This window comes from Danio rerio, chromosome 10, assembly GCF_052040795.2.
Source record: "Danio rerio strain M-AB ecotype USA chromosome 10, GRCz13ab, whole genome shotgun sequence".
Lineage (NCBI taxonomy): Eukaryota > Metazoa > Chordata > Actinopteri > Cypriniformes > Danionidae > Danio > Danio rerio.
In genome coordinates this window covers 29,028,971-29,150,866 of record NC_141030.1, presented here as the reverse complement: position 1 = coordinate 29,150,866, position 121,896 = coordinate 29,028,971, and the positions used below count along the sequence as shown (strand labels likewise).

General features: G+C 35.4%; 5 protein-coding genes and 1 long non-coding RNA gene across 14 annotated transcripts in view; 2 read left to right on the top strand and 4 right to left on the bottom strand.

Moving 5' to 3' along the window:
- Positions 1–15,631: 15,631 nt before the first annotated feature.
- Positions 15,632–27,359, bottom strand: bach1b (BACH transcriptional regulator 1b). 2 transcript variants are annotated; one of them, NM_001384147.2, is given in 5 exon segments: positions 15,645–16,861; positions 19,932–20,138; positions 22,204–23,265; positions 25,208–25,458; positions 27,277–27,359. In NM_001384147.2, coding segments are annotated over 4 exon segments (1,899 nt in total). In that variant the 5' UTR covers positions 25,448–25,458; positions 27,277–27,359; the 3' UTR covers positions 15,645–16,471.
- Positions 27,360–28,474: 1,115 nt separating this feature from the next.
- On the bottom strand, positions 28,475–52,261 carry map3k7cl (map3k7 C-terminal like). Of its 5 annotated transcripts, XM_087270681.1 has the most exons (7): positions 52,063–52,261; positions 51,790–51,934; positions 44,610–44,716; positions 42,131–42,212; positions 39,420–39,478; positions 36,381–36,496; positions 28,475–29,030 (listed from the first exon to the last, which is right to left on the bottom strand). In XM_087270681.1, exons 4-7 carry the CDS (start codon positions 42,204–42,206, stop codon positions 28,850–28,852), a joined length of 432 nt encoding a protein of 143 aa, XP_087126807.1. In that variant the 5' UTR covers positions 42,207–42,212; positions 44,610–44,716; positions 51,790–51,934; positions 52,063–52,261; the 3' UTR covers positions 28,475–28,849. The 5 variants fall into 5 exon arrangements, with proteins under 5 accessions (XP_087126807.1, XP_087126808.1, XP_087126809.1 ...); XM_087270682.1 differs by lacking the exons at positions 51,790–51,934; positions 52,063–52,261 and adding an exon at positions 47,780–48,224; XM_087270683.1 differs by lacking the exons at positions 51,790–51,934; positions 52,063–52,261 and adding an exon at positions 45,629–46,020.
- A 30-nt stretch (positions 52,262–52,291) lies between these two features.
- On the top strand, positions 52,292–67,547 carry cct8 (chaperonin containing TCP1, subunit 8 (theta)). 2 transcript variants are annotated; one of them, XM_087269115.1, is made up of 16 exons: positions 52,292–52,426; positions 54,237–54,327; positions 56,826–56,905; positions 56,995–57,144; positions 57,874–58,054; positions 58,134–58,195; positions 58,279–58,416; positions 60,132–60,310; positions 60,413–60,479; positions 60,599–60,686; positions 62,906–63,021; positions 63,116–63,187; positions 63,268–63,432; positions 66,429–66,548; positions 66,683–66,815; positions 67,301–67,547. In XM_087269115.1, the coding sequence occupies exons 1-15, from the start codon at positions 52,367–52,369 to the stop codon at positions 66,788–66,790; spliced, it is 1,677 nt and encodes a 558-aa protein (XP_087125241.1). In that variant the 5' UTR covers positions 52,292–52,366; the 3' UTR covers positions 66,791–66,815; positions 67,301–67,547.
- A 727-nt stretch (positions 67,548–68,274) lies between these two features.
- On the bottom strand, positions 68,275–71,297 carry LOC147842090 (uncharacterized). The gene is made up of 3 exons (XR_015501156.1): positions 70,640–71,297; positions 69,546–69,771; positions 68,275–69,503 (listed from the first exon to the last, which is right to left on the bottom strand). It is a non-coding gene; the product is annotated as an uncharacterized LOC147842090 (long non-coding RNA).
- tmem135 (transmembrane protein 135) lies at positions 68,315–85,402 on the top strand. 2 transcript variants are annotated; one of them, XM_087269678.1, is made up of 15 exons: positions 68,315–68,467; positions 71,295–71,422; positions 71,819–72,200; positions 72,262–73,295; positions 73,509–73,574; positions 76,788–76,834; positions 76,983–77,024; positions 77,171–77,338; positions 78,802–78,871; positions 79,085–79,252; positions 79,396–79,459; positions 79,532–79,608; positions 81,125–81,223; positions 81,992–82,059; positions 84,291–85,402. In XM_087269678.1, the coding sequence occupies exons 4-15, from the start codon at positions 73,284–73,286 to the stop codon at positions 84,421–84,423; spliced, it is 1,014 nt and encodes a 337-aa protein (XP_087125804.1). In that variant the 5' UTR covers positions 68,315–68,467; positions 71,295–71,422; positions 71,819–72,200; positions 72,262–73,283; the 3' UTR covers positions 84,424–85,402.
- A 24,955-nt stretch (positions 85,403–110,357) lies between these two features.
- Positions 110,358–121,896, bottom strand: part of rab38b (RAB38b, member of RAS oncogene family) — a 15,143-nt gene continuing 3,604 nt past the window's right edge. The window contains 3 exon segments of one of the 2 annotated variants that reach the window (NM_001386801.2): positions 110,358–112,697; positions 112,935–114,608; positions 120,670–120,950. In NM_001386801.2, the coding sequence (NP_001373730.2) occupies positions 114,456–114,608; positions 120,670–120,950 (434 nt within the window). In that variant the 3' untranslated portion in view covers positions 110,358–112,697; positions 112,935–114,455. 2 annotated transcript variants of the gene reach the window in all.

Here is a 121,896-nt window from a genome sequence, read left to right as displayed (position 1 = left end):
GTTGACCCAGTCTCAGGTCAAGAGCACTCTGAAGCAGGTTTTTATTCATTCCCTGACTAAGGCTTTTCTGTAACCTTCCCCAGCCTTGTGCCTCGAGAAAATCCTGTCTCGGAGGTCTACAGACAATTCCTTTGTCTTCATGCTTGGTTTGTGCTTTGACATGCACTGTCAACCCTGGGACCTTATACAGACAGGTGTATGCCTTTTCAAATCATGTCCAATCAACTGAATTTACCACAGGTGAACTTCAATTAAGCTGCTGAAACATCTCAAAAATGATTCATGGAAACAGAATGTACCTGAGCTCAGTTTAGAGCTTCGCGGCAAAGGCTGAGAATACTTATGTACATGTGCTTTTTCAGCTTTTTTTATTTGTAATAAATTTGCAACAATTTCAAAAAATCTTTTTTCACATTGGCATTATAGGGTATTGTGTGTAGAATTTTAAAATAAATTAATTAATTTAATCCGCTTTGGTATAAGGCTGTAACATAAAAACATGTGGGAAAAGTGAAACACGATGAATACTATATCTATCTATCTATCTATCTATCTATCTATCTATCTATCTATCTATCTATCTATCTATCTATCTATCTATCTATCTATCTATCTATCTATCTATCTATCTATCTATCTATCTATCTATCTATCTGTCTGTCTGTCTGTTTGTCTGTCTGTCTGTCTCTCTCTCTCTCTCTCTCTCTCTCTCTCACATTTTCACATTTCACATTTTAGGTGCTTTATTGGCTTGACAAATAACTGTACATTCGTATTGCCAAAGCAGTGCAGCGTCGCTGCGTACAGACAAGACAGTGCAAAAAGGGCAGTAGTGCAAACAAATATGAACATAAAATATAATATAGAAATAAAGAAAAGAAATGTAGAAAAAATAAAAATAGATTAATAAAAATAACAATATATCAGTAAAACTAAAGATATTCATAAAAATAAAAATAGATTTCTCTCTCTCTCTCTGTCTGTCTGTCTGTCTGTCTCTCTCTCTCTCTCTCTCTGTCTGTCTGTCTGTCTGTCTGTCTGTCAGTCTGTCTGTGATTTATCCAATATTTTTTGTAGTTTAATGGACTTAAACCTGGCCTTGCAAGCTAACATTTTATTAATAGTAACTCATTCATTTATAATAATTCATTAATCAAAGTAATTTTACAAATAAAATAGTAACAATACATATTTTTAAAAAATATTTAAAGATTTTCGTACTTATCAGAACCACTCCACTGAAATGTAACCCCCCCCCAAAAAAATTGCTCCTGCATGAAGAGAATTACTTCAACCTCATGAATAATTTGTCTGCTAAATTTAGATCAAGTATATGATATCTGTGCAGCGCGACATCATCTCAGTCATAGCCGAGGGTCAGATTGATGTCCCCTGATAACAGATGTGATAAGCTTTAATAAACAAACCTAGCAGATCTGATCCGAGCGCAACTAAGTGCCTCTCTGATGATTAATAGGAACATCACATGCGAACAGAGACTATCGGTCTGTCAGAATATGGTGTCACTTTCACACTAATGACAGATCAGTCTTGTGCTTTACGATTTTTATGCTAATGGTTGGCATTTGGGACAACAGCAGTGCTTTTAGGCTATTTTTCTTTTTATTTCTGTGATGTGTTTGGACTTACGCCTTCAATTCGATTTGAAAGCTTTAGTTTAAAAGACAGAAGGAAATGGTTCTGCTTCACATTCACCTGTTACTGCACAGACACATCTGATGCAGTTCTGCCTGTTGAAGGCTCTGTTGGGCATCCCTATGGGACGCTGCATGTCAAAGCAAACACACCAAACATGTTTTTTTCAAGCAAAAAAGCAATGGAGAGAGAGACAGAAAGACACAAAGACATCAGGTTTTCCCTAGTGTCACAAGTAAAGTTGGTATGTGGGGTGAACTTTTCAGAATCGCTGTATTTTCCAGATAAAGGCATTTTGTGTTTATATTATCTACTTTAAATGTACAATTAGCTCAACAATGTCTCATCATTTTACCTTAATGTTTTTCCAGATTTGTATGACTTTCCACCAATGGATTGTTCTCTAAAACAAACTTTTTATATGGGAAATATTTATCAGTAAAAAAAAACGTTCTCCCCATGACAAGAATTAGTGTTTCTGTGACAATAATTATAAACTTTTTTTACTCAACTATTGTAAAATAAATAAATAAATAATACATTTAAAAAACTATAAAAAGCACCACAGAATTTCTCATATTTTCTACAACAAAAACTAATACTCAATCAAAAGAATGTTAATAATTTAGAGTATGTTTGCGAACACATTCCATTAGGATTTAGATGTTTTTCCACCAATATAAGGCAACTAAATAATCACATTAGAGAATTCGAGTCTCCATTATAACCTAAATAATTCCCATTATAAAGATTGAAATCCTTACAAATTCAGTTTTTTGTTGTTTTTAGCAAGGTCATATCCATGACGACAGACAATAATAATTGATTGAATGAAATAGATAAATCTTTGATCAAATAAATTCAGCCTTGGTGAGCAGAAGACATTAATTAAAATATTATGTGGAAAAGAAAAAATCTTAACACACAGTCTGCATAACCATGATGATTTAAATTAGTCTAAAGATTCAAATAATGCATATTTGAAGTGCTTCAAGTTGTTAAAAAACAAAAGAAATCTTCAAATATGATGCACCAATGAATCATATACAAGATCAGGGTATGCATTTATCCAGCATCCAGGACCACCATCAAGTGGAACAGTACTGTTGTATTGAGGGTCTTTTCAACAATCAAAAAGCAACGTTTGTTGTTTGTTCAAACTAATTATATAAAAGGAGCTGAACCAACACTTTTCTTGAGTTTTTTGGGGACAATTTAATTGTTTATGTTCACTTAAAATTGTTAAAACTAGTAAGTTAAAGGTGCAGTATGCAAGTTTGACACCCAGTGGTAGAACTAGATATTGCAATCCTGGTTCAAAACACATGCAGGTTGCCAGATTGACAACACCAACAGGAGTATGCCTGACTATTGAGCCTAAAGGCTGATTTAAATCGTGTTTTAAATTTTAAAAAAGTAACGACACCCGACAGAAGGAATATTTTTTATTTTAAAAAAGTAGTTTTTGTTCTAACCAACACCTAAAAACGTATATTTTAGAAATGGTTTTTAATTCTTGCAGCTAAGCAATAGGATAAACAGACAATGATCCCCTCAGGTACACCTCATGTGCTTTATTCAGTCTTAAATGCTAATAATTACATGACATTTATTGTTGTAATACTGAAAGCAGCAGCAGACAGTTTACCTCAGATCTTGAAGATAAAATAAACCATTTGAAATTGAACTTTAGAACTGTGACTCAGTGTAAACCAACACATATCAGTGATTCAGTATCTACATTTAATAATGTTAAATAGGTGTAATATGTATTAATTAGATTACAAACCTTACAATTTCGTTGGAGTGCAGTAATTGCACTATTTTTTTCTTCTAAATAGCTGTATTCAAATTTCTGTTGAGTTTCGGCTATTGTAAATAGCCAAATTGCTTATCACTGCAAATCCTGTTATGTCACGAGGTACAATGTCTCCAGCTCAGCTAATGCTTCCGTTCATAATATTTATTTATTATATTATTATAATTATATTATTATTATTAATTAATAACCACCTCATATGGAACTCTGAATCTGCTTCTTATTTCGGAGTCTACTACTGTCCACCGGAGGTCGTATTTTGGTTACGGATGCGTACTTTGAGAGTCTTTCTAATTGAATGAATGAAATATGCTGTTTTCCACAAAGGCAACCCTTGTGCTAAAATATAATTGGCTAAACTGGCATTGGGTGGGGTAAAGGTACCAAAACAAAGACAGATGTTTCGGCACAGAACGTACTTTTCCAAAGCAGAATATCTGACTTCAGGATTGTTTTTCAGCTGAACAAGACTTTTCACCTGGCATGTTTTTTAAATATCTGCAATTATATTTTTTTATGCTTTAGAAGAGTCAAGAACTTACACACAGCACCTTAAACTTAATTCTTCATGTTGCCTCAACACAAATCAGTTGTGTGGAACCCAGCATTTTTACAGATTCTCCTCGATGATTCACACAGGGATTATTATTCATCGAAGTTCTGAAATTAAACCCGTACACCTGCAGTGTGACATTACAGCAGATGCATGCAGTAGCTGCTGGGTTATTTGATCTCAGCATGATATGCCCATTCAAGCCCTGTTATCCAGAACGCCATGCTCCCTATACCATTTGGCTGTGATAAAACCGTTCTGTCTAAGACTCCGAATGAGGACTACAGGTGCGGGGCTTCTCTGTTGCTCTCAAGGGAAACCTCAGAAACACATTAAGCCATGGGAGATGACATGCACAAGTCCAGGTGCTCCATTAGAGCTGATGATATGTCACCTTTAGAGAAATGCAAGTCTCTATGTTAACTGTGAGGACATCAAGCTCAGAAATTCACTTTGAGTAGCTGAGAGGCAATTCGGACACAAATGGATGTCTTGGTCTTGTTCTGTTGGCTTGTAATTGGTGAAATGAATCCAAATGTGACCAGCAGGCTATTAAAGAGATTGTTGTACACAATTGATTTTTTTTTCTTTTTTGGTCATCGTCTAGCTTAATTACACTGACCTACATCTGCATGTGTTCATTTAGTCTTGGCTCATTAGAGTCATTTGTTTGGGAATCAGATTAAACTGGTTTCACTGTATGTTTTGTTTTACAATAAACAGAACAGACTCATTAGCGATTCAGTAGGGAATCAGACTGCAATTATTATGAAATATGTTTATGACTCACAATGAGTCGACTCCTTGGGAATCAAGAGTTTACTGGTTGTGCTGTATTTTTCTGATTCATTAAAAAAAATAGCTCATAGGAGTCGTTCATTAGGCAATTGGACCTTTCTTGTTGTGCTGATCAATAATAAGAGTTGTTCATTCAAGAACTGAACTTTGATACACTGTACTGTGTGTTTATGTTTCACTTAAAATAATTGATTCGTTAGAGTCAGTGTTCAGGAGTCAGACTTAACTATGTTTTTGACTCCTTAAAAAGAACCAGCTCATATTTGTCATTCTTAAATTGTTCTTAAATTGGAACACGGTGTTTAATTAGCCAAAAAAGAAATGGCTTGTATGCATCATTCCATAAGGAATCTGAATTTCCTGGTGTTTTTACATGTTTTTTCATTTTGCTTTATCCTTGTTATGAATCATTTGTTTAGGAATCAGACTTCACTGGATGGCCAGTTTGGTTTTGATTTACATGTTACACTCGGTGTTTCTGATTTACAAAAAGTTTTTTTTAAAAATGCACACACGTAAAATCATTCATTTTATTCTTGAATCTGGTTGTGATGCTGCTCCAAATGGTGCGTCTCATTGAATGTCAGCTATTATTAGAACAACAGAAGGGTGAGTAGCCTTTTTATTTTATTTTATTTTATTTTTTACCAACTGAATACATATTTAGCAATGTAACATTACAGTGGGATAGTTCAGCCAAAAACACAAATTTGCTATAAATGTACTCATCCGGCCCATCCAAGATAAATGCCTCATTTCCTCTAGACCAGGGGTTGGAAACCTGTGGCTTGGGAGCCACATCTGGCTCTTTAACCAAAAATATGTAGCTCTCTAGCTGTCTACCTTTTAATAAAAAAATATAACTCTCACTAGAAATCTTTTCCTGTTGAAAACAAAACAACCTCTTCATTGTATTTTTTTTTTACAGCAAATTGAATAAGAATAAAAAGATGCTTCAACTAATGCGCATGTGTGGAGCTGTGGATTAACTTGAATCGCGACACCAATAAAGGGCATGGAACTTACATTTCTATGATAATCTTGCGCACGTAAATTCAAGAAACGTTCATGAGTGGTGATGGTAATAATAATAGAATAAATTCATTATATCACAATGGCTCTTAAAAAAATGCATTTGCCAAAAAAATCAGAAATGGCTCTTTGCTGAAAGACTGAGTGCTCTAGACGCTACAATACAGTATGATTCGGTATAGGTCACCTAAATCAGGCTTGTGTCAATAGTACCCTTACTTGGTATGCTTGGTGTATGACAAAAAGTTGAAATAAACATGATTCTTGATTATTTTTTGCACACTCAAGTTAATTATTTTAAATGTAGACGAAGCATGTAAACGACTTCGTAAGCAAAAATAGAAGACATGACGCAGATCCTGTTCTTGCTTATTATTACGGTGTCATGTTTTAGCTGCAATTTTAAAATAGCGCTTCCCATGTTGTTGACTTGTTTCACGCACTAGTGGCGATTCTCTGTCAACCAATCTGCATTCAGCTGTGAGTCTAGCTGCACACTTTTGTAACTGCACTGTTGTTAGTCTATGGCTAGATATCCTTACGAAAGCATTCCAACAACGTTTTATGGTACGGTTTGCAATTTTTGGTAGTTTTGACAGTGGAAACGGTACTGTACCAAACTGTACCACTCAGTGCAAACACACAATGTCTTTTTTTGCTTCAAAGAAGACTTTTATTATTATATAAATTGCAATTTAACAGCTACAGGAAATTTGAGAGTCAACAACCACATACTGGCCTAACAAAATTCATATTTGGCTCCTACGTAATCTCTTGCGTACCTGTAATTATGCTCCCTTGTCTAATTACCTGAACAAACTGGTAAAGCTGTTGTTTGAGCCAGAAAACAATTATCGGAAAGAACCAGTTTGTCAAATCTGATTTATCTTTTGCTGTGAAATTAAAGGTAACAATATTAAAAATATTATAAATAATATTAGATTTCTTGCACCGCTCATTATTTTTTACTTCATATAACCTCACTGTATCATCAGAAGTCATGGTTGTCAATTTTGTTTTATCTTTGAATTTTAAAGTGTGAATCACTGAGGATCAAACTGTTCTATTGAAGATCAAAACTCTCCTGCTGTACATCTGAGAGTGAGTAAATTAACATCAGATTTTAATTTCTGGCCAAACTGTCCCTTTAAATTTTTGATGAGCTTCTTTATGATGTTCTCTTGCAGAAACAGACCTTAGGATCCTGCAGTGTGAGGTCAAGATGGTGTTTAGTGTGTGCTGTTACCTAACTAACTAACCTTCAGAAATTCAGCAGCAAGGAGAATCTACACACACTCAAGGTCAGGCTCATAAACACTCATTCCTGTCATGGACGAGACATCACCGGGATTATAGAGGTGAGCTTGTGTTTATCTGAAAAAAAAAACATTTCAAATTAAGCGAATTTCACCAAAGTATCGCTGACTCGCACCCACCGAATAACAGCATGGTATCTCTGCATTTCTATAGCGCATCAGTGAATAAGAGCTTTTATTAAAATCCACACAGATGGCATAATATTACTGTGCTGCTGAATGTGATGATGTTTACTGCCAGCTTAAGGTTTTTTTTTTCTTCTTTTTGGTATTTTGATTAATTCTGGGATTCGGTTTAGACTGCCGTAATACCGTTTTGCCTGTCCCTAATCTGCTAACCTCATAACTCCTAATCAAAAACCCGCAAGCCGTTCCTCTCTTCTTTTTTTTCTACATTGTAATCTTGAATGAATGAGGTCACAGATTATGTGCATGCAACATTTCTCTCATCACTGCTGATCTCACCTGAATGTCGGAGCAGTGATGGACTTAAAAGGAAATACAATAAAGCCATTGCACCTGGACGTAAAGGAAAGTCACATCCGGTGATCGTCCAGCAAATCAATTTGTCTCACAGAGGGATGCAACTGTGTCCTTCACTCAAGACCTCTTCTCTCTTTCGTGTCTTATCAAACTAGAGGTTGTCTAGTTTGAAACAGCGTGAAATTTTGACCCATCACAATTTGTTGACCCTTGTGCCTTTCTAAACCCACATGACTTTTTCTGCAGTGTACTGAAAAAAAGACACTTCGAAGTTGTTAGCAGGGAAAAAAAAATTATTCGTTGAATCTACAAGCAATTTCTAGAACATGTAAGCTAATAATACAGTAAAGGTTGTTTCTACTGTAATTTTTTTCAGTGTGTAGAAAAAAAATATTTTTTTTTAATAAAATGTGGTTACTGGCATAGAACAGCCTGAACATTTTGATAAACATCTCATTTTGAGCTCTACAGCAGAAGTAAAATGATGAGTTTGGATGAGTTTTTTTTTATTTTATTTATGTTTTTATCGTATCTTCTATTTATTTTTGTAGAATAAATATATAATATAATGAATTTTACAAAAGATTGACTTTTTTTTACTTCAAAATGTCATAGTTCAAAGTGTTTATGGATGTTATCAAATTATTTTTGTTTTGTTTTTTTAAATATAAATTATTTCAACAGCATTTATCAATGGATTAGAAAATATTCATGGAAAAAATCAAGGCACATAAATATAGTTTTTTAGAGACAAAATGTCCTTTTCCACTTGTACAGAAAAGTACAGCCTGGAAATTCTTCTAAGCATCTCCTTTATGCGTTTTATGAAAAAAGGAAGGGTTTGAATTCATCGTATCTTAAATTACTTTACTAAATTACTAACTAAACTGGTGGCTCTGTAGTTAATACAGTTGCATCACAGGAAGAAGGTCCTTGGTTCAAGTTCTGACCGAGAATGCTTTGCTGTGTGGAGTTTGCAAATTCTCCCTTTTCGTGTGGGTTTCCTATGGGAGCTTTGGTTTCCAGTGTAGTCCAAAGATTATGTTTTTAAATTTACAAGCAATTTTTTAGAAAATGTAAATTAATAATATAGTAAAGGTTGTTTCTACTATTTTTGTTTTGTTTTTGTTGTTGTTTACTGTCATTGTACAGCCTGAACATTTTGATAATCATCTCATTTTGAGCTCTGCAACAGTGGTGAGTTTGGATTATTTTTATTTTATATATGTTTTTATTGTATATATATATATATATATATATATATATATATATATATATATATATATATATATATATATATATATATATATATATATAATGAATTTACAAGAAAATATTGACATTTTTCTACTTCAATTCAAGGTTACTTGGCGTTATCAAATTATTTTTAACTAACTTTTTTCTAAATGAAAATAGTTTCAACTGTATTTATCAAGGGATCAGAACAGTGGTTCTCAAACTTTTTTCATCAAGTACCACCCCAGAAAAAAAATTGTCTCTCTAAGTACTACCATAATGTGCAGTATTAAAATACAGTAGCGTAGTAGGCCCAGTAAAGCAGCTACAGCTCTGCATAGTTCAAAAACGAGGCAAATTCATTCCTGTTATTAAGAATATTATTGTCAACCATTTAAAACATTTTAAACAGTTTGAACATTAACCCTGTACTGTGCTTATATGTAAAAAAATATATAAATAAAAACATCAACATTTAAATTAAAATATGCTTTTAAAAGTTACAAAGGATAAGTTACTGTTCTTAAAAAGTAAAAAAAAAAACTGCAGTACTTAAATGTAAAGTATTAACATGTAGTAGCCTATTCATCAACACCCGGAAATATAGGATATATGTCATCATATTCATATATAAATCATTATTGCTAATTTTTTTTAATACATGTAGCATGTACATGACGTAGTTGATTCTTCCGTGTACCACTAGAAGGAAGCCCGCGTACCACTAGTGGTACACATACCACAGTTTGAGAACCACTGAATTAGAAAAATATCATGAAACAATAAATATGCAAAAAAATATAAACAAATAATTTTACTTTTTACATTTTAAAAAAGATTTTTAGTGATAAAATTAGTGTTCTTTTCCACTTGTATTGTACAGAAAAGTACAGCCTGGAAATTCTGCTAAGTTTCTTCTTTTTAAAAACAAAAGAAGTCATGTGGGTTTGGATTTATCATATGTTAAATAACTTTATTATATAACTAAACTGCTTGCTCGGGTTAATACCTACAGAAAGGTCCTTGGATCAAGTTCTGACCTAGAATGACTTTTTGTCTGGAGTTTGCAAGTTCTCCTTGTTTTTGTGTGGGTTTCCAATGGGTGCTTTAGTTCACAATAGTCCAAAGACTATTTGGTTGAATTTGCAAGCAATTTCTAAAAAAATGTAATGAATAATACAGTAAAGGTTGTTTCTACTGTAATTTTTTTCTGTGATAAGTGAAAAATAAGTACATTTTTTTAGAAAAATGTGTTTAGTGGCATAGTACAGCCTGAACATTTTGATAAACATCACATTTTGAGCTCTACAGCAGAAGTCAAGTGCTGAGTTTGGATTCTTTTTATTTTATGTATGTTTTCATTGTACTTTGGATTTATTTTGTAGAATACATTTTTTATATAATGAATTTACAAGAAAAGATTGACATTTTTGTACCTCAAAATGTCATGATTAATTCAAGGTTTCACTTAATATTATTCAATAATTTTTAAAATGTACTTGCAAATTCTGAATGAAAATGGTTTCAACAGTATTCATCAATAGATTGGAAAATAATCATGAAACAATGAATATGAACATAAATATTTTTACTTTTTTCATATATTTTTAATAGTTTTTAGTGATAAAATTAGTGTTCTTTTCCACTTTCATTGTACAAAAAATTACAGCCTGGAAATTCTGCTAAGCATCTCCTTTTTGAAAAGAAAAAAAAGAAGTCATGCGGGTTTGGATTCATTCGTTTAATCATTTTCTTTTCAGCTTAGTCCCTTTATTAATCAGGGGGGGCCCACAGCGGAATGATCTACCAACTTATCCAGCATGTTTTATGCAGCAGATGCCCTTCCAGCTGCAACCCAACAATGGGAAACACCTATACACACTTGCATTCACACACATACAATACGGCCAATTTAGCTTTTCCAATTGACCTATAGCACATGTCTTTGGACTGGGGGAAACTGGAGCACTCGGAAGAAACCCACGTGAACACAGAGAGAACATGCAAACTCCTGGCGGCCTTCTTGCTGTGAGGTGATCGTGCCACCCAATAACCTTATTATATAACTAAACTGGTGGCTTGGTAGTTAATACTGTTGCCTCACAGAAAGGTCCTTGGTTCAAGTTCTGACCCAGAATGACATTTTGTCTAGAGTTTGCAAGTTCTCCCTGTTTTCGCATGGGCTTTTGGGTTCCAATAGTCCAAAGACATGCAATACTGTATAGGTGAATTGGATAGTTAAGTTAATTTGCTATAGTGCATAACTGGATTCCTAGAGGGCTGCAGCTCTGCAGTTTTGCTCCAACCTTAATTAAACACAGCTGATCAAAATAATCAAGACTACTAGAGGCTATTAAGCAGGTGTGATTTAGTGGTGGTTGGAGCTAAACTGTGCCGAGCTGCGGCCCTCCAGGAACTGAGTTTCAGACCATTCATAGTGTGTGTGTGAATGGGAGTGTTTCCCTGATTTAAAAAAAAAAAATGGATTAAGCTGAAGGAGAGTGAGTAAATGATTTATTGATTATTATATATATTTTTTGAAATTCTTTCAAGTAATTTAACAAAGATTATTGTGTTTGTGTGTGGATAAACGGCCCCTTTAAGAAAGAGAGGCTTTGAATCCAGTTTGTTTTACGGCCTCAGAAGGATTTGCGTTTGTATGTTGAATCCCACATCCAGCAGCACAGCTTACCTTCTCTCTCTAATGGTTTATTCCTCGATTATAAGCCTATTGCGCTGTGTTGCTTTTCTATGTATGATGTGAAAATGAAGCCGCTGTGCAAAAAAAGTATAGCCAAATTACGAGTGAGAAAGTGAGATACCAAAAAAAGTCATATGGAGATCAGTGATATCCGACAGCTGTCTGTCTGAAGGCAGAAGAACTGAAAACACAAACATCAACATACTGATCTGACACCGTCCATCCATCACGGTGATTGAAATGATGAAAAATGCCTCACAGGCCGTCATTATCCCCGCGCCCGGTCTCAGATCAGAGAAAACACAGATTGTTATATGAAATTATTTCCCAAATTCATCTTCAGGCTGTCCTCGTTTTCGAGTGGAGCGTGTTTGTTTACAGATCACAGAGGCGCTACAGGTGCTGTTATTGTCACATTTTATCAAGCGTGAAAGGATTCTGTGAGCGCTGCTGCCATCTGTCGGTATTAACAACACTGCACATAATCAAAGCCTTCGTGTGGTTCACAAACTTGATATTAAAATGGCTTTTATTAATGCTAATTCATTAAGATTTTAAGTAAATATTTCGACAATTTAACAACAAAAACGACCACGGCTCTTTTGTGGGTAAATATTTTGTATCATCTTTTATGTATTAGTAGTTCTTTTATTGTTAGTCCTATTTCTTTATACTACTTCTATACTAGAATGTAAAATGTTTATTAATGGTTATTACTATATTGTTAATGTTTTAAGTTATAGTTTTCTTATTGATAAGTATTTTAAGAATCTAATTTGTTGCTGTATTTTATTTAGCTAAACATAAATTATTTGAATTGTTTTAATGTTATTTAAACAATTTTAAACAATATCTAATCTGTTTGATGATTTAAAGTGCTTCATCCAAATCAAAGTTATTTTAACAGATTTAGTTAACAATTTTCTATAATATAAATTCTAAAATATTAACTCTTTTGTTTGTTTTTATCAACTCACAAACCTGATTAAAATGCATTAAAATGAAGGAGAACTATAAATAAGTTATCAGTTTACAAACGATCAATCCTTTTATTAACATTTATTTTAATTAAATATATTTAAATGTAATTTAATATTTAATGAAATTGATGTTATTATTTCAGCTTTTCTTATAGAGCCTATTTATCATTTGTATTTAGTCATTATTGCCATAGAAGACAGTAAACACTAAATACAATAAAGCACATTTCTCATTTTCTTTTATTTTTGCCAATATTTTATCTTAGTTTATTTTAATAAACCCATCATTTGTCATTGTTTCAGTTAAAAGCAAGTTAATTATCTTAGTTTTTAGGTCCATTAATAGCAAATAAAACATCAACATAATTGAACAACAAACACATTTTATTGTTCAAAAAGCAAATAGATTTTTCTTGTTAACAATTATTTTCTAATTATTATTTTAATATTTCACTATATGATAGGAGTTATTTCAGCATTACTTGCAACATAGTGTAACCCACCAATCCTACTGCACCCAACCCGCTCTGAGCTGGGATCGAAATGGCGATTTTTGTATGGAGTCGGATGGATTAACAAGAAAGCTAAAGATCATGTCCTTTAGCATCTGTCGCTGGAGCACTTTTTGAGGTCAGAGGAGTGAGGTTTGCCTGCATAGCACTTATCTAGCTGGCCTCTGTTACACTCACCCCCCTTAACCTCACTCCCATCCTGGACAAGCTCCTAACCCACCAGTGCTACTGCACCTGGTCTTCCCAACTAGTGGGTTACACATGGGGGCTTGTCCGGTATGGGTACAATAGCATTTGTTAATATTTGTTATTATTAGTTCTCGTACTAGAATTTTTAAGGTTTTCAGCATAAGCTAAAAGGCATAAACATAACAATAAAAGAGAACAAACAGTAAAAACATAGTGCTGTTATTCTTAAGAATGAAAAGAAGTTTATTTCAAATGTACAAATATTTATAATTCATTTATTAACAACCTTTTGTTTTTTTTTTACTAAAAGAATATAATTTGGTCCCATTCAAAATGTTAACACAAAATCAATATATAACCACACAAAATTAGAGAAAGGCTACATACACAATTATTAATTATTATTATTTTGCTTACAATTGACTGTTGGATTCCCCTGCTGCCACAACGGATGGAAAAAAATCATCATTAGTGCACTTCTGAACACCTGAGATTCACTGCTCTCTTCTATAACTGAGTGGCACAGACTACAGCACAGTGTGGTCCACTAGCATTACGTCCCCTGAGAAGAAAAAGTGTCTTTATTGAGCTGTATGATGAGGTTTGTTGTGCTCTGAGTCCAAAAACAATCCTGTAAATTGAGCTGATTTCAAAAAGATCAGAAGACGTGGGGACATGTGCGTTATATACAATTGAAGTCAGAATTATTAGCCCTCCTTGGAATTTATTTAGTCTTTTCAAGTATTTCCTAAATGATCTTTAAAAGAGCAAGGCATTTTTCACAGTATTTCCTATAATATTTTGTCTTCTGGAGAAAGTCTTACTTGTTTTATTTCGGCTAGAATAAAAGCAGTGTTTAATTTTCTAAACACCATTTTACGGTCAATATTTTTAGCCCCCTTGAGCAATTTTTTTTTTCTGATTGTCTACAGAACAAACCATCATTACACAATGACTTGCTCAATTATTCTAACCTGCCTAATTAACCTAGTTAAGCCTTTAAATGCCACTTTAAGCTTGAAAAACAGTAAAATATGATGTACTGTCATCAGGGCAAAGATAATAGAAATCAGTTATTAAAATCTATTATGTGTAGAAATGTGTTGAAAAAATAATAAATAATGTTTCTGTTAAACAGATAATATGGAAACAATATACAGGGGCTAATAATTCAGGAGCGCTAATAATTCTGACTTGTTGATCTGTATGTGCTATATAATATGGTCATTTAAAGGAATACTTCATTGAACACTGACAAACACAAACTGAATGCTAAATAAAAAATATATATATATAAAATAAGATGTACGACCTGTGAGGGCAGTAGTGATGTCACTTATTCATACAGTGTCCTCCACTAATATTGGCAGCCTTGATAAATAAATATGCGCAAAGACTGTTGCAGTTTTTTTTAGTGTTTAACCTTCGGAAATTTTGCTCAGAATATGAACTCTGCTCTCATTGAGAACAAACAATTGCACATTTTTATAAAAAAAAAAAAATCTCTCTGATAAATAGATCAGTGCCACAAATATCGGTAGACCTATGAATCATATTAGTAAAATATTTTGAAGAATGATGTTTTACTTGGTGAACATGGCTGAAGAGGAACTTGTTCAACAATGACCTCCAGTTTCACATACACTGTAAAACCCAGCAGTCAACTAAATCAAATGAAATGAGTGTAGTTTACTCAAAATGCGACCCAAATAAACTCAAATGGTTTGTAGCAATCGGTTTCCTCAAACGGTTTGAGTTGTCTTAACTTATTGGGTTTTACAGTACTCAGTTGGTTTGAGTTCTCTTCATTTATTGGGTTTTACTGTGCTCAAATTGCTTCATTTACTCAAATGGATTAAGTTCACAGAACTCATTAGGATTAGTTTTTAAACTCAAATGGTTTGTGGCAATCGGTTTCTTCAAATGGTTTAAGTTACCTTAACTTTTTGGGTTTTACAGTGTATGAGGAAACACAAAGGCCAAACTCACTCATTCATTAACTAATTAAGTCAATCAAATCATGCTGTAATTAGAAACAAACAGAAAAGAAAACAGCAAAACACAAAAAAATGGCCATTTCCATTTCTCCTCTGACAGTCAGAGGGCGCTCTCACGCCGAAACACCCACAAAGAAGAAACCCAGGAAATCCCCATAATTGTTTTATAAACAGAAGATTCCATTGCTTTCATTGGTTCAGAGTCACTAATAATCACTGAATCATCTCACAGAAGGATTATTTCAAACACTTGACTTAAGATTAGTTCGTTTGGAGTAAAAACATGTTATTATATGTGGTAATTTCACCTGCAGCATTTTCTACACAGAGCTGTAGTTCATGAGAAGCAACGCATACAGTTTTTTTTTTTTTATCACGGAATAATCATCTTGATTGTCTGATTAAATGGATTTAGATTTGGAACACAGTTTTGCCTAGCATGTTAGTGAACTATTCCTCTGTGTAGTAAACGCTGCTCCATCTAAAACAACATGCTGGAGATTGACTAGAAACTGGTTTAGTGGCAAAATGTGCATGAAAATAGTTTTCGATTATTTGCCATGTCCTGACACGAGTCTTATCTATCACGAATAATCGACCAACAATTAGTCTCACATTTGAACCCCTTCATCCAAAACAAACAAAGACTTTAGTTTTTTATGTTAATATTCGTTAATTTTCCTTTGGCTTAGTCCCTTTATTCATAAGGGGTCGCAACAGCGGAATGAACCAACATATGTTTTACACATGCCCTTCCAGCTGCAACCCATGACTGGGAAACATCCATACACTCTCACATCACACACATACCCTACGGCCAATTCAGTTTATTCAATTCACTGATAGAGCATGTGTTTGGACTGTGAAGGAATCCAGAGCACCTGGAGGAAACCCACACGAACACAAGAGAACATACAAACTCCACACAGAAATGCCAGCTGACCCAGCCGGGACTCGAACCAGTGACCTTCTTACTGTGAGGCAACAGTGCAAACCACTGAGCCACCATGTCGCACCCTTATGTTTATATTTTGAGCAAAAAATGTACCTTTTGTAAGTAAGTGTCTTTTTTTTGTTTTTGTTTTATCACAGCATTCTTTGCTCATAATTGCCAGGCATGCCAATATCAGTGAAAGGCACTGTAAATGTACCTTGGAAAAGTATATAGTGATTTTCTGTGCTCCGACATGCTTCATTTGCTATTTGTCTGTTTCAGGTCTGCTGATGAGAAGCTCTGTGGGCCGTTTGACCATTGAACTGCACTCACTCTTGTCGAAAGCGGTGGTGTCGACTGGACTGGGATGAGACTGAGGTAACAGCTTGTCTGAATTGGACTGTGCAGTGTTTTCCATTGAGGATCTGACGGGTGTTTGGTCTCCGGAGCCGGAGGAGTGTGTGGCGTCTGGGTACAGGAGGGCAGACAGCGGGCAGTCTGGAGAGGAATATTTGGCCAGCACCTGCAGCTGCTCTGGTCTGAGGGCCGCTTCGGCACACACCTGCTCGTACAGGCCCGAGTAACTCTGCCAGGCCTTCAGCTTCAACTGATTCAGCTTGACTCTTTCAGAGGTCAGCTTCTCTCGCTCACATCGCTGCAGAAAACAAACAAAATACAAATATATAATATAAAAAACATACAAATGGAAATCCTTTTAATAGATCATTTAAAGTGTTATTATGATTATACTAAAGAAATGGTTGTTTTGGAGTCTCCTACAGTCGGTTTACATCAATCAATACAAACAATAGGGGTACAATATCATGGACAGAATACACTTATGAACATAATATGATGCATATTTGTCAGTAATAAATATAACAAGTAATGATTATTACTATAAATCATTTTCATTTGTTTTGGTTAATCATTTGCATAATGCATTTTTACAAATAGTCTAGAATCAGCACCATATTCATTGTGGAAATTATAACATCTAAGAATAAATATGGTTAAGTAGATTAGATTAGATTCAACTTTATTGTCATTACACAAGTACAAGTACAGGACAACGAAATGCAGTTAAGGTCTAACCAGAAGTGCAAAAGCAGCAAGTCCAGGATACAGGTATAAGTTATAAAGTGCAGTTATAGAAAAACTATGATGATATATACAGATGGATGTACTATCAACATTATGTACAGGTTGTATTAGCTTTGAACAGAGATTTACAATAAATTAATAAATGTACAGATTGTGTTTAATAATCAGAAGTGTGCAGATGGATAAACATAATTACAAATGTATATGTACAGTGAGTGTGTACAGTTTAAATAAATAAATCAGTGCAATGTAGTGCAATGAATATGTGCAAATTTTAAGTGTGCAAATGTTAAATAGTGCAGTGATTGTGCGGAGTATAAGTTAGAGGACAGTGGGGGGTGTATTAGGGGGGAAAAGAGGGGAAACTATGGGGGAAAGTGATTATTATTGTAGGAAATTGGATTCACAGATATAGCATATGCTGTTTTAGCACAATTTCAGACTTATTTGAAAAATTAAAATAAATTACATATTTTTTATTTAATAGTTTTTTGTTCATTAATGTATTAGTTTGCATTAAAACTGTAATGCAAACAGATGAAAGTTTGACCATTATTTTATATGCGGTTCAAAGACATAAATCTTACAATATTCATGCTTTTTAAGTGTCAAAAAAACCTGTCCAGGTCATCTTTTACCCCAAAATCAAGTAATAATAACTGTAAGATAAAAATATAGTAAAATACTATAAAAACTATACATAAACAATAGATACAGTGAGTGACACTTCAAAATGACCATCAATGCCACATGTACCACCGCTACATGTTTTAAGAGATTAAGGCCCCATTTACACTAATACGTTTTATTTTTAGTTTTAAAATGAAAACGATCTGCGTCCCCACTGCCATTTCACACAGCATTTCTGAACAACTCTCCGTCCACACCACCTTGCTGAAAATGCACATCACGTGACTACACACACACACACACACACACTGGCATGCACTGCAGCAATGAGAGCGGTGCACGTCGAACTGTTCATCAAGGATCTAATGTCACTATATTTGTTGAACGTGGTATTTAATTCATCTTGTTGTCTACAACTAACGACATATTCCCCGACTTTCATCTTCTGAATCTATTACTTGTTCTCAGGTAACATATTTTGGCTGAGCACAAAGATAAGTTAATAATTAATTTATGTAACTGCGTACACTGACTCTGCACATTTATGTCCTATAATGTATAAACTTATTCTACGTTATTCTTTTTTAATGGCTATTATTGATTATTAAAACTGATAGTGAGCAAAAGAAAGGGTATGTTTTGTATTTTTAATGAAAATGATAGGAGTGATGTTATAGGCTCTGTTTTGTTATAAGTATGCATACAGTGAAGATGACGGTCATATTAATATGTAGCTACACGACGCCACAACATTTTTAGTGTCTGTTAATTTGTTAATATCAAAATGAAGATAGGCAGTTCCTCATATATTGTTTTCATTTTATTGTTAAGAAAGTGAAACAATGTATCCAGGGTGATGTGAATGAGGTGATAAAGTTCTCTGTTCCCTTTGAAGAGTTACCCGACGTGTCCTCGGGTGTTTGTTTTCCATATTAAAACTTGTGAATTCTGAACTTACAAGGAGACGCTGCAGGACTGAACTTTGAGTAGGCTACTTAATATTGAGGAAAGAGCCACAATCAGGCGAACGTCTGCAGCCATGCCTCTGTTTTAAAATGTCTCCGTTTTCCCCCATCCACAGTAACACGAAGCAGCAGCATTTTAAATTGAAAGCGTTTCCAAAAGGCTCTATTTTTGGCGCTCAAATACTCCTGCGTAGTGTGGACGGAAGGCGTAACTTATGTTACTACTTATTAATAAGCAAAACTTATGCGTTTTCAAACTAAAAACGTATAGGTGTAAATAGGGCCTAAGAACAGGTTTTTAGGTGTAACAACAGCAGTTTGCAACTACGCCACCAGAAGGCACAAAGGGACGGGATGTAAACCGAAATAAATATACAGTAACTGTAAATAACCTGCTACTTGTAAATGAGGATGAAATACCGAAATAAAGCATTATAATTCCTTCATTAATCATTAAAAACGTGTTAACAAGCAGTATTATCATCGTAAACTTAAGTGCAATGAGGATTTATTTTGGAAATTAAAACTAAATAAATAAAAGTCAACTAAAAGGTACAAACATGCATACACAAATAAATAAATTAATAAATAAATAAAGCAGTGTTTTAACCTAATATAGAGAGATGTGCAGTGTTTGTTATTTTAAAGTGATAGGACTATGACGGTCAATAAAGAAGCTTTTTCATGTACAGCTTTTTCTTTGTACATTTTCCCAAAGACATTTTATTTGGATATTATTTTAATAAAAATTAACCTAACATAACTCTTTTTATTATCATTTGGATAAATATAGTTTTAAATATTATATGAGTTTTAATAACATTGTATTAATCTGACATATTATACTTAAATTATTATAATTACTACAAGTACAAAATTAATAGAAAAAAAATCATCTCTAATTTATCATTTTTGATTTGGGGGTGAAATATTGTTAAATTCACTGATAGACAAGCTGAAAAAACAACATTTATGAATAAAGCTGTTTTCGTGCAGTTTAAGCTTTTATCAGGCAAAAACCCTTACCAGTTTCTCGATTTCACACTCTAGGTTGTGTATGCAGTCGAGTTTGCGTTTGCGGCAGCGGCGAGCAGCGATGCGGTTCTTGCTGCGTCTGCGGATGTCATGAACAGCATCGAGCTGCTCGCGGCTCAAACTCTGCTGCTTCAGCATCTGCTGGAAGTCATTTCTGCTCAGACACACGATCTGATCCACAGAGAGCGGCAGCGCCATCTGGAGGAGAACAGGAGAAATCAAAACATTACATCATCTGCTACATAAATATGATTATTCCTGCCCAGTCACGGCTCCAGGTCTGTTGATACTCAAAGCACTATTATGTCAGCATTTATCCGCTCTGTGTTCAGTCACAGATAAATGGATGAATGCTTTCATTTAGGTTGTCCTTCAGGACGTCAACAGACTTTGACCTTAATGTGGGACTGATGAGTCATTATAAGGAGTGGATAGTACAGGTCTTGCCGGCTCAAAAGACACTAAATGCTACAAAGTTCACAAATAGTTAACAAATCAGGTGCACAGGTGCCAGGGTTTTGCTTGTTGATCCACCTACAACATTCTAAAGACTAAACGAGACGTTGGTAAAAGGCATGGGCTGATTTCAACCGCAGTTTGAAAGTTTTTTAATGCTGGTTTTGCAGTATTAAAAGTCAAGGTTTTAATACTGCCAAAATTTTCTGCTATTTTGTATCTACAGTATATATATATATATATATATATATATATATATATATATATATATATATATATATATATATAGTTAAAGTCAGAATTATAGCACCCCTGAATTATTAGACCCCGTTAATTTTTTTTTCCCAATTTCAATTTAATAGAGGGATGATTTCTTCAACACTTTTCTAAACATAATAGTTTTAATAACTCGTCTCTAATAACTGATTTATTTTATATTTGCCATAATTACATTAATTAATGTTTTATTGGATGTTTTTCAAGATGCTTCTATACAGTTTAAAGTGACATTTAAAGGCCTAACTGGGTTAATTAGGTGAACTAGGCAGGTTAGGGTATTTAGGCAAGTTATTGTATAATGATGGTTTGTTCTGTAGACAATCGAAAAAAAATTGCTTAAAGGGGCTAAAAATTCAAAACTGCTTTTATTCTACAGTTATTAAATATTTTATTCTTTTATTCTGCGTTTATTTCTAAACAATCTTCCCTCCATTAAACAGAAATTGGGGAAAAAAATAAACAGGGGTGATAATAATTCAGGGGGGCTAATAATTCTGACTTCAACTGTTTATATATTTTATAGCAGTTAAAATAATATCATGAAACCATGATATTTTTATCCAAGCGTATCTGTCAAAATTTTATAAAATGTATTACTACATATTAAAATATTTTTTATTAATTAGGCCAGTGAATAAACTGCTGTATTGCTGGATAATTCCTACAATAACAGCAACTGAAATTAACAATAGTAAGAATTGTATTATCATATATTAGTATTTACTATCATTATTATCAAATCCTGTCAATATTTTTTGTTTGTTTTAATGCCATTTCAGCAGCATTGGCTGTATGTATATATTGACTAATGTATAATTAGCAGTCGTTACAATTTCTTAATAATCTTTCATTGTACAAAAAGAAACAACTTCACAACACTAATAAAAAAACACATTTGACTTTTAATTTGATCAAAAATAACAAAATCATACATCAACACATTTCTTATCATTATACTTTTAATAAGTTATTTGTAATAACTGGTTTATTTTATGTTTAGGCAAGTTATTGTATAACAATGGTTTGTTCAGTAGACTATCAAAAAAAATAAAATAAATAAATTAGCTTAAAGGGGCTAATAATTTTGTCCCTAAAATGGTTTTTAAAAAATAAAAAAATACTTTTATTTGAAAAATATTATCAGACATACTGTGAAAATTTCCTTGCTCTGTTAAACATTTTTTAGGAAATATTTAAAAAAAGAAAAAATAAATTCTAACGGCTAATAATTCTGACCTCAACTGTAAATATATATATATATATATATATATATATATATATATATATATATATATATATATATATATATATATATATATATATGTGTTTAAATTAAAAACTAAACAAAACTTATTCCTCATGCTCATTCTATAAAGTGTTTTTGTCCATCAACACAAAATTAGATGATTGATCAATTAAAAAGACAAACCTTTCCTCAACAAACTGCTAAATCTGACGTATCATTCAAAAACCACAAAAACATATGTTTATGATTTCAGCTCATCTACTAAACAGCAGCAGTCCTCACCTCACGCACTCGTTCACTGCTGTAAGACTCGCTGTCCCCTTCCGTGTCGAAACTGTCAGAGTCCTCTCCTGACTGGTTAGACTGTACATACGGACTGCCCTGTGACACAGATCCCCCTTCTCCATCATGAAGTTGAGCACCCACTGCACCAAAGCTCAGCACAAACGGACACTCCACTGCTCGGGGATCCAGGTAAAAGCTTTTCAGACAGTTGAGACCGGAGGGTTTGTCCACCAAACCCAGGCCAGAAGGAGAAAGCTGACCAGAATCCGTCCAGAATGTGAGCTGTCTGGCCACCTCTATTTCCTCGGTACTCCTCTCCCCATTGCTTTGGTCTTCTTTGAACTCCATGTCTGCTCTCTTAGTGTGGTCCAATCCTGATTGAGGCAACATTCCCGGTTTATCCGAGTCTCCTGAGTCACACATAGATTGTGCTGATTCATTACAGGCTGGAAATGAGGGCTGGTCTGTACAAGGGTCAGGGTTTAGTGGAGAACACTCAGGCAGCAGAGAATCTTCATCCTCAGTGATTGGTGTTTTGTTGCTCGTGCAAGGAAGGCAGTTTAAGGAACAGTCGTCGGTTTTGTCAAGAGACATAGGTGTGGAGCCGCAGACATCCAGACAGGATCGCTCCTTCCCACAAGCGATCTGAAACTTGCGGTATTTGGGGCACAGGAGGGAGTAATCGGTGTCTCTCACACTGTTAAAGCTTTTTCCCACATCCTCAATGGCCACTGAAGGAGGACAGTACGGCTCTTTGCGTTTAGGCTGAAGCTGTGAGGGCTGAATTGGTGATTTGTCTCCATCAGTGGCATTATTGGGGTTGAGCTCAGCTCCTCGTGATTTGCAACATTTGATTTTGCAGCATTTCCTCTGGACTTTTGATGTACCTCTGTTGCTGTCAAAGAACTTTGGGAGCAGGAAATCAAAGCAGGCCTTGTCCAAGTTTTTAAAGCCGAGAACGGAGGCGCAGTTGCGGATTTCCAGCACGTTCTCTTTGGTGAAGAGGAGTTTTGAGGTGTAGGCGAACTCCAGCAAGGGTTCAAATCCCTCTGAGGTGATCTTAAATAAAAAATGAAAACAAATCAAAAGGTTTTAAAGAGCTCATGAATTGAGAAACCAAATTTTGATCTTGAATCTTACATCATTATATATATGCCATAAATGTGATGAAGGCAAACCTTCATCACATTTAATCTATAGCCCGTAATAGTATCTGTTTTTATGTTGCCAATGCTTATTTTTTAGACCTTAGTAACTTTTCCAATAATTACTAGAACTTATTCATGAGACACTAGTTCCTATCTGTTAGATGCTATTGCCTATTCTACAGATACTAGTGCCTAGTCTTTAGATAGTAGTACTTATTCATAAGATACTAGTATCTATTTAAAACAGGGGTGTCCAAACTCGGTCCTGGAGGGCCGGTGTCCTGCAAAGTTTAGTTCCAACCCTAATCAGACACAACTGGGCTAGTTAATCAAGCTCTTAAGCTGCGTTCACACTGGGCTTTTCCTCCCATAGACTTCCATTCATACGCACGCGAATGCGTCAGACCGGAAACGCAGGGTCATGCGCTAAGTTTCGCAGGTCGCCAAAATCGCATCACTTGACTGCGTGAGACCAATCGAGGATCAAAACATGACATCTCTGGACAGAAATTTACAACATGGAGCAATCGCTCGCTTTTTTTAATGTCTAATAATCTTGTTTAATCCTGCCCCTATTCGCAGCTCCGCACGACAGAATATCGCATGCTCAAACTCTAATGAGACCGCAGCTTTACTCTACTTTCTAGAAACATCCTTGGAGGTGAGTTGAGAGAAGTTGGAGCTAAAATCAGCAGGACACCGGCCCTGCAGGACCGAGTTTGTACACCCCTGATTTAATAGCTACAAATACTTATTAAATAGATACTAGTTCTTATTTATTAGATAAGAGTACTCATTTTATTAGTGACTAGTTTCTATTCTGATGTTACTTGTAACAAATTTAAATTTTTGCCGTTGATTTCTATGGGATCTGTCATTGATATATCAACTATTCAGTTTCAACTAGTATGTATTCTGGCTAGGATAAGTACATATTTTATGTACTAGTAGTTAATTATGAGGTACTAGTACTTATTAATTAGATACTAGTATCCAATTAATAGATACTAGTACTTAAGTATTAGATTATAGTACTTTTTCATTAGATACTAGTATCTATTTAAATTATGCTAGTGCTTATTAATTAGATACTTGTACTTAGGAAATAGATACTCCAATTTATTTAAAAGATACTAGTATGCATTTATTAAAATCTAGTACTTGTTTGAAATGTTTCTAGTAAAAAAAAAATATTTTACTAGTAAAATGTTTAATTGAACTTTACTTTTCCATTTGGACTAATCATGACATCAGACGAGTAAAAAAGCAGAACTGACTAGTAAAATAAGATTTGTCACTAGTAATAGTTATAAAAGACACTAGTGTCTAATAAATAAATACTTGTACTAATGAAAAACTACTAGAATCTATTAAATAGCAATATATGGTTATATCTAATATATTTGAGCATGTATCTACATATTTATAATTCCAATGGTTGAAAAAATAATACAATTTTTGCTTAATTTTGAAATGTATGTGTCAAATATACAATGTATTTGTTTATAAATGAAAATCAAAATATTAAAAACTTTCGAGGATTTAAGATGTTGAAACACCATTTTGGGAAAAGGTCTGTTGATTCTTTTGTCTCATAAATGTTTATTTATAAAATATTTCTGTCACAATTTGGGGACAAAATGCCAAAACTTGGTCATGGAGGGTTGGTGTCCTGCAGAGTTTAGTTCCTCCCTCTATTAGACATGGCTGAACCAGCTAATCAAGCTCTTTCTAAGAATACTAGAAACTCAGATAGGTGTGTTTAAGGAAGTTGGAGCTAAAATATGCAAGACACCGACCATCCAGGACTGAGTTTGGGCACCCCTGTTCTAAACCTTTGATTGTGTCTTTACCTCATCAGGAAGGTTGATGACAATGCTTTCGGGTGTATGAGTGGACACACGAGCACTGAAGTAGTCACTGCAGGACGCCAGAACTGCCCGGTGAGCCCGGAAACTCTGGCTCTCCGCCACAACAGTCACATCGCACAGAAGATCTTTCTTCCTCTGCTCATTCAGACACTGCAGAACATGTGAACTGTGCACAGACGACTGGAAGGTGAACTTAAATGACTTTGAGCTTTCCACCGACATCTTGAGTTAATCTGTATGGTAAAAAAAAAAAAAAGATTTACATGAGCTCAGTTGAAGGGTTCTGCCAAGTGTAGCCTATATGATTTGTTTACTGACAATATTTGGCTATGTAACTCTTATTAGACATATTAAGAAAGCATTATGACAGGCATATTAAACTATTTATTTACAGTTGTTGGCTCTATAAAAAACGATATATTTCAAGTTTATTGGAAAGTATTAAAATAAATATTTCAAGTATGTAAAGATAAAGTTTTGCTTGCTCCGACTCTCTGATAGGTGGATATCATTATAGGTGGATTAATATAGTTTTTTTTGCATTAACTAAATTATTAAACACAGTTGCTTTAAAAAGAAGTAAATGTAGGCAGTTCAGACAATCAACTACTAAACTCATAAGAGCTCTCAACTGGTTTGTCATTAATTTTAAAACTTAAGGTTTCTCTAGGGAGAAAAAGAAAAAGTTTTTTTATTTCCTGATGCATTCTATTTTTGGGATTCATTCATTTTCCTTTGGCTTAGTCCTTTATTTATCAGGGGTTGCCACAGAGGAATGAACCGCCAACTTATCAAGCATGTTTTACGCAGCGGATGCCCTTTAAGACGCAACCCAGTACTGGGAAACGCCTATTTTTAGGCTATAATTGGAATCTCAAACAGAGATTCGTTAACTGTAATAGGCTAAAAGTCAGATTCAAGTGTGCCGCTCTGAAACTGACTATTGATAAAGAGGGGAACTGGAAAAGGGAAAATCCAGAATGGAACTACAATGAAGTCACACTTTCTTTGTAAAAGTAAATGTATGTCACTATTTTACTCATGTTCCAGCAAATCTCAAAGCTTGTTGTTTTTTTAACTGGCCAATTTTGTGTTACGTTGCATAATGTCATGTATTTCTTGTTAAATGAACTTCTAGTTATAAAGGGTGCCGAATCACAGTCGACCAGTTATTATTAAGGCGCTCGCATACTTGACCACGTCATACCTCTCACACTCGCTCAACGGGAAGTAAACGACTTAAAAAACAACAGAACCGCCTGGGGAAGAAATGCTGTTTGTATCACTCAGTAGGTACGTGTTCTTACCCACGGGAGCTCCTTATCTCAGCTGTGTACAGAGAATTTGACCTAGTCGAGTCATGAGAGTTTATGTGTGCGCGCGCGCGCTCTTGTGTGTGTGTGTGTGTGTGTGTGTGTGTGGCGCAAGACAGTGCGCGCTCTCTGCTGACTCATTGGGTTTTGCTGATAAAGGATGAGCAAGCATTTTGTCCGTCTGTTCCTTTCCACTTAACTCATCGACTTTTAAAGGAACTTGGGTACCAGTTGCCTCACAGTTGAGCTGACGTACTTTTGATAAACGGACACTTTTGAACTCGTTTCCCTAATAATTTGTCGAGTAAAACAACTGACGCGCCTTTGATGTAATGAAAATGAACATTACGGTTGTGTAACAAAACCTAGTGAGCTGTCTACCTAGACAGCATTTAAGGCATGTCAAGCGCGCGCTTTAAATGCTCGATCGAAACATCGGAACGCGGTTATTGTGTACAAAAATGCTGCCTAGGTAGCCTATGTTTTGTAACAGCATAGGTCCGACAAAAAAATCTACATTTGCATAAAAGCATATTATCGCTTACATAGTCGTGATTATTAGAACTCATATGCGTAAAGCATGTAACAAAACAAACCCGAAATTAACCCTTTCAGACACATAACATTAAAAAAGACCACTTAAACTTCTCTAAAGATCTCTATTTTCAATATATTTATGTCTCTCGACATATATTTCTTTAAAAAAAAAGCACAATCGTTCGTATGTAGCCTACTCACCTGTCATATCACCGGAGAGTAATAAGTTGGATTTGATACTACATACTAAACCCAGGCTGCTTAAAGCGCTCACTTGTAACTATGAAAACAAGGAGGCGCTTGTGCTTCGCTTGGGTGTCATGTGACTTATGGCCAAAAAATGTTTTTATCCCGCCTTCTCAAGCGCTGACCTCCTTTCATTGGCTGTCTCTGTCCCGTCAGTCATTTACATCATGACTTTCTTGTATTTCCACAGACCGCCTTGGTTTTTACTGTACAGGCAGAGACATACATAATTTAACCTCCTCAGGCCCAGATTAGTCTTTACAGACAACCTTTGTGTATAAAAGAAGCCAAAATGACCTCTGAAATGTTATTAACTGTGTATTACCTTGAACAAGGGTGTCCGAACGGTCCTGTCCTGAAGAGTTTAGCTCCAAACACACTTGAACCAGCTAATCAACCGCTTACTAGATACACTAAAACTTCCTTTCAGGTATGTTGAAGCAAGTTGGAGCTAAAATCAGAAGGATCAAGTTTGGACACCCCTGATCTAGAATATTGTGCATTTGAACACCTTTAAAAAAACTTGGATGTATAAACAATCAATGGTAAAATCAATTCTTATATAGGCTAGTATATATTCATATTTAAATGAATATATAAAATATTGTTTAAAGTAATTTATTCACTGTCATAATTTCTAAGAAAATGTATATTTTATTATAATTACAAAAGTAGGTTATTCTAATAAATAAATAAACATATTTATTGTGTAACTATTTCCTGGTATAATGTTATGGTTATACACAGCATTATATGAAAGTGATGGGTGTAAACACAGTAGTATACAATCTCAAATATCCTGTCAGATTCTCAAAACTGTTTTGAAAAATGAAAAATAAACAAATGCTTTTACATTTTGACATATAGAGTCATTCATCTTTCTAACAAAGAAATAGAAACCTGCCCATAGCCAAACAAACTAAAAATCTAAATCTGGAGGAAGCAAAACACTGCTGCTAAACTGGTTTTGCGATCATAAACTGTCAGCTTGTGTGGGATGGAGGTGTCAGCCATTGATAGTTTTGAAGGGTTTCACAATCCTAAAATGAGCAGATCACATTTCGAAAGCCAAGTTCCCTTTTGCTGAGTGACTAAACAATGGTGTGTAGTCATAGGTCTATCATCACCTTGCTTGAACTTAGATAGCTGGACAGAGGTTTAATTCCTTTTTAATGCAACTGACAGACAGTAACATCTCTCGCTGAGGACCGCTCCTTCACAGCAGAGCATTTTACATGATATAACACAGACACAGCTCCATCTGTACAAGCACATTTGTCAACAAACACACCCTTTAAACACACACAAAGAACAAGCTGTATATACTGTATTCAGAATACCAATACTGTATATCAGACTGAGGCGACACCTCAGATCAAGTTGGGCTCTGAAACGACCCACGTTAGCTTAAATATACATTTATTAAGTGTTTCAGTTTAAGCGCACTGATTCAAGATCAGTTTTGTTGTTGTTTCAGTACACTGAAGGAAAGCCATGAGGTGACAGATCTTTTCATCAATGTCAAGAGTCACGAGGAGCCCTGCCTCTTCTGACTGATCACTCGGAGCGTCTCGAGCTGCTGCGCTCGTTCACTGTGCACCGTTATCAAGTTCTGGTTCTCTTCTGTGAGTATCCGATATTCCTCTTCATATCGTGCAAACTCCATTGATGCCTTTTCATCCTCTAGCAGCTCCGCCATGAGCTCTTTTCTGAGGAATGGAGGAGAAAACGTGTTATACATGATCATACCTCACTTTTTTATGACTATCCTGCTGAAAAAAAACAATAGGAAGCATTACAGATGTCCTAGAGCATGGGTCTCAAACTGGATTCCTGGAGGCCCACAGCTCTGCACAGTTTTGCTCCAACCCTAATCAAACACAGCTGATTCAACTAGTCAAGGTGTTCAAGACTATTAAGCAGGAGTGAGTTGGAGGTGGTTGGAGCTAAACTATGTAGAGCTGCGGCCCTCCACTTGTTCTAAAGGTTTCCACTACAAATACCATTAAAAATAATACAAACCATCAAATTTTAACCATCACAACCAATACATTTTATAGCTTTCTAACGTGTCTTGGGACATATTCAATTAGGATTCAAATTGAAGACCATTACAGTTTCCAGTAAACTCAAAATGTGGCCCTTACCAGTGTTATGTTGCAAAAACCATTAGAATGTTAAATAAAGATCATGTTTCATGAAGATATTTTTGTTAATCTTATATGGTAAATATATCAAAACTCAATTTTTGATCAGTAATATGCATTACTAACAACTTCATTTAGACCAGGGGTGCCCAAGTTTTTTCTTATAAATGGCCAAAAGCCAAACTTGATTGAGGCTAGTGGGTTAAATGTAAATACAGTAAATTTGCCGCGGGTAATTTCCTAATTAATTTAATAATATTTTAAAACAACTAGTAAACATTGCTTGATATTAACTAATAAAGTAGGAACACTCCATAGATAAAATTAGATAGAAAAATATGTTAAGAAAAATTACTGACAATGCAATTTGGAAACATTTCTCACGTGTTATAGCACTGTGGATGTATAAAGCTGCAGTCACACTGCACTTTTCTCCCCATAGACTTCCATTTATACACTCAAAAATCATTTTTCATGTTTAAACTACGTAATTAAAATGAGCTGAAACAACAAAATTCTTGAGATTTCATTGGGACAACTTAATTTTTTGTGTTTAATTCACATAAATTTGTTAAAAGTGTTCAGTTAACTTAATTTGTTTTGGGACAACATGGATGAATTAGTTTGGAACCCTGCATCTTTTGCAGTGTACGAACGCCAATGAGGAAACGCAAGCTCGTGCGACAAGTTTCACAGTTCGCTGCCTTGGAAAGTTCTAGCTTGGTGAACTCTGACCTGCGAATTCGCTTCACAGGATTCCGTGAGACTAATCGAAGATCAAAACATGACCTCTCTGGACCGAAATTTAAAACATTAACCAATCGCTCGCTTTTTTAACATCTAATCATCTTGTTTAATCCCGCCCCTTTTCACAGCGTTAAACAACAAAACTTTTCATGCACAACATTTAGTGTGACCGCAGCATTACCAGGGTTGTAAACTCATAAACAAACACTTGCATTAGATTGCGATTGGCCAGATCAGCGAGTGCCGATCAAGTCGTGATATGTGATTATCTGCCAATACCAATTTTCAGCTGATCGATCAGAGCATCCCTATAATAAAGCATACATTACATTTTATTATGAACTTACTACAGTAAAAACAAAAACATTTATAACAGCATGGGGTTACACTAGTTTTTGCCTTGATTTGCTCACAGATGTCTTCGACATAGTTCTTTATCCATCGAGTGACAATATTTACTGTACATTTATAAAAAATCTTGTTCATTTACAACATTTAAGTGAAACATTTCATTCAGTTTGCTTTTTTGTAGCTCAGCAATAAAACTAATTAGAAATGACACTTTTAAAGGCATTCACTCTCAATCCTCTCAGTCATTCTCACTCTCTTCATAGATGAAATGGTGGGCCAAATCAAAGGTTAGAATGGGCCATCTTTGGCCCGCAGGCCCTACTTTGGCATCTCTGAGTTAGAAAATAAGGTGATTTTCACAATATTAATATTGATTTTTTTTAACCATAGGATGACAGATTTTTCAAATATTTCTAATCAATAATTATCATATCCTAACAAATCATACATCAATATCCCAACAAATCACACATGAATTCTTACAGTGAATAAAGTGTATGTATTCAACGCTCAGAAGATGTACGCATGCTCACATAGAATTTCCATTATAGCCTTTAAAACCATTATACATTCAATTATGTTTTCTATTGTTGTTGTTGTTTTCAGCAGGTATTTGATGTATTCATTATGTGAAATGTGGTCTGGGTGTCACACAGGTGACTATAAGTGTATGTTGTGTGCCTGAAACTATTTTATAGGAAGTGAAACTGTCAATGGCATAGCTTCTGGTACCTACGTTGACAGAATGATTTCATTTGAAAAAAAAAAAACATGCTTCTTATTATGGATCTCGATGATTCATAATGTTTGACTAGCTCACAATTACATGAAATCAGTGGGAGATGTCTGTAACATTTGGCTTTTGGATGATAAAGTACCAGTTTTCTAAGAGTGTCATTTTTTTCACAGGGTTGAAGGGAGGTGAAAGTTTGAAATCAAAGTTGAAAATTTATCATGTGTAAAACAGGATGCTTAGTGTATCAGTATTAAGTTTAAATCTTAAGAAAATGTACAGTATATTTTCGAACAGCTGAACTTGGTGCTTTAAAAAAAAAAAGTTCATGTGTTTTCCTCTTTTGGAAAAGAAGCAACTGAGAAAGAGAACAAGGACTGGAAATTTACAGTGGCAATTTTGATGGCAAGGAAGTTCTTGTGTTTTCCTCGATAAACAAAGCAGCTTAATCCTCGGCAAATAATTGTTTAGTTTTTACATATAAATATATCTGTTACACTGAATGACAGTAGAACATTATATTTATACAAAAAATGTGATAAAAATTTAGGTCAGACTTTATATAAAGTGCTCCTAACTACTGTATACTTACATTTAAATGAATCATGTATGTGCATAATATCTGCATTACTACATGTTTTAACATTAAACTTATATAAAACAAATTGTCAGCATGTAATTTCATCTGAAATTACATTTATAATTACACTGTTTACCCATCCCTTACACCTTATCCTTAAGGATACCCATACCACCAAATCTGTCCCTAACCTTACCTCTATGCCCCCTCAGTAGCACCATAAGTGTTGTGCAATTAGGGCTGGGGCCTGGGCCGATAAACGATATTATATTGAATCGCGATAAAATTTATATCTATAACAATTATAAGTGCTGGACTTTTTTACTCTATATTGATCTAAAAGCCACACAGCAGAAATGTACAACAATGGGAATCTAAAAAAGTGTGTTAATATTAGAGATGTACTGAATTTTCGGTCACCAAAAATCTATCGGGCAAAAATGCCATTTAATGGATCCTCTAATTTTTGTATCTTCGGTAATTGTTAGGGTATTCTTTTAAATTTAGAAGGATTAAAAACATATATCGAAATATATATCATTATCGTTTAATAATGTAAAATAATTAACGAGATTGCATTTTTGCCATATCGCCCAGCACTATAAGCAACATATTATTTTGATATTTATATTACTTTTTACATAAGGACATAGTAGTTAAAGCCACTTAATATAAAGTGGGAGCAACTGTCATTTACATTTTTGTATAACTTTTGACAGTTATGTTTACAAATGATAAGTTTGCAACTTACAGTATCGTATCATTGTGTGTGTGTGTGTATGTGTGTGTGTGGTGGGGGGTGTTTACAATGTAATTTGACAAGTAATTTTAAGTAAAAGTTGTGAAAAAAGAGTTTAGTACATTTTAAGAAGTTAAACCTTTGACTGCCGCTCTACCAAATGGTCGACCAAGTTTTTACTGTTTTGAATGTGGTTTTCACACACAGCATTGTTGGTTCACAAACAAAATCAAGCAAACAATTACTGTTGCACTACTACACTCAATTTTGGTTTTATTGTAAAATAAAATAAAAACAAGAAAATATGTTAAATGAGAATCTGAAATATTTTATGGCATACTTCAAAAAATAAAGGTGACTTAGTTTTACATTTTTTTTAATAAATTGGTCTTACTCTTCATATTTACTTATTAATTCTAGTACTTTTACCATAAACCGACATATATATCATTTGGTAGAGGCTGATATTTTAGAAGTTGCATTTAAAAATGCATTGAGTGTGTTAAATAGTGATATTTGAAGTTTTGCAATGCAAAAAAGAAAATATATATATTCTTTTGGTGGGGAAGTTAAAGGGTTAAAGTAACATTTACCACATACACTCTATAAAGTTTCATTTAAATAGGGAAGTGAATCACCTAAAATGATCTTTCAGTGTTTATTGCAATGATTAACAGCTGTAAACATGGTCACTTTTAGGTGTCTCGTCTGCTTTTTCATTCAGCACTAAAAAAGAGGGTTGCCGTGTCTGTGTTTAAGCTTGGCATGTAAATCATATTATCTGTTATTGTATACTTGTTCTAGTTTGCTCATTTTCTTTTCTAGAAAGATCTGACAACACAAATGAATCAAGTCTGATCCGTCGTTTTCTTCTGTGTGTTCTTGCTCTGTGCAGTTGGTTATTTCTGAGTGATTAAAGATACATTAAATCAAATGTTGTCATGACTTACTGATTATCATTTTTGGTACAACCTTTTCTTAAACAATGTTAACGTTTTGCCAACATTCCCATTAGTTATGAAAAATATAATTTCTGAAAGCTCTCTGAAATGAAATAAAAATGATCAAATGTTCGGGGAAGATTTGCACACATTATTCAATTTTAATTAACAATGTTAATTTTGAATGTTCCAAAACAAGTAGTTACAATAAAAATGACCAGATAATTCTGCACAGATGCTCTATCATCATTACTCTGGAAGAATGTAAGTTCATAACTTTTAAAGAACCTTGCCAGAACTTCTAAGAATGTTTGTTTTTTCAAAGCTGCCATTGGGGTAGTACTCTAAGGTTAAAAAAGGTAAAGGCTCTCATATATACACTTTAGGTGCTTTATTTGAAAGTATTATTTATTACGCTACTTAATGAGGTACTAAAAACTTCCCCGCTAACAGTTTTGTACCATTTTTGTACCATTTTTTCTGAGACTGTGGGATATGGTTTGAAAACACAACTGTACTTTTTAAAAGCTCAACAAAGGTTAAGTGTTGTTTGCATCCTTAAAAAGTCAAGTATGTTGTGTGGCTTTACAGTGCACTTTCATTTTCATGAAAATGTGGTTTTGCAGTGTAAATGTTAAAACAACAAAAAGCCCTGCATTCCACAATACAATATGTCAGGTCATGTCATGCTTATTTTAACCAGTAGAGCAGCATGACTTTAAAGGAAACTCCATGAGCTCAAACAAAGGCAGCTTTGATTAATTATCTGTCTCAATTATCTGTCTCTTCACATTTGTGTGTGTGTGTGTGTGTGCGTGTGTGTGTGTGTGTGTGTGTGTGTGTGTGTGTGTGTGTGTGTGTGTGTGCGTGCGTGCGTGCGTGTGTGTGCGTGCGTGTGCGTGCGCGCGTGTGTGTGTGTGTGCGTGTGTGTGTGTGCATGCGCATGTGTGCATGCGTGCGTGTGTGTTTATTCATTCAGAATATACCAAATCAGGATATATTTAGTTCTGTGAAATTTTTAATATTGAAAATCATATATTGCTAATTATATATGAATATTATAATTCATTAAGGTTTTGCTAAAGTAAAGATCAAATGCATTTGTCACGGGGTTATTAAAGATATGTGTAATCTACTGGTTGTTTAAGAGTTAAGAAGCTGTAGAGAAATCCTTATCTTTTGGCCCGTTCCTTTTGGACCTACCTTTATCAGGGTAGCGTTTCCACTGCTAAAAGAGTACCAATGATACCCTTATGGTGGGTGTGGTGTACGACAGAAAGTTTCAGTCGACGTCATCCTCGCTCGAGAAAATGTCTACAGTAAAGCTGTACGGGTCGTTCGAATATCATATGAAAGCACTTCTCACAAAACAGATGCTTTATACACATAAATACTTGTGTATACATGTTCATTACTAACCTAACTATAAACATAATTTGCTTATAACTGCAGATCAATGAGAAAGAGCCTACTGTAATGTCTGCAATTATAAAAAATAAACAAATAAATGCAACATATATGAACACATACTGACCCTTACAGTCTCCAGTATGTTACCAATTACAGAAAAACTACACGCAGCATACAGTTAGTCCTTATTTGGGTTCACAAACAACAGGCAACATATGGCCTACAATCAGTGCAAACCTCTCATCTGTATTTTTAATCTTCACCAGCACATGTAACCTCTTGTTAGAAAATAAATCCGTTATTTCACTTCATAATAGTCCAGAAGGTGATGATAAAAGTTAAACATGGCAGTTTTTTATGTTTGCTGAGAAAATCATTTGCTTTCTTGTTTTTCTGGCTTCTCCTTTGTTTTTTCACGTGTCACTCTCGTGTTTGTGGCAGGATCGGATGTCAGAAGCACTTCAATAATCACGCTCATGTTATTATCATCAGCTCAAGAAGTTTGTTATTTGAAATATAGACGTGAGCGCAAGCAAGAAAGCGAAACTGCTTGCTCTTTAGACGGGCCCGTAAAAAACTACAGGGCACAGGGTTGAATCTGCTCTTCTTCTTGACTTTGTGGCTGTTCATCAAGACGACGACAAGGTTTGTTTGAGCTCGGGTCGACCATGGCTTGTTATTATATGTATATATTATTACGGTGCAATGTCTCAGCTGTGTATTTAAAACATGGCAGTTCCTTTGTTTTCATTTTGGCTTGTTGCACGAGCTAGTGACGTATCTCTGTAAACCAATAGCGTTCAGCTGCATGTCTAGCTCTGCCTTTTGGAACCCTTTTGCCATGCTAGGTACCCTTTGCAAAGGGTACCCAAAAATGGTTTGGTACAGTTTTCTTTTAGGTACCTTTTGACAGTGGAAACGGCTAAAAAGCCGTACTGTACCACTCACTGAAAACAGGCCATTTTAGGTATCTTCTGACAGTGGAAACAGCCATAAATGTGTACCGTACCATACCACTAAGTAGAAACGGGTCATTTTAGGTACTTTTTGACAGTGGAAACAGCCATAAAAGCTACTGAACTGAACCGTACCACTTAGTGGAAATGGGCCATAAAACATTGTAACATTGTCTTTAAAAACGCCTGTGAGCCCAACCTTGGGATCTTTATGCTCACAGAGGCAGTCTGTGTGTCATGCTTCGGAGAATTAAAGCAATTAATAGACAAACTTTGTCAGTCTTCACATTAAAATGCATTCCTTCTGAAGAAGAAGAAGAAAATAATTTGCCCTTACAGTTCTTAAAAAATATTTTCAAAGGAAAGGGTTCATAAATTCCAAAAGGGTATCAGTGATCTGAAAATGATCATATGAATGTATTGAGCTTGTGTTTTGAGTCATTTGTAAATCTTACTTTCTGTCTTCCAGCCTGGCGATTTCATGTTTGACTTGGTTGAACTCATTGGCCATCTTGCAGTGGTCTTCATACACTTCTATAGACTCCTTCAAAGAGCGACACGGTAGCACTGGCTGTCAGAATGAGGAAGATGAACACATTAATGCATCACATTATTTACTATTATTACTATTTACATATTACGCTTCAGCACAAAGTTGCCCTTTTAAATGAGTAAGTTGACAAATACGATATATGTTATAATCTACAAGCGAGACTGGAGACGAAGCTTCCTTTTTATTGATGCTATATTTGGATTGTCTGCTACATCCTGGAATATACACAGAATCGTCATACAGACTTGGTTTCAATCAACACATGAAACACAATATGTGGAAACAGTTGTTGAGAGACATGACTTTTTTTCTTTTTTTAATTCCTTTTGTGTCAAGAACTTCTTCTTTCGTAATGACTCACAGTCCCACAGAATATCATGCATGCAACAAAGAGCTTCAACTTCTCCCAGTTTTCCCCCTCCTCTGTTAAGTATGATCAGAGTTTTATTCAGGTAAGACAATGTTTACATTTTAGGGATACTTTTATGGGAAATCGTTTATGTCAATGAACACTGATCTGATCTTCAAATCACCTCACGGCTTTGATATTAATCTTTATACGATCATTGCATAGAAAATAATTAGTTATGCACTGATAGATAAAGATCATGATTACATATTTGATATCTACACACTACTCAATTCATGCCTCCTGATGTAAGCTGTTAGAGTTTGTTCCCTTTAGTTTTTCACCACACGCACACACATCGTGCACACACACATATACATAGTATATTGTATTAGTGACATGCTTTTTTGTGGCAGTAAATAGCTAGTTATGAGGAAATGTGGTACTGAAATAGTCTTGTTGTCAACTGTCAATAGCAACCTTTCATGTCAGCATGAAACAGCATTCACTGATTTTAAAGTCAACTCATTTTACTTCCGTAATGAAGCAATTGTGTTGTTGTTGAGAATAACAACTTATCATAGTTGAACGATGACCACCCAAAAAAAGAAAAGAGATTAATTAAGAAGTGTATAATTTAAGGGCCGTAAAATAATAACTAATGTATAATTTATTAATATAATAAAATAAAATGTTTGTAATTAAATAATTGTTTGTATTTATTAATAACAAAATTTCCTTCAGCTTTCATCCATTTACTAATTTTCTTGTCGGCTTAGTCCCATTATTAATCTGGCGTTGCCACAGCGGAATGAACCGCCAACTTATCCAGCATATGTTTTACACAGCGGATGCCCTTCCAGCTTCTCTGGGAAACATAATAACAAAATATTCTAATTTATTAAAAATGTATATTCAACAATTATATTATAATTCAACAACAATAATAGCCTTTACATGTATAATTACCAATATCTTTAGGAATGTGAATATGTTTTAAAAAATTAAATGTTAAAGTTAAAATAAAAAATATATATTTTCTGTTGATAATAATAAAAGCTTTAAAGCTGCCACTAACATCTTGTTGTTGTTGTTGTTATTACAATAATTTATACTATTATAATCATTATGATTATTGCAAAATTAAAACTAATTCCATCTTGTCTTACTAAAGCATTGTTATTGTTTATAATATAATAATAATAATAATAATTATACAATTAAAATCATTATTGCAAAATTCTAATTAAAAATACTATAAAGTTAACTAATTCCTTCTGGTGGTCTTACTAAAGCATTATTATTATAATCATTATTATTATTATTATTACTATTATTAATATTATTACAATAATGTATACAAGTATATTAATCATTATCATTACTATTGCAAAATGTTAATTAAATTAAATATACTAAAATATTAACTAATGCCATCTTGTGGTCTTAAAGAAGTAATATTATTAACATTAATATTAATATTATTACAATAATTTAAGCATTATAATCATCATTGCAAAACTCTAAAATAAAAATACTAAAACATTGACTAATGCCATTTTGTGGCCTTACTAAAGCATTAGTACTATTATTATTACAATAATTTATGCAATTACCATCATTATTGCAAAAATCTAATTAAAATAAAAAATAATATAAAGTTAACTATTGCTATCGTGTTGTCTTACTAAAGCATTATTTTAATAGTATTATTATTATTATTATAAAAATTACAATAATTTATACATGTATCATTATCATTATTATTGCAAAATTCTAATTAAAATAAAAATACTAAAAAGTTAATGACATTTTATGGGCTTACTAGGCAATAAGTTATTATCGTTATTATTATTATTATTATTATTATTATTATTATTATTATTAAATTACTATAGTTTATACAATTATAATCATTATTACTCGAGCATCGGCTCAGTTGGCGTTTCTGTGTGGAGTTTACATGTTCTCCCTGCGTTCGCGTGGGTTTCCTCCGGGTGCTCTGGTTTCCCCCACAGTCAAAAGACATGTAGGCCTACAGGTGAATTGGGTAGGCTAAATTGTCCGTAGTGTATGTGTGTGTGGATGTTTCCCAGAGATGGGTTGTGGCTGGAAGGGCATCTGCTGCATAAAAACTAGCTGGATAAGTTGGCGGTTCATTCCGCTGTGGCGACCCCGGATTAATAAAGGGACTAAGCCGACAAGAAAATGAATGAATGAATGAATCATTATTGCAAAAATCTAATTAAGATAAAAATACTCAAGGCAACTAATGCCATCTTGTGGTCTTACTAAAGCATTGCCGTGAGACATTTGGGGGTAAATTGTATAACGTTAAAATCGACTGAACAAACGTAGCTATCTGGTCAACGAGGCGCAAACAATAAACACATTTAAATCAGTTTAAAGTAAAATAAATTATCTGAAGCATGTTCTTGCTGGATATGAAACTGCTCCTGGCTGATTCTACAGTGAATATCTTTTCCAGTGTTTGCAGTTAGCGGTAACCAATACGTCTTTTGAAACGAGGTCTGATGTGTGCTTGCTGTTTGCATGTCGCCATATTGTAAACAGATTATTAATAAACTTTACCTGCAGGCGCTGCTCAAGGTCGGGGAATGATGGAAGCGGATCCTCTGCATCTTTCAACTCTGAGAGGAAAACACAGGCAGAATAACACGCCTGGTATGAGAATGATAATATCTGATATCTTAACTCCAAGGTCTCAGCGCTGACATCTACATCCATCTAATCAGTGAATTCATAACCACAGCGCACACGACACCGCCGAGCCCTCACACCGGTCTGAGTACAGTTCACGGTAACTGTTAACATTATTGCCGTTCACAGCGTAACCGTTTCCAGATCAGTCTGAAAAGCCACATTCAGACACCAGCTGTTCGGCCGTGACTCTAAATCCCGAACGGACAGATTGAAAGTTAAGTATCTGCGCGGTTCTTCGCGGTGACTTGTGTTTAACGAGCGCTTTGACAGAGGACTTTTCTGCACTGATTCCCGCCATGCCAGCGATGTCCAAACGGAGGGTTTACAGTCCACTGATGATGCAAAGCAGCTAAAAACAGATAAAGGCCTGTTTGCAGTCAGCCATCAGCCAGACCGCCAATTAAAAGATATATATACAAGCAAATTTAAAAGGGTGTTATCAGAAACATGACGCGCACGTTACTCTTGTTGAATGTGGCCAGATGGGGACGAACATCAAAGGCTCAATTCGTTTTTGGCAGAGTGATTGTAGGCCTATATACAGTTGAGATCAGAATTGTTAACCATCCTAAACAGTGTTGCCAACTATTTTCAATAAAAGGTAGCTAAAGCCTGCTTAAAAAGTTGCTAAATGTTGCTGTGTCTCTTCTATAAGCCGCAGTGTATTATATTATAGGCTATTAAAACATTACATCCCGATGCACAATAAATAGGTTCTTATTTACAAATTACTTTGCGTGATGGTGTTATTGCGTAATTGTAACTCAAAATGCCATCTTTATATACAAAATAATTAATGTTATCTAGAATTGACTGGCCATCTCAGCAAAACATTATTTTAAATCCCATTTAGCATTGTATGAAAAATAGAGTTGACTATTGTAAAAGTATTACAAACACCTTTTGATAGTTTGTTTATTTTTTTTTTAAATATAACACTGATAATGAACAGTTACATTATTTTAAACAATCACAGCTTGTTTACCCTTTTTTAACTAGTGAAATTAACACATTTTGTGACAAAAATTATAGCACTATTGGAATTTATTGCTACCGAAATTACCAACATTTTAACAAATAACAGCAAATTAACAGCTATGAAAAACAATCGGAGCAAGCAATTTACTCTACTGAGTGAAGCCTGCAGCCACTGCTCTTTTGAGTCACTTTTTTAAAAATGCTAAAAGTGTTGCTAAGTGCTTTTTGGGGAAAAAGGTTGCTAGGGTAGTATGAAAAGTTGCTAAATCTAGCAACAAAATTGCTAAGTTGGCAACACTGCTCCCCAATGGTTTGTTCTGTAGACTATCTAATAAAATGTCTTGTTTAAGAAGGCTAATAATATTGACCTTAAAATGTTTTTTAAAAATAAAAACTGTTTTTATTCTAGCCAAAATAAAACAAATAAGAATTTCTCCAGATTAAAAAAAAATATTAAAGAAAATACTGCGAACATTTTTTTGCTCTGTTAAACATCATTTAATATTTGCAACAACAACAACAACAACAAAGAAATTCATACAGAACTATATTATTTTTACATTTTTGATTTTCTTTATTACGGAAGTCCTAGGAGGCCATGCATTCATTTTTCTTTCCATCTTGTTTTGTTGTGATTATGACCTTTATTCTAGTTTTCTAGTTATCGACTTAATTTTCTTGTGCTCTCAACACCAAAAAAAGTTGTTTTCTTGCAATCACAACTTATTTTTCATGATACCAACATAGAAAGATGTTTTTATCACAACTTAATTTTTTACTTTTATTTATTTGTGTTTTTTTGCTTAGATATTTACAGAAATTGAAGGAATTTGTTATTTTATATATGTTAATTAGGATAAAAGTGTCTGCTAAATGAATAAATGTAATGTTAGATCAAAATTATGAATTATTATTTGCTGTTGTTGTATATATATAATATAATATAATATATTCTATAATTGTAAATAATCAAATATATTTAAATAAAGTATCTGTAATTTATGTAAATAGGATATTATATGACATATAATCAAAAGTGACATTGTTTTGCAGGGAATTATGGGCAAAAAAAGTCTAAATATAGAGTGTTTATGTGTCAGGTTTCTATTTGCATTCCACTTTTGGGAAAGAAAGAAAAGGACGCGGGTCAAAGCAGCGTCGAAGCGCGAAGTATTAAATGCTTTTAAATTTAGGCCAGTGTTCTAAAAGAAAATGAGCGCATCATGCAGCAGCGAGGTATTAAACCAGAAACCTGATGCTGCAATGCCCGGACAGCAGCTGCCATCAAAGCATTTGCCAGAATAGCTGTAAAACACTTTGACAGCACTGTTGACTTTGTGGCTAGGTGGATATTTTGTTTTTAAGATGCCAGAGATCAACCAAAATAGAGAAGGCACCTGTTCCTTGGGAAACGATGGCAAAAGTTGAATTGATCCCACATGAGCGGCTTTGGGTGGGTTTTGCTTGTTGCCGTTTTGGTCAAAGTCACGCATAGTATGGACCGTGCAGAACAGCGGGGAAGCAACTCTATATTAGGCTCTCAATCACACAAGCATGTAAACATCGAAAACAATGATGTGCCCATTCTGGATGTGCGTTACCTGAGGTTTCGTCGAGGCTGAAAGCGATCTGTACTTCAGGTTTGTCTGCAGAGACTCGTCTAGTTGAGGTGATCATTTATTCCTAGGGGGAAAAAGTCCATTTTGGGGTAAACTGGGTGCATTAAAATGTTACACATCGAAAAAAGCTAATTTTTGTGTTAATAAAGTTTTGTCCGCACTGAAACAATTTATATGGGCTGATTTTAAACAAACAAATTACATTTTGTAAGCTTCAACTTTATTTGTTTGCCTAAATTCAGCCCAAACAAATTGTTTGCAACCAGTTTCCTTAAAATAATGTAGTAAATCCAATTCATCTTTTATGTTGTGCATATTTAACACAAAACTGAACTAAAGCAACAAAGCTTTTTAGAGGACACACACATACACAAAGATGTTGCTATTGTAAAATTAATCAATAAAAACAAATAAATACAGTTTTATAAAGAAATAAGGCAATAATAAATATTGATATGGTGTGGTATTGTAAAATATTGGTATTCGACACATTTTGAAGACAATTTTAATAAAAGGTTCCACTTCAGATGAATATTAAAACTTAAAATGAATAGTAATATTTAACATTAATAATAAACTATAATAGTAGTTCCAATTTTGTAACTATAAATACAGTTTTATAAATAAATAAAACATTAATAAATATTGATATTGTATATTATTGTAAAATATTGGTACTGTTCAATGCACATTTTGGTTTTAGGAAAACTTTACTAAAAGATTCCACTTAAAATGAATATCGGAACTTAAATTAATAGTAATATTTAACATTAATAATAAACTATAATAACAGTTACAATTTTATAATAATGATAATAACAAAATTTTATAAATAAATAAAACATTAATCAATATTATTATTGTCTGTTATTGCAAAATATTGGTACTGTTCGACACATATTTTGGTTTTAGGACAACTTTACTAAAAAGTTCCACTTCAAATGATTATCAGATATTAAAATAATACTAATTCATTCCTTTATTTATCTGGGGTCACCACAGCAGAATGAACCACCAACTTATCCAGCATATGTTTTATGCAGCGGATGTCCTTCAAGCTGCAACCCATCTCTGGGATACATCCATTCACACATAAACACTGCAGTCAATTTTTAGCATATTCACCTATACCTCATGTCACCCGGAGCAAACCCATGCTAACACGGGGAGAACATGCAAACTCCACACAGAAATGCCAACTGACCCAGCCGAGGCTCGAACCAACAACCTTCTTGCTGTGAGGCGATCGTGCCACCCACTGCACCACCACGTCACCATTAATAGTTATATTTAACATTAATAATAAACTATAATAGTAGTTACAATGTTATGATAATAAATACTATTTTATAAAAAAATAAAACATTAATAAATATTGATATTATATGTTATTGTAAAATATTGGTACTGTTCAACACACATTTTGGTTTGAGGACAACTTTAATAAAAGATTAAACTTCAAATGAATATCAGAACTAAATTAAATAGTAATATTTAACATTAATATTAAACTATAATTATAGAAAGGTGTGTGTGTATGTATATGTATGTGTATGTGTATATATATATATATATATATATATATGGCTTTGGCTCATTACATTCATTCATTCATTCATACATTCATTCATTCATTTTCTTTTTGATTAAGTTCCTTTATTAATCCAGGGTTGCCACAGCTGAATGAACCGCCAATATATCCAGCACATGTTTTACACAGCAGATACCCTTTCAACCGCAACCCATCTCAGGGAAACATCCATACACACTCATTTACACTACGGACAATTTAGCCTACCCAAACCTTTGCAAACGCGGGGAAAACATGCAAACTCCACACAGAAATGCCAACTGACCCAGCCGTGGCTCGAACAAGCGACATTCTTGCTGTAAGGCGACAGCAAAACCTACTGTGTCACCGTGTCGCTAGCTCATTATATAATATTAATAATTAATATATATATTATGATGACTATATAATTATAAGCAAAATAATCATATATATATTTTTTATTAAGAATATCAATTAATATTTGTGTATCATCTTAACTACATACAAAACAACTAAACAACAGGAAATATACTAAATTAATTCTAAAATGTATATGTGTGTGTGTGTGTGTGTGTGTGTGTGTGTGTGTGTGTGTGTGTGTGTGTGTGTGTGTGTGTGTGTGTGTGTGTGTGTGTGTGTGTGTAACTTGAGAAGTATGAGGTCACTAGTCTTTTAGGGGTCATGAAACGCCACCATCATGTGCCTAAAGTTGCATCAGGGATTAAACAATTGAAGACAAAGCCAGCAAATGAGATCATGCTTCTTTACTGGCTGCACTATGAAATCATCTTACATATATGCCTGAACTATATTTTATTTGGAAATGAACATGTATTGTGCTTATTTTCTGAACAGTAAAGACACAAGATCACAGTTAATTTCCTAAAAGCACAGTAAAAGCCCACTTACCTAACAATAGAGCTGTATTTACAGAAGAGTCTCAGCAAAACGCTCAGCAGAAGAGCTGAAGACACTCCATTGAGAAGCCTGTATGCAGATCCTCCTCTGTGTTTATGCTGTAAAACATACAAAGGTAAAGTGGCAGTAATCCTAATAGTGTAGAGTGAGAAGCCCAAACAGAGGAAGAGTAATGGCAGCTCTTCAGTCGGAGTGGCACTGTGATTCTGTGTGTGCCAGCCTGACTCCAATTAAATGGCTCAGATGGCATGACTTTACACTAGAACAATGTCTATCTCTCTCCGGTCAGCTTCTGGGTCACACACACACACACACACACACATTCGCCACAACAATGCAGAGCTTTTTTTTTCAGTTTTCATTTAGTTAAAAGTGTTGGATTTGTAGTATTTTTGATTTTTTTGAGCACTTTTTATTTTCTGAAAAACAATAATCATCAAAGCAAGCAGTTTGAGAAATCAGTGTACTTACTGTATGATTAAATTGCTTTTAAATAGCTTTTTTAAACGACAACAACAAAGTAGGTTTTTAATTATATAATAAAATTAATTACAATTTTTTATGTGACTCTTGTAATAAAAAAATGTGTTTTCTGAGCCAACTATTTTATTTTTTTTATTTATTTATTTATTTATCTATGTATTTATTTATTTATCTGTTTGTTTGTTTATTTATCTGTTGATATATTTGTTTATTTATTTATATATTTATTTATCTAGTTATTTTCATTTCATTTAATTTTCTTGTCGGCGACAGCACTACCTACTGCGCCACTGCCTCGCCCTATCTAGTTATTTATTCATTAATTTATTTATATATTAATCTATTGATCTATTTATTTATTTATTTATTTATCTATCTATCTATCTATCTATTTATTTATCTATTTATTTATTTTTGTATTTCAACCTTGTTTTTTTTATACTGAAAACAACACTTTGTGCATCAACACAATATATCTTAATTATGTATTGTTAACATTAAAATGTAAAGGGTGGCGCAGTGGGTACCTCACAGCAAGAAGGTTGCTGGTTCGAGTCTGGGTCAGTCTGCATTTCTATCTGGAGTTTGCATGTTCTTCCTGTGTTCCTTTAACCCCACCGGTCCTACACAACCCAACTCACTCCGAGCTGGGATTGCATCGGTGACTTTCCGCATGGGATTTGGTTGCTCTAGCAAAGAGACTAAAGATCATGGTCTTTAGTGTCTGTCGCTAGAGCCCCTTTAGAGGTCTGAAAACAGCTGTTTTTATCTTTGTATAATTATTTATTAAAACTGTCTAAAGTGATCTTGATATTATTTTTATTATGTGTATATTCAGTTTAAAGTGATTTTCCCTGTACTGGGTTGCAGCTGGAAGTGCATCCGCTGTGTAAAGTATATGCTGGAATAGTTGGCGGTTAATTCCGATGTGGCGACCCCTGATTAATAAAGGGACTAAGCTGAAGGAAAATTATTGAATAAATAAATAAAGATAAATATTGCTGTTCATTTTAATATTCTGATAATAAATTGCAAGTGTATTTGTTACACCCATACATTTCAGGCCCGTAGCCAGCCTAGTGAAAGGGGTGGTTCTTTTTTCTCAAAAACTGGACCTTTTTGCAGTTATACAGTATGTGTCAGTTTCTATTTAACTATGAGATTTAAATACTGCATTTTAGTGATTTTTTTTTGGCTGGATTAGCTAGTCAGATGTCATCATAACCACATTTTTTGATGTACTAAAAATATTTCCTAAAACATCGCAATAAAATTTATTACATCATGAATCATTAGGAAAAAATAGCAATCTGTTAAAGTTTTAAATAAAAAAAAAACTGTAGCCTACTGCCATTTATTAGACAGAAAAAAATGGCCAGCACATGCAACTGCTCTCAGTCACAATTAGGCCACTTCATTCATTCATTCATTCATTTTCTTGTCGGCTTAGTCCCTTTATTAATCCGGGGTCGCCACAGCGGAATAAACCGCCAATTTATCCAGCATGTTTTTTACGCAGCGGATGCCCTTCCAGCCGCAACCCATCTCTGGGAAACATCCACACACTCATTCATACACACACTCATACACTACAGAAAATTTTGCCTATACCCAATTCACCTGTACCACGTCTTTGGACTGTGGGGGAAACCGGAGTACCTGGAGGAGACCCATGCAACCGCAGGGAGAACATGCAAACTCCACACAGAAATGCCAACTGAGCTGAGCCGAGGTTCTAACCAGCGACCTTCTTGCTGTGAGGCGACAGCACTACCTACTGCGCCACTGCGTCGCCCTTAGGCCACTTCAATAAAAAATAATAATTAAAACATAATAATACAATAATAATAAATTCTTCAGAATTTTTCTAGTCTCTGGTAAAAAAGTACATTTGAAAATTCCTGGATACCAACAATAGCCAAAATATATTCAAATTAATTTAATATGGTCGCTTTTGGTGCTTCATGCCTTTTTATTGCTCATTTTTATTTCAGAAATAAGGTCCAAGACTTAAAATAAAAGTTACCTGTAAAATGTTCTTTCTGTTTAAAAACAATACAGTAGTGAAAGAAGACTTCTCTTAAATCAGATCATTGTCCCACTGAAGCAACAGGACTCAGTTTGGTCTTAAAGCCTTTTTCGATGGATTATTTTCATTACTTAAGATGGCATAGCAGTCAAAATAGGACAAATATACTCATGTATGGGACAAATTCTGCACCTTTGTCAGTGAGGTTGTGGGTCTTATGAACCCCCCTGGCTACAGGCCTGAAAAGTTAGAGCACATTATATGCTTATAGTAAACATGTTTTCATTGAATTTTGGCTGTAAAATCTGACCAGAGTAAAACAAATGAAGTGAGCAAACAGCCTCATAAACAGAGAGGTGACGGGAATATATAAAATAAAAATATATGATATTTATTTTTAATTAATAAATTATAAATATATGATTTAATATTAAATTACATAAAATAATTAAAAGGACAAATGCTGGACCTTTTGGCCGTGGGGGTGGTTAGTAGCAAGTAACATGCTATTAAGTTATATAACCGCTAGATGGCGTTCTTGGATAATAAAGCAGGTCGCACACCAGAGCGGCGCTTCTGTATTTTAATTACATTACAACATCGATGCTGTAAAAGGAACCGTATAAAATAAAAAAATTAAAAAACTCACAATAACAGGTCACCGGAAGTTCATAAGTATGGGAATAACACTAGCTCGTCATATACTCAATATTAATCTTCTGTCTCCATATTCTACTGCATCCCAGAATATTACACAGCACCAAAAATGTAAAAATATAATGAATATATTTCATATGTTTTTGTCTACAGGAGACGAGGAGGGGGAGACTACAACTCGCCGTGACGCAGATGGTGCTCCAATGGTGATCCCTCTTCAGCGCTCACCATGACAACGAGACTCACTGCAGTGACGTGTCTTGTAAAAATTTGCATCTGCATTCCTATAAAGCTCGTCGGTTCTCTCTCAGCGTTTGTTAGTTCGCTCGGTGATGCTGTTTGTACTTGACCAAGGTGAGTTCAATACCGACGGCACGAGTGGAGCCACGCCAACCTCACGAAGTCCACTTCGTGAAGCTTCACTCGGGCATGTCTGTGCTGTAGCTCCTTGCGGTTTGCATAGATAAACGCAATATCACGAAGAACATTACGTGTTTGTTGCTCGAAATGTGCCGCCGAGCAACATCCAGTGAACGCTGGCACGGCCTGGCGGCCGGTTTACTCGTGCACTCCCTAGGGCAGGGGTCACCAATCCTGGTCCTAGAGGGCCGGTGTCCCTGCAGGCTTTAGCTCCAACTTGCCTCAACACACCTGCCTGGGTGTTTCAAGTATACCTAGTAAGACCTTGATTAGCTTGTTCAGGTGTGTTTGATTAGGGTTGGAGCTAAAATCTGCAGGACACCGGCCCTCCAGGAACAAGTTTGGTGACTACTGCCCTAGGGCAAGGCGCTTTTGAGCCCTAGGCAGGGAACAAACAAGCCCTGAGGACCTTCAGGGAAACACGGGAGACCAGTAGTGGGACCTCGCTGCGAGGGTTATGGTGGGTGGGAGCAGTGGGGCCCACTCATAGTCTATTTTAAACTATAGTTTCAAACTTTAGTTTACTATAGTTTGACATATAAAACCATGGTAACTGTTTTGATTTAACTTTATGTAAAGAGCTTAGAATGACCAAGAGGCGACATTCAATAGAACGCTCCTTTGCAACAACAGCGCCCAGCAACAGCCCCGGATTCCGCCATTTTGAAGTGAAAGCGATCGGCCATCCATTGGATCTCATTGCTATTTCGATGGCAGGCAGCTGCTTCATTTTTAATTAATTTATTCAAAAAGCGCGTTAAGCTGAGAGACAACAATACACCACTTACTATCAAAAGTGTTGATAAATGTGCCGCCTTGCCATTGTCTGTTTCCCAAATTGCACTAGTGTCGCCTCTTGCTTGGTGAATCTATGCTCTTTGCTCTATGTCTGACTGTTGTAATGTTTTGCTTTGTTTTTCAGCTGAGTTGTTGGGCAAAGGAGGACAACTGTTGAAGACAACCGCGGGTTAAATTAACGAGCGCGCGCATTATAATGTTTCCGGGCTGTTTTCTGAAAGTTTACCTTGTTTAGATAAGTTTGCAGGTCAAACAAAATAAACTATACTCTTTCTAAACACCTCTCTCCTGTTTTATTTGTCTTCTACAGCAACACACTGTCATATAAGTCTGTTGAATGCATTTGTATGCAACATGGTTTGACAATACAGTAGTCTAACAAATAAATAGTTGTTATAAATGTACCTTCATTAATCAACTTTTTGCGTAGGTAATAAAAAGTTTATCAAATATGTCCTAAGATATACGGTAATGTTATAGTTTTTAAATTACTGTATTTATTATTATTCTGTATATTTAAAACCAGCAGATTTACTACATATTTATCATGTCATGAACTTACTGTTATTCAAAAATGTGATTAATAAAATGTCCTAAGACAAGAATGGGTATTGTTTTGGTTTTCTATCAACCTATTGTAGGTTTTAGGTTGAATGCAGCAGATATACCTTTATCATAATATTGGTAGTTGGAGTTTTTTTATGACCCAAATCAAGTAAAACGTCTCTCACTCCAGTACTTTTAGCATGCAAGTCAAATTTGAGTACATAAAATACAGTTTTCAACAACAAAATTTTTTCTTGTGAAAATGACCAGTGGGTGGTGAGAAAAAAAAGTTAATGGCAAGTTATATATAATATAAAAGAAGTTGAATAAGTTGTCATATTTAGTCATAATACAGTTTTCTATACATTTCCATTAGACTTTTTTTTTTAAATCTATAATTGGTAAATTGCTTGCAGGTCAATTGTGACTGTCTAATGAATGTGTATCTGAAAAGAGATTGGGTCCTTATAGTCCTATGTTACCATTTCTAGTTTTTTGTTTTGTTTTTTTCTTTGTCCTATGTAGTGCTGTCTTTTCCTTTCTGTATCACAATGACATGATCTGGCAAAAAATGACTGTACAAACAGCAAAAAAATAATAATAATAATAAATTAGCCACAGTTTACATCAGAACACCCCTCCAGTACACTGTTATACTGACAACATGACTAGGCCCACACAGAATCTACGTGTGCAGAATGTGCAGTGTGCAGTGGAATAGAACATCACAAGCATGGTTTCTGCTGGTGTCAGTCACTATTTCAAATTTATGGGCCATTCTTCAACTACGGGCACTTTTAGCCTTGTGAAGTTGAGTAAAAAAAACTTGTTCAAAATTAACGTAGCATAGCCTCATACGTTGACCAATTTGTCTAGTTTAAGATCTGTAAGAGGAAAAGCTTAAATAAGAAGAGAAACATTTTTTTATCGTGAACTGAACAAATGTCATTTTCACCACATCTCAATATACAGTACAGCTTATTTCAAAATGAAATAAATTATGGCAGTCAAACATTGTCTAAGATCATTTTTGTATCTAGTTTAACTAATCTTTCCTCAATATATATATATATATAATTATACATTTGTTATTGAAATAAATTAGTTGTATGCTGAATTGTACACCTACCACACTCTAAAGTTTAAAATTAATTTGGTTAAGAGTTTATTAGAAAATAAATAAACTGAATATGTATATTAAATAGAGCATGAACTCCTACATTGTGAATACACTTTTAATATGTGATGAGAACTTTTTCTATATTTTCTAAAAATGTGTGTGGTGGTGGAAATGACATTTCAACAGTTTATAAAAATGAAAAACAGCTTCACCGATTAGCTTTGAATTGATACTAGCATTTCATTTCTTATTTACCTTCATTTTGTTTGGTTTTTAAAAACATCTTTGAACCCTGCTGAAAAATCCAGCTTAAACCAGCCTAGGCTGGTTGGCTGGTTTTAGCTGGTCAACCAGGCTGGTTTTAGAGGGGTTTTGGCCATTTCCAGGCTGGTTTCCAGCCATTTCCAGCCTGGTCTTAGCTGATCAGGCTGGGAGATGACAAGCTAAAACCAGCTTGACCAGCCTAGCCAGGCTGGGAGCCCAGCCAAAACCAGCTATGTCCAGCTTAAACCAGGCTGGTCAAGCTGGTTTTAGCTGGATTTAGCTGGTCATTTTCCAGCCAGACCAGCTAAGACCAGGCTGGAAATGGCTGGAAACCAGCCTGGAAATGGCCAAAACCCCTCTAAAACCAGCCTGGTTGACCAGCTAAAACCAGCCAACCAGCCTAGGCTGGTTTAAGCTGGATTTTTCAGCAGGGAAGGTACTAACATGTTTGGAAATGACATAGAATAAATGTATTTCCTTATCAAGCAATTTTTACCTTGATTTTTCTTCAAAAGTTGTTGATAAAAATGTAAACTCTCCATCTTGAACATGTTCTCAGATGACACTATTCATTTTCATAGAGACCACCTAAATAATCTTTCACACAAACTTTTTAAAGTGACATTACAGTGTTGTGGTGGAAATCAAATCAAATACTGTGCGACAGCTTTATTTTGTGTAAAAAAATAATATTAATAATAGTCTCACATTAAAAACTATAAAATATTTACCAGATAAATAATGTTTTAAAATGTTATTTTCATTTAAAAAAACGTTATATATAGTTTATAGATACTTTATACTTCTAGATATTTATTAGAGGCCCCTAAATTTCCTGGACCCTAAGAGCTTACCTCTCTTATTGCTTAAATCAGCTCCTTAGTGTGTATGGATGTGTCCCAGTACTGAGTTGCAGCTGGACGGGCATCCGCTGTGTAAAATGCTGGAATTTGTCGGTTAATTCCGCTGTGGCGACCCCTGATTAATAAGGGCACTAAGCTGAAGGAAAATTTAATGAATAAATAAATGATGATAAATTTTGCTGTTCATTTTAAGTTCTGATATTAATTTGCAAGTGCATTTGTTACACCCATAAATTCGATATATCTCATTGAAAATTTAATGACCTTCAAACAATTGAAAACTCCTTTTTATCTTCATACGTATTTAATGATTCAAAACAACACCACACAAACACTTAAAGATACTGTTATTGAATAATCGTCTTTAAAAAAAAGAAATGTTAAATGGTTTGCTTGTTCTGCTTTGGGTGTGGCGTAGATTCAATCGGCGCTCGACTACCTCGCCTCTCTGGCTCAGTAATCCGCATTTCTGTTCTCCGCTGCAACGCCTGTTCTTTCTTAGCTGCATGCTTCAAGTGCGCTGCAGCCTCATCCAGCATCAATCTAATATCCACATTTTCCGCTCAAAATGGCTCTTCACGTCCCTAAAGCTCCGGGCTTTGCTCAGATGTTAAAGGATGGTGCGAAGGTAAGGCTGTTGAAACAGTGTTTTGCCCGAATCGTGTTGTTTTTAGCGCGCTCCCGATGATTCCACATAGAGCTTTCTAGAACACGGGCCTCAGACCCTACAACTACCGGTAAAACTGGCAGACGCTTCACACTTCAGCTGAAGAGTGTTATTTTGTACACGGCTGAAATTAACATCAGGTCTTAATGATGTAGCAAAGGGTTTACTGTAAATGGGTTATGTTGGAACGTGACGGATGAATGAAGTTAGCATGTTAGCTAAAGACATGTGCCACTGACTGACAGACTGAGAGATCACACCTCCATCACAACACTGTTTCAGCATATACTTTTGTCTCCTATGAAAATAAATGAATAATCTAGCATACAGTTCCCCATGTGTGTTTTCACCCAGATGTATGTACTGTAGGATTTGGCAAGAAAATATTGTCTGCTGAGGAAATGTTGATTTTATATTCGAACACTTGCATTTTCATGTGAGCAGTATCCATACAAACGAGGTGTTTCAGTCAGAACATTTTAATCATATTTAAAGTATGGTTAAAGATATCAAATAATGTCATCAAAGAAAACTTTGTTGTTACAGCTTTAATTCGCTGACATCTGTTCATTTTTTTAACAAAGTGACAACTTGTGACACGGTTCCTTTTTTTTATTAACACTGTTGAATATTTGTTCTGAATTCACATGCAAGAATAACTTCAAAACAACAATAACACTATTCAACATTGACTTTGAACAAAGTTGTACAGTATATAATATATTGCACTGTATATATATATGTACAGTCTGTTAGACATTCATTTGCTGATATTAATGTGATTTGCTTATTTAGAATTTGCAAAGAATACCTTAATAAAATTATACTAAAAAGTCTGAATGTGCAAATAAAAAACAGGGTTTCCGCGTGGTCTCAAAAAGTCTTAAAATGTCTTTAGTCCCAAAATCAAAATTTTACGCATTAAAAAGTTTTAAATTTACTGAAATATTGTGTTGTAGGTCTTAATTTTTTTTTTAAAACAAGTCTTATTTTTTTCTTTATGTATTGCTACCCAATCTGGCCATACAATCTCCAACAATCCATCTCAATAAAACTTTAAACTTTTTGTTTAAAAAGATATTTTAAACTGTATTTATCATAATGGTTTCCCATACAATAACATTTGTTTAAAAGTGCTCCATCATGTATTTACTGCTGAGGACACTGACCTGGACAGATTGTTGTGCATAGATTTAGTTTATTATAGTTTTCTAAAATAAATTGTACATTTTTTTGTATTTATTTCAAAGAAATTTTATGTTGGAATAAAAGTTTATGGATACAAGTAAAGTTTGCTTGTTTTTACACCTATTTTGCTCAGAATTTTTTTTTTTATTATTTTATTATTCATTTGTTATTGTATAATTAAATGTATTACATTTTTAATATTTTTGTTTTGATAGGGCAAATAAAGGCATTTTCCATCTGGGGAATTTAAAAATTTCTGTAGCCTTTATTCTTTTATAAATCTATAATTTCATTCATAAAAGTCTTAAAATGTCTTTAAAAGTCTTGAAAAACTCTGTGAAACCCGCAGAAACCCTGTAAAACCAACCCCAGTTAATTTATGAGATGGTTTCAGCATTTTGGGGGTAGCATCAGTTAAAACTTGCATAATAGAAAAGAGCATATAATCGTCAAATAAATAACTATTTTATCAAGGAGAAGCCATAGTATAAAGCATAATATCAGACTATATTCTACTTTTATGTATCAAATGCTTTTCCTCTACAGCATTCAGTCTTACAGATGTGATTATTTCCCCTATCAGCACTATTCAGGTCTTGAGGAAGCTGTTTTCAGGAACATACAGGCATGCAAGGAATTGGCACAAACCACAAGAACTGCTTATGGACCCAATGGTGAGGCTTTATGTATTTAAGATAATTTTAGACCCCATTTACACCTTTTATTAAGTTGCAGTTTTGTCAATACTATCACGAATGTAATGCTCAATCGCAACTCTATCCCTTACCCTTACACAGAGGGGTAGAGGTGTCCCAATTCTCTTTAGCGCAAAGCCGTAGGGGTAAGGTAAAGCGCTTGATACCCCTTGAAACGAAGGGGTACGAAAATTTTCTAGAAAACACCATCTACAACGGCAGCATGGCTGCACATTCGAAAGTCAGGAGATGCACAAATTATTATTATTTTTTGTCATTATTCTGAATCAGGGCTCGAAATTGCGACCATTTTGGTCGCATATGCGCCCGAAATTTTATCTATGCGACCTTAAAATATATTTGGGAGCATTTCTGCGAGTGCTTAAAATTGTTATGTGCGACCAGTTTTTACTGTAAAATGTTCACCACATGCGCGGATTCGGGAGACATTCACGCAGAATGCATCTCTGCACTTGCAACGCGAAACGCAGCGCTCGGGAATGGTTTAAAACAGTTGTCATGTCAACTTGCTTCAGTAAACAAATCCAAGTCCGTAATGCGTGCCCCGCCTTCACGCTCTTCTTATTGGCCCACTGCTCTAGCACTGAACGTGAATGATTGGTTAATATCAGCTGTCAATCACTCAGTCAGCGCTTCTGGCTTGGGATGACAGAGAGAGAGCTGCTACCGCGAAAAATTGTAAAGCGCTGAAGAGGAGAATGAAGATAACACTGACAGATTTTGTTTTAGAAACCATGACATCTAAAGTTATAAATACTGAAACGTCTTAGTAGTGATCATGTGCTAAATGTTAATCCACTATCTACACTTTTCCAAGAGTAGAAGACTTCCATTGGCTTCAAGTCCGCTATAAAAAGTCTGTGGGATGGAGTTTTCAGGTAACTGTTTGCCACATCTAGCACGAGAGCTTCTGTTTAATCTCTTATATAATCGCCAGATGCTGTCCGCCATGCAAGGGACAGCTATATGTCAAATTGAACACCACGTACACCATCGCGAACGGGCTTGCATTGAGTAAACTAATATCGCTACTCATAAAAATAAACCGGTATTGCTATTAACATGTATACATATAATAAGCTACAATCTGTGTCAAAAGCATCAGTGCAGTATCAGACAGCACTTGTGAGAACAGCACAGTTATACCGTTAACAGATTCATTTAAGTGCGTGCAGGGCAGGTGAGCGCTCCGTGTATCTTTTGCTCACTCAGTTCTGTTATAAAAATGTATTTTCTTGTGATAACGGGATTTCGTTGAGACATATTTTCCTCACGCTTGCATTTATATATATATATATATATTTTTTTTGCTTGTTAGTTTGATAATTGTTGATTTTAAATACAATAAATATGTTTGTATAAAACGTGTAGTAACGGTGCTCATAATTGGTGGGTGCGACTAAATTTTGGCTGATGCGCCTAAATGTTTAAAGTTAGGAGCACCGGTGCTACCAAGCAAAAAGGTTAATTTCGAGCCCTGTGAATTTTTACATGTTTATACTGTCAGCTCCGATTTGTTGCCTATATCTTTTATTTATTTATTTTTTGCCTGTCCATTTTCACATTCTTTTACTGTGACCCATTTCCAATTTATGTGTTTAAACTTTCCATACAATTTACGACGTTGCGTGTACGTAAAGGCAGGTTCTAGCATCTGCGCCACACTAACCGCCATGGAAGAGATTGTTTTGCTTTTAGATCAGCGAAATATGCAAAGTTCGCTCAACTTTAAAATGATTTTGAGGCGGAGGAGGAGGGAAAGGGCTGTCATCCAAGCTTGCGCCTATGGTTTATATATGGTGTCCTCCACCATTCAGAGCAAACTGTGGTGGGCTTTAATGAGGAGCAGTGGGTCCGAAATTTTAATATGAGCACACACACGCTCTTCTTTCTATGTATTAAACCATAGAGAAGTACCACACTGTCACAAGTTAAATGACGTACAAAGCGAAATGCCTCAATACATTCCATCTGGATGTTTACATGATAGTTGCATTGTCACATTCGATTTATATCTGATTTATTTCCACATATGATGGAGGCCTGAAACTGTTCTCTGAATATCCGAATGCATGCGTTTTTTTCATGTTTAAATAGTCATAGAATAGATCCAATCTGTGTCACATATAAGTAAAAAAGCTAAATGGGGTCACATTTAACTGGCAGTGGAAACAGGGCCTCAGTGAGTCAGAAAATCGAAATCGGGAATTACCTTTGTACAATGACTGTTGTAATGTTGATGTTGTTTGCATGTGTTTACATAAATGAATATGGCCACTGTCTATAGATACTGTGAAAGAATTGTGATTGGGCCCAAGACCAAAGAATCCCTGAGAATTGTGATTGGGCCTAAAACAATATTTTGCCCCTTGATTAAGTCTTATAGATGTTGAAATTCAATTTGATTGGATTATTTTTTGTAGTGTAAATGTTCATGCTTATTAATCTTTATACAGGTATGAACAAAATGGTCATCAACCACTTGGAGAAACTGTTTGTCACTAATGATGCTGCAACTATTCTGAGAGAGCTGGAGGTACATATTAGTAATCATAGCTATGCATGCATTAATATAAATAATTTGGAATACCATTTATATCTCTCTCTTTTTTTCCTTCCCCCAAGGTTCAGCACCCAGCAGCCAAAATGATAGTGATGGCGTCCCACATGCAGGAGCAGGAAGTAGGCGATGGCACAAACTTTGTTCTGGTGTTTGCTGGAGCTCTGCTGGAGCTTGCAGAGGAGCTACTGAGAATGGGTCTTTCAGTTTCAGAGGTCAGCCAACAACAGAACTAATGCACTGTCTCTCTATTTATGTTTAATTCCACTTATTTTTTGTTATTCAATATATTTGAGATTCTAAATGTGTAACAATTGTACAAAATACCCAAGTTTAGAAACAGATTTTTTTTCTTTAAAACGGATTTAAAAGGTTGTATGTTAATATTATTATTTATATATATATATATATATATATATATATATATATATATATATGTATATATATATATATATATATATATATATATATATATATATATATATATATATATATATATATATATATATATATATATATGTAATTTTTTTAGCAGATTATATTAGGTCTAAATTCCCTTTTCAAGTTGAAATCATTTTCAAACACGATAGATTTGATAAATAATTTCTACTAATTTACTAATGTTTTTGCCATGATGACAGTACATAATATTTCACTAGTTTTTTTTTGGGGGGGATGCTAGTGTTCAGCTAAAAGTGCAATTTAAAGGCTTAACTAGGTTTGGTTAAATAGGCAAGTCTCTGGAAAATATATTTTATCTTATAATTCCAGCCAAACTGGACAAACAAAAGATAAATATAAAAGGAAGTACTGTGATTTTTTTTTACTACTATAATTATTGTTGTCATTAAAATTGCTCTCTTAAACATCATGATGTAAAAGAATTGAACACACACTGGAGGAATAATAATTTTGCGTTTACTGTAAATCTTTTTTTGTTCCAGGTGATTGAGGGCTATGAGATGGCTTGTAAGAAAGCTCTGGAAATTCTGCCTGATTGCGTCTGCTCTTCTGCAAAGAATCTGCATGATCTGGAGGAGGCGACAGCCATGATCCGCTCTGCTGTCATGAGCAAACAATACGGCAATGAGGATTTCCTGGCCAACCTCATTGCACAGGCCTGCGGTAATGCGTGATTGCTTTACTGTACTGTCACAAAGATCCTTTTTATTTTGTTTGTAATAATATATATCTTTTTTTACAGTCTCCATCTTCCCTGAGTCTGGTAGTTTTAATGTTGACAATGTCAGAGTATGCAAAATTTTGGTAAGTAGTACTGAATATAGTTATTTCTTTAGTCCATGTTTTGTCATATGTTAGTTTCATTTGTGTTTTCGTTTGCTTTGCAGGGCTGTGGACTGAACTCTTCTACTATGCTTCACGGGATGGTGTTTAAGAAAGAGGCAGAAGGTGATGTCACATCAGTGAAAGATGCAAAGATAGCAGTGTTCTCCTGTCCATTTGACTGCACGGTTACTGAAACCAAGGTAGGAAAATTGAATTGAATTAAATGCCTTAGGGGACCGTTTGCACAGAATGTGTTTTTCCTTTCTAATGCGCTACTTCTATTGTTTTTAATTCAAACACATGTTTGATGAATGAGTGACCATTAGACTCGTGTTTTTTGGCTCACGTCTTGTGGCATGTAAATGCTCAATTTTTAACTTCAACTTTCACAAGCAGCGCGTCTCATCGCTGTCAGTTACACAGTAGTGGACCATAAGGGTGTCACAATCCTCCAAATCCTCGATTCGATTACATTTTCGATTCTAAAGTCACGATTCGATTTTCGATTATGAATAATTAATTAATTAATAACGCATTAATTATTTGTAGCCTACCGTTTAAACTACCTGACCTGCATGGTCTTTGTTTTACCCATAAACAAATCATACAGTAAATGAATAAAGGCAAGATACACACATAATTACCACCTGTCAATCCCTTTTTTCTGCGGGACTCGTGAATAGGCAGTGATCTGTGTCGTTATAATGGCGTCTGTAAAAAAGGTCCACAACCAACAGGAACCAGCCAACAGTATCTGAGGTGTTCGCTAAAATGACTAAGTACTTGTGTGAAAGTGAAAGATTGAAGCAGTCTACTGACCCGCTGACTGCCTTGACCCGCTGTCTCGAGCGCATGACAATGTGTGTGCGTCTGTGTCTGTGTGTGAATGAGTGTGTGTGGTCACGTGATGTGCGTTTTCAGCTGTAGTGAGGAAGGAGGGCTGCTCAGAAATGCTACATGCCAGTGTGGATGTGGATCATTGTTGTTCTAAAATGCCATTTAAAAACAAAGACATATTAGTGTAAACAGGGCCTGAGTGTGTATTTTTTGCGAGTGGATTTGCAACGGGTGCGGGGCGGAGGATCGCGATGCGCCCATCGTCTATCATCCCAACCGTAATGCATACTTAGCAGAGCTTGCAAACTGTGTTTTTTTTTTTTGTCGACAACACGAACGTTGTCAACATAACTCACTGGAAATCCAAAATACTTCCACACCGGCGACTTCATTGAAAGAGGAGAGGATTTATGCTCTGTCTACGGGTCTCCTGTGCCTGCAGTTTAACAAGCACTTCAACAAGCATGTTTTTTCCCGCTTGGCAAGCCAAGCTAACGTGACATGGGGGCGTGGCAGCATCGATGATTCTATTTTTTGATTCGATAATCGAAGTTGAGCATAAATTTCGTTCGATTTCGATTAAAAATCGAAATAGTGACACCCTTAGTGGACCAATCAAAAGAGCTCAGGTGGGGCGAGCATTGCAAGTTTTTGTTTAAGGGCTCATTCACACCTAATCCATCTTTGCTTTTAAAAATGTGAGACGCGATGGTTTAGAATTGCTTTTAAAAAAAGCACAGCAGAAAGCGCCTGTAAACAGAAACTTGCAACGGTTGCCTCACCTCAGAGCTCTTCTAAATGGTCCAATGCTGTGGAACTGACAGGGATGAGCTGTGCTATGTGTGAAAGCTGAAGTTCTTTCAACTTGACGCGTCTAAAAAGACGTGAGTTTAATGGTCACACAAGTCCATGTTTACATTGAAAACCATTAAAAAGCAGCACGGTAGAAAGGAAAATGCATTCTGTGTGAACGACCTGACAGTTTTTTTTCTTTCTATGATGTTCAAAATTGTGCAGTTATCATTGTTTTCTTTTGATCTGTAGCTCAATTTGATTAATTCTTTGTGATGTTTCATAGGGAACAGTACTTATCAAGAATGCAGATGAGCTCATGAATTTCAGCAAAGGAGAGGAGGACCTGATGGAGGCCCAGGTGAAGGCTATTGCGGATTCAGGGGCCAGTGTGGTTGTGACTGGGGGCAAAGTCGCTGATATGGCTCTTCATTATGCCAACAAGTACAAGCTCATGGTGGTCAGGTAAGAAAAAGACTGATCCGGATCACTTCATCATCCAGGTTGTTTCAAAATATTTTTGATTTGTTAAATGTATGAAATTTATGATTTTTTTTTTGTACCAAGGCTTAACTCAAAATGGGACCTCAGAAGACTATGCAAAACTGTCGGAGCCACAGCATTACCCAGACTGGTGAGCTTAGATTGTATTAGTGGCCATTTGTGTGAAGCAATGAGTTAGTGATAAACCAGATGGTGTTGTCAGATATTGTGTTCAATCTAAATGCTGTTTATTTTGGCTGTGACAAACAGACTTCGCCTACCCCAGAAGAGATGGGACGCTGTGACAGTGTTTACCTGTCTGAGGTTGGAGATACACAGGTTGTGGTCTTCAAACATGGTAAGGAAAATAGTATGCTTCATCCTGTGTTTACAAATTACACATGTACAAGTTATGTGGATTGGTGTGTGCTTACCTTTGATTAAATGTTTGTGGACAGTAATATTTTTCTAAGAAAGTAATACTTTGGTTTGGCAAGGATGCACTGTTCATCAAACGTGGACATGTATACATTACTGATAATTCCTCATTATATAAAACAAATGTTGAACTTTCGGTTAGTCAGAGAATCATGGTCAAAATAACATTGATAACAATATTAGAAAATGTCTGAGAGATCACGTGACTGTAGAATTAAATGTTTTTTATTTATTGTTGAACATAATTTCTTAAAAAAGGTTTAAACAAAAAAAGACTTACATTTTTATCACATATTACAAGCAAATGCAAAAAATTATATATTAAACATCCCTGTTAAAAAAATTGTCAGGCATTTTGAACAACAACCATTTAAGCTCCACATTACATTCCCCAAATACTAAATATATAAATTACATTTGTCAGCATTATTTTGTGGTGATGATTTTGATGTTTTGATAATATGATAAATGAAAATTTGTGATCATGTTTATTATAAATTTATTAACAAGTACAGGCCAAAGTTGTTGTTTTCAAAATGTTACACTGAACATTTGTGGTTTATTTTTATTTTTTTTATTTGAAACTGTGAACACATCAGATCTTTATATATATATATATATATATATATATATATATATATATATATATGTATGTATGTATGTGTGTGTGTATATATATATATATATATATATATATATATATATATATATATATATATATATATATATATATATATGTGTGTATATATATATATATATATATATATATATATATATATATATATATATATATATATATATGTGTGTGTGTGTGTGTATATATATGTGTGTAGTGAGGAAGCCCTCCTTCCTCACTACAGCTGAAAACGCACATCACGTGACCACACACACTCATTCACACACAGACACAGACGCACACACATTGTCATGCGCTCGAGACAGCGGGTCAAGGCAGTCAGCGGGTCAGTAGACTGCTTCAATCTTTCACTTTCACACAAGTACTTAGTCATTTTAGCGAACACCTCAGATACTGTTGGCTGGTTCCTGTTGGTTGTGGACCTTTTTTACCAACGCCATTATAACGACACAGATCACTGCCTATTCACGAGTCCCGCAGAAAAAAGGGATTGACAGGTGGTAATTATGTGTGTATCTTGCCTTTATTCATTTACTGTATGATTTGTTTATGGGTAAAACAAAGACCATGCAGGTCAGGTAGTTTAAACGGTAGGCTACAAATAATTAATGCGTTATTAATTAATTAATTATTCATAATCGAAAATCGAATCGTGACTTTAGAATCGAAAATGTAATCGAATCGAGGATTTGGAGGATTGTGACACCCTTATGGTCCACTACTGTGTAACTGACAGCGATGAGACGCGCTGCTTGTGAAAGTTGAAGTTAAAAATTGAGCATTTACATGCCACAAGACGTGAGCCAAAAAACACGAGTCTAATGGTCACTCATTCATCAAACATGTGTTTGAATTAAAAACAATAGAAGTAGCGCATTAGAAAGGAAAAACACATTCTGTGCAAACGGTCCCCTAAGGCATTTAATTCAATTCAATTTTCCTACCTTGGTTTCAGTAACCGTGCAGTCAAATGGACAGGAGAACAAACAAACAAAATCAGCATTTTTTTAAAGGTTGTTTACATGTTTATGGGCATTTGAGTAGTTTTACATTTGATAGGGTGGACTTTACCTTGCGTTCATTTTATACAAATTACTAAACCAAAAAAACTTTTGTTTTTAAGTGTAGTGGGTTCATTTATTTTGTTCAACAGATTTCAAGCTTTATGTGGATATATTTCTTATTTTTGTGAAGCAAGCACTCGCTGAGATTTTAGTGTGTTTGTTGACCACAAAAACTGTAAAAGTAAACGCACATGTCTGGTCTGAGCTTCTCCCCGTGAGAAACGTCAGTCTATAGCGAACAATGATTGCTTCCTGTACTAGTATGTAGTGTTTTATTCGCCATATTGACCATTACACTTTTCCCCTTTCAAAACTATATGAGTGAATTGTCTTGTGTATTTTATAGTCTTTGGTATTATAGTCGTCTTAGAAAAATGTACATGTCCTTGACCTAAATGTAAATCAGACAGCTCATGTCATCTCACTCCTTATTTCTAGATAAAGAAGACGGTGCCATCTCTACTTTAGTCATTCGCGGGTCCACAGATAACCTAATGGATGACATTGAGCGTGCCATTGATGATGGAGTGAACACTTTCAAAGTCCTTGTCAGGGTGAGCCAGTTTAAAACTTACCCAAACATAAAACCACTTCTAATTAAAGTCTCTTAAATGACAAGTGGTACTAACAGGAGTTCTTTTCCCCCAGGATGCACGTCTTTGTCCAGGTGCTGGTGCCACTGAAATTGAGCTGGCGAAGCACATCACCTCGTATGGAGAAGTACGCACATCAGTCTAATCTAATTTTGCTGCTGGCAAAAGCTGAACAGTGTAAATAATTAAAAAATATGTCCTGTAAAGTCTTGCCCAGGCCTGGAGCAGTACGCCATCAAGAAGTACGCAGAGGCATTTGAAGCACTGCCCCGTGCGCTGGCAGAAAACTCTGGTGTGAAGGGCAACGAGCTGATCTCCAAATTGTACGCCACACATCACGAGGGCAACAAGAACTCAGGCTTTGACATTGAGGTGAGTGAAATAAAATATGGAAATAAAAAAAGGACCCTGGATATTGAATTTGAAGGTGCAGTGGCCTAGTATATTTTATGGCTGAAGATAAGGCCTGTTAGACTATTTAAAGAGGGTAAAACACCATGAATAACAACTGTTGAAATATGCTTATTTTACGCTGTTCACTAAATGTGACCTTGCACCACAAAACAACAACTATTTTTTTCTATTTGGGATTTTTGACATAATCTTTAATCTTTATGAATTAGCTTTCCATTGATTTTTGCTTTGTTTGCGTAGGGCAATATTTGGTTGACAATACAACTATTTGAATATCTGGAATCTTAAATATTGAGAGAATTCCCTTTAAAGTTGTCCAGATTAAGTTCTTAGCTATGCATATATATTACTACTCAGTTTTATTCAATTACGGTGGGGAATTTTCAGATTGTTTCCTTGGAAGATGAGCTTTAAAATTCAGATAATTTGCTTAAAGAAAATTGGTAACACTTAAATAATAATGGTTCATTAGTTAATATATTTAGTAACATGAGCAGAAAATGAATACATTCATTACAGTATTTATTCAGCTTTTTTAACGCTATTCATGTTTGTTGTCAGTTCATGTTAACAAGCACAACTTTGGATTTTGATAATGCTTTATTAAATGTTGAACTATGGCTAATAAATTTTGTACAAGATTGTTCAGGTTAGTAAATGCATTAAAATAATTATTAAATGTTTCTAAAAAAGCCTATAATTTTAACTAGGGTTGGGTCGATAGACAATGCAATTGTCCATTGCTGATGGCCAATAGACAACACGATGCTGAGCCGGCATCGCCGATCCTCCATCCCGCCCCTGTCGCAAACCCGCTTGCAAAAAATACACACTCAGACCCCGTTTACACTAATACGTCTTAGTGCTAAAATGGCATTTTAGAACGAAAATGATCCACATCCCCACCATTTTACCTAGCATTTCTGAACATTCCTGCGTCCGCTGAAAATGCGTGTCACGTGACCACACACACAGACACAAGTCGTGCTCACTGCAGAGCCACACACTGTCGTGCACTCCTCTGGGCTCCAGAGACAGAGAGCAGTGCACGTCGAACAGTTTTTAAAGGATGTACCGCTGGATCGTGTCTCACTATAGTTGGTAAACGTGATATTCAGACATCCCAAGACTCCCAGAAGTTCTGGGAGTTCAATGCATTTGTGGGACTCAAAATGCAAAGTAATTTAATTATCTATAGCAGACTTAAACCAGACAAGGTGCTGACACACTCAACTAAAGGCTGCATGGCTCAACTTTACACTCCATGGTTTCCGCTACATTCATTTCACCAAAATTCATCCCGCCACAGCTACATTACACTTTTCCATTTTCCAATTATTATGTTTTTTTAAAAGCAGGTTATAATCACACCAAACCTATCAAAATTTAAGTGAATTATAACGGCGCAAATTTTTCTGTAACCATAGCATTGCTGTGTGTCATTTGTTTAACCCTTTAAGGTGACATGCTGACTGACTGACAGGTGAGGTTAGCAAACACGACATGGCGTTCAGTTAAGATGAACACAGTCTTCATAATTATACTTTGTTATTTATATGCTTTATAGTTCAGAATACAATGACTTTATCTTGCTGGAGTTTATAGCCGTTTCACTTTACGTCAGGACACATTAATACCGCTCTGTAGGTCTATTGGAGACCTATTGTAGGTCTATTGGAAATTCATAATATTTCCTAGCAAATTGAATAAATGTTGGAGACATATTTGTTACATAAATGCACTAAATCGCACTTCAGTGTTTATTTGAGAGTGCACAAGAAAATCTGCACTTGAGCAGGAGCAGAGGAAATTGGCGCGCAAGCAAAGAGATTTGCATGCTCGTATTACATAAATGCGATCTCGACTTGTAATACTGCACTCACAACATTTGTCATTTAAATAACGCCATAGGTAGTGGGACGATGTGTGTAAAAGGCCTGAGAGGAAAAATCAGAGAGGAAACGCAGTACTGCATAGTTCAAGTGACTCAATTCCTAATTTTTTTTTTCACCCATGTGCCACAGATGGGATATGGCCCATGTACGTGTAAGCAGGAACAAAATCTTATAGATTCTGATTTACATAAATTAGATTCAGGCCTTGTTCATATGTGGAAATTTGTCTGATATGAATCACATCCATGCCCTTGTGTTTGCAGTGTAAGCAAGTAGATCGGATTTTCACCTGTCAATGTGAGTAGTGCATCATTAAAAAACATAGTGAACGACATCACTCTGATGCTTTCATTTTGGAACAAATTTTAGTAGAGTCCCAAACCTTCAATCTCATACCGTAGGACTAGAAAAAGCTTTTCTGTTGTCATGTAGCACAAGTATTTAAGCATGTTTAACGAGATTAAAAGAGCAAGAGAGCACAACATCTGCCATGTAACCAATATAAACTAATATAAAACTGTTGCATACGTGCATAAATCACAGTTTGGAAATGACTTTAAGATGCCCACTGGTTTAAAAAAGCCTAGATTAAAAGAAAATGGCCAAGTGAGAACTTTTCCATCATAAACTATAGTAAAACAACTTGTCAGAAATAATAAAATAAAATAAACTAATCCATGCAAACAGATTAAATACATATGTGGAGAAAAGAGCATGCGTTTATTATCAGCTATTAGTCAGTCCGAAATATAGATATTTTTTAAATTTATCTATTTTTTTTTTTCTGGTCTTTGCCGTGTGCAGTGTAAATGCAAACAATTGGATACAGATCACTTTTAAAAGACGCAAGCAGGTCATCAAAACAAAATTAGATACAGTCACAAAATCAGAATTGACCATTAAGATCTACGGTGTAAATGCAGCCAAAATGCACAAATCACAATTATTACTGTTAAATTATTCCACAGTAATAATGTGAATTGTTTTCTGGTGAATGTGGATATTTATTTTGTCTGCACAAGACGTTTTTTTGACTGCTGCTTTTGATCACTGTTTTAGGGAGAGGGTCCTGCAGTGAGAGACATGATGGAGGCAGGCATCCTCGATCCATACCTAGTCAAGTACTGGGGCATCAAACTGGCCACAAACGCAGCCATCACTGTCCTCCGTGTGGATCAGGTTAGATCTCTTACACTTATTTGTATACTCTTTCATTTTTCTCCATTCATGTTCATCACTTTTGGGATTTTAGTTTTTTGTTTGTTTGTCTGTTTTTTGTTTTCTTGGATTATAATGTGATGTGTATATGCCAGATCATTATGGCAAAGCCAGCAGGGGGACCCAAAGCCCCCAAACAGCAAGGACACTGGGACAAGGACGGCTGGGATGATGAACCAGATAAATTTGATACACATCATTAATAAGAAATCCTAAATAATAGCAAAGGTGCACAAAAACACGCCAATGTTTGGAGTGCTTAACCACCAGAGTGACCCAGGCTGCATGAACACAGTGTGGATATTCACCTTAACCAAATGAGTCTAACAGTCGTAGATATTGAAGTTTGGATTAACATATATGATAAATGATCTGATTTTGATATCCTCGAACTCCAGGAATGATATAGTAAATACTATACAAGTGTCTACACCCACAGACAGAATGGTTCGATTCACTATTTGCAGTTGTGTTGTCTAATGACGCTAAATATTAGTCTTGAGTTCAGTCTGAATAAAAGTCTGAGTTATAGGGTAGTAACCCACAAACATCACTAACTTATTACTTGCTATGTTGAATGTTATCTAAGCGTTTTGGCACATTTACTTGCATTCCGCATGCACTAAAAGCACTTTTTTCTTCAGAGTTTTGCACTGCACAACGGACTGTCTTTTACTCTGCGCATCTGACTTTGTCTGATTTTTCCTTCACAGATAATAATGGCCAAGCCGGCTGGTGGACCCAAAGCTCCACAAGGAAAGAAGGACTGGGATGAGGATGAATGATGACATTAGGCTGTTTTGTTTCCCTGTCACCGTCTTAGCTTTTCAAGTGTTGTGTATTTAATATCTGCCCCCCATTCTCTCTTTTTTTTTTTGTATTTTTTTAGGAGAAGCCATGTACATTAACTGAGTGGCTACGAGCTGTATTCTGGTCCCAATAAAGGCACTTGAGCTGTCAGCGTCATTGTTTTACTTCACTAATCTTTGGTTTAGAACAGCATACAGTATAATTCTGACCCTGTGATGCTCTAAAAAAAGTTAAGACATTTACAGTTCATCAACTATTTAATTTACAAAAACAACATTTAAGTGTTACTTTTTGTTTTCCTAGTCATTTTTTGAACAAGTTATTATAGATGTGCACTTATCGCCCTCTGCAGTTGTTTGGAAGCACTGCACTCTAGATCCAAAAGACAGATTGTTAATGTAGAAAAAAACAAGTGACGTAAATGTTTCTTGGAGGTCTCATTATATATTTGCTTATGTCTCAATTTTTTTAATGACAGATTGATAGAAAAATAAATGACTAGCTTCACAAAATGAATGGAGGACAGGACATAAACCTTGGCAGACTATGGACAGAAAATAAAAAAATAGATCGTTTAATGGGTAAATAGAATACAGAAAAATATGATAAGGGATTGATAAAAACGTGTTTATGTAGATGGATGGAAAATTAAGTAAATTAGATGTACGGGCGAGTGGAAAACACTACAACGGCTGATGTTACACGTTAACGTTATTTGTTACCTCATTTATTATGAGAATAAATTCACTCAAGTTAGTTTTGAAGTGATACTATAAAATTATAAATATATAATGAATAATTGCATAATACGTAAATTAATCATTTGAAACAACCACTGACATCTACCTACCGTGCACGGGAGCGCGCGTCCCTCGGAAGAGTTTTCGCGAGATAGAGTTGACGCGCGCTCCCGCGGTGCTGTGCTAAACATGGCTGCTCTCAGTAAGTCCATACCGCATAGCTGCTATGAGTTGGGACACACATGGAGTTCTTCATGTACGGCTTCCACCCTGCAGGTGACAGCCGGAGCTCTGGAGGTCTCCTTCAAGATATATGCTCCTCTCTACCTGGTGAGTGAAACAGCTCGGGTCTGACCGTGCATTTACCGAGGCAAGGGCGCAGTTAGCCTGCAGCTAAACTGGAGTCCAGTTAGAGGTACAAGGGCCTGAGACTGGTGATAACTTATTTAGATATAAACACACAGAAGCGGGGCTCAACCTTTCGTGTTTTACATTCACTAGCAGGTAAAGTGTGCAGGAGAGACTCGTTAGACTAATGTCATGCTCAGGTGAGCTGAGGGGAAGCTGCTGCTAGATGATAGGGATCAAACTGTCAAACGCTTCTCTACGGATCTTGTGCGAACTTTATACACACTCGCTTTTGTTTCCGCGTTACCACATTGTTTTAAATACTGTGGTGAGTTAAAAGTATGTGATTGTCACACATCATTGATGGTAATCTCTCTGGTTTGTCTACATTCATTCTCAATAAACCGAAACTGCAGATTTAACATGCATTGTTAGGCTACTTTTTTTTACAATCAAAGATATTTTGAGATGTTATATTTAAACTAGATGTTAAATAGATATTAAAACTTAACAATAGTATCAAGGAATCGTTCTTACTAATCGGATCTTTCAAGTGAATCAGTTGAATAGCCTGTTTTTTACTCCTCTTAAAAATTTGCCACCCCATTCTTCTCATTGGTTAGTTCAGTGGTACGGCTCCGGCCTGATTGGTCTTTATCTTTAAACCCCACCACACGGTCTCGAACGATGTGTTCACGAAGCACCTCTTCTAAATTAAACTGTTTATTAATGTCTAGTTTATAATTGATCTGTACTTGCGAGTCAGTCTGGACGACGGTCTTGAAACAACTGACTCGATCGAGAATCGTTTCTCGAGAGTCGTTTAATTGAGTAATACATCGAATCGACAAGTCATACAAGCCTTTTCGTGGAAATATATTTTTAGAGCAGTATCTATCTATCTATCTATCTATCTATCTATCTATCTATCTATCTATCTATCTATCTATCTATCTATCTATCTATCTATCTATCTATCTATCTATCTATCTATCTATCTATCTATCTATCTATCTATCTATCTATCTATCTATCTATCTATCTATCTATCAATTTAAACTCTATAAAAACAAAATGTGTAAAATATATGTTTGTGCAAGAATGGTTTATTGTGAACTTTTTTTGTTAGTGATAAAAGTTAAAATAAGTCCACAGGATAAAATAACTGAACAGGATTTCCTTTTTATTTTAAATAATGATCTTTACAAAACAATTCTCAAATCAAGCGAATAACTAAACCAAGAACTGTGTGTTTTGAACATTGTTTGATTCATAAAAAATATTAGCTATGAGGAACATGGAGTCCATTTAGGGCCATATATACTTGCAAAATAAAATATTTGCAAACAAAAGCAATCAATCAATCAATCAATCAATCAATCAATCAATCAATCAATCAATCAATCAATAAATGCAAATCTCCAAAAATTACAAACCAAAATAAATTTTTAAGAAATAAAAATACATTTTGCAAACAAAAATAAAGAATTGCAAATAAAAATCAAGTAGTGTAAAAAACAAAAATATTAGCAATTAAAAAAATAACATGTTTGTAAAAAATTTTATATCATTGCCTTTGCAAAACCAAACTTTACAAGGTAACTTGATCGTTTACGGCAGGCCCAGATCTACTGCGCTGTAAGACCACCTCAGTGATGCTGTGTGTCCACATGATGACGTAAACGCCCAAGTTCTCTTGACTTCGCCACCTTGTCAAGTCAGGGCCACAAAGTGAAATGTGCAGAAATGTGAAGTGCAAAGTGAAAACTGCTTCTTGAACACACGGTTGACTAAAAAGCAAATCAAAATGAGCATTGCAATTGACTGTACAGGATTTGTAAAGGCAATGGTATAAAAAATGTTTCACAAAAAAAATACACACATATATATATATATATATATATATATATATATATATATATATATATATATATATATATATTTTTTTTTTTTTTTTTTTATTGCAAATATTTTCGTTTCTTTTTTGCACTGCTTGATTTTTATTTGTTTTTTTAGTAAAATAATTTTTTTTCTTCTCAAAAATACATTTTTGCTTTGCGATTTTTGGAGATTTGCATTTATATGTTTAATTTTGCTCAATACTTTATTTTTTTGTCAGCAAAACTTTATTTTTATTTTGCAAGTATATATGGCTCTAGATTGACTCCATAGTGGAAGCTAAAGAGAACATGTAAAGTGAATCAAATGTTTATCTGTTGAGATAAAAAGCTACTTTTATAGCAGACTTGTTATGGATCGATATCTTTAAATATGCTAGCATAAATTACTAGTGCTTTTATACAAATTGTTCAAAAGATGCACAGCTTTACAAAACATAGCACACAAGCTCAGGATGTTAGCTGTATTTCACTGTAGTTCATTTATTTATCAGTTAATGTTATCTTTTATTTCCTGGCTTGTGATGACGTGGCTGTCAGTCTTTATTGATCTGACAGTGGGAGCATCACTGTGTCAACTCTGAATGTATCATTGGCTTACATTGCAAAACTCCAGTTCATGGTGAACTGTAGCATTGCAGAGTTGACATTCAATTCAGTTTTCCAAAAATAAAAAAATAAATAAATGTCTCATCCTATATCTAGACTGTAGGTCAGCGGTATTTGGGTGACAAAGCACTAAGCGTCAGCATGTTGCCTACAGAAACCAATATGTTAGCCAATGCTACGCTCAAGGTGCATCTGTGCTCTGTTGTGTCACTAAACTCACAGTACACAATTTATTCATTAGGAGCTCTCAGTAAAGTAACAGAATATAATTAATAACATCCTATCAAACTTTTCTGTTTCAGATTGCAGCCATTTTAAGGAGAAGGAAAAAGGATTACTACAAAAAAAGGCTGCTTCCTGAGATCCTGCAGTCCACATCTTTCCTGACTGCAAATGGAGGCCTCTACATTGCGTTTTTCTGCATTTTGCGGTAATCTCAACCAAATTCTGCTAAAAAACAGTTCGTGGAAAATGTGCTGTCCCACGTGTATGGTCAAGCTGTAAAGCAACCTTTGAATCCCTGTTCCTATCTGCTGTTTAAAGTCTACGCACATATCCATCCAAATAGGACGGTTGAGACCTTTGACACATTAAATAAAATATGAACCGAGATAATCGTTTAGATTTATGACCCTCATTCTGCATGACCAGTCCACACTATGGAATGTAACTCACATAATTCATGACCACATTTAAATAAGACCTTAATATTCAACAGCGATATTATCTTCGGTTGAAAGCATGCCTGTTGTGTAGTTCACCAATATAAATAATAATGACCTGCTATTCCTTCCACTGTTTCTTTTCTTGTTCATCTTTTATTCAGGAGGCTGTTGGGACGCTTCTACTCCTGGTCAGCTGGCTTTGGGGCGGCACTGCCGGCCTCATATATTGCTATACTAATAGAGCGGAAAAGCAGGTTAGTCCTGACATTTTCCCATCATCATAAATGACCTGTGGCCCATTTTATTACAAATGTCATGCAAATATTCATTATTTAATTATATTTAACCAAATTTACACTGACCTTCCATATGGAAATGTATTTTTAGGTGTGAACCAGGCTTATAATCTCTCCCAAGGATGTTAACTAAACACTATATGTCTGCACCAACATTGTTTATTATAAACATGCGCTGAAAATGCTTAAACTCTTCAAAGATTCTGATTGCCTGTAGAATACATGTGCTGGTATTCAGTAATGTTCAGTAACAGCATACTGCATTAGAAATAAATATGGTCTGTCTGTAAATATTCTAATATTTTAAGGCTTTACCTTCTTGTTTTATATGTTTGAGGAAATGCATGACATTTTTAAGGAAATGCATGAATTAAGGACATTTTTGAGGAAATGCATATTTCTTGCTGTACAAGACAGAAAAAAGGGACTTGAACTATTACTGGCAAATGTTATGTAATGTTGGTATTAAAAAAATGTATAGATCCCATTTACTCATAGAAGAGTGTTTTTGTCTTTGACTGCCGCTCTACTAAACGGTTAACCATGTTTTACTGTTTTTAATAATGACTGCTAAAGTCATTTAATGAAATAATGGTTTAAACACACAGCATTGTTGGTTTACAAAAAATCAAACAAACATAATCCTGTTGCTTTACACTTGATTGTAAAAAAAAAAAAAACTGGAAAATGTGTTAAATGAGAATCTGAAATATTTTACAGCAAACTTAAAAAAAATAAAGATCATTTAGTATTCAGAAAATGTTTTATTTTCAATATTTAAAAAAATTAATTGGTCTTACACTTTGTATTTACAGATTTTTTCATAGTATATGTGTTAAGTTCGAGTACTTTTGCCATAAACTGACATATCGTGAGATTGATATTTTAGAAATCATGGGGTGTGTTAAAAATGCATTGAGTATGTTAACTAGCAACAGTAGGAGTTAAGAAATGCAATCCATTTTTTTTTTCTTGGTAGGGTAGTTAAAGGGTTAAGAAGCCATAAAACCTTCTATTAAGAGTGATTTTTTACTTCTTTACTTTAAATTAATTAAAATAATTATTAAAATAATACTAATATTGCACACCATGATAAAAGATTATTTTTTTGTCTGTTAATTATCAGCTAGTTAAATGTGATTCCTATCACATTGTTTGTTTGTGATCATTATTTATGTGTCACCTTTTTATTCTCATAGAATTAAAGCTAATATGAAGACATTATAGTTATTATTTTTGATGGTTTTTAATGTTTTAGAAACATAAATGATCATGCATAAAGAGTTCTTGCCTTTCTGTCTTACGCAGGAGAGGACTTTTAACAATTTACATGGCTAACCTGGTAAGACGATTCAGCATTGCTTTATTTCATTTCCGCTGCATTAAGTTTTCCTGACAGCTCTTTCATTCTTGCATGACCATTTCCTGGCGGTAGTCAGCGTCGCATCTGTTTTCTGTCACTTATGTTACTTTTTCTGGAAAGCTGTGATCAAAACTGTCTGTTTCAAGGAAACCTCGGCTGATTATGATCTTAAGTGCTCTGTGTCATTTCCAGGCAACAGAGACGATTTTTCGGATGGCTGTCACCAGGGGTCTTGTTAAGCCTATGAAACATGGAGAGGTATGTTGGAGTTTATGCCACTGTTTGTGGTTCACAATGCCCTGTTTTCATATTTCATCATCACAAGTGCTCAGCTGAGACAAATGATATTTCCATCAAATAATAACCATTGTTCAAATCTCTCTTAACTAGTTGTATTTCGGTTTTGTTTAACTCTTCTCACTTATTTCATCACACTCACTTTCACAGGAGCTCATAAAGTGACACAAGCACTACTTAAAGGCACAATATGTCATTTTCACCACTAGGGGGTGCATATTTACAACAAACAATGACATAGTTTGATGACTTAATGAATTATGGGAGTTGTCTTCCTTACATTCTAAGGCAGGGGTTTTCAAAGTGTGAGGCGCGCCTCCCCTGGGGGGCGCCAGAGCATGTCAGGGGAGGCGCGGGAAAAAATATAATACAATAAAAATATAATTATTAAGTTTAATTATTATATGTATTTTTTATTATATTTAAACGTTTTAATTAAACAAAGCAAAAAAAAATAATACGTCAAATATAAGAAAACCTTTTTTACCCAGAAGGCCATAGCTGTGAATTCGCTTCTTTTTGGCAAGCCCGCCAATACAGGTATATGCCTGCTAATACAATGGGTCGGTTTCTGAGACCCCCTGATTCAAAGCTGTAATGAAGTTCCCGGCCCTTTGGCCGCCGGGAAGAAGGAGGTGGAGAACCAACGCAGTTTTAAAATGATTTATTAATAACAGTGACGGCAGCGCCTCACGGAGGCTGCCGTCTAAACCAGAACAAACGGACGGCAGCTCCTCACGGAGACTGCCGTCAAACTGAAAGCAAAAGTAAAATATGTACGGGTTCGGTCCTCTCTCGGCTTCCTCTGCCCTCGTTCCTCATTTTATGATCCAGTGCTCCTTCCGTGGGATCTGAGGCAGGTGCGCACCGCAGGTGTATCCACTTAAGCGGTGGCCTCACTCCGTTCCCACGGCTCTCGGCCACGCCCCCTCGCCACAAAATCCTTCAAGTTCAGGGCTTAAACCCAAAAGACGACGATATGATGATCAGTATTTGAGTTTAGGATTTACGTGGACAGGGCCAGCTGATGAACCACGACCTTTATGTGTGGTTTGTCAAAATATTTTGGCTAATGACAGCATGAGACCCGCTAAACTTCGACTGTTTTGACTGGGATGGACAGTTCTTGGATCTGTTTTATTCATATTGAACCATCATCCTTGTTTTAAAAACGTTATATTAAAATACTTGTTATTACTCTGTAAATAATTGCACTTTCATGCAAATGATGATAAAAGTGAGTTTACAGTCTGACATCTGTCTGTGTCTTTATATATATATATATATATATATATATATATATATATATATATATATATATATATATATATATGTGTGTGTGTGTGTGTGTGTGTGTGTGTGCGTGTGTGCGTGCGTGCGTGTTTGGGAGGAGGGGGCGCCAATGGATGAGTTGTGTCAAAAGGGAGGCCCACTGTCTTAGACTTTGAAAAACCCTGTTCTAAGGGATTCCTGCACAATCATCCTTATGGATGAGCTAAAGTATTCAAAACGTATTATCATGGTAGTAAAAATAAGAGTAAGACTGAAAACTGTTAAAATTAAATGAGATTGTTGATGAGAGATGAGTGTAACGTAGCACAAAAGCAACATGGATTTAAAGGTGCTGCATGTCATTTTTTGATCCTTTTAAAGCATGAAATACCATCAAATGTTTGCAGATATTTAAGAAACATGCCAAGTGAACTTACTTGTTTATCTGAAAAACAATGCTGAAGTCAGATATTTTGCTCTGAAAAGTGGCGGTATGTGCCGGAACGCCTGTTTATGTTTTGGTTCTTACAACATGCCCTATGCCAGTTTAGTCAATTATATTTTAGCTCCCCGTGTTGCCTTGATGGAAAACCGCATATTTCATTTATTTATTCAGTCATTCATTCATTCATTCAGAAAAGCTTTCAAGGCATGTATCCGTGACCGAAATGCGACCTCTGGTGGACAGTAGCAGACTCTGGAATGAGACGCAGATTCAGAGTTCAACATAAGGTTATTAATTGGTAAACTCTAGAAATAATATGAATGTAAAAATTAGGTGAGCAAGTTACATTGTAACCCCGTGTCCTAACAACACGCTACGTGACGAGATATGCAGTGATAAGTAGTTTGGCTGTTTGCACCAGACGAAACATGACAGAAATTTAAATACAGCCATTCAGAAACTGAACCACTAGTTTAAAGGTATTTAAAAGAACATTTATGACTAGTAATATTTTGACTATTTTAGACTTTGCAACTTTGTGAATATATATCGTTTTGTTTCTCACAACATGCTAAAATGACATGTTAGATCAGTAGACAGTGAGTAGATGTTTATTTTTGTGGCTATTTAGATGCAATCACATGAGCATTTACGCTATGAAAGCAGTCAGACTGAACATTTTTTGACTACCTCTGGAAGAGTCAAGAGTGGACAAGCTCAAAATGTTTAAGACACCGTTTACAGCAGGTGTCAGCTTGTGATTAAAATGAAAAAATAAATAAATAAAAAATAAAAACACAGCCAGTGTGATTGCCCAGTGGATAGTGTAATGACATATGGTGCATCCTGAGTTTGAATCCCGGCTCTTGGACCTTTCCAGTTCCTACCCCCCTCTCTCTCCCATTTCACTTTTTGTCAACCTACTGTCGTCAAATAAAGGCAAAAATGCCAAAATAAATCTTTAAAAAAAGGAATCCTGAATTTTCAATGACCATTTTCATCTGAGCCCACCATATTCTTTAATTTGTACTCGTTTAAATATTGCATTACAGATGCCATTTTTGTCACATCTAATATCAACACAAGACAAGCACAGAGCTACCTGTTATCGCAACGTTGATAACAATATTAAATGTTTCACAAGCATCAAATCTGCATATTAAAATGATTTTATTTGTGTGATGCTGGAAACTAGAGTGAAAATATAGATTTACAATCTTGTTTTGTTCCTGTTGAGTTGTTTAATGTTGAAATGTTTAAAGATCTTGCTACTCAATGATATCTAGACCGCTATGTACTGTATATTATGAATTGAGATCAATTAGTGCTAGTGAAACAACACCAGTATACATGCTTGCAAAAGCATTATTGCTACCAACTGACCATGACCTGATCCACAAAATGACCTAACCTGAAATGTATTGTAATCAAATAATTTCCTCTTTTTTTCCCTCCAGGTTCTTCTGTTCTGCTTGACTGCGTCCCTCTACATGTTTTTCTTCAGGTCAGTTGGTCAGGTTATTGCTTTCCAATCCTGGATCTGGATTAAGAACAGAAATGGCACAAACAATCCCATTCTTCAGAAAATACCAAAGCTAGTTGTTAGACTTCAATCATCAAACTTATCATTTTGTTTTTGCTTTTATCTTCAGATGTAAAGACGGACTGAATGGCTTCGCTTTTTCTGCCTTAAAGTAAGTTTATTTAAAGGTTTCTAGCACTTCTAAACGTGCTTCGTAAATTCCCAAGGATTTGCTGTTAATCCTAAAGCCCCCTTGGGATGGAGTAAAAACAACTCATGTCAGACGGTTAAAGGAGATTATGTGTCTGGTTGTTGCAGATTTATAGTTGGGAAGGAGGAGATCCCGACACACTCTTGCCTAGCTGAACACGCGTATGGCCAGGGTTCAGAAAGAGACGTACAGCCAGCAGAAGAGAGACCAGAGCAAACACCTGCCTCTAGAGGGAGCTGCATCAGAGCTTTTGCACGTAAACTCCTAGACTCTTTGTAAGTGTCGCAGATAAACTAGCTTATGTTTCAAATACAAAGAAAAAATGCACAAAAGCACACACATCAATGTCAAATGAGTGCTCAACCAAAAGTAAAACAGAAGCACACAGCCAACAACACCAAAATATAAAAATACATTATTATTAAAAAATATTTTTCAATAAATCTGGATAGTTTTTGTGTTGCCAACTTTAAATTTGCTTTTAAATTATTGTATGAGACAGTTGTATGAGATTTATTAATTATTAGGGACATCTCGATCATTGTATGAGACGATGGGATTTTAAACAGAAGATGTAACTTTATGCACACCAAAAAATTCTATAATTATTAGGAACATTCTGATATTATTATTATTATTATTATTATTATTATTATTATTATTATTATTATCATCATCATCCATTCACTTTGGCTTTTCATCAGGGGTCGCCACAGCGGAATGAACCACCAACTATTCCAGCATATGTTTTACACAGCAACCCAGTACTGAGAAACACCCATACACTCTCACATTCACACACATACGCTCATTCACTACGGCCAATTTAGCCTACTGAATTCACCTATACCACATGTGTTTGGAATTGAGGGGGAAACTGGAGTAGAGGTCTGCATTCCCACGATTAAATTTCAGAATAAATGCAGCAGTTGGTAACTGGTGTATTTTGAACGGGAGCAGGCGGTCTAACAATATCACTCTCAAGCGAGCGAGCACACGTATGTATGTGTGTGAATGTGAGAACGATGCTGCGTTTAGCTTGTTTGTTGCTGTCTATGTATGTGTGTGAATAAGAGAGAGCTTGGTGCTGCGTGTGTGTGAATGAAAGAGAGCGTGATGCTGTCTGTGTCACTGACTTGGTGCTGTTTGTCTATGTGTGTGTATGTGTGTGTGTGTTTATACAGACAGCTTGTTATAGGCTGTCTGGACTCTGTATAACTGGGTGGCCCCGGGAACGGGCGCAGCGGGTAGAAAACAGGGCGGGGCGGGCAGCGGGACAACAAATGCTGAACAATGTTGGGAGAGGTCGGGTTCAGACTAAAACCTGACAGGAGAGGACGGGAGCAGGATTCAAAATTTAGTCCCGCGCAGATCTCTAAACCGGAGCACCCGGAGGAAACCCATGCAAACATTGAGAGAACATGCAAACTCCACACAGAAATGCCAACTGACCCAGCCAAAGCTTGAACTTGCAATCTTCTTGCTGTGAGGCGAGTGTGCTACCCACTGCGCCACCGTGTCCCCCACACTGTAACATATTTCTTAAAATATTATGTAATGCAGGACTTCATTTTTACTTTTAATCTATGTACATTTAAACACTTTTTTCCTGCATTAGACACTTAAGATCCTCCTTATTCAACAGTCAGCTTCATTATCATGTGTGAATGTTCCCTTGCCCCAAAACATGGTGTTTGCGTTCATTGTATGTGTGTGTGTGTGTGTGTGTGTCCTTTAGATGCAAGCATGGACCCAGGCATAGATGTTGCAAACACCATCAAGACAACTGCTTCTCCTACTGTGTCAAAGTAAGAGTCTGAGACCTCCAAACCTGCTGTCTTTCAATCCTTTCATCTGTCTGTTCTGAGCACTTGTGTGTGACTAAGCACTTAAATTAGGAGCTTTTATATGAACGAAAGGCTCTGTGCCCTTTGCTTGCCGAGTGACAGCCGATTGTGAAGCTGCGATTTGTTTTCCGGAGAGCAGCTTCTGAGATGTTTTGTTTGTGTGTTTTTTGAAAGGGTTTCATCCGGATGTTCAGCGTGGGTTACCTCATTCAGTGCTGTTTGAAGGTTCCCTCAGCGTTCAGACAGGCCTTCACCAAACCCTCGCGTCTGCTCTGGCTGCTCTACAACAAAGAAAACTTCCAGCTAGGAGCTTTCCTGGGCTCTTTTGTCAGTATATACAAGGTACTTCATCGCCACTACCATTCGCTGATGGTTGTTTTTATGAGACAGCAAGTTTCTAGCAGCTTTTCGAGGAGTTTGTTTCCTTCTCACTAAGACTTTTTCAGATGTTGAGTTTCTGATATCTCATTTCTTTTTTATGAAAGGGCACTAGCTGTTTACTGAGATGGATGCGCAACCTGGATGATGAGCTCCACGCGCTTATAGCAGGTAAATTGTGAGTTGAACAGATGAATTTTAACATCTATTAGAGGTCCTCATCTCACCTGTTTATCTTTTCAGGTTTTCTGGCTGGAACGTCAATGTTCTTCTATAAGAGCACCACCATCTCCATGTACCTTTTCTCCAAACTAGTGGAGGTAAGGATCGTCTTGCTCTGTAGTTATTTCAGGAATGCAAGAAGTGTGAATAGACCAAATGTAAAATATTAATTATGTGAATTAATTTAGGGAAAAAATAAAATATAAATTTTGACCAACATTTACAGAACACACCAACTTAAATGTAGCGCAAAAGCAAAGCTAATTGTCCGTGTACCCACATATAATTTGTTTTTATTTTTAAAACGGAAAAATTAATGAATGGTTAGATATGCCAAATTTGAAGCTTCCGATTAAGAAACTTTTTTTGTTGTTGTTTTCGTCACATTTTGTTCTTACACACAATATGAAAATGCAGTAAAACCAAATTAAATTAAAGGCTTTAAAATTGGTTCGCTGATTGGTCGACCAATCATCAAACACACTGTATACGGACTCTAAATATTTTTTTAAAGACTTTATTTTCTAGTTATTTATTCATTTTTTTATCTGTTCATTTATTTATTGTTCTTAGCTTGGTCTGGTTTGATAATTTGATCTACTTAATCATCATGTGACTCCTTAAATTAAGACAGCTCCTAGTTCTAACACTAGGTGGGTTCGACATAAAGCATGGCTGCAGCTGGCAATCAACGAGATTCTCTGAGCGCGAGTGGGGGTGAAGTTGATAACTGAGCCATTGGGTCGGACACTTCGACCCAAATCACATTTATTTATTTAGTACAGCAACAACAACATAATAAACAGAATAATCTTTTCAAACTATACTTAATTCTCAGCAATAAGGGAATTATTAGTTAAATTAATATAGTAACCTATAACAAAAGGACAAAATTTCTAGTTGGCATACACCGCTTTAAGACTTTGATTTCAATTATTCTGCGTAGCACTGCTTGAAGTCAAACGCACCTATTGTTAGCTTTGCATTAACAATAAGTCACTAAATGACTTGTATCTTGGTTTTTGAGAGTGCAGACTGTTTTTTTAGTCACTTTATAGTAATTTATTTATTTTTTTGCCTGCTCAGTTATTGGATTGCTTTGAAAGCATAGCAAGACATTGGTTGATTTCTTTTATGGACAAAAAAAGAAGCAAATGATAAAAAAAGGTTTAAAAAACATTTTTAGAACCGTGTTAAATTTTTAATCATCGCTGAAGCTACGGTTTTAGGCATTCAAGTGAAATAAATTATTATTTGATGTAAAAACAAACAAACAAAAACATACTAAATAATATGACTTAAAATAATGTGTAGATACAAATGACTTTTACTATAAAATTCATATGTATTAAATATAATTTCTAAATGCATGCAAAAACAAACAAGTCATATTTTTATACAGTCATTTAATGGGTGAATAGATGATTTATTAACAACACTGTAATTATGGAATTATATTCCTGTAAATATCAAAAACTCCCACAATCCTTTGTTTTTTTAATTCAGTGATGTTTTGATTATTGTTACTGCTTGTTCTAAGTTATTGTGTTGTGTTTATTATGCATATGTACTTGTCTCTATATTGTATTAATAGTCTGTACACTGTATTTTTAGACATTGTATTTCAAAGGGATCGAGGCAGGCAGGTTTCCATACTTCCCTGAGGCGGACACAGTAATCTATGCCATCTCCACTGCCATCTGTTTTCAAGCGGTAAGTTTCAAATGTTTAAAAAAAATCTGTCTCAAAGCAACTTCTGAACACCCAAGGACACTTTTACACCAAAAGAAAATACAAAACACATTAAAATGCAGAAGCTGTTTATGACAGTGTGACTTATTGATGACACAAACTTGACGTGAATGTGAATTACAGCAGGTGAGGTTTAACTTGTAGAAAGACGGCACTTTTTATAGAAAAACTAAACTTATTTGGAAGGTTTTAAATTATAAACCAAGTAATGCAAAATTAAAGCCAATCTTGTTTTTTGTAAACCTTTAGTTTGTGTGTAATGTTGCTGTTTGAACAAACAACATCTGCAAAGTTATTTCTCAGAATTTATTTTTTAAGGCTTACAACAAGTTGCTGATAGGGATTACAATAAGCTGCTGTTTGTGTTTTTAAATTACAATCCTTAAACTGTGCATAATCCTGCATATGAGCATGAAGTTTCCTTCAATGTGCACTGGTTAGCCAATCAAACCACAGATGGCAAGCTGACCAATCAAGCGTATGTCCAAGGGAGGGGTTTCATAGAACTATGAAATCGATTAATTCTTTTTAAGAGAACAGAAACAATCATGTAGCTTAAAGAAAAATAAAAAATGTGAAAAATAATCTTCATTCATTTTCCTACAGTTTAGTCCCCGATTTATTGTACATTCTTTCTGAAAACTGTACACCAATGTGATTAATTTGTCTGTGTGTGTGTTTTTTTTGTTTGTTTTTTCCCCCAATATTTCCAATTATGAATCTGTACAGGCTGTTATGGAAGTGCAAAATCTGAGACCATCGTACTGGAAGTTTCTACTGCGTTTGACAAAGGGCAGGTGCGTATTAGTAAAAATATGTTTATATATGTATATATAGGACTAAATTATTAAAGCTTTCACCCAAAGATGAAAATCCATTGAAATCATGATTCTTGAAGAGCAGATACCAGCAGTTTAGCAGAAAAATAGATGAGCATAATAAATTAATGTAAAAAACTAAATAAATAAATGACTCCTGTTGATACACTGAGGTCTTAGGAAGCCATTTTCAGTCAGCCAGCCCAGTCACCTCCGGTGAACTCGCACCTGACCATTACAAATTTTCCACGTTTAAGATTTCTTTAAAATTTTTGCGATCTTCACTGCCTGATTGATATAAAATATAAAATGGGTCTCAGTTCAGACAAGAAGTACTGCTTTAAAATCCGTTTTTCTGCTCCATGTTTTTAAAATAGTTTCCGAGCTAACCTGCTGCTACTGACAGAGCTTGCGTTTACACGCTTTCATCTGGTTTAACACTTGAATGAATGCTTAAGTCTAGTAAACCGATTGTATTTCGATACATTATAAAGCAATAAGTCGGCAGCTAGCTCTCTGCAGCTCTAACATGGTCACCCACTGAAGCTAAGGAGTGCTGCGCCCAGTCATGGTCTCATGGGAGACCATATGGGAAAGCTAGGTTGGGAAAGCTAGCGCCGTCTTTCGAATGAGACGTCAAACCGATGTCCTGACTCTCTGTGATCATAAAAAAATCCCAGGATGTTCTTCGAAAAAGAGTAGGGGTTTAACCCTGGCATCATGGCTAAATTTGCCCCCTAGCCTCTGTCCGTCATGGCCTCCTAACCATTCCCATATCTCCTTCATCACTCTGTCTCCTCTCCACCAATCAGCTGTTGTGTGGTGTCCAATCAGGCGCAATATGGCTGCTGTTGCGTCATCCAGGTAGATGCTACACACTGGTGATGAATAACGAGATTCCCCCTATTGTGAAAAGTGCTTTGAGTGTCTAGAAAAGTGCTATATAAATGTAAAGAATTATTATTATTATTATTTTTATTATTATTATTATTATTATATCAAAAGCAAACTAATGAAGTTGAAAATAGTCCAATAAATCTTTCACAGGAAGTTTATCAATGGCTGAAAAACACTAGCTGTGCATGCAGCAAGGAATATAAATAAGTATTGAACACGTCACCATTTTGCCGTTGACCTGAAATTTTCACCAAATGTTGATAACAACCAAATAAATTCATGTATGCAAAAAAAAAAAACAAATCTAATTAGTTTACAGATGAAGCCATGTATTATAAAATGAAGTGACACCGGGAAAAAATATTTAACGCACAAAGAAAGTGAGCTGTAGAAAGGCAGTGAAAGCCCAGACAGCAGCTGAAATCTCTCACTAAGGTATTGAGCAACCCTTTGCTCTTCATCATTATAAATTAATATTAGCTGCTTCAGTCCAACATCTACATTAGCAGAATGATGATGAGGAAACCAGAGTGGACATTTCAGCAAGACAATGATCTAAAACACAGCCAAGTAATCGCTCAAATGCTTTAAGAGAAAGAAAATCAAGCTGTAGAATGGCTCAGCCAATCACCTGACTTGAATCCTATAGAGAATACAAAATAAGGAGCAGATTTAATAGACGAGACCCACAGAACCATCAAGTTTTTTAAACTCTCTTGGAGTCTGTGAAAAAAATCCCGTCTGAGCAATGCATGTGACTTCATTCTCCATATGAGAGGCATCTTTAAGCTGCCACCACCAAAAAAAGCCTTGTATATAAAGTATTAAATACATTTCAGTAGTTCAGTACTTTCTTCTTGTGTCATTTCATTATTGTCACACATAACTCATTTTTCAGATTTTAGTTTTGTTTTGTTTTTATGTTTGTATTGTTTGGGTTTTAACAAAATCTGGTTCAATTCCATGTTAACAGCTTCTTTAGAAATATTATTCCCAGTAAAACATGACCTGTATAATACTTATTTTCCCTGCTGTATACCCAACTGATCTGTTCAATGTATTTGCTTCAAAGTATTCCCTGAACTTTTTTTTTTATATTTTGTGGTAAGTGTGCTGACAGCCATTGACTTTAATAGTATTAATCAACAAGGACTAAAGTCCCAGCTAAAAATCTTCTGTAGTGTTCCACTGAAGAAAGAACTTCTCCTTTATCTTAAAAAAATGTTAAATCATTCATAAAAATATGAAATCTAATTAATTATGCATTTGAATTCTTTAAAGCATCAAGTAATGTATTGTTTGGTTTTGTCCAGGTTTGCCCTGATGAACAGGAAAGTGCTTGATGTTTTCGGGACTGAGGCCTCCAAAACCTTTGGTGACTTCACACCTAAACTGGACCCCAGATTTGTGCTGTGTCCCGTCGACATGGATGTGCAGCTGGGCTGACGGACATGCGTGTGTGGATCCGGGAGATTGAGTCTTCCCATCGACCAACAATGACAAAGGCATGGAAAGCTCTTGCACACAATCTCTCTCTTACATTCTCTCCTTCTGCACCATCATTAAATGTGAAGTCACAGTGTGAAGGCAGTTTTATGTTTACGTTGATGTGGATCTGAAAACATTTTGCAATGTAATTACCGCTGGCAAGATGTGACCTCTATGTGCGCACAATATCAGCATTGTCTGAAGATGAATTGAAGTTCATAGCATAAATTTTGGCTTATTGGATGTTCAAGGGCAGAATGACGGAGCAGGAATGTGTTCACACTAACTCAGCGGTTTGGAAACTGACCTATGTTTTTATAATCACTAACCAATCAGCTTTGAGAGCATAAAATGTGTTTTTTTTTTAATCTTTTTTTATTTTAATTAATTCATTTATTTTTTTTAGTCTGATGTATTCAGTTAAGTTTAAAGACGCTTGTTTACACAGAAGGTTTATGCTGTTTTATTTTATTTTATTTGTTTGGTCACTGTCATTTCAAACCCTACCAAAAATGATCAAATCAGAGATAATTGTCTGCCATAGTCAGGATATGCGGGTTAAGCCATGTAAACAGATCTTACTGACATCAGGGTTGTGTATGGTCTCTTCTGTCTTTAGTGTGCTCTTCCTTCTTGTACAGTTAGGAATTTACTAGAGGCTTTTATGGAGAGTTATTAGCACAGAACATTTATTAGCAACCTTTTATTGCAGATCTCTTTCAAGAGGCTGTGAACTCATCGTAATGGAGTTTCATCCTCATTTTCAGTAGCAGAGTTTTTTTTTTAATTAGCAATAACGATTAGTTTAAAATCTGACATTATAATTAAAGTATTGCTGTGTATTTGAAATGTAATTTATGTAAAGAGACAAAAGAAAGCCTTATGTCTTTGATGTTTGTATAAAAGCAAAAGCTTTATATTAAAAAATCAGATGAAATGATGCTCTAAGACTCTTTTATTTGTATCTATTAGATCGTTTTTATTTTTGTATATATATATATGATATCATTCATTCATTCATTCATTCATTTTTTTTTCGGCTTAGTCCCTTTTTTAATCCGGGGTTGCCACAGCGGAATGAACCGCCAACTTATCCAGCATGTTTTTTTACAAAGCGGATGCCCTTCCAGCTGCAACCTATCTCTGGGAAAGTATGTGATATCAGAGATTGCCTAAGTAGGGCCTTTGGGCCAATGTTGGTGCTAAGAGAGAGAGAATTATAGGGAGGTGGTTGGGGCAAATGCCTTTGACAGAAATCATCATTTCAAATTTATTGTAAACTTTAGTTTCTTTGTTTTATTGAGGAGCTACAAAAAAACTACAATTAAATGTTTCAATTAAACGTTGTTAATAAATCAGACTTTTTTATTATTAGTTGTTTTTAAATCTTAGAAAATGAATTAGGAAATTACCCATGGCAAATTTAATGTCATACGGTTTGGGATATTTAGCTTTGGCCCACAGCCCTCAGTCAAATTAGGTTTTAGGCCCTTTATAAGAAAAAGTTTGGGCCCCCTGGTATATATATAGATAACACACACATGATAATCTATGTGATGAACCTGTCTTAGCTTATGAAACTATAAGGATACTGCATGTATTAGTTATGGGTTTAAGAAAAAATATTTGCTTTATATTGTAAAGATTTGATAGTGTCTTGCAAATGTCAAATATTGTCTGTTAAAGGATTTATTTGACATTTGTTTAGACAATCAGGATTATTAAGTTAAACCATTGTTTTCGTCTAAAAATAAATAAAATAATTTCTAAAAAACATTTTTAGTTATTAATTTTTGCAACAAAAACTGCTCAGTGACATTTTTATGTTAAACTTCGACCAAATGTTTCAGAAGATAATAAAATAAATAAAATAATCAGGGTGTCTGCTGGGTCCTAAAAAGTCTAACTGAAATGTTGTTGGTCTTAATGTGTTGTTGGTCTTAAATCTTTTTTTAACAGGTCTTGATTTTCTGTGTTATTGTATAGCTGCTAGGCATGGGCTCACGGTGTCACTGTATTGTGATGACTGCTCTAAATAAGTTTTTTTTAAATGTCTGGGTTAAAAACGTAAACTTTTTTTTGTCTTTGGAACACAATACATTTTAATTTGAAAAAAAAAGTAAATTATTTTTGAAGAGTAAACATGTAAAGCTAAATAATTAAACATTAATCATTGACTTCTGCTGTCTAAATTAGTTTCAAAAACACAGATTTCTTTTCAACTTGAAAAGGTATTTTGGATATATCTTCTCCTGGAGATACTGTTGTCCTAAAAAAACAAACAAACAAACAACAACAACAACAACAAAAAAGTACATTTACTGTATGGTACGGAATGGTATAACAGATTTTTTTTTGCGTTTTTAAAACCTTGATTTTACTAAATTGCAGTTTACCTTGAAACCGGTTATCCTCTCATGCCTAGTAGCTACCCAATCTGGCCATTAACACCCACACAATCACCAAATATCCATTTCAATAAAATTGTTTACTTTTTATTTTAAAAATAGCCTTTAATTACTTATCTTACACATTTGCTTAAAAGTTCTCTGTTCATTTACTGCTGAGGACACTTTACTGCTGAGGACAATCTTTTTATTATTAAAATATTATTGAAGAAGTAATTGACAGCTATGTGTTGTTCTATTTCTGGTAAGGGTTGTAAGGTTTGTAAATGGATATATAAAAAAAAAAAAAAAAAAAAATATATATATATATATATATATATATATATATATATAAGACTATTATTATTATTGTATTTTTAAATGTATTAAATTTTTATAGTTTTTTTTAATAGGGCAAGTAAAAATCTTCTATAACTAAGATTTTCGAAAACAATCATTAGCATTTAGCCCTGCATAAGTCTAAAATTTCAGTCATAATGGTCTTAAAAAGGATTTAAAAATCCTAAATTTAACCTGGTGAAGCCTGCAGAAACCCTGAATAATTATTATAAATACCAGAATAAAAGAAATATTAGTATTAGTAGAATAAAAAAAATATTTTTATTAATTAGTAGAATAAAATAAATATTATTATTAACAACAGTAAACTGTAAATCAAAGCTGTATATCCTTTTTGAAATGTTTATTGCATAGAATTTATTTAAATCCTAAAAGGATAATGTCTGGTCAGTGTGGAAGGAAATTATGTCTCCATAAATGTTTTTCTTTAACCAAGTTTGACCAAGAGGTGCTCTTGACCATTGATTTGTAGCAAAAAGTAGCCAAGTTCTGTAAGCGTCCACTGGAGGGCGATGTCATACTATATTTAAATCACACATTCCCCAATACTTGAATCCAATAGTTTACAAACATTTGCAAGACTAATATGTTCATTTACTTCTACATTAACTGAACTTGATAACTTTAATTCTTGCATTCGACCTACTTAATACTATAACTGTGTATGTGCATCCAAAATTACAGACATTTGTAAACAAACTATTTTTTAGTATTGTAATTTATGGTCCTCTATAACAAAATCCAGCCCACCGAGGAGATGTTCTTCTTATTGTTGGCATTGGTATTCATTTCACATGAACCTGACGCAGCACAAACTGTCCACGAAATGGTTACAAATGGCTTCATTTCGTTTTCCCAGTTTCTCATTGTCTTGGCTTACAGAAAAGCCTTTGTGAGAATGTTTTTTTTTTTCCAATCTTTACCTTTCTGTCCGGTCTGTGGGCCTCAGAGAGCCAGTGTGATATATAGAGTCATGTCTCATCCCCAGAGAGGATCTGCTCATGCCTGCGTACAAGAGAGCGAACAATGATTCATCTGAACTGGCAGAGAAGTGAAAACTCAGAACGGCCCAAAAAAGATACTTGACCTCCAAAATACATTTATTCAGCTGCCAGACTTTTATCCGAAAGTAAAACTTTCAGTGTATTCAAGTGCACATTTTATTTTGAAGATAAATGTATGACCTTGACTATGATGACGTAGGTTAATGCTTATTATCAAATGAGATGTTTTTAAGACTCCTTGTCGTATCACCAAGGATACATATTTAATTCATCTCCAATTTCATGTGATGATTCTTGTTATTACTGCTGTTTTTTTAACCAAAGGAGCAGCTGGTGAGTGACTACATCTTAAGGATGCATATCCATAATGCTGTTTTTAAAAAAGGCTCCAAAAGAAGTGTTAAACAAAGATGTCATAGACTTCTGAGTGAACATTCTTAAAAGAACCAGTACAACATTAAGCAGCTAAATTGGCTCGTCAGTTCACCTTTTTTTGTTTGATCATGTTCTGTGCGCACAGTGCGGTAATTGAGAGTGACAACTGCATTCAACAACTGAATTATCTCTCATTAAACATTAGTAGTGACAGCTGTATTTACAAATAATGTCTCTTCCGTATATGCTGTGCAAGAAATCACAGAGAAACGAGCAGATCTGTATTTTTAAAAGTACTTGGAATGGAGAATTCAGTTCCAGATAAAGGTTCTTTGTTGAACCACTGATTGTGATAAACAACCTTAATTCTTAAACCATTTGCAATTGAAAGATACTCCTAAAAATAAAGACCCAAAAGTGATGCCTTCGAACAGGGATGCCCAAACTTTTTCGCATGAAAGCCCAAAATCCATTAATATCATTAAGAGTCGTGGGCTGAAAAGAATTATACCAAACCATATTAGATTAAAGTCGCCATGCGTAATTTTCTAATTCATAACATAATATTTATATATAAATAGAAAACAATATTTTGAGTCATATTAGCTAATGCAGTATAACCTAAATTATAATGTATTGCAATAAAAACGATCACATTTATCACAGTATAGTTTTGTGCTGTATACACTAGTCAAGCAGAATCTCCCTTTGCTTTGATTTACTCAATTCTCTGCATTGTTCTCCATCCGTCTGGTGACTGTATGTATTTAAACTAAATAAATATAACCTACATATGATTCATTTAAATCATTTAAATGGAAACATTTAATTTCAGTTAGCTTTTTGTAGCTTATCAATAAAACAAACCAATATAAGATTACATAAAACTTGAAATGACAATCTCTAAACCATTCCCATCATTCAGGTGGGATGGTGCGCCAAATCAAAGGTTACCATGGGCCAATTTTGGCCCACAAGCTCTAGATTGGGCATCTCTGCATGAAGAATCCTTTCAAGAAGAATCAATAAACAGTTTTTAAAAGCCATTAAGTTATAAGTATTTTAATAATATAAGATAAGAACCTTACATCACTGTAAATAACCTTTTCAGGAATGTAAATCTTCATAGAACCATCAATGCAAATAAAGTGCCTAAAAAGTCTTGCTTTTTTCATGAAGAACCTTCAAAATCCATTGGACAATAAGATTACAACAATGATCACTTCCCCTCATTTTTATGTCTAAACCTTAGTTTGTATTCACTTACTATGTATTTGGGAGTCTGCATGACTCTTATTTTGAAAAGAGAAATAAATATATAAGAATAACTTTTATAGAGCTCTCAGGTAATGCAACCAGGCATGGAGCATCTCATCTCATCACAGCCTGTCGTCAAAATACGAAATTTAGGAAATATGGATTATAAATTGATTCAGCACCTCCTGAAGGGGCAATAGGTCCGTTTAACTATTTTTTGTTAATTGAACGTGTATATTGTGAAATCTGCCATGTATGTTTGTGATAAGACAGCAACTACACAAACTGCTGAATATAAGTGCTTAATGAATCATTTGGTCGTGTCTCATTACTCAGCTCTTTTTGTGATTATTCCTGTGGTGAAAAAATGCAAATAAACTGTTTATGGGCAGGTTATTGGTAATTCCTGCTTCTGTTTTATACAATAATACCACAAATTGTGACTCTAAATACATCCATGTCTGGCCCTTTTGTCAAAATTAACTAATGCATTCAAACTTTTGAAAATTATTTTAACAAAAACAATGGAGTTCAATGCCAAATACACTAGCATGCTGAACCTGCCTTTGCCTTGATTTGCGCGCTGATGTCTTCTGCTCTGTCTCTTATTCATTAAGTGACAGTATGGACAGTTTTTAAAAATCGGATTTATTTACAACATTTAATTAAAACATTTCATTTCAGTTTGCTTTTTGTAGCTCATCAATAAAACAAACAAAATCTCATGTTAAATTAGAAATGAGATTATCTGTTACAGGCATTGCTCAACCCTTCCCCATAATTCTCCCTCTAGTGGGACAAATCAAAGGATAAAACTTTGGCCCTAGTTTGGCCATCTCTGTTTTACCTAATATCACTTCAGTTGAGCATATAAAACACTTCTAAAATATAACAAATTGAGCATATAAAACAATTTCTGGAGAACTTGTGAACTAAGCCAGATACCTGCACATATCAGAGAACAAGTACATGAATAAATTAGGTATGGGACGATACATAATAGCTTTAATAACTCATTTCTAATAACTGTTTTATTTTTATCTTTGGCATGATGACAGCACTTAATATTTTACTAGATATTTTCAAGACATTTCTATACAGCTTGGATAAAAAAAAATTAAACTGCTTTTATTCTAGCCAAAATAAAACAAATAAGACTTTCTTTAGAAGAAAAAATATTAGCAGACATACTATGAAAATCAGTATCATTATATCATTTGGGATATAAAACAACAAAAAATCAAAGGTGGGCTAATAATTCTGACTTCAACTATATGTGTAATATTTTTTATTTATGTTTTTTAGGACAACAGTATCAGAAAAGATATCCATAGAATTGTGAAGACATCTGTGATTTGAAACTAATGAAGACAGCAGAACTCAATGATTCAATAGAATTATTTAGTAGGAATTGTTTACTCTTCATAAATATCTTAAATGGTTCTTAAAATAAAATAAATTGTGTTCAAAGGGGGAAAAAGATGTTGTTTTTGTACCCAGACATTTAAACAAATATATATTTTAGAGCAATCATTACAATTCTGTGAAATCGTGATACTTTTATCCAATGTTATCATACCGTCAGAATCTTATACCGATCCATGCCTACAATAAATGCAGTGGATGGCACCTTTAGGAACTGAAGTGTTCTTTAAAAAAAACAAAATGGCTCCTCTATGGCGTCACTCCAAAAAGTGTTTGAAACCATGGTTTTTAAGTAGTATAAGCCAATAAAACATTTATTTCTTCATAAGAGTGCTGATAAAGGTTCTTCACGGACTCATCACTGCCAATGAAGAACCATAAAATTAAGCAGTCTCAAAACTGTGTCACTTCCATGCATTGCTGTGTAAAGCGAATGCACATGCCGTCTAATGAGAGCGCCGTTTTTAATTGTGCCAGTATTTTTGCAATGACCTTCATTGTATCTCACACAGTACGCAGATGTAGCAAAACTTTCACTTGATCCACGTCCTTCACGCAGAGATTTCCCACCGGGCCTTTTAAAAATAACGGCTTGATCTAGAAGTTTCGGTGAGCACTTTTCAGGTGCTGGCCAATCAATCACTTTCAGCTGTCTCCATGGCAACAGAATCTCATCAAACAGTCTGAAGTACCTCGGCAGATGAGAGTGCGAATGTGTGCGGCCACAGAAAAACGCTCTCTACTGTACATGCGGCAGCTTAACAGCGCGCGCAACCGTACAAGGTGACTGCAAACTCCCTTTGTCTCAGTTCCCATGTCGTCTCTTTTCTTCACACTTGTCTGGGACCTGATCCAGATGAATCGAACCCAGGTGCAATGTCAAGCTGTCATGTTTGTTAGAAACGGTGAGAGCTTTGTGTGTGTGTGTGTATGTATGTGTGTGTGGTTTAGCCTCAGACACACACCTCATCATGGCATGTCCTTTCTTGCCTCTGCCTCCAGGTTGTCAGGATCCATGGCAGAATGAGGCCACACATAACGCACTGATCAAAGTCATGCCGTTGTGTCTGCTTGCTGTTGTATTGATGTCAGTGAAGTTGTCTTGTGTTATCGTTGCACTTTGGATTGATTTGGCTTGCGAATATTTTACCGATTGACCTGCGAGGGCTTTAATATGCGGACCGGCCTGCAAAATCCATAATAAAATCTAATCTACTTAAGCCTATTTTAACACATTTATTATATGAGACCCGAGATGTTAATGAGTCTGGCAGGTATCGAGTGAGGAATACTCCAGGCAGACTGTTGAGAAGATTAATACATTCATTAACTCATAATCCCTTTCTCATCTAAAGTCTGCTTTGTGAAAAGTAACGGGGCGTTTTGCATTACCGCTGATTTGATTTTAAAGTCCACATGTGGAGGAAAGACACTTTCATTACAGTGGATGTTTACATGCGTCTGTTAGACAATAAAATATTAATTTAATTGCGCTAAACCAAGCTAGAGTACATGTTATTTATTTACTTAGACAAATGGCACAAGCAGTTTGCAATTAAAAATATGCTATTTAAAGATATTACAAGCTTGTGGATTCTTTCAGGTTGTGAAACATTTATCAAACATTTTTATTCAGTGTCTTTGAATCTCTATGGCCCTTTCAGATGGCAAATTCTTATATTGTGCAGTTCTTGGTGTGCTTTATGCAGGTGAGTGGGCTTGACAAACCACCTGTAGGTCAGTAGGGACCCCCTTTTACCCCGGAAAATATTATAAGGGCTCCCTCCACATTTAATGATATAATCGCTCAAATAAGTTTGCTTAGGTATGTCAAATAATGTTGTTTTCAAACAAACGGTATGTTTAGTACTGTATCTAGGTATGTTTATGCACAAATAATAGCCTTATTTAAAATATAAAAGCAAAATACAGTAGGCCATTTGTATTGGGTAAACCTTGCAGCAGGCCTGGGTTGGCTAATCGGGAGGAGTGGGAGAATTCCCGGTGGCCCGGTCTGTTTTTTGGCCGTGAGGGCCGGTGTCCCTATTTGCTTGCACTCTCAACAGTCGCACTTTTTCATTTAATTATGCCTTAATTATGACCATAGCCTCACTCTTTTTATTCATTATTTTGCCGCAGCTCCACTCTTTTTATTTATTTTCTCGCAGCCCCGTGACCAAAATGCAGCCTGCAGGTTAATGTTGACAGCAGCACCTTAGTAAATACAAGAGTTAGAATAATTAATATTAATGATTATTACACCTGCGCAATGAAAATCAGATGAATCACTACATTATCAAATCTGACATAACTTGCTCAGAAATCAAAAAATGGGAGAAAAAGTTCAAGCTATCAATAGAAAGTAATACTGTGGTTAAAACGGTCTTGCAGAAAACAGTGCAATACTTATATTCCAAACGCAATAGCATAGTTGGTCCAGTGGTCAGCACGTTGCTTTACGACGCCACCGACCTGAGTTTAAATCCCATCTAAATAAAAAATTTTTTTTTTTTTCATTTTTAGTGTTGAGACATATGATACTTATGTAGGTGTACAAATTTTATTTTTGGTGTGACCACCGTTACAAAGGACTGGATATATATAAAGAGTTTTGCACAGAGTATATATTGCAGGAAAGGACATTGTGATGTTTTAAAGAATATTGTTGGAGATTTAGCTACCCGCAATGTTCTCATATTTATGAAAAACATTTGAAGTTCTAAAGCAGCTCTTTCATTGAAAAAGGGGTGATAGTGTCATTAGAAACTGAATTGGAAATGACGTTATTTTAGTCAGTGGTGAACTGAGGTGGGCCGGTCTAAGCAACTCCAACTCTAAGAAACTCTAGGGCTGAAAAGGAGCCCCACTCCCGCCCTACCTTGCAGTATTGGAGATGAGTCGTCCAGCTTAATCTCATGAGGAAACGTAAGTATTTTACGTTTTGTCAGTTTAGTGGTTAGTTCGTACAAATTTGTACGAGTTCAGTCGTTCAAAAAATGTACGATTTTAAAAAGGAGGCGATTTTAAAAAGGAACCCCTCCCCTAACCACAACCGTCATTGGGTGATGAGCAAATCGTACTAAATTGTACGAATTAGATTGTACGAATTAACCACTAAATCAAAAAGTTACATGTAAATCACTCATGCTTGATGCTTCATTCACGTCTGGTGTGAACGCAGTATTAGTGTACTCCACACAAGTGAGTGGGCTTGACAAACAACCTGCATGACACACTCTTTTCTTTTTTTTATAAACCAGACACTTATTTATAAACACTCCATGTTTCTGGAACACCATTGTGTGATTCTCAGTGTCCTTCACACAGGTGAGTCGGCTTAACAAACCACCTGTAGGACACACAATCTACTTTCTACATAAGAAAACATTTAAAATAAATTTACTTTGAATTGTCATAGCATTTTACAAGGCAACGACTGAATCAGCTAGGTATTTTGTGTGAGTGTTGCTGTTGATATTAATTTAACATTAATATAGAATATTATTGTGATATTCAAGATTTGTGAAGTGATACAGGTCTGGATAACTTAGAGCAGAAACCACAACTCTCCTCCATCTTCAAAAGTCTCCCTTGTTGCTCCTCCAAACACTGCAGGCACCTCAACGCAAACCCAGCCCCTGCTGTCATTTGATTGGAGAATGAAACAGACGAAAGTGACGTAACAAGCTTTTTCTGCTCAGAGTTAACCTTTTTTCAACTAAGAGAGCGCAATGGCAAAAACGCAAGGCGCAGCAGGCGGTTAAAACGCGAGGCGCGCAATGTGCATAAGCAGCGTGCAAATCGCTTACGGCCATTAGTAAACCACTTAAAAGAGGTGCCTCTCAACGCATAAAGCGTGTTCGGTGTGATCAGCCCCTAAATGTAAATGTTTGTACAATTATTTTTGTGCTCCGAGTAATTTAACGAATGTTTTCAAATTTACACTTGTTATATGTTGTTTATGCCAAAAACCTCTTTGTTATGTCCAAAAGGCACAGTTTGACCATCTTAAGACCAACATTTTGAACTTGTTTCTTTAGTAAATATGCACTAAAGCAATTAGTTACTTAAAGAAGTGAGTAAATGTGTTGTAACTGTTAAGTTGACAATTTTTTTTTCATAATCTAACACCGTAGTTCATTTTAAGGCAAGTGGTTTACTCACTTTTTGAGATAGTGTGTGTTTATATAGTAACAGTATAATAATACACAGTTTGATTAAGTTGAGGCATACATTTTGGATTTTATTTATGAATAGATGCATTTACCGTGTCCACACGGTAATTATTATACAATGCAACCATTGTTGTTGCTGCCTGTGTACATGAAAATATCCTAATACCTTGTGATCTGCTTGACCAAAACGCATCTTTAAAAGAGTCTCGATTCATGCAAACACTGAAAGAAACATTACACTACATACTTTAAATATTTTAAAAAGTTAGCGACCTCCAACCATTTATTTTAAAATGATATTCATGCAAGTTTGTCTATTCATGCAAGTTTTTTTTTAAACTAATAACACTTTACAATAACAGTAACAATTGAACGTTTTGTGCCAGACCGCGCACCAGCTGATTTGTCGAGAGGAGACAGAGGGATGAATCCAATTATGATTTGCGGATTGTTAGGAGGCCAGTGGGCAAATTTGGTTAAACCCCTACTCTTTTCAAAGGACATCCTGGGATTTGTAATGACTAGTCGAGTCAGGATCTTGGTTTAATGTCTCATCCGAAAGATGACACCCACTGAGCATTATAGAGTCCTCTTCACTATACTGGGGCATTAGGACCCACACAGTCCGCAGGTTAAGCGCCTCAATAACACCACTTCCAGCAGCAACCAAGCTGTGTGATCTCCCATCCAGGTACTGATCGGGTGCAGCCCTGCGTAGCTTCAGTGGGCAACCAAATGAGAGTTGCATAGAGCTAGCTACCAACACGAATCATGAACTAACTTTAACTACAACATGAGTCACATGAGGTCATGTGTGAATAACGGCTACCTAAATAATTGTTAGTACATGATTGTTTGTTAATTAACATATTAATTACAACATTAATTTATGCTTAATTTAACCATCATGAGTTTATGAGTAGTTAAGGATGAGTTAATGATGATGTGTCTATCCAAGTAAAGTCATGACATAATTAAACATTAACAGTGTAATAATGTTCGTTGTTGTTGTGGGAAGAGGGTCGGCAATTCAGGTAAGTAAATCTTTTTATTTTCAAATTATAGCCACCCCACGTGAAGCTGTGTGTGTGTGTGCTCTCTCCTCTCCCGACTGCTCCTCCCGTTCTCTTTAAGAAAGGAGTCTCTCCGGCCCAATCACTAGAAAAACAGGTGTTATTTCTAATTTCTGATTGACCTGCTGATTAGCCGCCGGGCTCCTAGCATGCTCTCCCCCCTTATTGGGTGTTCGATCACGCTTACCTCCCCACAAACAGGTCACGAGTTCATGTTGGTTACATTTAGCTTAAACTTTAATGTTAATTAATACGTTAATAACAAGATGTAGAATAAGTTAGCTGTTATTCACACACGAACTCTCGTGTCTCATGTTAACGTTAGTTCACGCTTAGCGCATGCCTTAATTCTTCGTTAATTCATAATAATGTTTAGTTTAAATATTAAAACATCATTATACTCAGATCATTAGGATCAAACAAACTAGAAGTTCCAAGAGTTCAGTCAAAGCAGGGTGAATGAGCTTACAGCAACTACGCCCCTCGCTGCTGGAATCAGCTTCCAGAAATGATCAGATGTGCTCCAACGTTAAGCACATTCAAATCAAGACTGAAAACACATCTGTTTAGCTGTGCCTTTACTGAATGAGCACTGTGTTGTGTACGACAGATCGCAATATTATGATTTTCTTTTCATTTTCATTATCTTATAACCGATTTTAACACATTTTTATCTGTTTTATCTATTTTTTTATTCTTATTTTTATAATTCTTATTATTTGTTTTTACTTTCTTTCACTTGTCTCTTTTATTCATGTTTATTTAAAGCACTTTGAGTTGCCACTGTGTATGAAATGTGCTATAGAAAAAAACTTATCTTGCCTTGCCTTTTCAAATACTATTATTGTGAAATGCTACCAAAAATCCTTTTACTGCCACTTTTGAGACGGTGAAACAGTGAGACCCCTCCCCCCCTCCCTAAAATAAAAGCAATGCAAGGGCAACTGCATGCAAGGGCAGTTATGTATGCTGATGCTGCAACATTATATCTACCAGCAGCATTGATTGAAAAATGATCTGCTGATTTAAATGAGGCGTTAGAATTAGTGGTAAAGTGGGTACAGAATAATAAGATGGTTTTAAATTTGACAAAAACCAAAAGTATTGTGTTTGGATCAAACTTTCTATTTAAATGTAAACCACAGTTAAATAATGAGTGTGCCTATTGAACAGAAATTAGACTTCTTGTAGTTCTTCTTGGTAGTAGGTTAAAGTGGTCAAAACAGATAAAATGGTAATAGTTATAGGAAGAGGTTTATTTATCAATTATTAGGAGATGTGTCAAATTTTTACCACAGTGCTGTACATCTCAAACTGTTCAGGCAATTGTTCTTTCTTATTTAGATTACTGTCCAGTGGTTTGGTTGAGTGCACCAAATAAATAAGATAAGCTACAGTTAGTCCAGAATAGAGCTGCACGACTAATTTTACACTGTAATAGAAGAGTTAATATTATGAAAATACATCAAACTTTAGATTGGTTATTGGTGAAGGATAGGGTAATTGTTTCTCTGCTTTGTTTCATAAGAAATATTTATGTGACAAGAGTTCCAAGTGTAACTTTTGTAAAGCAATTCTAGTCATCATTTTAACACCAGGCATGCGTGCATCAAAAGGAAATTTTTTGCTTCCCGTTTCGAAAAGTAATGCAAAGTAACGGACTGTACAGAGGAATGAAAACATGGATTGGTTACCGGATTGAATTACCGTCAGATAAAACATGCTTTGTAACAAGTAAAATGAGATTTAAAAATCATTTAAGAAATTATTAATGGCACAATATTAAGTGGATTTTTGATCTGGATGTTATGATTTTTGGATTTTTATGTTTCTTATTGGTCTTTGTTGTTATGTATTAATATAATTTTTTGTGTGTTCGATAAACCCCAGGAAGAATAGAAATGGGGATCCTGATAAATCAATAATAATAAAAAAATGATGTGGACAAACCAGAAGCTGCATGCTTTCAGTCACTCCTCACTCCATCGCTACTAAATATTCAATCCTCCCTGTGCAGCTCATTCATCTCGGAGACATCCAAATTCATTCCTCCTCTCTTTTAATTAAACTCGGTTCCTATTAGACATGTCTGGAGGGCAAGGCCCAAGAGTGCCAAACAGAACAGAATGGGACACATTATGTCCTCTCTCTCATTCACTTGTGCTCTGTCTAATTACAGAAAAGAGCTGATTACTGCACCTCTGCTCCAAATGCAGGATCCACCGAAAGAACTGAAACTGCAGACACATCATCTTGTTCCTCTTTGAGTCGTTTTGGACTCAGTCGAGACGTTTTAGCTGTCTTCTGGTCCCTCTGCGACCCTAATAGAGTTAAACATTACACATTGCCGCAGTGTGGTCCTCATAAACCTGCAACAGAACCATAAAATCTGGGACAGAGCGTCACCCTCTCTGACTTTGTCTGGTGCCAGCGAGTGAATGGAGAGGCCGCGGCAGACTGAAATGAGCTTATTGGAGCCAGTGAGTCACTAGAGCAGCCAATATAGGACATTATCTGCAGCCACAACACTGTGCTTGTGTTAGGTGGAAAAAGCAGGTCTTTTCTTGGTCACTTGGGGACTGATTGTAGTCTTACTGTCTCTGAATCATAATCTTGGGCACTAGGCTGCAACTTTAAAAAGCAACAATAAAATGGAGTTCACACAAAGGTTCACACAAAAATGAAAATTCTGTCATCGTTTTCTCAACCTTCACTTCTTCAAAAACTATTTGAGTTTCTTTCTAATGTTAAACACAAAATAAGATATTTTGAAAATTGTTTGGCATCTCCTAGTATTTTTTTTCCTACTATGGAAGTCAATGGGGGCCAGCAACCAGCATTCTTCCAAATATAAGGTTTTGTGTTCAACAGAATAAACAAACTCTTAACAATATAAAGTCACATGAGGGAGAGTAAATGAGGATATTTTAATTTTTGGGTGAACTAACCCTTTAATATTGTTAAAATTAGAATTGAATAAATGAATAAACTAAAGATTTATAGACCAATTTTTATTACCATTGTCTACATGTCCATTAATTAGAAAATTAGCTTTTATATTAAAATCATACATTTTTATTTGTTGTATTTATTCCTACTTTGTTTTAGTAGGTACATTATGTTGCTTTTTTATCTTTAAAAGTATAAACTTAGCTTAATAAATTAACATTAAGTTGAAAAAAAAAACATTGGGTTTCTCCAGGGCGACACAGTGGAGCAGTAGGTAGTGCTGTCGCCTCACAGCAAGAAGTTCGCTGGTTCAAGCCTCGGCTGGGTCAATTGTGTTTCCTCCCGGTGCTTTGGTTTTCCCCACAGTCAAAAGACATGTGGTACAGGTGAATTGGGTAGGCTAAATTGTCCATAGTGTATGAGTGTAAATGAGTGTGTATGGATGTTTCCCAGAGATGGGTTGTGGCTGGAATGGCATCCGCTGCGTAAAACATGTGCTGGATAAGTTGGTGGTTCATTCTGCTGTGGCGACCCCGGATTAATAAAGCGACTAAGCCCAAAAAAATGAATGAATGGGTTTCTCTATACAGATATTTGACTTAAAGTTGGATTACTACAACCCAGCATTTTTTTTTGCGTGTATATTTATTTTTTAGTTTTAAATTACATTATTTTCAGTTTTAGTAGTTTTAGCACTTGCAGATGCAACATTTATAACTTACATGTGTTTCGAGTTTTCAATGAATATTATAATTTTATTTTTGCACTGCAAAAATATCCATAAACCAACAGTTTTCTGTATTTGTGATTGATGTTTTCATTTTCATTTATGATTTTGAAGTGCATTATGGGATCTTGATCATTGGAAAAAGTGACTTTATTAGGTACACTTGTTTAACTGCTGATTAACACAAATTTCTAATCAGCATGGCAACATGGCAGCAATTCAATGCATTTAGGCATGTAGACATGATCAAGATGATCTGCTGCAGTTCAAACCAAGCATCAGAATGGGGAAGAAAGGGGATTTAAGTGACTTTGAAAGTGGCATGATTGTTAGTGCCAGAAGGGCTGGTCTGAGTATTTCAGAAACTGCTGATCTACTGGGATTTTCACACACAACCATCTCTAGGATTTATAGAAAATGGTCAGAAAAAGAGAAAATATCCAGTGAGCGGCAGTTCTGTGGGCACAAATGCCTTGTTGATGCCAGAGGTCAAGGGAGAATGGCCAGACTGGTTACAGGTGATAAAAGGCAACAGTAACTTAAATATTCACTCGTTACAACTGAAGTATGCAGAAGGGGATCTCTGACCACAATACCCGCTGAAGCTTGAGGAGGACCACACCAGGTGCCACTCCTGTCAGCTAAGAACAGGAAGCTACAATTCACACAGGCTCACCGAAATTGGACAATAGAAGATTGGAAAAATGCCTGGTCTGATGAGGCCTGATTTCTGTATGGATCCATCCTGCCTTGTATCAACGGTTAGGCTGGTGGGGGTGGTGGTGTAATGGTGAGATATTTTCTTGGCACACTTTTGACTCATTAGTACCAAATTAAGCATTGTGTCAATGTCACAGCCTACCTGAGTTTTGTTGCTGACCATGTCAATTCCTTTATAACCACAGGGTATTCATCTTCTGATGGCTACTTCCACCATGATATCACACCATATCATAAAGCGCGAATTATCTCAGAATGATTTCTTGAAATGAGTTCACTGTACTCAAAGGGCCTCCACAGTCACCATAACTCAATCCAGTAGAGCACTTTTGGGATGCAGCATAAAGGGAGATTTGATTCATGGATGTGCAGCTGACAAATCTGCAGCAACTGTGTGATGCTATCATGGCAATATGGACTAAAATCTCTGAGCAATATTTCTAATGCCTTGTTGAATCTATGCCACAAAGGATTAAAGCAGTTCTGAAGGCAAAAGTTGGTCCAACCAGGTACTAGGAAGGTGTACCTAATAAAGTGGCTGGTGAGTGTAGTTTAAAAATGACAAAAACAAAATACTGAAAATCCAGTCACTCATTTTAATTTTCACTATCAAAAGTCAACACAGCAGACATCAATGTCCCATAATGCAAATTATAACTTTGAATGCACAGAAAAAACGAATTCTCAAAATATGGAATCTGTTATTTAGGGAATAATGTACTGTATTCATATGAAGGAATTTGGCCTTTTCTTAAAGGTGTTTTACCTGTTTGTACTCCATTGTACTATGCTTTAATGTTATACTATTTTCATCAGCTTTTTTTGGTACTACCAGCTGAAAGTTGGGGCCAAGAACTTTTTTTAAAGAGATATCCTAACCTTAATCTAGTACTAACTGCAGAGCAAACGGGCCTCAGAGCGGTTATAATTCTCAACAGGGAGCCAGTATTGGACAGATGTGATGGGGTGTGCGGGCATACTGTACTCTCTCTGTAGCTCATTTAACATGAATCTATATTCTATATTGAGCACTGGCTGCTCTTGATTCACTGGGTCCGTTGAGAGTCCACTTTGGGGTCTATTTCAAATGTCCCACTTATTGATGGAAGGAGGTGTGCTAGACTTGCCTAAGGAAGTGACAGACCTGTCGGTTGAGAAACACTGCCACTTTGTGATCTGAAAACGATCCGTGTGACGCGACATATAAAACCTGACAATATGAATGTATCATTTCCATCATGACAAAGGATTTATAGTCTTTGAAGGCTGTTAGAGCTCATTCAGGAAAACAGCAGTGCGGAATCACATAGCACAGCAGTAAAGAATGCGGTCTTCAATCGGGTCCTGTGTTGCGCAGATGACTGATGTCGCCACACATCCTCAAGCGCTGCACTTTAACTGCTAGCAATGGGTTTGAGTGACATACATTTAGAAGGCTGTCAAATGCTTGTCACTTCAGACAGCAGACACACACATCATATCTGTTCATTGTTTTCCGGAAATACTCTGGAGAGTTGATCCAAAAACAGCTGCAGTCTGCACATATACAAGATTGTGACATCTTGGCGTCTAATCTTTAAACAGGTAATTACACTACCGTAGTTTTCTGCGATAGAAGGTTGGCAAATTCCACATATAACAACCCAGGCTCACTCTGATTACCTACCCCTAAATACATTTTTGGAGAGAGCAAAATAAAACTCAGGAGCTACATTTTTTGCAGTTTTTGTGCCATTGTACCAAAACAATTTTTAAAATTATCCATATTAAAAGTTTCAAATAATAAAACTAAATACTTTTTTTTGTTAAATTTTTTTTTTGCATTTTATATGCATAAAATATTGCATTTATTAAATAAAAAATACCCCCCCTCCCCAATTTTTAATACCATATACATGTTTTCACAAATTTATTATGCATCATATTGATTAATTAGGCCTTTTGGTAACTTCTTTTGCTCAAAACTATTTTAATTTTAGTTGTCCATATCATGTCCATAACATTTTTATAAAATAGAACATTTCAGGCAGTTTGTCTGTTTATTTTTTACACAAAACATTTTACAATCTTTTTATTTTTCACTTTAATTCACTTTCTGCTTTGTAATAGCAGTTTCAGTCAATTGTTCATGCAAAGACAGACCTTACACCTCTCACAGTATGCATGTGAGAGGTGATTGCAAAGTTCTTTTGCCCTTCCCATATCAATTTGTTTTGACAAATGTAGTAGAAAAAGTACAAAAGCAAGGCATGTTAAGGTGATATAATCATTTAGTGAGGAAAATGAAATTGAGATGAAGTTTGGGCTGGGATGAGATGCAATTCTTTGTGACAACATGCTTAATGAGTGACCAACAGACCGATTCCCCGCACCCTCCACCTTCTCCAAACCCAACCAATAGTTTTTTTAAAAAGCAATACAGAAAAAAAAAAGCTCCCTGTTTTTTTCCACCACATTTTCAGATTTTACTACATTCTCACCCTGTTATTTACTTGTTTATTTTATTTTTTGGATTTTGTTTTTGTCTTACCTGCTTTCTGGAACTGTTCTTCACCAGACTCAAACTCCATCATGGTGGTCAACTTCTCTCTACATCTTAAGTTCGCTGTCATGCATGTCGAGCTATCGAACAAACAGTTAACAGTGGGAAAGTTATCTATATGGAGATAAGCGGTCAGCTGGTAAGTGAGAAAACAAACGGCGTCATACTGCACTGTAGCGTTTGTTTCAAAGACGAAATGCAGCCATACGTAGCTCTGACTACATAATTCACAATGTCCAGAAATGTATATAGGGCTTCGTTTTCAGAATGAGCCGATGGTGACATACATTGTTAATCTTTAGGTGATAATTATCCATGTAAATTAACCCACTAAAAAGAAAATATTGTTTTGGTAATCTTTATTTAATGTCTCACCATTGGTTTTTCTCTGATCTTCTTCTTTAGCCACGATATACTTAATCACGCCCTACTTACTGTTACTTTGCTATGATGTAATAATGCGCAAAATAATGTCCCACCTCCTACTCAACGTTCAATTTCAACTTAAAGTACATCAATAAACTGGAATAAAAGTCTGCAACTTTTTCATGACAACTCTCTATCTAAAGACTTTTACAAGAATTTGGTTAAAAACCATTTAAACTCCATCAGCCATGCTCAAGTTCACCCACCAACTAGATCACTGTTTTTTATCTTGCTATTACCAGTTAAAATGATGAACTCTTATGGATACAGACTCAGAAAACTAGAAAACAGCCATCAAAATGGACAATATCTTTCTCTTAAAGACCCAAACCCACACAGGTCTGATATTTTTGATCAGCAAAGTGTTGTGAAGGTCAAGGATCAGAATGTTATGATTGGAAGCAAATGAGCTTGTGCTCCTGTTATTATTTAAACCCAGCCAATCTAAAACAAGAGGATCCAATCCAAAACTTTTTCAGCTTAGTCCCTTTATTAATCAGGGGTCACCACAGTGGAATGAACCACCAACTTATCCAGCATATGTTTTTCATGGCGGATGCCCTTCCAGTTGCAACCCATCACTGGGAAACACTCATACACTCTTATTCACACACACACACTACAGACAATTTAGCTTACCCAATTCACCTATAGTGCTTGGACTTGTGGGGGTAACCGGAGCATACGGAAACCCAAGCGAACACATGGGGAAACATGTAAACTCCACACAGAAATGCCAACTGACCCAACCGAGGCTCGAACTAGCGACCTTCTTGCTGTGAGGTGACAGTGCTACCCACTGCGCCATCGTGCCGCCTTAATATTGACTATGCTGCACAATATAAACAGCTCAATGCACCATGCACATTATTGTACACAATGCAAAAAATGGCTTATGATATGATGCAATGGTCTTCTAAACATATCTGATATCATTCTATACAGTTTGTCTGTGCATGAAACAGGCTATTTTCCAGCTATTTAGTGTGACACCGACTGACTGATATGATCAGGACACGAGAGGAACTACAGTTGGATATGTGTTCTTTTTCTGTTTTATACTTTTATCTCTTCATCTCTCTATCTGTCACCATTTTTCCTCCCGCTGTGTAAATCTGCCTGTTTGCCTACAGGGTTTGAACTGCACTGACAACCAGATGGATGACACTCCAGATATAAATGCACCTCAAGAAGAGAGAAAGACATTTTAGAAACTGCAGTCTTCATGAGGATATTGCCACTTTCATATACATCATAGCTCTACAGTTTTTATTTATATATTGGAAACACAGATTTTTAAAATTAGTTTCTTAAGAACATTTTAGAATATATTATTATTATTGATTTATTTCTGTTATAACTTAACTGTTTTATTATGATCATTGAGTGTCTTTTTTTGTTAGCAGACACATTTTAAATTATGTATTTTATATCTCTGTCTGTCTATTTATTATCTATTTATACACCGAACTTGCTTCAGCATTTTAATCCAATTCCAGATTTTCTGCGTGGAAGATCTTCCCTGATATCTGGTCTTATCCAATATTCAGTAATCTGCTTTCATCTAAGCCGTTTTCTTGCGAGGTATAGCCAAACGGAAATTTTATTTTCAGGTTGGATCGCTATAAGAACGCAGAGAAACAAGACGAGCAGACCTCAAACCAAAACACTGATGCCATGCTATCCTTTTTGTTTTGCATTTTTAGGACAAATCACAGCAGTGCAGTATTTTTGGACGTATCATGGCAGCACCATCAGCATCCTCGAAGTGTCTTTGAGCACATCATGTACTGTACATGACACTGCCAGAGTGTAAGGAAAAGTGGGAAATGAGTAAGCAAGAGCGATTTCTGTCTCAATAAGTCTGAACAATCCAAAGTATATGAGTGGGAGGATGTTTATACTGTATGTGCTCATCTCAGTCTAACTGGGTGTGTGTTGGTCTATATGCGAGAGAGATGAGTGTGTGTGTGTGTGTGTGTGTGTGTGTGTGTGTGTGTGTGTGTGTGTGTGTGTGTGTGTGTGTGTGTGTGTGTGTGTGTGTGAGAGAGAGAGAGAGAGAGAGTGCGAGAGAGAAAATGAGAGTGTGTGTATGAGAGAGAGAGAGAGAGAGAGAGAGAGAGAGAGAGAGAGAGAGAGAGAGAGAGAGAGAGTATATCAGCGTGTCAGGCTGTGTGGGTGTGTGTGTGGGATGCTCTCTCCGGCACAGCTAATGTGAAGTGTTCATAGAGGCTCAAGAGAAGCGCATATAGAGCTTTTAATAAACATAGGTAGCCATGCAAATGTCCACTCCCCCATAAACACCACATTTAAAGCTCTTCTGTTCTATTTTCACGGTACCACCCGAACGCCAATTACGCCATTATAGCATCTCGTTTAATCTAAAAAAAGGCCGCCATTTTTTTTTTGGCGTTCTGGGCGGGATGCGCAAAATCCGGCCGCAGATCTTCTTGTACACAGTTTAAATGTCTGCTTTCATCGTTATCTCTGCGGATCTGCGAGAGTTGCAGGAATCGACAAAGGCACGGGGATGTTGCTGCAAATTAATTAGAGCGTTTAATTAGACAGTTTTAGATGAAGGAGGGTTCTGATGCAGCTGGTATCTGTCAGATTGAGGAGTAACAGTCTCCTGTTTTCTCCTTCACCCACACCACACCACAAGCCTGCCTGCAAACCGAGACTTTTAACGAGCAGTCTGCATGAGGAGCAGTCGCTCCTGTGCATAAATTATTTCAGTATATTCTGTCGTCGAAATGACTGTAAAAGCGGAGAGGGTTTTACATGGCTTTTAGCTGAATTCATGTTGTGAATGGCTTTAAATTGTCTTGAATGGAAATGTCAAGTTGCCTAGCTTCAGCTGTCATCGCTGTTGCAATTACGTTATTTTTAATTAAATGCCACAGGAAGAACAGGTGCCAGAATAAAAACATTTGGTAAGTTTCAGTTTTTTATAGGCTCCATGACGTTTTCCACCCCTTTTTTTCTCTTTATTTTCAAAAGGTTTATCTGACTGTAATACTTTTAAAATGTAGAAAAAATTTAATTACTGTAGGCTAAGATGTGGATTTAATCAGATGGCGAGCATTAAATGGTTTTACTGTGGGATAGTTCACCCAAATATGAAAGTTCTGTCATCATTTACTCATCCTTCATGTTTCAGAAAACTGGTTGAGTTTTTTTTCTGTTCAACACAAGATGTTTTGAAAAAATGTTCAGATGTTTTTATTACACTGTAAAACCCAAAAAGTTAAGATAACTCAAACCGTTTGAGGAAACGAATTGCAACAAATCATTTAAGTTCAAAAGCTAATCATAATGATTACTGTAAACTTACTCCATTTCAATAAACAAATCAATTTGAGCACAGCAAAACCGAATAAATGATGTGAACTCAAACCAACTGAGTACTGTAAAACACTTTAGTTGAGTTGAGTCATCTCATACCATTTGATAAAACCAACTGCAACAAATTATTTGAGTTAAAAAAATCGATCTGAATACTGTTAACTTACTCCATTTAAGCTGAAGTAGAGGTATTTAATTAACTCATACCTCAATACTCTTTAAATTAGAATTAACTTTCAGTCAATTTATGAGAGTTAGAATATTCAAGTTTAAGTTAGAATGTTTTGTATAAATAATTATATACAATATTTAAATCCAATTACACTTAAATTATATCAAATATGTTTTAGTCAAATAAATCTAGAGAAGATTTAGTAGACTAAAACTAGACCAAAAACTAAAATGATTCAGAAGACTAAAGTATGACAAAAATTTAACTTTTTTTTGTCGAAAGACTAAAATGAAATCAAAATTTGCTGCCAAATTTGATCATTTGTGCTTTTCTTCATCAGCCAACCATGCTTCCATACAACAAAGTAGCTTTCCATATATGATGTAGTCTAAAAGTAGTAGGTGTATAGCAAATGACCAGAGTACAATGTCCAAATTCATTGTATTTGAAAAAACAACAAGCAAGAAGTACCTGGCAATCTCACGGCAATTCGTAACTTTTTCATTTAGTGGCTAATTCGTATGAATTCGTACGATCTAATTCGTACAATTTAGTACGATTTGCTTATCCCCCAATGACGGTTGGGGTTAGGGGTGGGGTCAGGTGCCACGCCTCCTTTTTAAAATCGTACCATTTTGTACGACTGAACTCGTACGAATTCGTACGAATTAGCCACTAAACTGGCAAAACGTAAAATACTTACGTTTTCTCGTGAGATCAGGCTGGGATTACCTGTTACTTCTGCTGAGATTTTGAAGTGCACACTCAATGGACACTTTAAATTTTGAGGCACTTGAAGATAATTTATAATTAGGTATTTTTGTGGGACTGAGCCAATATAGGATTCTTGCACATTCTAAAGGAACATTTAGTTAATTTGACTTAGCCTACTTAATGAATTTGCTCAGAAATTGTAATTTACTAAGTAGTTTTAAAAATGTTTATTGCTGCATCAGTGCTTTACTCCACTACTTTTCTTCAACCTGCAGTCACTACTTTATTTTTCCTTGTCTATGGGGATTAGAAAAATCAGTACTGTGCTTTCTGTCCAATCAAATCGACGTACACCTCATATCACATCATAATGAACTACCTCAAGACATGGGCATTTTATGATTTCAACAAATTGTTTGATAGCATTAAAAGTGTCCAAGATTTCCAAAATCTTAACGCATTGACCCAGAGACTGTTTAGATGGATGTCACTGATGAGAATATGACGGATGTTTGCTGTATGATGACTGCAATGGTCTTAAACACCCAGCAGGCATAAGACATCAGCATGACGTCAGATTGACGTTGCACCCCAATGTTATGGTGACATTGCATTTTGTTTGAAATTGAAAATCATGTTGATGTCAGAACTCAATGTCAGGCTCATGTCAGTGTCCTAAAATCAACCAAATAACAACGTCTAATGATGTTACAGCTTGACGTTGTGTCAACCTTACCACTAATGCCTATCAGACGTTGGATTTTGGTTGCCATACCTGATGAATAAATGTCTGTATTTGTCGTCAATATGACATTGGTTTAAGATGTTGGCTCCACATTGGATTTTGGTCAATTTCCAACGCAAAGTAAACCAAATATCAAAGTCATTTGAAAAAGTTGTTTTTGGACATCAAAATAACGTTGGCTAGACACTGAATTTTGGTCAACTGACATCACAACCAAAATCTAACCTAATATTAACGTCTTGCGACATTGTGTGCCTGTTGGACAATAACTAAGTGCAATACAGAATGTTTCGTTAACACTGCTACATACTACTAAACTACTCTTGAATACTTTTGAAAGGGCTACTTTTTAATCATACTTTGAGTAATATTTACAACAGACACTTTTACTCGCACTACATTTTTAGGCAAGTAATGGTACTTTTACTTGAGTATGATTTTTCAGTTCTCTTTCCACCACTGGCTGTAGCTCATTGTACTTTTTTTTTTACAAAAACTGTATGGTAGTTCTGCGGGCAACTGAATAAATCATTTTAGAGAATGGATTAAAATATTTGAGCCTTTCGAATGGCATCAACTAACCTCGTCTACTTAAATTTGAAGCATGTTATGGTTTTGTGTTCCTGAAAAAAAAAGAAAGAAATGCTACAGCAAATAAATGGCTCCACTACTTCTATTTATAGAATCATGTAATCATTTTGTTGGTAATGAAGTCTGATTAGTTCGAAAAAAAAAAATAAATAAAAAAACATGCTCAGCTAGTCAGGGTGACCTTGCTCCAGAACATTATAATTTAAGGAAGGCGTTATTATTTTGAGAAAAACGGCATCGTTGACTAACAGGCCGAATAATAGAAGTGAAATAGCTCATCAGATTGGAGAGCCTTTGCAGAACCACATGTTTAGAATATCTCATGCTAGTTTGAAAGAGTCCTAGAGAATAATAGTAGCTTACTTTTCACCCATTCTCCATTTCTCTTCTATTTTAAATTTCTCATGGGCCGAGTAATGGCTCTCATATGACTAAGCCTGCATTTTTTTTCCAGCAACCTGGGGTAGTCAAATCCAATTCCTGTGAGAAAAGCAGAAATGGTCATGTGGTCCATTAAAAGCGCACAAAGGTTCTCAGAGCGCTTGTGTCCTCATCCATAAACATCTTGTGTGTGGCATTAATGCTGTAAATCAACAAAATGCTCACTAGAATCCTCACAAATGAGCGCCAGGCACATTATCGAACAAATCTAAATTATCTGAATAGATTAAAAGTGAATTCTCTTAATCTTGGGCTTTTATGAGTGTTTTGGCAGAGCAGATTTCCAAGAAGCTGGTAAGAAGTGCCTCCTCCTGCTCTATAAAAAAATCAAAACACAAATGTAAGAGCCTGCAGAGAAAAAGTAGCATGCAGTTGTTATGGTGATAACACTAGAGTTGAGTATAGGTGTGAAAAGAAGTACAAGGCTGTAATTTGTCTAGCCTTCCCACATCCCATTATTCCAGCTGAGAGATCACGTTTTATGTTGTTATACACACACTTAAATATAATTGGTGATGATAACTCTTATGCTAATGCCGTAGGAATGAAAAGTCGGTCAACAAAGCAAGACTTCATTTCGACTTTATACTTCAGACACGTTCTTCAAGAGTATACTGTATTTGATGTACAGTAGCATAAAAATCGTACAATATTTCAGTGTTTTCTAGACAACAATCTTAACACAACTTCGAACAAAACATATTTAACAATACCAAACAATCCCTAATAATACAACACCTCCCACACGGACAAATAATATTTGAGCATAAAAACTAGGTGTGCAAGAAAAGGCAGTAGATCAATATACACATTAAAGCATTTGAATAAAGCGCATGGTGATGTAGGGAATCATGGGAGATTTATATAATGTCAGTGAGTCATGCACTGAATCACTGCAAAGGAGATGTGAAATAGGAGCGAAAAAAGGGATGAAATGGAGGGATGGCAGCAGATAAGAAAGGCCAGGGTGTTCAAGGAGACAAGAGAGGATGAGGGAAGAGGTTGGCAGCTCTCCTTTTAGATATACAGTCTGAAAAATAGCTTGAATATGAACACTCGAGACGCGTTACTGCGGAATGCAAGTTCAGACGCTATAAATTAAAACCATAAAAGGCTCATGAAATCGTAATAGCGTGCCAGGCCATTAACACTGTATTGAGGTAAAAGCCGTAATTCATAAAGGTCCAGATACCTCAAATGAATCAATATCAGAAGCTTAAACTCTTTGATTTGTAGCTTCGAGGTCATTATTCAGGGTTTCTGCAGGTTTCATCAAGTCAAATTTAAGACTTTTTGAGATCATTATGATTGAAATTTTACAGGGCTAAACACTAGTGATCATTTCTAATGGCCAATGGAAATGTATTATTATTTTTTGGCAAAATCTAATGTAATTATTTCTTAAACACATACTTTTAATGTGTCAGAACAAGAAAACTCTAGTTGTATCCAACAGTCAACTTTATCAAATAAAACTCAAAATTGACTGAAAGTTAATTCTACTCCTTTGAAAAGAGTTTTGAACTCAGTGTTGAAGGTAATGAGTTAATTAAATACCTCATTAATTCAACTTAAATGGAGAAAGTTCACATTACTCATAGATTAGTTTTTTTTAACTCAAATGGTTCGTGGCAATCAGTTTACTCAAACGGTTCGAGTTGCCTTAACGTACTGGGTTTTAAATTACTCAGTTGGTTTGAGTTGGTTTTAAGTTTACTGGGCTTTACTGTGCTCAAATTGCTTCGTTTATTCAAACAGGTTAAGTTCACAATACTCATTAGGATTAGCTTTTGAACTTAAATGATTTGTTGCAATTCGTTTCCTCAAATGGTTAGAGTTACCTTAACTTTTAACAATTTTAACATTTATTGTGGAGACAATTACATAATGTAATCAATAATATATATTTGTTGGTCTCTGGTCCAATTGATTGAGTAACGTCTATTCAACCTAATGCATTTCTGATATAAATACTTTAAGTTTCATGCCTATTTATATATTATATGTACTCCCCCTTACTTCTGTAAAGAGTTTTTGTATGAATGTAAGATGACGTAAAGCGATATTTTATTATCCCTTTATTATCACAAGGATCTGTGTAATTGTTTTGTTTCCTTTCGCTGGGATTTTGGAGATTTTGGAGGTTTATTTTAGAGAAATTGCTGTAAAAATGCCTAACAGCTTGTAAATCATATCTTTTTGCAATAAAAAAACTAAACTGAAATATAAACTTAAATAAAAAAAATTGTTGGTGATTTTATGAATGTTGGCCCGATTGGGAAAAGTAGGACCTGTTTAAAATGATTTAAGACTCAACACAATATTTCAGTGAATTTAAAAAATTTTAAGGCCTACAATTAGTTTTTTTTAGATTTATGGCATTTAAGATTTTTAAGACCCAGCAGACAATCTTATTATGCTAGGGAAGTCCTGAACATAAAGTCACATTACATAAATATATAAACTTAATAATAAAATTAATAATATGCATTTAGGAAATATAATATTTTTACTATGATGACTTTGAGAAGGATATAAATGCAAATTGCCATTGATGTATGGCATTTTATTGCCAATGTGTGAACAGCTTGTAACAAATCAGAGAGGAAAAAGTGAGTGAGAAAGATATTTCTTGATTCCTAGGGGGAAACTAAGCATTTTTGCTGAATAAATTACAATTATTATTCTTTTTATGTTAAATCCAATAAGCATCTCTTCTGTTATACACTCATAAAGTTACTTTTGCTGCTTATTCAAACTGTTTATTTAAAATGAGCTAAATCAACTCAATTCTTGAGTTTTTTTTGGCAGGACAACTTAATTTTTTACATTCGCTCCAGTTAAATTTGTAAACTTAATGTAACTTAATTGATTTGTGTTGTGACACATTAAAGGAATTATGTGGAACCCAGCATTTTTACAGCATATAAACAAAAAACAATGTTTACATATAATCAAGCTGTACTACTGTTATGATCACACTTTACAAAAAATTAATTAGTTAAGGATTGTTACAGTATTTACTAGCATGAACTACTAACAAACAATACTAGCACAGCATTTATTAATAGTTCAACATTTACATATACATAGTTTTCATGAAGTAACAATGAACAACTTAATTTCCTTAAACCAACGTTAGCAATGCTAAAAAAATACTGTAGTAAATGTATTTTTGATGTTATTACAGTAAATGCATTAATTACAAACTAATTCAACCTTATTGTAAAGTGTTACTACTAGTATAATCAAACTATCATAGCTGTATAATTTTACTTATCTCATGTCAACGTGAATTTCAGAACCGCTAAAATCAGATGCTTTCTTAACTTTTGTTTTCTCACCACTGTCATTTTTGTTGTGTCTTAATTGTGCAATGAGTGCAGGACATATTTATTTATTCATCTAAACAACTCTCGGCAGTGCAGGTGGCTTCAGGATGTTATTAATAATTTTATGCAATAGTGTTTCTAACATTTTGTTTTACTTCAAAGTTAAGAATGAACGTTTATTTGATGAAAGCACAGAATTACATTTTTTGGTGCTAAAGGGTGCGTATTCACAACAAAGGAATAGTCTGATGCCGCAAAGACAAACAGTTTTTTTTTTTAATCTGGATTTGAACATTCTTTAAAAAATATATGGGATAACGTACACTTTAAGAAATGTTGGGTTCCACACAATCGATTTGTGTTGGGACAACATGAAGGAATTAAGCAAATTTAATTAAATTGTACATAAAACAATTAAATTGTCATGGCAAAAAACTCAACAATTGTGTAGTTTCAGCTAATTTTAAATAAGTAGTTTGAACAAACTTCAAACTTTTTTTGAGTGTAAGTACATAAGCCAAATATAAAAACACTGATCTAGTGGTTTCATACATATTAATTTCACATATTGCGCCTTTAGGCCACCGGTGTTGCTAATAACAGATTGATTAGAATTTTACAAATGGCTTCTTTAACAAATTAAACTTTAGGCTTTTCAAATTAATAGCTGTATACAAAAAATATTGCTGACTTTTCCTGTGCTAAGCGATCGTTTCATCCAATCAAATGCCCTATAGAATGAATTATTCCTCCCACAATCATGTCTACAAATAGGAAGTAGAAAGTCTTAGTTTATGATGGAGACATAACTAATGCATAACTAAAGTCTTAGTGCAACATCACTGGGTCCTTATCGGTGACTTTTCAGAAACAGTTTTACACTTGAAGTAAAAAAAAAAATGATTATGTCATTCGACTCAGAGGTTATTAATTCTTACCCACCAGAAACCACTATATTACATGCTGATGAAACACTCTTGTTTAATCAGCCATCTGTCTGTGTGTCTGGCAGAAATAAATAGTCATCTATTACCTTGTGCAGCCAAGCTTTTTGTTAGGCATAAATATCAAAAAAGTGCAGCTTTTAACATAAATACATTTACTCTGTGCAAGCTCAAAGTGTCTGTAGTTTTGACGGTTGATCGATGGTTGACCAACTTAGTGCTCAAATCAGACCGATTCTGGTGTGAAGGTCTATATCTTCATCAGTCCACCAGCGCTGCTGTCTTCTCAAGGTTTAAAGCAAGCGGAACAAGTAATTTCTTTATCCGAGTTGAGCTGAGGAGAGATGGTATCTGGAACCACTGATTTCAGGATATCGTTCTCACTGGCAATTATGTGCTTCACAAGGAAGTTGGCTGCATCATTAATGTTGACGTTTTCCTAAAATTTGAAGAGAAAAAAACATGCATTATATTGTGTGTTTGTGTGTGTGTTTCTAAATGTTTGGCTTGATCGTTCAGAAGAGTGATTGTGATTCATCTCAGCTCCTGTTGAATTTGACATAGGAACAGTAATAGATTATTCAAACCCCAGAAAACGCTTATAGATGGAGGTGAATTCATTTAAGACTCATTGGACTCTTTGTTAAGAATGGAGGTGCTGAAATAAATAAATCCCTAATGGATTTACTGAGACGACCACAGTGTACAAACAGTCCATTCTCTTGTTTCCCTCGGCAACTGCTCTGCATATGAGTGGCAGGTGTAATTAGCATGCAAATATTAATAAGCTTCAATCAGAAGCTTTAATCAAGCATTAAAGGTCCTTATAATGCAAGTTCCGTCAAAAAATATTTGTTAGACTGCAAGTAGAGGGCCCAGTGGTTAACACTGTCAGCTTACAGCAAGAGGATCACTGGTTCCAGCCCTGGCTGGATCAGTTGGCATTTCTTTGTGGAGTTTGGATGTTCTTACCATGTTCGTGTTGGTTTCCTCCGGGTGCTCTGGTTTCCCCCACAGTGCAAAGACATGTGCTAAAGGTGAATTAATTTAACTAAATTGGCTTTAGTGTATGAGTGTGAATGTTAGAGTGTATGGGTGTTTCCCAAAACTAGGTTGCGACTGGAAAGGAATGCACTATGTAAAACATATGTGGGAATAGTTGGTGGTTCATTCCGCTGTGGCAACCCCTTATAACTAAGGACCTAAAGGCCGGTGCACACCGGGTCGCTTTTTGCTCGCGTTTTCCGGCAACGTTTAACGCCTCGTGACTAAATAAAGAGGCGCAATGTGATCGTGCACACCAACACGCAAAACGCTAGATGTAAAATAAAACAAAAATGCCTCATGCTCATTTTTTGTTTTGACGCACCACGTCAAAACCTTCACCAATCAGGTTGCTACTTTTGTTCACATGCACGAAGCTGCTGAAGTTTCAGTAAACAGCACTTGGAGGCACTCAAGAGCAAAACTGTCAACGCAGGTGCACATGAAGAACATGCCCAGAGGCGATATGAATGTGGAGCTGCTCATTTCTTCATCACTAGAGCTGGAGCTGCTACTTGAACCCTCCAAAACAACAAGCGTGTCAACTTAGTCTTCTTCTTCTGTGTTACAAGCAGTTGTCAGAAGCTTAAAGTTGTGTAGCACCATTTAACGTCAAGGATTTATTTTGCATACTCTTCTGCTGGACGCCAGTGAAAATCGATTGGGTTTGAATCCAGTAAAATTTCTTGTAAAACACTGACGATAAATGCAAACAAAAAGCATCCCGGTGGGTGCTTTTACATCTGTGGTTTGGATCATTTGGTCCAGATCAAGGGCATCTGTTGATACATTGTAGCATTTTTCTGCCGTTTTTGGGTCCTTTTCACACCACACTGATTGCTTTGATTTGAACCAGTTGAAAAAAATTAAAATGCAGTCATGTGACAAAATCCACATCATTCATTGGCCAGATGTTATTGGACATATTTCGTAAACTGCTTTTTGGTTGGTCAGAATTAACATGTCGGTAATTACCAATGGAACTTCCGTAAGTCAACAAACCGGCAGACAAAGATGTCACTTTTTACTGTGGCTGGACAACTATGTTTTAATGCATTGCAAACGGGGATAGGCACATCGCAAGTCACTTTAGGAGGAGGCATGAATTATTCATTCATTCATTCATTATCTTGTCGGCTTAGTCCCTTTATTAATCCAGGGGTCGTCACAGCGGAATGAAGCACCAACTTATCCAGCAAGTTTTTACGTAGCGGATACCCTTCCAGCCGCAACCCATCTCTGGGAAACATCCACACACACATTTACACACACACTCATACACTATGGACAATTTAGCCTACCCAATTCACCTGTACAACATGTCTTTGCACTGTGGGGGAAACCGGAGCACCTGGACGAAACCCACGCGAATGCAGGGAGAACATGCAAACTCCAAACAGAAACACCAACTGAGCCAAGGATCGAACCAGCGACCCAGCAACCTTTTTGCTGTGAAGCGACAGCACTACCTACTGCGCCACTGCTTCGACGAGGCGTTAATTAATTTAGCTAAACTGCAACATGGTCAACTTCACTGGAAATATTATGAACGATCCATCAGGTAATGTTTGTCCCTCTCTCTTTATCTGTTTAAGATTGTTGGTAAAGTGCTGTCAACAAATACTTTTACTCCACATCCCATAATGCACAGCGCATCAGACTACGGCAGCTAGGTTTGTCCAAAAGGGCGCAATACTTTTTTGCGGTTGGGTCTGTTTTAGTTCGGATCATGGTCTGCTTTTGGTATGCACTCGAGTGCCATTGCTACATTCACACCTGCCCAAACGAATTGCACCAAGAGGAAAAACGAACTCTAGTGCGATTCAACTTAAGTAAATAAGGAAGGTGTGAAAACACCCTAAGCTGAAGGAAAATGACTGAATGAATAAAAAAAATAATTTTGCATAAAGCACCATTCACACAAACTTGTAGAAGTACTATTGCGGCATGATAATACCATTGTATTAGATAATAACATATAACACATGACAATACTATGGTATGAGATATTTAAGGGAAAGGTTTTTCTTTGCCTTCTTGTGTACAGATACCTTTGGGCCTAATTCACCAATATCAATATCTTCTCAGGAATTTTTGTTAGTTTATTAAGGAACTTGCTAAGAACAATTAATGCATTTTCTTAAGCAGCAGAATTGTTCACACATGTGTTCTTAAAGTGTCACGAAACACCAAAACACATTTTTTGAGCTGTTAACAGTCATATGTGTCCCACATTGCTAAAAACACTATTAGGACACATATATTTCACTAAAAAGTAAAAATTGGTTGTTTTAGCGTTATTTGGAGCAAATTCGTACTTCCGGTTTGAAACAAATTTTTGAAGTTGCGTCACAGCCATGAGATCTTAGCGTGTATTCCATTGCATTCATTCATGAGTAAGACTTGGTACAAACAAATCAGCGCGCTCTATTATGTATGCGGTGCAACTTCATTAATATGCATGATAGCTTCCAAGACTGTTTGTACCTACACAGTGTTCAGACGGCAGAGAGACGCTACATTGTGTTGCCAAGCGGGAGACCAAGAAATGTTTGGAGATACGGGTCGTCAGTGTTGCATTTATAATTTGCTCTAGTGAAGGTTTTGTTTTCATTTTCTCTCTATGAGAGCGCAGCTGGACTCACGTGTGGATCAGTGAACGCAACACGCCATAGAAATATGTGTCTAAGGAACATTGTTTACCTGAGAGCTTTTCTCATCTTGAAATGGTGAAATCCGGATTTGCCGCTCGTCTCTTTTTAATAAAGACGCAGCTCCTGTTGGTGTTGATTGTGCTGTCTCTACAGATTTGGTAAGTGAGTGACCAGTGGTCTTTGTTTGTTTATTCAGAGGCAACGTTAGTTCGTATCGTTAGCAGTACTCTTTCAGTGTTTAAAGACAGGCCTTAGTCAAATGACTTCTAAGTTAATGAAGTTTACTGTACGTTAATATTACAACAATATTAAGGACAAAAAAATCTGCTGTAAATGCTGATCTCCCGAGTGTAAACATGTAAGCACCATAATCAAGCTTGCCATAATGTACAATTTTCGAAATGCAGAGTTTTTTTTTTCTCTCATTCCCAGTGCGGTAATAAACACTGCATGAAAAATACTCGCTTCCAGCAATTCCTCGAATTCAATATCTAATTTGTCACAAGGGGCATGAATGAAATTCCTGAATGAAAGAGCCAAACTGCAGTTAAAGTCCACCATTTAATAATTTGGCAAATTATTTGATTACTGATGTCCATGTAAACACAGTCACTGTCTTTCTCCTCTGCGTCAGTGTTTTGTTTTGCCTCTGTGAAAATCAGCGCGTGCCCAAACCGATATTCCTATTCTTAAGCAAATTTTTACAGACCTTCCCTCTTTCCCTCCTCTGACGCTGCCCCTAAACAGAGCTGGACACGCCCACTTTCTTGACTTTTCAAAGTAGAGGTGTGAAAAAACTCAGCTGAAACAAGGGGGTTTCATGGCCCTTTCAGAATGGTTAATCTCATGTCTTCTTAATTAAAAGCACCTGCCAATGTCGCTTTGAAATTTCCTATAAAGGGGCCTGGCATTTTAGGGCTGTTTATTTAGGGTATTGCACTCCATTCTGCACAACAATTTTTCTCCTGGAACCTCCTCCGATGGCTGCAAATGCAGGTTGCCAGATTGAGGACACTAGCATGAGCGAGCGTGCCTGACTATAGAGCATATGCAGTGGCCTATCCACATGCTATGATACATAATAAAATAAATATTTTTCTTATTAAAGGAGTTTTTGCCCTAGCCATCACCTGAAATTTTTGCTTTAAAAATGGTTTCTATTTCTCACGGCTGAACAGCAGCATAAATTACTTTGACAACGATCACCTCGGGTACTGATTATGTGCTTTATTCAACATTAAATGCTACCAATGTGAGTTTGAATAGCATTTTACATGACATTTACTGCCATGCTGAATGCAGCAGCAGATAGTTGACCTCACACACAGTTTGACACTGAACCTTAGAACTTTGACTCAACTATGGAAACTGTGGCTCTGGTATTTAAATGTACGTCTAGTGCATACAGACAAATTGGGTGCGCGTTGTTAGTTCATGGTGTTAGATTGAAACCTGATCAGCTAATGTTTACAATTGTAATATTTATATTATTCGCTAATTAAATACCACCTATATGTGGATTTTTACAACTATGAATCTGCATCTCATTTCAGAGGCTGCTTCTGTCCTTCAGAGTTTGCGTTTCAGCCGTGGGCGCAAACATTAAAGCAACCTTCAAGCAAGACTGAAATATGTTTGTGTTTCCACCAAGGCAACCCAGAGAGCTGAAATTGGGTAGTCCGGCAGTGGGTGGGTTATAGACACCAAAACAAAGACAGACATTCCGACATATAATACACATTTTCAAGAAGAATAGCTGACTATAATATGGTATTTTTACGCAAAAACTTGTAGCACCGTTAAGAACAGATTTGTTCATATGAATGGTTGGAAAATGAGGCCCATTGTTATTTAAACTATTATTGTTTAAATAGGTTCACAAAAATGCTGTAAATGTGCATGCCAAGCCAATAGTTGGCGATGTCACTTTGTCACCTTTGTATTCATTCAGAGACTGAACACATACGCACACTTATGTTATCAAATGTCACCGTTTTAGACATAGTTTGTTTTGTGAATGAACCTGGTATGTACATTGAACTACAAAAATGCCATAATTCACATCCACAACAAAAAATAACAATATGTTTACATGTGGAACATGTTTTTCTTAGTTTTAGTTAGTACCTACGGCGTGGAAAAAACTGAAGTCACATGAATTGCTCAGGTGAGATTTTTTCCACAGACTTTAAGTTTATAAATATTTGATGGTTCTGTGGGTCTCATCTATCAAATCTGACCTTTATTTTGTATTCTCTATTGGATTCAAGTCAGGTGATTGGCTGGGTCTTTCTACAGCTTAATTTTCTTTCTCTGAAAGCATTTGAGTTTTCTTGGCTGTGTTTTGGATTATTGTCTTGCTGAAATGTCCACCCTGGTTTCCTCCTCATCATTTTGTTAATGGAGATGTTGGACTAAAGCAGCTAATATTAATTTATATTGATGAAGGGCAGAGGGTTGCTCAATAACTAGTGAGAGATTTCAGCTGCTGTCTGGGCTTTCACTGCTTTTCTACACCTCCCTTTCTTCATGTGTTCAGTACTTTTCCCTGTGTCATTTCAGTTTATTACACATAACTTCATTTGTAAACTAATTAGATTTATTTCCTTTGCATATATTGATTTCTTTGGTTGTTATTAGCATCTGGTGAAAATTTCAAGGCAACGGCACCTTTAGGAATGTTGTCTGAGAAAAATAGTGACGTGTTCAATAGTTATTGTCCCTGCTTTATACTACACTTTAAAATACACACAAACATTATTAGTCATTTTGGTAAAATCATATTAAATTGCTGCACCTTACCTTAGCAGATGTCTCAAACCACCCCACAAATCCATTCTCCCTGCAGTACTGGTCCATTTTCAGGCCATTGTTAGTCAGGAAGTCTCTGTTTTGGTCGCACTTGTTGGCCAGTAGCACTGTGGCAATACTCTGGCCATTTGAAAGTATTAATTTAGAGTCCAGATCCTCCTTCCATTTGGAGACTGCCTCAAACGTGGCGGGTCTGGTAACATCAAACACAATGAATGCCCCCATGGCCTCTCTGTAATAAACCCGCGTCATGTTGCCGAACCGCTCCTGACCTTCCAGTGCAGATGGAGAGGGAGAAAAAAAGGGCACAAAATAATTGGGAAAAGCATGATACAACAAGCCAGATACAACACACAGATACACTACTGTAGTTTTTTTTTTTTTTTTTACAGAGATTTTAAGTAAGATTTCATAAAATAATTTTCAAAAGGAGTCATTTACGTTCACTGTAATATAAAATATTTTTACAATTAAAGAGTTCAAATGCAAAATCCTCTAAGTGACAAGTGAATTTTTTTAAGCCTCCTATGTTTATGTTCAGTTATTTCACTTTAAAGACAGTGAAAATAACCTGTTCTTTGCACTGAGTAAATTTACTGAAACTACACACAACAGCCTGAGAAAAAAATATTTAAATTGAAAAATTCAGACGTCACTGAAAGGTTTTTGCATCTCTTCAATTTTATTTAACTTAATGTTTTCATGTCATTTATTGATGACAAAGCTGAATTTTCAACATCATCGCTCCAGATTTCAGTCTCAAATGATCCAGCAGAAATTATTTATGCAGGGTGGGTGAAAAATAACTGTAATGGCTGTGATTTTAATGATAAATATATTTTATTTTCTTACTACATACAGTGAAAAACCTTAAACTGACTTTCCCCAGAATTTCCTGCATGACCCTTCACTTTTCTCTTAACAATTTAGATGTTAATACTTTAAAATATATTACCACTGTATTAACTAAAGGATTACAGTAGTTTACAGTATATTTTGAATTGTATCTTTGGCAGTATATGGCAGTTTAGACAATATTTCCTTTCTATAGAAATTGAGGTATGATGAAAACTCTAAATCTCTTAATCTAAGTCTCTAAATAGATGATAGTAAACTGGATTTCATATTTCCTGCATTAATAATTATGGATTTTAAACTAATTTTTAATGCCAAAACAGTATTTACTTTTTGCCCACCTAATTTTGATTCTAAGAGAGA

What these genes read in the sequence shown, in the direction of transcription:
- map3k7cl (XM_087270680.1), bottom strand. Translation starts at nt 39,575, where the DNA reads ATGGATGTAGATGTCAGCGCTGAGACCTTGGAGTTAAGATATCAGATA. An exon ending in ACCTTGAGCAGCGCCTGCAG is followed by an intron (nt 36,497 to 39,419) that starts GTAAAGTTTATT and finishes TCATTCTGACAG; the next exon opens with CCAGTGCTACCGTGTCGCTC. An exon ending in GCCAGGCTGGAAGACAGAAA is followed by an intron (nt 29,031 to 36,380) that starts GTAAGATTTACA and finishes TCCATTCCTCAG; the next exon opens with AAAAGAGCTCATGGCGGAGC.
- cct8 (XM_087269115.1), top strand. Translation starts at nt 52,367, where the DNA reads ATGGCTCTTCACGTCCCTAAAGCTCCGGGCTTTGCTCAGATGTTAAAG. An exon ending in GGTTGTGGTCTTCAAACATG is followed by an intron (nt 60,687 to 62,905) that starts GTAAGGAAAATA and finishes CCTTATTTCTAG; the next exon opens with ATAAAGAAGACGGTGCCATC. An exon ending in ACTCAGGCTTTGACATTGAG is followed by an intron (nt 63,433 to 66,428) that starts GTGAGTGAAATA and finishes TCACTGTTTTAG; the next exon opens with GGAGAGGGTCCTGCAGTGAG.
- tmem135 (XM_087269678.1), top strand. An exon ending in AGCCTATGAAACATGGAGAG is followed by an intron (nt 73,575 to 76,787) that starts GTATGTTGGAGT and finishes TTTTCCCTCCAG; the next exon opens with GTTCTTCTGTTCTGCTTGAC. An exon ending in TTCGCTTTTTCTGCCTTAAA is followed by an intron (nt 77,025 to 77,170) that starts GTAAGTTTATTT and finishes TGGTTGTTGCAG; the next exon opens with ATTTATAGTTGGGAAGGAGG.